The sequence below is a fragment of the Ovis canadensis genome, chromosome 9, assembly GCF_042477335.2.
Source record: "Ovis canadensis isolate MfBH-ARS-UI-01 breed Bighorn chromosome 9, ARS-UI_OviCan_v2, whole genome shotgun sequence".
NCBI lineage: Eukaryota > Metazoa > Chordata > Mammalia > Artiodactyla > Bovidae > Ovis > Ovis canadensis.
The window spans coordinates 82704618-82826513 of record NC_091253.1 but is presented as its reverse complement, the minus strand read 5'-3'; the positions used below and the strand labels follow the sequence as shown (position 1 = coordinate 82826513).

General features: G+C 39.7%; 1 long non-coding RNA gene across 1 annotated transcript; it reads left to right on the top strand.

The window, feature by feature from the left end:
• The first annotated feature begins 23847 nt into the window (after positions 1-23847).
• Positions 23848-65732, top strand: LOC138445906 (uncharacterized). The gene is made up of 3 exons (XR_011259039.1): positions 23848-23937; positions 52749-52886; positions 64506-65732. It is a non-coding gene; the product is annotated as an uncharacterized lncRNA (long non-coding RNA).
• The last annotated feature ends 56164 nt before the right edge of the window (positions 65733-121896 follow it).

Sequence of the window (121896 nt, the reverse complement as noted above, 5' to 3'; positions counted from 1 at the left end):
AGCTGGCGAGAAGTTTCTGCATAACACAGGGAGCCCAGCCTGGCACTTTATAATGACCTAGAGGGGTGGGATAAGGGGAGGGGAAGGAGGCCCAAGAGGGGGGGTGATATATGTATAACTATGACTGATTTGCATTGTTGTATGGCAGAAACCAACACCACAATGTAGAGCAAATTTCCTCCAATTATAAAATAAATTTAAAGCAGAGTTTACATGCTTTAGAGTCAGAAGATGTCAAGAATAGAATGGAGAATATAAGCCCTACTTGGAAACAGAGCTTAATAAATGAATCAGGTTTATAGGATAGTAACCTGAAAAGAAAAAAGATGGTTGGATGGCATCAGTGAGCGACTTGATGAACATGAGTTTGAGCAAGTTCCAGGAGTTGGTGATGGACAGTGAAGCCTGGCGTGCTGCAGTCCATGGGGTCACAAAGAGTCAGACACGACTGAGCGACTGAACTGAACTGAACTGAACCTGAAACAGAATTGCAGGCCAGGGACATAGGCAGAAAAGCACAGCACAACCAGCACCAAGTGTTAAAGAGCCAAGGAAGGGATGAGGGAAAGACTGGGGCCTAATCAGGAAAGACCTGGGAGTTTCCAAATGAACCAAATTAAAGAATAGTGTGATCAGGAGATTTAAAGTCCCCTCGAAGGCGTATGGTATAGTTGTTGAATTCTTATTCTGATATCTTAATACTTAATCATCTCATATGAAAATATATATTTTTGTTTTGTTCAGCTTATGTGGATAAATGATATTTAAAAGGACATATGTTCAGCCATGCTGTTTTCATGTTTCAGGAGAACTTAATGACTTGGTTTGAGACTCAATTATGCCATCTGGTGTTACAAACCTCAAACTGCAGGCAAACAGGATCCAGAGAAAATTATTTCGGCATCTAACAAGCAGGTTGTTATCGTAGTTGTTTTCAGAGACATAAAAACCAAAAACCCCAACCTACAACAAGATGGTATTGATGGCAGTTTAATGTGCCATTGTTTTCAGTGATATTTCTGTTTTAACAGTACTTTCACTAGTTTTAAATCTCTCGTGGGTAGGGATCAGGTCTCATTTGCCTTTGTATCGTTAGCACAATCCTTAGAATACAGTAGATGCTTAAAAAATATTTGGTGAAGAAATGAATGAATACATGTGGTTTGGGACGCAGAGAAGAGGATCTCCTGGGCAATTTTATGCAAAGACATGTTTTATGCACAGACATGTTTATTGTGCTGGGCAATGGTAGGACAAGGGAAAAGCAGCTTGGCGTTTGCAGTTTCTAGGCCATCGTTGGGAATTGATCCTTAGAGGATAGACCCATATAGTAATGTGGGCCCTGTCTTTCAGCGCAATATACAACATGTATCATTACCTCTACAAAGAAACTTGACTCGGACCAGGCATGTTTTCTAGAGCTCTCTCACCTCCAAGTCACAGACATCATCCTGACTTTCAGCTCTCAAGATCTGTTTCTGCAACCAACACATCTGAGGTTTACAAACTGTATTTGTGCAACTATGTAGCCAAATTCACTGGTGGGAACTAGAGAGTTTTCTTAGACCCTGTTCACATGTGAATTTTTGTGTCAAAATGAAGATGTGGAAATATCGATTATAGACATTCTCCTGTATTGTGCAATGTGGTTAGTGCCATGAGATTTATAGCTTGAGAACATAATGCACAGATTTTGTAAAATTTCATGGAGTTTTTCCAGAAAGGACAGGAAGGAGTCAGTGGCATTCCTCTGATTTTAAGTATTTATTTTATTGATTGGTGAAATGATAAAAATTTTCGTTCTTTTTTTTTCCCCCACTCACTCCTTCTTTGTGCTATGCTAAGTGGCCTCAGTTGTGCCCAACTGTGCAACCCTATGAACTGTAGCCCGCCAGGCTCCGTTGTCCATGGGATTCTCCAGGCAAGAATACTGGAGTGGGTTGCCATGCCTTCCTCCAGGGGATCTTCCCCACCCAGGGATCAAATCCACGTCTCTTTATTTCTAGCGCATTGGCAGGCGGGTTCTTTACCGCTAGTGCTACCTGGGAAACCATTCTTCTATAAACATGTGCTAACTGAGTGCTTGTTCTGAGTAGAGAAATGTGCCAAGAGCCTTTAAAGGTTTAAAAGTGAGGAGGGTGGGGGAATGTGTCCTCTAAGAATTTAATCTAGTTGGGGTGACTTGACTGGAGAAGCAGCACACTCCCTTTTTATGTATTTAAAAACAAAAACAAAGGAGAAAGCTTAAGAGTTAAGTAAAAATGCAGCTGGTGCAACTTTACAAGCCCCTGACTACATTCTATGATTATAGTTCGAAGTTCAACATGCTTATTTGGTGTAATGAAGGGAGAATTGAGCAGAATAAACTCCTTGTTCATCCTGCTGTTCATCATTTGGTTGTTAATTCACCGAATGCCACTTGAATGGCTGAATATTCAGTGACAGTGAACCGGACGCAGAAAAAGGTGATTACTGCAGAAAGGCAGTGAGAAGGGGAAAGCAAGAACCCAGACTCTGATAGAGAAAAATTCCCACTTTCAGCTGGGTTGCTTTGAGGGCAAGGAGAGAGGAAGAAAAATGTAGTTCTAAATCCTACAATTGATCCATCTTAGGCCTTGTCGTGATTCACACCATCAGTTGAAGGATCTGGAAAGAAATCTTTGTAAGCCGACCAAAATGCTTTCAGTCGAGAAGAAATGAGAAGTTTCTATCTTACCCAGGAGCCTTAAGAAGTTTACAACACGCAACTTACCTAAAATCTGAGGAAGGCGTGCCACCTGATCATTTTCTTTTCCATCCTTTGGTTTCCTTTAATTAGCTCTAGGGAGTAGACCTTAATGTACCTGGCAGATGGGACATTCACACGTTGAATCATTTGCTTTCCCAGTCCTTATCTCCTTCAGGCATCACCGTAGATTTAGACAGTCATGCATTTTGGTGGGTGCTTGGTTCAGATTTCAACCAGAACATATGTCTGTTACAGTTTCCGAACTTGAGTTAATGTCTTGAAGGGACAACGGTGAGAAAAATCTCTTAATTGGGGTTCTGTTTGAGTTTGATTATTGAGGATAATGAGCATAACTATTTATTAGTCTAAGTAAGTCCCTCTGCCTTGGAAACATCTGTCATGGGAAAGTACTAAGACTATGTACTACACGGCAAGTATGTTGTACAATTCCGCTTCAGTGATGAAAGGTGATCTTACCATCCATAAAAGAGCCTGCAATTCCATAAAAACACATCCAGCTGAAAAGAAATGTAAACTTGACTTTAAAGGAAAGTTGTTGGCCATTGTTTTAGACTCACAAACATTAATCTTAATTAGAACCGGTCTATCAAATGGTTCTGACTCTGTTCTTCTAGTATGTTCCTCTACCCTACTCCCTGACTTTAAACTAATTAATATTATAATTTAAAGTGATTAAATTCCATGCTGTAGGTGCAATTGTTGAGGGACTCCTGGAATCAGACCCAATGGGTGGTATCATGAGTGTTCGCCAACCGTGGATGGGCTTCGGTCATTGCTGGGCACACAGGTGACTGTGGATGTGCAGGTCTCTTCGTGACCAGGGCGTGGTATAATGCTGGGCTCCTCAAAGTTCAGTTATTGACTCACTTCACAAGTTGTGCCCCTTCAGTGTGTTGCCTGCTGTTGTCGTTCAGTCCCCCAGTCATGTCTGACTCTTTTTGACCCCATGGTCTGCAGCACACCAGGCCTCTCTGTCCTTCACCATCTCCCAAAGTGTGCCCAAGTTCATGTCCATTGCATCAGTGATGCCATCCAGCCATCTCATCCTCTGACGCCCTCTTCTTCTGTCCTCAATCTTTCCCAGCCTATACAATTTCTAATTTAAAATTTTCCCTTACATTAACTATTTTAAAAATTTACATACTACTCTGGCCTCCTCTTAAGTAGTACCATCTATGTATGGGAGATGTGATATGTGATGGGATATGCCCTTTGAATACATTATTTTGAGCTTCCCTGGTAGCTCAGCTGGTAAAGAATCTGCCTGCAGTGCAGGAGACCATGTTTCAATTCCTGGGTGGGGAAGATACCCTGGAGAATGGATAGGCTACCCACTCCAATATTCTTGGGCTTCCCTGGTGGCTCAGACAGTAAAGAATTTGCCTGCAATGTGGGAGGCCTGGGTTCAATCTCTGGGTTGGGAAGATCCTCTGGAGAAGGCAATGGCTATCCACTCCAGAATTCTTGCCTGGAGAATCCCCATGGACAGAGGAGCCTTGCAGGCTACAGTCCATGGTGCTGCAAAAACTCAAACATGACTGAGTGACTAGGCATAGCACAGCACATACGTCATTTTGTCAGATCTATGACCCCAGTTTTTCACATTGTTAACATGTCTGAGGTTGTGATGTTTCTGACAATGAATACCAGGAATCATCCGTGTGCTTTCTGCTGACCAGTCAGCCCTCAGGATGTAATTATTATTGCCTGACACCTTCTGGCAAGAAGAAGGTACTGGGTAAAATTTGAAGAATGGATGTGGTTTAGATGGTAAAGAATCTGCTTGCAATGCAGGAGACTGGGGTTCAATCCCTGGGTGGGGAACATCCCCTGGAGAAGGGAGTGACAACCCACTCCAATATTGTTGCTTGGAGAATTCCATGGATAGAGCAGCCTGGTGGGCTACAATCCATGGGTTCACAAAGAGTTGGACATGACTGAGTGACTAACACTTTCACTTTCACTTGCAGACAGTGGGGGAGAATCCTTGAAGAAACAGATTTATTAGGGCATGCTCTCTAAGGCATGGATGATGACATCATGGGGGAACCCATGGACGTTGTTGATCTTGAGTTTATAAGCAATTCAGAAGAATTTGATACTTGATTGTAAAGAAATTTAAGAAATCTTTTAGCCCATTAAATTTGCTCATATGTTTCTTTATATGTATGCTCACATGTAATTTATTTTAAAATACTCTGCCCAAAGAAGCTTAAGAGTTCTTTTAGCGAGAGTAAAATAGAAACAGTAAATGATAACTTTGGGTCATGAAGTGTTGTTTGCTTGCTTATTTGTTTTCTTAGCAGCACATAAAATCCTGGTTGAAATTGAGAGTGTTACAATTGAAAGTGCCTTAAATGTGATGAAATATTGTATTGCTTTTCTCATATATGTTAAATTAAAAACAAAACAATCTATTCAGGAAACCTTCAAGCTTCTCAAGGACTCCCAGTGGTGCCTATGCTGTGTTTGGGGTCACATTTGTACCCTGACTAAGTGAGGTCAATTGTGGGTTGGAATCAGTCCTTATTCACTTACTAGTGGTGTGATTGAGCTAGTGACTTACTTGTTAAGCCCCAGTTGCTCTACCTGTTATATAGAAGTCTTGAGTGGACACCCTCAGAAGCAGACCTTGAGACAAAAATGTGAGTGTAAATGGTGTTGGGATCCTAGGAAGCAGAGGTGGAGGGAAAGTGAGACAGGATGGAAAGGAAGACTGCACAGGTGTGTGTCCACAGGTAGGTGACCACGGTGGGCAGTTGAGCCTGGATCCCACTGGGATCCTCTGACCCTGGCATATGTAGAACATGCTTCAGAGTTAACCCAGGGGCAGGGAAGACATTGATTTATCAAGTGCTTATTTTCCATGTATTTGACAAGCACTTATTTATTGAGCACCATTCTATATGACTGAGAGCTACTTCTGGTGACGTCAACTCTGCAGCAGCGCTGGCTGTCCTGTGCACCTGCAGACTCCTGAGGCAGAGAAGGGCTGGCACTTGCAGGAGGATGCAGTTGACATGTGTGATAACAGTGAGAACTCAGGGGATACAAGTAGGACATCAACAATATTGCCTCCAATGGGAATGATAACATACCTCAAAGTACTGTTGTGAGTGTTAAATACAATCAGACCACACACACTTGGGTTTCCCAGGTGGCACTAGTTGTAAAGAACCCACCTGCCAACGCAAGAGAGTTAAGAGCCTCGGGTTTGATCCCTGGATAGGGAAGATTTCCTGGAGGAGGGTGTGGCAGCCCACTCCAGTTTTCTCGCCTGGATAATCCCATGGACAGATGAGCCTGGTGGTCTACAGTCGTTGGGGTTGTAAGGAGTCAAACACAACTGAGCGATCGTGCACACACGCACTATTTTCTGTTTAATGACTGAGGTGAGAGACTATCTCCCTTCCTCTGGGCCAGAATGAGAAATTCTATAGCCTCGACTGTTGCTGACAGCTTTCCATGCTCTAAATTTGACAGTTCCTGAGCCTTAGCTGTCATTGTAGAGGAGAGAGACATAAAGAAGGAATGGATTGGGTCTGTTTTAAAACACAGTCAACTCTAGAGACTCCTGGAGGGGTGGGGTGGGGATAAGTCACACCTCTCCTGATGTTTCCTGACGTTCCTCATGAAAGATCAGAATTCATCAATGTGGATAATACAAATCGTGTTTTAATGGATGGGCAGATGTGTGTATCACCCTGTTGGGAAGCCACGAGGCCCTCACAAATGTCCTTGCAAGTTATGTTCCATCCTGTCTCTGCTGTGGCAAAGATGCATCAGGATGCTTGTTTTCCTCAGGGGATGAGGAAGTAGAAGAAGAGTCCTGACATTCTTTTCTTATGAGAGATTCTCAAAATTTTCTCCAAGGTCGCACTGTGCTCCAAGCCAAGCCACACAACTGTGGGGAGGTTGATGTTCCTTGGTCAACAGTTCAAAGGTGGAAAAGGATGAGAGAGGGTGAGAGATTTCTGGCATCATGGATTTCCAGCCCTTCCACGGCTCTTTTAAGACACCCATATATTCTTGAGGAGAGGATCCTTGAGGCACCTTTGACACTGGGTCCCTTCTTCTGGTGAGTGGGCTTGGGCTACACGAAGACTCTAGAGGTTAGACTGCCTGCACCTGAATCCAGCCTCCATAACCTCCCACCTTTGTAATCTCAGGCAGGTTACCCGAGCGCGCTGCACCTCAGTTTTCTCATCTGTAGGGAAGATACAACAGCAGCACTTACCTCCTAAGGCTGTGGTGAGGATTAAAGAAAGCGATAGGCACTTAGCACAATACCTGGCACGGAGTTATTGTTTGACACATATTAACTACAGCAATGGCACCCCACTCCAGTACTCTTGCCTGGCAAATCCCATGGACGGAGGAGCCTGGTAGGCTGCAGTTCGCAGGGCCATGAAGAGTCGGACATGACTGGGCGACTTCACTTTTACTGTTCACTTTCATGCATTGGAGAAGGAAATGGCAACCCACTCCAGTGTTCTTGCCTGGAGAATCCCAGGGCCGGGGAAGCCTGGTGTCTATGGGGTCACACAGGGTCAGACACGACTGAAGTGACTTAGCAGCAGCTGGTGCTGTGGTTATTATTATTAATTATTCTCATGGTTATGATTAGGATTTGCCTAATCAGACTTAAGTGGATGGTGCTAGAGACAGAATTCGCTAGATCCAGATCCTAAACTTGTGTTTGCACTCTTATCTCTCCCGTGGTGAAGAGAGAGCCTTAAGGAAAAACAAACCATGAGTCTCCACCTTTAGAGCTTTTGCTCTAGAGCAGAGCTGATCACCCATCTGTGGCCTTCCCAAGCAGGGGCGTCTCCTGGGAGAGAAGATTCTTTATCTTTGGTCTTTACCACCTCAGCAGCTCCATGGAAGATACCTTCTCCAAATGGCCAAGCCAGGGAGGCCTCTTCTCATCAAAGCCAGGGCTTCAGCCTTCTAAACAGGCCTGTCTAAAGCCCTGCTCCCCAGCACGGATGGCTGTCTGAGGGTGCCCTTGGCTGTGGTCCTCCTCGGGTTTCTCCCCAGGTGGTGGACAGTGAAGGGGGAGAAATAATTGTGGAGAGAGGAGGCTGGAGCTTAAAGGACAGAAGAGCCTGGAAGCTTTGTAAGGCCAACTAGTTTATGTTTTCATCAATATTTCTTTAAAATCTCACTGTTCAAAAGCATATCAGAGTTTCTTGTGGAAGAAACACTTGATCTACCTGGATTCAGACCAATGTGTACAGTTCATGCATATTCATGAATGCATTTCTAGTAATCCAAGGAATATCAGCAGTCGTTTCATTTCGGTCGGAATAAGGCATGTTAGGGAGAAGGCAATGGCACCTCACTCCAGTACTCTTGCCTGGAAAATCCCATGGACTGGGGGTGCCTGGTTGGCCACAGTCCATGGGGTCTAGAAGAGTCAGACACAACTGAGTGACTTCACTTTCACTTTTCACTTTCATGCGTTGGAGAAGGAAATGGCAACCCACTCCAGTATTCTTGCCTGGATAATCCCAGGGACGGGGGAGCCTGGTGGGCTGCCGTCTGTGGGGTCGCACAGTTGGACACGACTGAAGCGACTTAGCAGCTGCAGCAGCAGCAGGGCATATTAATGAAGGACCAGGAAGCCTGGTGTGCTGCAGTCCATGGGGTAGCAGAGAGTTGGACGTGACTTAGCAACTAAACAGCAACAACAAAGGCATGTTATGAATTAGTCTGAAGATTGGGGCTAAAAATAGGAAAGGGAAGAGGGAAACTAAGGGGAGAAGGGAGCATTTTTTAGGTCCATTTGCTTCATATCTCTTCCCTTATATGCATGCAATTGATGGAAAAGATCTTATTATTCTCATTGGGCTGCTGCCTAACCTGAAAAATGGTAAGCAACTGAGTCTAGCTTCAGCCCCAGGATTGGCTGATTTCGAAGCCCATGTCTTGTTCACTTTCTCATTTTCCTTCAGTAGTTAAAAAAAAAAAAGCAAACTGCCTTGTGATCAAGTTTAATGGAATTTTAAGTGGCACTGAGATAAACTGGCATGCCCACCATCACTCTGTTTACTTGAAAGCATTCTGCAAGGTCTGGGCCCACCTCACATATGCTCATGAATCACTTCAGTCATGTCTGACTCTTTGTGACTCCATGGACTATAACCCACCAGGCTCCTCTGTCCGTGGGATTCCCCAGGCAAGAATACTGGAGTGGGTTGCCATTTCCACACATCTGCGTACAGATCACGTAGGTTTCTGTCATCCTCTAGATCACAGAGGAGGTCTCTGCTCCAGCAGAGCCAGACTCAGACTCCAGCACATTCCCATCTCTCATCCGTACTATTTCTCACACCTGGATGCTCTCTTTCCACCAATGAAACAAGCAAATGCTCCCTTCCCCATTTCTCATTAAATCTTTCTAGCCCTGCCCCCGGTTCTGGCAGTTAGGCCTGCAATTTTCACGCCCAGGTCCAATGGCAGAAGTCATTACTTGGGATTGGTTTCAAAAGCCTGACCTGGGGAAAAAAGATAGAAAACTGCATGCTAGGTAGGTTCTGAAATAAAAAATGCTAATAGATCATGTTTCCCAGGGTGGGTGAGGAGGACAGAAGGGGAATCAGAAAGGTGGAGGTTTTAGGTGAATGGGTCCCTAAGAAGCTGGCCCTCCAGAGCCTGTGTCCGGGAGGGTGAGGTATGCTCCTGCAATCCAGATTCATCTGGGGAGTCTGAGAGCAGGGATGGCCTGGGCCCCAGACAAGAGTTCCCTGTGCTTCCGCTCGCCATGGGGGCAGGCTGATGATGCTCTGAGCTGATAAGGGTCCCAAAGCAGTGCCTGCAGCTTGGAAGGTGTGGGTAAGTAGGTGTCTTTTGCAGAGCAGCGTAGACAGGACAACCAGAGTGCTATCAGACTCCAGTGGCCCTGCGGCTGGGAACGTGGACAACAAAACTTTGTGCTGTGTGGACTGACAACCAGGTCCCCATGAGGAGGGAGACTTCTAGGCAGATGCCAACGCCCATGGGGGAGCACAGCCAACTGGAGACCCATCCCCAGACCAGAGTACTATGTACAGCAGACCCCGCTCACCCAACTCAACTTAGATCCCATGAGCCGGGGGCAGTTTTTGCCTCTCAAATGGGGTTCAATATCAAAGTTCAGTTCAGTTCAGTTGCTCAGTCATGTCTGACTCTGCGACCCCACGAACCGCAGCACACCAGGCCTCCCTGTCCATCACCAACTCCTGGAGTTTACCCAAACTCATGTCCATTGAGTTGATGATGCCATCCAACCATCTCATCCTCTGTCATCCCCTTCTCCTCCTGCCTTCAATCTTTCCCAGCATCAGGGTCTTTTCAAATGAGTCAGCTGTTCTCATCAGGTGGCCAAAATATTGGAGTTTCAGCTTCAACATCAGTCCTTCCAATGAACACCCAGGACTGATCTCCTTTAGAATGGACTGGTTGGAACTCCTTGCAGTCCAAGGGACTCTCAAGAGTCTTCTCCAACACCACAGTTCAAAAGCATCAATTCTTTGGTGCTCAACTTTCTTTATAGTCCAACTCTCACATCTACACATGACTACTGCAAAAACTATAGCCTTGACTAGACGGACCTTTGTTGACAAAGTAATATCTCTGCTTTTTAATATGCTGTCTAGGTTGGTTATAACTTTCCTTCCAAGGAGTAAGCGTCTTTTAATTTCATGGCTTCAATCACCATCTGCAGTGATTTTGGAGTTAAATTCAGTTTAAACAAAAATCATCAGAGTTGGGAAGTAATTTTGGGGGACAATTGAACTAGGCTGGTGGAGTTGAAGAACGGCCAATCCAGCCCCACGACGGGCCAGCTCCTGTTTCACTCTGTTTCAGGAATCACTTCTCTAATGACGGCAGACCTTCTGGTCTTCAGGTTCACAAAGCTTGAGGTGACTTCACATGCAGGAGGGAAATGGACAGTTACTTCCAGCATTTTTGTGAGTGGCAGATGGAGCCAGGGATGCCTTCAAGACAAGCTTTGGAATCAAATAGAAATTTACCTGGTGCTGTCCCATACAGCACCAGGAGGAGAAAGTCATGGGAGAAATGATTAGAGATGTAGTTTACTGGGACGAATCAGGTAGAAAGGTTGGTGGGAGTGTTCACAAGCCATCAACAAATATAAATTAAAACCACGTTTACCATTTTATGATGATCAGATCAGCAAAGATAAGAAAAGAAAGATAATATCTAGTGCTGGTGAGGAAAGCTGGTGGGAACATAAACAAGTGTTCAGTTCCTACTGGAGGGCACTTTAGTACCATGGATCAAAAGGGAAACTATTCCCTTTTGAGTGGGCAATTTTTCCAGGAATTTCTCCAAAGGGAAGGATGAGTATGAATATATTTGTGTGAGGAAGTTGATCTCAGATGGGTTTATAGACAAAACGTGGGAAAGCACAAACATATTCATAAAAAGTGAAGTGAATAAATTATGAAGCATCCATATACCAATCATCAAGCTATATGCAAATGAACCCAGAGATATGATGGAGACCTTGCAATGATGACATAGATTTACATCAATATTAGCATAGTATGCTCTTTAAGATATTTTTTAAGTCATAAAAGCAGACTTGAATTAGCATATTTGGTGAATAAACTGGAAATACACTGAGAAAAAATCTCACAGGAAAAAAATGTGAATGAACGCAGCTAATTACAAGCCTGGTATATTTTTTGTTAGAAAAGATTAGAAAGTGCATTTTTTAACCTTCTAAATTGCTACAGTCATAGCACAATTATTTTTCCCTCTTTATAAAATATGCAGACAGATAAGAAGCCAAGAATGTGATATATAGCACAGGGACTATGGTTAGTAATACAGTCTTTTAGATTGAAAGTCGTTGGTAGACCTTAAGTATTCTTACCACTCACACATGCACACATACACACACTGAGTTACCTATATAAACTATGTGAGGTGATGGTTGAATTAACTGTCTTGAACTGGTATATATCTATAATCTTGTAGACTTTAAATATATACAATTATATTTGTCAATTACTCCTGATCTGAATAAAGTTTAAAATATGCATAGAGAAAAGTCAGGAGGTCATTACACCAAAATACTAAAGGTGGATGTTTTGGGGGCATTGGTAATATTAAAACTAAAGTTATCTTTACTTTCTCCTTTTCAATTTAAAGAATTATATGAAAGACTTATTGGAATGAGAATGAATTATATATTTATATTTATCTAAGTGCCATGGGGTGTTGGATCAGGTCCTTCTCTCCCTGCTGTGATGAACTCTGCCCTCTTCCCAGAGTATTTTTTTCTCTTGTCTGAACTCCTGGGGCAGTTAACCCCCAAGTTCTTTCCAAGGCAGGTGTTCAATAAAGCTTTTCTGTTAAATCTATCATTGGTGATGAGTCTGTCTTCTGCTGTTTCCCCAGCGTCTTTGTGAATTCAACTAGATTTTAAATTATTTGAGGATAGAAACCAAGCATCGCTAAGAACTTACTTGATTGACCTCTATTCTTAGACACTTCTGAGAACCCAGAAGGGATAAATAATACTTTGTGGATGGATTTGGTTGTAGACAGGTGGTGGAGGAAGACGACCCTCTTGGAGTCAGATGGCATTTCTCAAGTGGAGCTTGAAGACCTGGAGCCAATCACCATGTGATGGTCAGAACTGCAGAGCCCTGTTATAAGATAAAGCCCAGCAAACGCTCTGTCCTGGGAGACTTCTCTCCTTCCTAGCAGTAGACACAGAAGCTGCTTTTGCACTGGCCTGAGAAGCTGACCCTATGGAATGCTGAACATCTGCTGGTCTGCTGTGGTTTAGTTCACTTCAGTCACTCAGTTGTGTCTGACTCTTTGTGACCCCATGGACTGCAGCACACCAGGCCTCCCTGTCCATCACCAACTCCCGGAGTTTACTCAAACTCATGTCCATTGAGTCGGTGATGCCATCCAACCATCTCATCCTCTGTCATCCCCTTCTCCTCCTGCCTTCAATCTTTCCCAGCATCAGGGTCTTCTACAGTGAGTCAGTTCTTCGCATCAGGTGGCCAAAGTATTGGATTTTCAGCTTCAACATCAGTCCTTCCAATGAATATTCAGGACTGATTTCCTTTAGGATTGACTGGTTGGATCTCCTTGCAGTCCAAGAGACTCTCAAGAGTCTTCTCCAATACCACAGTTCAACAGCATCAATTCTTCGGTGCTCAGCTTTCTTTATTGTCCAACTCTCACATCCATACATGACTACTGCAAAAACCATAGCCTTGACTAGATGGACCTTTGTTGGCAAAGTAATGTCTCTGCTTTTTAACACGCTGTCTAGGTTGTTCATAACTTTTCTTCCAAGGAGTAAGCATCTTTTTATTTCATGGCCACAGTCACCATCTGCAGTGATTTTCGAGCCCAAGAAAATAAAGTCTGCCACTGTTTCCACTATTTGCCATGAAGTGATGGGACCGAATGCCATGATCTCATTCTTGGGCAGGAGAGAGAGCTGGGGCTGTATCACCCTGAGCCTGATTCACAGGTAAAATCTGGAAACCAGTGATCTGAATTTCATGCTTGCTCTCTGACTAGATTTTTTTTTCTTTTTAAAATATTTATTTATTTGGCTGTGTTGGGTCTTATCTGTGGCACTCGGGATCTTGCGTAGCAGTGCACGAACTCTCCAGTTGCGGTGCTAAGCCTCAGTAATTGTGGCACGAGGGCTTAGCCGATTCTCAGCATGTAGGATCATAGTGACCTACATGCTGAGGGACCTACTGACCAGGGATCAAACCCACATCTCCTGCATTGCAAGGCAGATTCGTAACCTCTAGAAGACCAGAAAAGTCCCTCCCTGACTTCTGATTAGCAAATTGGGATGAAAACTTCGGTTGCAAGTAAGTACAGTCATGGGCATTCCAGGTGGCGCTAGTGGTAAAGAACCAGCCTCCTAATGCAGGAGACATAAGATTCGGGTTTGATCCCTGAGTCAGGAAGATCCCCTGGAAGGGGACAATCCACTCCAGTGTTCTTGCCTGGAGAATTCCATGGACAGAGGGGCCTGGAGGGCTTCAGTCCAGAGCTCTGCAAAGAGTTGGATAGGACTGAAGTGACAAAACACACAACCCACACACATGCAAGTACAGCCATCCCTCAGTATCCCTGGGGGATTCATTTCAGGAACCCACAGATCCCCAAATCTGAGGATGCTCAACTACCTTATAGAAAATCATGCAGTATTTGCATATTAAAAAGCAGAGACATCACTTTGTCGACAAAGGTCTGTATAGTCAAAGCTATGGTTTTTCTAGTAGTCATGTACGGATGTGAGAGTTGGACCATAAAGAAGGTTGAGAATCAAAGAATTGATGCTTTTGAACTGTGGTGCTGGAGAAGACTCTTGAGAGTCCCTTGGACAACATAGAGATCAAACCAGTCAATCCTAAAGGAAATCAACCTTGACTATTCATTAAAAGGACTGATGCTGAAGCTGAAGCTCCAATACTTCGTTTACTCATTGGAAAAGACCCTGATGCTGGGAAAGATTGAAGGCAGGAGGAGAAGGGGGATGACAGAGGGAAAGATGGTTGGATGGCATCATTGACTCAATGGACAGGAGTTTGAGCAAGCTCTGGGAGACGGTGAAGGACAGGGAAGCCTGGTGTGCCACAGTCCACGGGGTCACAAAGAGTCAGACATGGCTTAGCAAAGGAACAGCAACAATATGCGCATCCTCTTGTATATTTTGTCATTTTAAGATTATTTATAATACCTAATATAATGCAAATTACATGTAAATCATTGTAAATACAATGTAAATGCTATGTAGATAGTTGCCAGAATACAGCAAAGTCAAGTTTTGTTTTCTGGAACTTTCTGTAAATTTTTTTCCAAATATTTTTGATCCGTGGTTGATTGTATCTGAGGATAAAGAACTCATGAACGTGGAGGGCTGATTGGATATCATTAAAAGAGAGGGAAAAAAGAGAAAATAATGAAAATATGTCTGGAAATAAAGATTTGGTAAAATGAAAGAAAGGAAGGGAGAAAGGAAGGATCAAAAGAATGAAGGAATGAAAGAAGGCAAGAGGAGAAAAAGTGAAAGAAAAACGATGGAGGAATTTTCAGTGCAGCTCAGTTCAGTTCAGTCGCGCTCAGTCGTATCCGACTCTGCGACCCCATGAATCGCAGCACGCCAGGCCTCCCTGTCCATCACCATCTCCCGGAGTTCACTCAGACTCACGTCCATCGAGTCAGTGATGCCATCCAGCCATCTCATCCTCTGTCGTCCCCTTCTCCTCCTGCCCCCAATCCCTCCCAGCATCAGAGTCTTTTCCAATGAGTCAATTCTTCACATGAGGTGGCCAAAGGACTGGAGTTTCAGCTTTAGCATCATTCCTTCCAAAGAAATCCCAGGGTTGATCTCCTTCAGAATGGACTGCTTGGATCTCCTTGCGGTCCAAGGGACTCTGAAGAGTCTTCTCCAACATCACAGTTCAAAAGCATCCATTCTTCGGTGCTCAGCCTTCTTCATAGTCCAACTCTCACATCCATACATGACCACAGGAAAAACCATAGCCTTGACTAGACGGACCTTAGTCAGCAAAGTAATGTCTGCTTTTGAATATACTATCTAGGTTGGTCATAACTTTTCTTCCAAGGAGTAAGCGTCTTGTAATTTCATGGCTGCAGTCACCATCTGCAGTGATTTTGGAGCCAAAAAACATAAAGTCTGCCACTGTTTCCACTGTTTCCCCATCTATTTCCCATGAAGTGGTGGGACCGGATGCCATAATCTTCGTTTTCTGAATGTTGAGCTTTAGGCCAATTTTTTCACTCTCCTCTTTCACTTTCATCAAGAGGCTTTTTAGTTCCTCTTCACTTTCTGCCATAAGGGTGGTGTCATCTGCATATCTGAGATTATTGATATTTCTTCTGGCAATCTTGATTCCAGCTTGTGTTTCTTCCAGTCCAGCGTTTCTCATGATGTACTCTGCATAGAAGTTAAATAAGCAGGGTGACAATATACAGCCTTGATGGACTCCTTTTCCTATTTGGAACCAGTCTGTTGTTCCATGTCCAGTTCTAACTGTTGCTTCCTGACCTGCATACAGATTTCTCAAGGGGCAGGTTAGGTGGTCTGGTATTCCCATCTCTTTCAGAATTTTCCACAGTTTCTTGTGATCCACACAGTCAAAGGCTTTGCCATAGTCAATAAAGCAGAAATAGATGTTTTTCTGGAACTCTCTCGCTTTTTCCATCATCCAGAGGACGTTGGCAATTTGATCTCTGGCTCCTCTGCCTCCTCTAAAACCAGCTTGAACATCAGGGAGTTCACGGTTCACATACTGCTGAAGCCTGGCTTGGAGAATTTTGAGCATAACTTTACTAGCGTGTGAGATGACTGCAATTGTGCGGTAGTTTGGGCATTCTTTGGCATCGCCTTTCTTTGGAATTAGAATGAAAACTGACCTTTTCCAGTCCTGTGGCCACTGCTGAGTTTTCCAAATTTGCTGGCATATTGAGTGCAGCACTTTCACAGCATCATCTTTCAGGGTTTGAAATAGCTCAACTGGAATTCCATCACCTTCACTAGCTTTGTTCATAGCAATGCTTTCTAAGGCCCACTTGACTTCACATTCCAGGATGTCTGGCTCTAGATGAGTGATCACACCATTGTGATTATCCAGGTCGTGAAGATCTTTTTTGTACAGTTCTTCTTGCCACCTCTTCTTAATATCTTCTGCTTCTGTCAGGTCCAGACCATTTCTGTCCTTCATTGAGCCCATCTTTGCATGAAATGTTCCCTTGGTATCTCTAATTTTCTTAAAGAGATCTCTAGTCTTTCCCATTCTGTTGTTTTCCTCTATTTCTTTGCATTGATCGCTGAAGAAGGCTTTCTTATCTCTTCTTGCTATTCTCTGCAACTCTGCATTCAGATACTTATATCTTTCCTTTTCTCCTTGGCTTTTCACCTCTCTTCTTTTCACAGCTGTTTGTAAGGCCTCCCCAGACAGCCATTTTGCTTTTTTGCATTTCTTTTCCATGGGGATGGTCTTGATCCCTGTCTCCTGTACAATGTCACAAATCTCATTCCATAGTTCATCAGGCACTCTATCTATTAGATCTAGGCCCTTAAATCTATTTCTCACTTCCACTGCACAATCATAAGGGATTTGATTTAGGTCATACCTGAATGGTTTTGTGGTTTTCCCTACTTTCTTCAATTTAAGTCTGAATTTGCCAATAAGGAGTTCATGATCTGAGCCACAGTCAGCTCCTGGTCTTGTTTTTGTTGACTGTATAGAGCTTCTCCATCTTTGTCTGCAAAGAATATAATCAATCTGATTTTGGTGTTGACCATCTGGTGATATCCATGTGTAGAGTCTTCTCTTGTGTTGTTGGAAGAGGGTGTTTGCTATGACCAGTGCATTTTCTTGGCAAAACTCTATTAGTATTCGCCCTTTTTCATTCTGCATTCCAAAGCCAAATTTACCTGTTACTCCAGGTGTTTCTTGACTTCCTACTTTTGCATTGCAGTCCCATATAATGAAAAGGACATCTTTTTTGGGTGTTAGTTCTAAAAGGTCTTGTAGGTCTTCATAAAACCGTTCAACTTCAGCTTCTTCAGCGTTACTGGTTGGGGCATAGACTTGGATAGCTGTGATATTGAACGGTTTGCCTTGGAGACGAAGAGAGATCATTCTGTCGTTTTTGAGATGGCATCCAAGCACTGCATTTCGGACTTTAGCAGAAATTTAGCAGATACTATCTCTGAAAATCGTTGCAGAGAGTTTTAAGGCCTTGCACTGTGTAATCCCTACAGAGCTTTAGGGAGTGTTTGGGGCCCTGAGCACATGCAAGACTAGTGGTCAGAGAGTTGGGGTGGAGGAGAGCTCGTTGTCATAAACCAATCCTGTGGCTTTGCTTGAATGCAAGCTCTCTGGACTTCCTCTTGAAACACGGGTATCATCAAGGAGATGGCAAAGTTTCCTTCTTGCTCTAACTTTCGATAACTTATAAATGATAGAAGCACACACCCTGAAGCAGCTCAGCAGGCTTTGTTTGTGGTGGTTGTATTACAAACTAACCCACTTGTTCAATTTTCCACTTGCCTTTGTTTCTGTCCTTTCATCCAACTAGTGAGTATCAGAAGACGTTTTCAAAGCTCCTTGCAGAAATTACTTGTCTTGATGTGTGATGACAATCTATGTGCCCCAAATCTGTGTTTTTACAATCTTGCTTTCTTTTGCTTATTATCTGGCCTAAGGGGTAACCCTAAATTTTTCAGTTAAATTACAGAAGAGGCAAGTCTCCAAAGTTCTTTACTTAATGATGTCTAAGCTTGATAGAGGGGCTTCCCAGGTGGCACTAGGGGTAAAAATCCACCTGCCAATGCAAGAGATGTAAGAGACACGGGTTTGTTTCCTGGGTCAGGAAGATCCCTTGGAGAAAGAATGGCAACCCCACTCCAGTATTCTTGCCTGAAAAATCCCATGGACAGAGGAGCCTGGCGGGGTACAGTCCATGGGGCTGCTAAGAGTCGGGACATGACTGAGCACGCACAGGTATGATAGATATTCAACTTCTTACCTAATTTTCTGAGTATCCATAAGAAATCTGTGTGTGACTCAGCTCTTACTAGACTACAAAAGTGTTATCCTTTGGCTATTGTCTCTCAGGATTAGGGGTAAGACAACAATGATGGTGCCTCATTAAAAAAAAAACAACACAACAACTGATTACTGTGATAAACCATGCATACCAGAAGTGCACAACATGAATTAAGTATGCTGGTCGCAGACACTCAGTTCAGTGTTGTGTGTGTGTTCACGCCTATGTAATCACCACCCAGATTGGGATATAGAACATTCTGGCACGTCAGAACATCTTCTCGTGCCCCTTTCTAATCGATTTTCCCTTCACCCTCACCTGCAGAGGGCGGTGATTTTGACTTCTATCACCATTGGTGGGTTTTGCCTGGTTTTAAACCTCATATAGTGGATTCCAGTGGCATGCACATTTTGGCTCTGGAGGGAGAGGTCCTTCGGTTCACTTCCCTGTAATGACTTATTTTACTGTCTGGTCTATACCTCTATGCTTACTCGCTACAGTTAGTGCCATGAAGTTCATTCTGTGTGACGGCCAGATGCACTGTCACACGCAACTGTACAATTTACTCACGTGATTTAGACTCACATCAAGAGTCTCCAATCTCTTAGATCAAGTTCCACAAGAGTCAGAAAATAAACGGTGAATCCAGTGAAATAGGCCTTGCTGAAAACAGATGAACCAGACCCAGCGGTGAATCACAATAATTTCGTGAAAGGAGTAAATTGGCCCCCCAGGAGAGGATACTTTTTTACAAAGGCTTAATAAGAGGAGGCAGCTCACTTCCCAATTGGGAATCAAGTAAATGCCTAATTTAGTTGACTTAACCGGGCTACAGACTTTATTTTCTTGGGCTTCAAAGTCATTGCGAAGGGTGACTGCAGCCATGAAATTAAAAGACTCTTGTTTCTTGGAAGGAAAGTTAAGATCAACCTAGACAGCATATTGAAAAGCAGAGACATTGCCAACAAAAGTCCGTCTAGTCAAAGCTATGGTTTTTCCAGTGGTCATGTATGAAAGTGAGGGTTGGACCATAAAGAAGGCTGAGCGCTGAAGAATTGATGCTTTTGAACTGTGGTGTTGGAGAAGACTCTTGAGAGTCCCTTGGACTGCAAGGAGATCCAACCAGTCAATCCTAAAGGAGATCAGTCCTGAGTGTTCATTGGAAGGACTGATGCTGAAGCTGAAGCTCCAATACTTTGGCCACCTGATACGAAGACCTTGATGCTGGGAAAATTTGCAGGCAGAAGGGACCGACAGAGGATGAGGTGGTTGGATGGCATCACCGACTCAACAGACATGAATTTGAGCAAGTTCCAGGAGATGGTGAAGGACAGGGAAGCCTTGTGTGCTGCAATCCATGAGGTCTCAAAAAGTCAGACACGACTGATGGACTGAACAGTAACAGCCACCAGGCTACCTAAAAATGTGGAAAACAACCTGCTATTCAGCATAATGTCACTAGATGGAGATCTTGAGTCGATCATGGCTTGTTGGCTTTCTTTATCTCAGGTTTTCTTTATTTGAATCTGCTTTACCAAGGGTCTGAATACACATAGAATGCAGTTTACAATTTTGGCATTTCACGTTTTTTTGCTGAACTTTTTGGGGATGGTAATTTGGAGTAAAATGGATTTAGTTTTAAATGTATTAGCTTAATTAATTTCTCATCTGGGGGTCCCAGGGAGGTGGAAGCACCCCTGATGTGCAGGCTGTACGCTATTAATCTGGTGTTTATTTCTGGCAGAAGCTACCAGCGTTTATTCACATTGCCCCACTGGGTGTGGCTGGTTGTGGAGACTGTCATTATACCTTAGAACTGATAGAAAGAGGAAACACTCATCAGAAATGGCTCCACTGCAGCCAACAAGTGAACCCAACTGTTTTTCCATAGAACAAGCGATTTTGATCTCTTTGATTGACAAAACTATAGCAGTGAAAGCTAAAGCTTCTTGTCTTTTTTAGTTATGAATGAAATTCCAAAGTGATTTTTATGTTTAATCACAATTTGACCTTATAGAGAAATCTAGAAGTATGTGGTAAAAGCTTTTGTTTTCTTTTATTTGTCAAGGCAGTCATTGCCATTCAGGCAATGCCGAAGACAATGACTGAAGCAGCTCATGTCCGTGAATAAGTGTTTGAGAAAACTCGGGCGCTGGACAGTTTTGCCTGTGATGTGTTGACCTTCTGTCCAGGGACAATGTGGCCATTTAGCTTGGCTGCTATCTGAAATGAGTTTGAGTGTTTCAGCTCATTTCATAAGAAACACAAATAAAGCCCACATAATAAAACATGCAGTTTGGGATTATAGCCAGTCTCTGTTCAGAAGGTACCCAGAACTACATTTCTGAGAACTGAAATCCTGTTCCAAGTAGATAGGGACTCTTGTGCTTCCAGAGGGGGCCAGTTGAAGGGGAAGGAAGGAAGGAATAGAAGAAAGGAAAATTGTAAACTGTGAGCCTTCATGCCAGTGGAAGTGACACTCTAGTGAGCCAGCCTGGAGGCCCTGCAGTCCCCAAGACCCCACCTCAAACCTTCTCAACCTGCATGATTTAAAGGTTCAGGCGGAGGCTGGTCTCTGCTTTCCCATTTCATGTTCTGCTTTTCAGCTTCACAGGTGCATAATAAAGAGTGGTATGGACTTCACTTCTTCCTACCCTTACCTGTCCCCACAGTTTCAACCCACAGGGCAGCCAGATAGGCAAAAGTCCACAGACCCCAGGCAGCGAGCACAGGGTACTTGTCTGCTGTCTATCTGGCCCGGGAAATAGGCTCCCAGGCCTGGTATGGCTAAGAAGGGATTTTGTCCTGTGGATGTAACTGAACTAATTTGCGTAAGTATGGAGTCTTAGCCAAGAAATGTCTCCAATTGCAGACTCCGAATGATCATTTCAACAAAGGAGATTATTTGGTTTCCTGGTGTGTTTTTCCTAATAACTCATTTTCTTAAACAAAAGCAAACTCATCTTCATTAGAGAGAAGGATTCTCGTAAATGCAGGTGTGTTTGTCCCTCAGTTGTGCCCGACTCTTTGCGACCCCATTTACTGCAGCCCACGAGCTCCTCTGTCCATGGGATTTTCTAGGCAAGGATACTGGAATGGGTTGCCATTTCCTTCTCCAGGGGATATTCTCTTCCCAGGGATCGAACCCAGGTCTCCTGTACTGCAGGCCAATTCTTGACTGAGCTACCAGGGAAGGGCAGTAAATGTGGGTGGTTCAAGAGGAAAAAAAAATTTAATTATTTGTAATCTTGTCATCTTAGACAAAATCTCTGTTAATGCCATTCTGTTTATCTTTTGATCAAAGATATATATTAATATATGACATTTTTACAAAAATAGGAGTCATACTGTTTAATGGTTTCTATTTTCACAAAGTGCTGTATTACACTTTTTATATTGGTAAACATTTATATATAACTTCACATTTAATAGCTGCTTTGTATTCTATTGTAAACAATCTTGTAATGTTGAACAGAAGCCTCCCCACCATCAATGTTATTGATGATACAAACAAAATTATAGTCAACATTTGAAAGTGATTTTAACTGTAAGTTCTAATTTTCACATATATTCAGTTTGAAGAACTTGACTGCTGAGAAATTCTTTCCAGTATGAGAAAGCTACGTCTTTCACAGGCATCAAGAACAAAAATCAACATTTATGAAGAATACAAAAGATCCCCCCATGTTAAAACATTCCCTGCATATATTTACCTGAATTATACATGTATACCTGCACACTCCCAGGTGATACACTATTTTAATGTGATGGAAAGTAGTTACCTTAATTCTTAAAGTTGATTCTTATGTGGGTAAATGGGGAAAAAAATATGCCAGGATACAAGATGCATGAAAAATGTTTTAAAGCCTTTATTGGGCTTGAAATGATGAGAGTTTACATAATTAATCATAAGGGGATGTTTTTAGTCACAGAAATGATCATTAGTACTGCACTAGAGTTAAGTAATCTTTATAGCAATATAAAAATGCCATTTCACCCTTAGATCTTACCGAGATTTTGTCTCTCTTTTATGCTCTTTGGCATTACAACACTCGGTAATTGAATGCTACTTAATAATGAGGGTGGGTAATGAAACCATCTAAGCTAATGTGTCCATGGAAATTTCTGAAGCACAAACTCCAAATATTACCACAGTACATTGTGCTAGCCCAAAGCTAGGAAAAAGAGAAATTAAGTGCTATCATTGTGGTGCTTAAAAATTAGCCCCACTTAAGAAATTAATAGCCTTTGTTCTTTTTCATCTTTTTTTTTTTTAAGTGGCGTTTTAAGATGCAGTTCCATATTTCAGCCTTGGCTTTTATCGCTTGCGTTGGTGGGAGCAGTCACAAAGTTTAACTCTCCATCCTAAATTATAAAAAAAAAGTCTGTGGTGAGTTTTTTCAATAAACAGATGGCTCCTATTTGATCTATTTTGACAAAGAGGCAATAATAAAGACAATCAGTGATTTTCATTGGCTCACATGAGAAGCTAGACCATGTCAGTGGTTAACAGTGCAGCCTCTGGAGTTAGGAACAGGGTTTGTATCTGGGCCCTGCCGTGAATTGGTGATGTGACCTTGGGGTGATCTGCTACCCCTAGGGGGCATTTCCCTTAAAAAATTGAGAATAAAAATGTTGTACTCTTTCCTGAAAAATTCCATGGGCAGAGGACCCTGGCAGGCTACAATCCAGGAGTCGCACAGAGTTGGACATGCCTGAGCCCCTGAACATGCATACACTTGAGATTAAATGAGGAAATTCTAGGTGTGTATCACAGGGCCTGACCGCAGAAAAGTAGTTCCATACATTGTTACCATTGCTAAAAGTATTGGCTAACAGCAGCTGAAAGTTGAATGGAGTAAGATTCCACTTTATTTTGCTCCCCAAACAAAATGCCCATGGATGAGGGCAGTTGTGGATATTTCAGCCTATTTGATCAGAATTAATCGTGTCATCATCTAACTAAAATCCCCCAGCAATTTAATTCAGAGATATTAACATTTTATAGAAACAAAAGCACAAAACTGTGGTCTAGATGTTTTGACTTTTCTCTGATCTGTTCAATGAAATGACCCTTCAATTGCACTACATGTCTTCTTATCACAAATGTCTCCTCATAACCGCTTTTAGCAAATGTAACATTGAAAATAGGAGAAGCTGCCTAACGTAACATTTAATGAATCACCTTTAAATTAAAAAAAAAAGCAAGAATATCTCTTGTGCCTTCGAAATGAAACTTAATTGGTTCCCAACATGAACTGTTGGATTTTGATCTCTTAAAAAAAAAAAAAAATCTTTGATTTTTGACTATAAGACCTGGTTTAAAATTTAACTGAAGTAATTGATTTGTAAAATTTAAAAAGCAATTCTTTAATCTTTTACTAAACTATTAATAAGTTAATAACCTCATTTCATTGAATTTCCTCTTTTATATTAAGTTCAGCTTCTTATGTAGGTTCCTGTTCATTCAAAAATATGCTCTTTTTTTTTGAAATGTCAGCCTTGCTATGTCAGAAAAATTACTTTGTAGCATTTTTTCTTGTTGCAGTTTTCCACCAAAATTTACCCGGAAGTGAAAATGAGGTGGGAGAGGGCAAGAGATGGTAAGCATGAAAATATTTCTGAACCTTATACTCCAAATTTTAGCAAATCTGTTTTTCAGGAAGTGGATTCCAATTTTCTTTAATCCTTCCTGACAGTAGGTACAGCTGAATAGAAGATCATCAGATTCCTCTGTCTAACATTTTGAAAACAATGTTCTTTTTATGACTATCACATAAGAAAGAATATAAATCATGTCTGCTCCATAATAAATAGACTTTTCTGCTCAGTTTCGTATGGGAAACAGTTTAGACAAACTTTTTGTGTGTCTACACTTTACTTATCAAAATTTTCCTAGAGTTGGTCATATATCACTTAGTACAATATTGACACCATCTGTTTTAAGCTTGAAATGATTGTCTCTTAACTTTAAGAAGTGAATTTCTTGGAAGTTATGTCTGTTTAGTACCTCTCAATTGTTAGACTGGTATATTTAAATGCTCTAATAATGGGGAAAATGTTAGGTCAGTTGTCATTCCATTTGAGATCAATAAGCCGATTTAAAATGAAAAACAAAACCCGATGAAGCCTAATAATTTGATTGATTCTCTCAACGATGGTGACTATATAGGTCTGTGTGCATGAATAGTAATAGCCAGGTTTAATAATCCGTGAGAAGTGGCCTTCTGTTGGCTTTTAAAAACAAATATATCCATGGAGTATCCAAAAGTAGTTCTAGGCTCCCAGCCCTGTTATAGGGCGATCAAGAAAGATTCCTGAGCACATATTTTATAATTTGACTCTAGATTTTTAAAGTAGTATATGCATTTGTGTGTGCTAAGTCGCTTCATTCGTGTCCGACTCTGCGACTCTATGGACTGTAGTCCACCAGGCTCCTCTGTCCATTGGATTCTCCAGGCAAGAATACTGGAGTGGGTTGCCATGCTCTTCTCCAGGGATCTTCCTGTATATTCTTTATTAAAACTTAAGAAATCTGGATATATGATCTTACAAGAATTCATGACTTTCCCCCCCTTTTTTGGCCACACCACATGATTGTGGGATCTTAGTTCCTTGACCAGGGGTTGAACCCAGGCCCCAGGAGTGAAAGCACTGAGTCTTAACCACTGGGTTGCCAGGAAATTCCCTCATGATCTCTTCAGATAATCTTGTGACCCAGAGGAAGATGAGATGATGAGATACATACTCTTGTCCATTTGTGTGAGATCTAATGCCGCGGCAATGCAGGATGTGTGACAGCCAACCACAGTTTGTTTTATTCACTGTTGTGCCTAGAGGAGAATCTGGCACATAGTAGGTCTTAATAAATATTTGTGGAATGATGACATCAAATGAAAAAAATGAAAGGAGGGAAACAATGTGATCAGAGAGGAAGGAGGTATCGCAGTGGAGAAGCAATGCGGATCTTCAACCATAGCAGGCGAGGAAGCCCCAGTTTTTCTGGCTCTGAAAGCTTGGAGGTGGGCGTGACCGACGGCGCCAAAGAGGAACCACGCCCCGCATGTCGTTGCATTGTCTAGCTTCCTTGGTAAATAGCCCCATCTTGAAGTGTCTGGCTATTTCTAGCTTCTCTGCTTCTCAGTTCCTTGGGGGTTTCTTCGTTTCCCAGTTGCCCTCTGCTTGTGTTGACATGAAGCCTGGGTTTTCTGGGTAATAATCAGAACAGTGAGATGGTTGAGAATTCAGATGTGGGCTTCAGATACACCTGGGCACGAGCGGTCCAGGGTCTGCCTTCTCCATGTATCTGATTCCAAGCAAGCTGCTTAGTCTAGTTCAGTCTCATTTTCCTCATTTATGTATTTGGATTGATAATAATTATGCTTCCCTAGCTGGGTTGCTGAAAGATGAGTGAGAAGATGCCTGACATGAATATTTAATGGTAAGGACCTTGGGTGGGTGGCTCATTGCTTTCCAAAAGTGGAACTTCATATAGAAGGATGGTGCATGAGAAGAGCTTATCACAGGGCTCATGAGATGCTTTAGACAACAGGTGAGATTCCATTTCCATGTATGTCTTTTCACTGATCCTGGTGTTGAGAAACAGATCACGAGTAGGGACCAAAAGTGGAAAGACTCTGACCCTAACAAAGGATGTGGCGTAAGCCGTATCCTGTGTCTAGGTCTCATTCTCCAGTTACTGTGGTGAGTCAGGTAGGTGTTAATTATCAACACTGAAGTGATCCACATGGAATAAACCTTTTCCGATCAGGGCATTAACATTCTTTTGTTATATTATTATAGTCATTTTAGCTTTGCTATTGTGAAAGACATTTCTTCTCAGACTGTGCTTCTCCTTTCAAATTGATATTAAAAAAACTCCAATTACATTTGCCAGGATGGAAAAGGCTTGGGTTTTGTTGGAGCAGTACTTAGTAGGCTGTTTGTGTCTCTGTGTTATGAAAATACGCTGCTGTGAAGAGGACTGTGGGGTCTCACGTGTGGTCTCGTGATTCAAGGGGCCAGCTTCATCATGAGTGTGGTTAAACGGTTAATCTCCCAAGAGAAAGAAAGAAGCAATTGGACAGGCTTTTCCTATGTAACTATTACTAATGCATTTGAAGAAAAATAGAATTCCTTATTAAAATAACTAAGCATAAACATAGGCCAAGGCTACTAATTTTCCTGTATAGAATATGCAATTAGAACAAGATAATAAAGAAAATAAGCACCTAATTACAGTTTGATGCTTGTATCATTAACCTTCAACTGTTACAGATGTTAATTCTTTCCCTCGCTTCCCTTTATAACTTTAAACAAAGATGGGAACATGCAGGCAATTCCTTTTCCCAGAGCTTCCCTGAAACCTCTTGCTTCTTCCCAGATACCCACTCCTTGAGGTTCACAGCTAAAGTGTTCACATCTTTCTTGAAACCTGGTGCTGTCTGCTGCTGCTTTGCCTTCCAACCTTTCCATGTACTGTTCCCTCAGCCTGAAAAGCTCTTCCTTCTCATCCCTGATATTGAGATGTGGTTCTAGGCAGGGAACTCTTTCAATACAACTTTCGAAGAGTTGTATTTTTTTGTGGATTCAGGTTTATCAGATTGCCATTTTAATTGTGTGTTTACACATCTGAATGCCCACCCAGCAGACAGTTCTTTTGGGAATCAGGGCCATGGAGTTGGATTTAGATTTCATTGGTTTGTTTTTGTAATATAAAAGTTTTACTGAGATATAAATTCATATCAAATGATTCACTCATTTGTGTGTACAATTCGGTGGCCTTGAGCTTATTCATAGGGTTGTACAACCATCACTATGATCAATATTAGAACCTTTCATCACTTCATGAAGAAATCCTCTACCCATTAGCAGCCACCCTCTTTCAGTCTATTGTCCCATGTTAGCCCCAGGGAAACACTAATCTGTCTCTGGAGATTTGCCAATTTTGGATGTTTTATGTAAACATTGTTTACTTTTAAACTATACTGCACATAATTAGAAGCAAACTAAGTTCATTAAATGCCAGACTCAAAGATGCATCCTCAAATATTTTTCCTTAACACAAGAGGAAAGTCCATTCAAATGAGTGTTATTTTAAGTACGGAATAATGCAAATACTAGAATGTCACAGATTAAGCCTAACAAAGAGGAATTTACCTGCTGCTTTATTGAAGAATCACCATTACTAACAACATACCAGGAGGCAAACTTACTTGCCTCCCATATGAAGGGACATAGTTCTGTTCAATTTGGATAAAATTCTGGAAGGAAAAAAGCTGCTTCTTAGCATTATGTGCAAGTCACTTGCCTTCTCTTGTCATAACTGAATGCTGACATAAATCTTTTTTTAATAAAATGAACTATTAAAATTATTTCTTTCCTGAATGATGGCTGAAACAGATGTATTTTAATCTACAGGGCATAGAAAATGAAATTTACATGTCACTGAGGTCTCTCTGGTTAATAAATGCTTTAAAGAGAAAGAAAGCACTAAGCTAAATAAATATGAGACTATGTTGCTTTGCATAGGATTAAAAAAGGAAAATTAGAGATTTTTTTTTCTCCTCTACCAAAGAAGTGATTTAGAAGGTGAAGGTATTTTATACTATCAAATATCAGTCTTTGAGAATATCACAAAAATGCTGCTTTGCTGGCCTTCTCTTTAAAAAAAAAAACAACAAACCTTGGGAGATAAAGTTCAAAATATTGCCTCTGTATTTCTAACTTGATTGGTGTACCTAGTGGGTAAGTACAAACCTGATTGTCTTCGCTACTATTATATCAGTAACCTCGTCTCTATTTTTGCATGCTAGTGAATGAAAATAAATGAGTTCTACTCAAAGCCTTGTTTTAAAATTTTACAAAGTTTTTCCTTCATTATAAAATATATAAGATATCCTTACATTTTGTTTGTAGTTGTCAAAAAATGTCCATGATAAAAAAAAATGAGGAAATTAGAACTACCCTTTAAAAGACTTGACAATTTTTTTTCCTTTAAAAAAAAAACAAACTTTTTCTGTGTGCTTTGAACTGTTGCCAAACTAGATAAAGGTAAAAATGGCTGACTTTTCCTAAATTGCTTGCATGGAAAACCTTCAAATAACTTTCTTGGACAGGCAGTCTAACACGCAGTACCGTGAATCCATCTCCCCCACCGCTAGTCGGCCTCCCACGAGACGTAACCTTGGTGCAATCACCCTGGGAAAAATAAAATGGCAGCTCAGATGACCTGAAATGTACCCCAAACACCACAATACCTTGAAAGTTATTCTTTTCATTGTAGTCAATAGGCTGAAAATGCAGGGTTTCTATTCCAAATTCACCTCTCTATCGTTAAAAATTCTGGTAAAAGTCATTTTTCAAAAAGTGATTATAGGAAGCTCAGGTGTTATCCTAGTCTGATTAAAATGGGTGGTGTGTCTCCTCCCCTCCCTTTAAATTGCAACAAGACAAACTCTGATATGATGCACAGATGTATTTTTTAACAACAAACTGAGTTTGAGAATTATAATTTAGAGTGTATTGGATGTATCACCAAAAGACAGGGTGGTTGGGCAATTGTGAAGGAGTATTGTGTTGTTGCTAGTCTGAGTAAATCTGAATCTTTTCAAGCTTTGGTTGAGTGGGTTAATTCCAGGACCTGAATTACAAGTACAATTTGAATTACATTGCAAATGCTGAACTTCCTTCACTTTTGCAAAGTGCTTTCTTTTCCTCTTCTCAGACTTATGAATTCTAGCTATTTTGATGTTTTTCAAATGTTGCAATATTTCAGTTAGCTGTGAAAAATAGCAGTTCCAACTAGAAATAGAGGAAAAGATTTTTACCTTTTGCCTCCTTGTTTATTAACTCCTCCTTTTCTTTCTTTCTTTTTTTTTTTGGTTTGCTTCTATTTTGTGAAATCTCCACTTTTTAACATCAATTTAAGTCTTTAAAATTGTGGCAGCCTCTGAACAATTCCAGGCAGTATACCATTAACCCTTCAATACTAGGATAAATATTTTGCAAAAAAAGAAAAAGATTGCTATGAACAGTCAAACAGTCCAGGCTTCAAATGGAGGGGGCAGGAAACAAATGAACAAGTAAGAAATTAATAAATGATACAAATTGGGATTTCCCTTGCATGAACAAACATTGATAAATACAGTCTGTTAGAAAATCCATACTATGACACTGATTTTATGGGCAAAGAGCAGAGAGGTTAAGTGGATTGTTTAGAGCTTGAATTCCCATCTCCCAGCCAGATTTTAACCATTCTGTGCAAAAGTCCTGCAAAGAGCAAACAGGCGTGGGGTGGGACCAGGAGACTCTGCTGTCAGGCTAGAGAAAATGTGAGGCTTTTCAGAAGTCAGGAGAGGCGGCAGACAAACTCCCTGGGAATTATTTAAGAACATACCAATTTATTTGTAGCATAAAGTCTAAGATCAATCTGTTCAGGCATGGCACTATAGTTTTCCAACTGTGTGGGTATTCATCTCCCAGTCTTCACAAAATAAGTCTGATTGAATCATTATTAGCAGAAGACAAGAAAATACAGGTTAATATGGGGAATTCAAAATTCGACAAATTTTTAAAAGAGTAAATGGGTTCCTAACACTGTAGAAAACTGTACTAATGAAGGGCTTTCGGCAAAGAACTAACTGGAAATGAGTGATCAATTTACAACACTGTGTACTTTGGTTACCGTGTGTTCAGGGGCCTTTGGTCATCATGCCTGCACTTCCTTTCCAGTTTCAAAGACTCGTTCACTAGAGCATCTCCCTGTATGGGAGCTGTGTCGTGTGGAGTCTCACGCACTAAGCTCGAAAAGTGACACTTGGAGACCTTAGGAAATACAGGACCCCTGTCAGTTTTCACTAAAGAGACTGTCATTCCAGACAACACTACTGCAGATTTTTCTGGCTTGCACATTTATTGTCTTTCTTTCATTTCTCTTATTTTTGCAACACCTCAATTTAACTAAGACAGAGTTATTCAATCAAACCTTATGCAACTAATAAGATATTTATTGCATCACTGATTATTTATAGGAGATGCTAGCTTGATTAGAATATAGTGAAATAAATTCATCTTTTAGTATCTATGGGGGAATGGTACCCCCATCCCAGCAACTCCAGTCTCAAATTCCTTATTAAAAATGGTGTTTTATTGGCACATAACCTACATACATCCTATACTTTTTCATCTCTAGATTACCTACAATACCTAATGCTTCACTGGTGGCTCAGACGGTAAAAAAATCTGCCTGCAATGTGGGGAGACCTGAGTTCAGTCCCTGGTTTTGGAAGATCCTTTGGAGAAGAGAATGGCAACCCACTTCAGTATTCTTGCCTGGAGACTTCCTTGGATAGAGGAACCTGGTGGGCTACAGTCCATGGGGTTGCAAAGAGTCAAACACAACTAGGCAACTAACACTTTCACTTTCAACACAATGTAAATATTACATAAATAATTGCCAGTGTGTGGCAAATTAAAGTTCTGTTTTATGGAATTTCTAGAATTTTTTTCTGCATATTTTTGGTTGCTGAATCCTTGCTGCAGAAGCTGTGGATACAGAAGACCAGCGGTACATTATTTTCAGCTTTCAAAGATATTTAAACTAAACATTCTGCTTTCCTCCAAAATTAGGAAGTCCTGAAGGAAATTATACTAAAAATGGCCACAGTTCTAGATGAGGGGAAAAAGTAATTGAATTTTATTTAAAAAATTATTTGAAAAATTCCCTCCCAAATCTATATTTTATAAAAGTTCTCTTTTTTTGGCTGAAAAATGTTTTCTTTGACTAGTTTACATATTACACATGCTGCTGCTGCTGCTGTGCTAAGTCGCTTCAGTCCTGTCCGACTCTGTGCGACCCCATAGACGGCAGCTCTCCACGCTCCTCTGTCCACGGGATTCTCTAGGCAAGAGCACAGGAGTTCCTTCTCCATTACATATTACACATAAATAAGAGCAAATACAACTTCACACATATTTGTTATACATTTTTACAAATCTATGGTCTGGAATAATTTCTCAATATGCCATTTAGTTAATCCAAACAAAGTGGAAAATTTTCAATTGAAAACTTCAGAAAGTTCCAAAAAAATTTTTTTTTCATCTATTAACTGAGTGTTGCCTAAATTTAGAATCCTCTATTGATAGAAAATGCAATGACACTTGTTCCTCTTCTGTCTTCTTTCCATTTTAGTAAGGTGGTGTTATGAGGATTGGAATGATGCAATATTCAGGCAGTAACTTTTGAAACAAAGTCAGGGATTGTAAAATTTAACGTTCTCATAATGGCATTAACTTACCTGGGTTGTACATATAGTACATTAAGGGATCGCATTTTGCTGTCTTCTGTATAATTGGAAATATTCTATATGTACAATTTGAGTGAGTTAATGTTTCTAGGAGAACCTTAAGTTTTGCATTTCTTGACTTTTTTATGTCTGAATTTGTAGCTTTAGTGTTTGCATTAACATAGTTATTTGCATTTCATTACAGCCTAACTTAGCCTATTCAAGGACTAAAGTCGTAAGGGAGTGTTTACTTAAAGATCTGTTTAAATGAAAACACTCAGCCTTTTTGGGATTATATATTTATGGATAGGAGATACACTCATTTAAGACCATGATGTTTTGCGTGCGCTAACTTAGAATTTCTGTGCATGGTATGTGCCCCAGAATTGGGCAACGATGGAACAGATGAGCAAATGAACAATTGCTACCAAAGTTTATCAGCAAATGGAAATAGGAAAAGTTTGCAATAACATCAGTGGATTGTTTGGATTAAAAAGCAACTCCAGAGAAACTTGTGCCAGAAAACAAAGAATGTCTCAGCATTATAAATCTTACTGTCATTTTACTGTTCTATATGTTCTTAGCGTGTTACTATATTTTGAGTATTCTTGAATTGACAGGAAGACTAATAATTCTCCAATTTTGTGTGTAAAGAAACCAAATTCCTGAGATCATGTGATTGTCTTGAAGAGTAAAAAGAGAGGAGGTCAAGCTACATTGAAAAAAAATGTCTAAGTCCAGTTGTGTCTTGATTTGTGGAAACTTGTATGAAGATATGGATATAAACAAATGTAAATGGAAGAGATAAAGAAGAAAAATTGCTATTTTATTTATGAAGAAAAATTTAGCATAGAAATCCCTTCCTCAGACTATAGATCCCACATGGGTAGAAATTGCTTTGTTTTTCTATCTTAATGTCTAATACATGCTAGGGCCACATCAACTTTTTCCAATAACATTTGTTCAGTCACTTAGTCATGTCTGACTGTGTGACCCGGGACTGCAGCATGCCTTCATTATCTCCCGGAGTTTGCTCAGATTCAAGTCCACTGAGTTGATGGTGCTATTGAGCCATCTCATCCTTTGCTGCCCTCTTCTCCTTTTGCCTTCAATCTTCCCCAGCATCAGGGTCTTTTCCAATGAGTCTACTCTTCCCATCAGATGGCCAAAGTATTGGAGCTTCAGCCTTAGCATCAGTCCTTCCCGTGAATATTCATGGTTGATTTTCTTTAGGATTGACTGGTTTGATCTTCTTGCAGGCCAAGGGATTCTCAAGAGTCTTCTCCAGGACCACAGTTTGAAAACACCAATTCTTTGGCACTCAGCTTTCTTTATGGTCCAACTCTCATATCCGTATATGACTACTGGAGAAACCGTAGCTTTAAATATACAGAGCTTTGTCGACAAAGTAATGTCTCTGCTTTTTAATATGTTGTTTAGGTTTATCATAATTTTCCTTCCAAGGAGAAAGCATCTTTTAATTTCATGGCTAAAATTAAAATTACATAAGTAAGAAAAAATAACCAATTACATTACTTTGTATGCTTCAGATTATATTAACAAAAAGTTATATTTGGGGCACAACTCCTACTTACAGCTGAGTGAAACCAAGTACTCCTGTCCTATCTTAGATTAAACTATTTTATAAATAAAATATTTTTAGGCATTTGTGAAACTTATACAGAAAAAATATCTTAAACATGCTTTTAAACATCTGTTATAAGGATTATTTTTTCTTAATAAAAAACTGGTTTGTTTAAAAAAAAAAAACCTTAGATGGTGCAAAGCCTTCAACAAAAGATTGAGTTTAATAAACCAATATTAGAGATAAATGTGGACATTATGAAGATTTAAGTTTTGCAAGGAAAGGGGGAAAGAATAAAGAAATAAAGGAAACAGTGCAAGAGAATACAAAGCAGCAAAGTGCATTTATTTATTCATTAAACAAATGTTTATTGAGTACCTACTACCTGCCTGGATACGGGGTATACCACAGTGAAGGAGACAAATAAAGACCCTGCTTTTCTGGAGTTTACTGTCTAATAGGTAAGATAGTAAGAAAAGAAATACATAATTAAAATTTCACAGATTTCTCAGAGTTCAGTGCTATAAATAAAATAAAGCAGGGTGGAAGGGAGCTGTTTTAAATTAGGTAATCGGGGGACTGGTGGGTATTTAGGATCTGATGGTCAGGGAAGACTTCTTGAAGCTCAACACCTATGTCAAATAACAAAACTAAAAATAATTTAGTTGTGAATTTGACATACTTTATTCAAAGGAAAATAGTCAGTTGATTGGAAGGACTACAGTTCTTCATGAGCAGTGGACACTTTCTGGAGGGATTTTGGGCAAGAGTGAGTTTTATAGAGCATTAGAAGAGGCAATGTGAAAATAGGGCCTGATTGGCCAGGAGGTGGGGGATGTCTTTATAAGTCGAGCAAGCCCTGTTTTCAAGAGTGAGGTAAGCTAGCTAAAGCAATTTAAAGGGTTGCGATTGGTGTTCAGTTTCCTCGACAGTGAGGCATTTCCTGTAAGTGCAGGTTGGCTTATGTTGAGATTTGTGATTTGTCTGGGCCACTGAGATGGCCTCCATTTCGTAGGTTGAGATCTTCAAATTAATTTTATTACCTGAAAAGTGGAAGACGGCAGCCATATGACGTCTAGAGGAAGACTCTTCTTAGAGCAAGTAAAGCCAGAATTGGTGTGATGAAAACCATAAATGGGGTCAGGGTCCCAGGAGTTTAGTGAGCAGGAGGAAAATGATGGCAGACTGCGGATCACATGAAGCCCTCTTAATGGTGGAAAAAGAGTTTAGATTTTACCTTAAGTGTCATGGGAAACACTGGAAAGAGAGACCTGGCTGAGATCTATTAATTTATTCACTCATTCATCCATTCATGCCCTCATTTGCTCATTTGTCTTTTAAAAATTTTTTTCTTTTTCTTTCTTGCATCTTTTGGCCATGCCATGCAGAGTGTGGGATCTTATTTTCAGGACCAAGGATTGAACCCATGCCCCCTTCACTGAAAGTGCAGAGTTTGAACCACTGGACTACCAGGGAATTCCCCATTTGTCTTTTTAATAGACTAACATTTTAGAATCATAGAGGTTGACAGCAAAATAGAGTAGAAAGTACAGAAGTTCCCCACATGTTCCTGTCCCCCCACCCCACACGTACAGAGCCTCCCTCATTATCGACACCTTCCCAGAGTGGTCCGTTTGTTACAACTGATGCGCCTATGTTGACAGGTCATTATCAACTAAAATCCATAGTTTACTTTGCATCATATGTTCTAAGGGTTTTGACAAATGTATAATGCATTATAGGATCATACGAAATAGTTTAACTGCCTGAAAATCCTCCACGTTTTACCTATTCATTCCTCCCTCCCCTGAAAACAACTGATCTTTTAATTGCCTCCATATTGTGTTTTCCAAAATGTCATATAGTTGGAATGGCATATAGTTGGCTATCTAGGATGTAGCCTTTTCAGATCAGCCTCTTTTACTCAGTAATATGCGTTCAAGTTGCTTCCATGGCTTTTCATGGCTTGTTAACTCATTTCTTTTTAGTGCTGAATAATATTCCACTGTTTGAATGTACCACAGTTTATGATAATTTGTTTTTCTCATGCAACCAAATATATGCCATCTGGTGTATTTGTCACTGAAGATATGATGATTGAATAAATTTAGTTGGTGGGATTCATGGCCTGGTGAGAGGGAGAAATGAATGTTCAGTAAATAATAAAAGGAATGGATGTAAAATCATAAGCAGATATGTGCTCTGAGGCATTGGAACATCTTTTGATAGGCAGGTGCAAAGAAGAAGCCTTGGACACCAAGGGATTACTAGATGAAATGATGCTGACTTGAGTGCGGTCTCAGGAATAAAGTGAAAAGGGAGGCAGTTTGGGAAAGAAGAGCATTGAAGATAAAGAAAACTTGGCCCATTCGAGGACCAGAAAGAAGGCCTCTGTGGTTGAAGCCCAGCTCTCAGTGGAAGGCTGAGGAGTGAGCGGGCTCTGCCTGAGTGGGGGCCTGTGGACCAGGGAGAGGTCATGCTTCCATCCCAGAAGCAGCAGGAAGGCCCTGCTGGGTTCCACACAGGAGAGAGACATGGGCAGATGGGCATTCTGGAAGAACAAAGGGGAGAGGAGGAAACTTTTCAGTGGTCCTTGGAGCAGCCACCATGGCCCGGATGAGAAGCGGGGAGGAGAGATGAAGAAGGCAAACAGAATGGAGAGATATTTTGGAGGTAAAGTTGACTGGGATGAGAGGGGAGGGAGCAAGAGCAATCTAGAACAAGATGGATTGAGACAGAGAACTCTAGAGGACAACCAGGGTTGACTGTGAAATAATTTTCACCTTTTTCCATATTAGAAAAAAAATACCATTGAGCTACTACCAGGTTTATGCAGATTCTAGTAAATCAAAGAGGAAAACTCCCTGTTCAAGTTTTAGAGAGAAAAACATGTCTATTGGGGATAGTGCTTAACATAAGACCTGTATTTACAGAATTAGATGTGCAACTCCTTTTCTTGTTTGGGAACTCAGTAACTGAGCAAAAGTCAGGCTCATGTGAATTTTAATAGAGCCTTAGACTTGTTTTTAGCATCAACCAGATATGTGAGAATCATATCACATTTTCCTATAACCTTAAAAATAGCCTATAGTAAAATAAATACTTATGGAAAGTATGATACAGATACTGAGTAGTGTTGTGTTTATTTAGTATTTGCATGGGTTATTTGATGTAAACCCAAATAAAACATTATTAAGTAAATACTCATTATATCCAGTGCTATGCTGGTAAATGTCCAAAACCGGAAGAACAGGAACTTCTGTCTGTGGCTTTTGCCAATTGCCTTTCTGTGGTGTAAATTTTCCCATCATGGCTGATTTCAGCTGCCAGGATGAGGCCACTGAGGATGAGGCCACTGAAAATGAGGTTGTGAAGTGCTGTTGTGTCCCAAGTTAGCTCCAGTAAGCCACTGACTCTCCTTTATATTCATGAAGAACTTAGACCTTAGGAAGTAAGTAATTCATCCATGTTCAGAGAGTAAGAGGCAGAGTGAGAATTTACGCTCTGGCAGAGACCCTGAAGCCCTGGGGTTTAATTGCTCTGCTGTAGATATCAAGAGTTGAATCATAATGCTAAAAAAAATAATAAAATTTAACTAATCATAATGTGAACTCAGAACTCATTTAAGTCTAGCCTCTGTTAACAGGGGAGAAAACTGAGCCCCCAAATATTTTATTGATTTGTTCAAGGTTAAAAGGGTGTGTATTGACAAAGTTGGAGCTGTGACCCAGCTTTTTGGTCACTGCCTTACATGATACGGTGACTACTTATGTTTTGCAAACCTCCTCCACAAAATGTTATAATAAGTAGTAATAAGTTATAAAAGTAGTAATATCTTTCATAGAAAGGATAAACTGTGGGGCTCTTTTCCCTGACATGGTTTTGGAGTGAGAATCTCAGCATCCAGTAGTGTAATTCAACAGCATCGTCCTGCTTGGAAGCAGTTGATTAACTGTGCACAAAATTCACGAAGAATAGCTGTAATAATAACAGTCATGGCTGCCAACACCTCTTTAGTACATGTTAGTATATTTTACACAAAGGCAACAAATTCTGGAGCTCTAAATGTGATTCTAGTCGTAAGTGTCCAGTGGGATGTGTGTGTTGTGTGTGTTCTTGTGTGTGAGACTGTAAAGCAACAAATAATTAGCTGTATAACTTGTTGCATAAGTAGCTGCATAGCTAGGAACTGAGCCATGTATGGTGACCCCTAAAGCCCACACTTGAAGAAGCTGGTCCTATGCAATTCCAGCTCATTTTAGGGCCAAATGAATGACACAACTTGCCTTAATCTCAAGTCCAGCAGTTTAAAAGAGAAGGAGAGGATGAAAATGAATTATGAATTGAACATGACCATAGCAATACAAACTGTGGAGCTTCCAGTGAAACCTCCAAACACAATTTGGCCAAGTTACCAACCTTCTCTAAATCAGGAAAAATAGTTACTCATCTCACAGAAGTGTCATCAGGGAAAATTAATTGGTGATGTTAATGCTATCTACAAGTGTCACTTCTAGGGAAATTCTGAATTTCAAAGAGACTCCAGTTAAAGCAATTGAATATTGAAATTTTATTACTTTTAAGATGTAGTATGAATACATTATTTACATGATTTTTTTTAATTTTAATTTTTTAAAAAAATTTTATTTTTACTTTATTTTACTTTACAATACTGTATTGGTTTTGCCATACATTGACATGAATCCACCACAGGTGTACATGCGTTCCCAAACATGAACCCCCCTTCCACCTCCCTTCCCGTAACATCTCTCTGGGTCATCCCTGTGCACCAGCCCCAAGCATCCTGTATCCTGCATTGGACATAGACTGGTGACATGATTTTTTAACCCAAAGTTTATAAAACTATTCAATCTATGGAGAACCATTTTATTTGCTTGATAATTAATGAGGAAAGACTTGTGATTTATTGTTAAAAGATTTTATTTCTTCATCTTGCTTTTTACATCAAATCATAAACTATTGAGGATGTAATCTCTAAGAATTACATGTGAAAATTACTGAAAAAAATCTGCCTTTTATTAGGGTGAATGGTTCACTCCATTTCTTGGGTTTAAATTTGGTCCATCATTGTCTCCATAGTAGGTGGATGTGTGGTTTTTAGAAAGGAAATAAGAACTGTGTTTTCAGAATGTGCTCAGCACAAATTGGGCCTCTGGAAATCTGACATCCAAATAAACTTGAGATTGAAGGAACGTGCCAGACAAACTGAAGATCTTCAGTAATGTATATGCTGGCCATGTTGTAGATGTTGCTGGGAAGAATTCTTGACCTTTCTTGGAGCTGGCACTTTAAGCCTGGGGACACATAGCTGCATTTTTGACAGTCATGTGAAGATTACTTTGGGGACTGCATGTGTGAGACCCTTTCTTTCTGTCAGAAATGAGAATTAAACCCACATCAAAAGCATTGCGAGAAGTGGAAGATCAGTGGGACATAGTGAAAAACTCTTAATGAGCAGGTAGACTGCTGTATAGCCTCTGTGACGTGTGTCAACTTAGTCTTGACATAGCCAATTCCCAATTTTCTGTGCTAGATAGAATGAGGGTAGCAACAATAATTGAAACCCACAGATAATCCGTGGGTTCCATTTTAACCCTCAGTTGTAACCAACCGCCTTGCAGTCCTTTTAGGAGACCCGGGAAGGTGCCGCATCTCCTTTTTCTGATGTTGATTCATCAGCACGTCCTGTGTTTCCTGCATTGGGGAACCACGAAATACATACACAGAAGAGAGGCGGTATCATTCAGGGACCTGCAGGAAACAGATGGTACACTCAGAAGGTGATTACCAAGACGTTAATGAAGGGACGATTTTCAAAGGTGTAAGCAAGGTCAGGGGAAATCAAACAGGAAGCACTCTAGGGTTAGCAATGACCAGGAGTTCTCCCACCCCTTAGGGATGGAGCAAAAGGAAGAGCTGTGAGTAGAACCAAGAAGAACTGGATAGAAGACTAGGCAGTTTGGCGGAAACTCTGCAGGAAGGCAGCCACTGGCAACCAGATCTACATACCATAGAAGTCAAGGCAAAAAACCCCAAACCTTCCTCTCCTTGGCCCTCTGACCTCAGAGAATATCTATCCCAGAGAGGATGCGGAAAAAAAACGCCCACGGGCAGCTCAACCAGTCATTGTTACCAAGCGCTATATTCCAATGCAGGGCGGCATCTTTCAGAAGAGATACTTTTAGAAAACCAATCAAGACAGAAGGTAAACGAAAACAACATTCTCTAGGACATGGCCATCTACATGACTGGTAAGTACTGGGAATCTAGTCTTTCATTCCTGACTCAGAGAGAGATGATTAGATGAAAGTTAAGGCTTAATTGGCTGTTTAAATTTGGGAAGAGGGTAGAAAAACTTAGCTGTGCTTATATTACGTTTATCAACGAGGAGTTCTGAGGCGTTCCTTGAAATCTAAAAGCATGAGCATTCCAAAGGCCAATTTGAAGAGCAAAAATTTCCACTGTCCTTTCTGAAATTCAGACCCAGAGTAAATGGCCACACACCTATATGTCTATGGTTCACGAGACAGTGTTAGTTGTGTCATTGGTTATCGTTACTTACAAGGAAGACACTAAATGAGATTTTCTTAAAGGTCCGTCACCGAAAGAAACTGAATTGTACTGTCTCAAAGTATTACAGGAGTATTATAAAGTACTATGACTTAACTATTTTAATATGGTTAAGCAATCAGCAATATGGAAGACACTGTGTTAATCCATCTCTCTCATCTTAGTGGCAAAGATGCTCTTTTAGGGGATTTCTGGAGCTCACATAAAAATACAGGAGGACATGAGTACCTGTCCTCCCTGGTACCTGTCTATTTACCACAGCAGGCTTTGCCCTGTTCCATTGCCAAGCTGTATCCTACCAACACTGGGAGAATTTTTTAATATTTTGGCTTAGATTTGTTGGAGGCAAGGATAAGTTTCACTGATACTATCTCTATGCTTGCTCCTTGGAAGAAAAGCTATGGCCAACCTAGACAGCATATTAAAAAGCAGAGACGTTACTTTGCCAAGAAAAGTCTCTCTAACCAAAGCTATGGTTTTTCCAGTAGTCATGTATGGATGTGAGTGTTCGACTATAAAGAAAGCTGAGCACCAAAGAATTGATGCTTTTCAACTGTGGTGTTGGAGAAGAAGACTCTTGAGAGTCCCTTGGACTGCAGAGTTCAAACCAGTCAATTCTGAAGGAAATCAGTCCTGAATATTCATTGGAAGGACTGATGCTGAAGCTGAAACTCCAATACTTTGGTCACTTGATATCAAGAACCGACTCATTGTAAAAGACCCTGATGCTGGGAAAGATTGAAGGCAGGAGGAGAAGGGGATGCAGAGGATGAGATGGTTGAATGGCATCACCAGCTCGATGAACATGAGTTTGAGCAAGCTCTGGGAGTTGGTGATGGACAGGAAAGCCTGGTGTGCTGCAGTCCATGGGGTCACAAAGAATCAGACACGACTGAGTGACTGAACTGAACTGAATCTCTACATCTAAAGTGTTGGGGTGATTTCTAATTACCCAGAGCTTCCGCTGACCCCAGCAGTGGAATTTTAACTCAGATAGGTAACAGATTGGGTTTAAAGTTGATAAACTTTCAAGGCCCTACCCTGAACTTCAACTTGCTTAACCAAGAAATTGGCTCTTTCCCTTACTTTTGCTGGATCATCTCTCTTGACTGAGGTCTGGACCATGACCCCATCATTTTTCATGCTGACCTGCTAGGCTTCTGCTGCTCTGCTCTGCTTACCATACTGAGCCTTGTGGAAGTAGCTTGCCCTTTTTTCTCTGCTCCTTCCCCTGCTGCTGCTGCTAAGTCACTTCAGTCATGTGCAACTCTGTGCGACCCCAGAGCCGGCAGCCCACCAGGCTCCCCCATCCCTGGGATTCTCCAGGCAAGAACACTGGAGTGGGTTGCCATTTCCTTCTCCAGTGCATGAAAGTGAAAAGTGAAAAGTGAAAGTGAAGTTGCTCAGTTGTGTCTGACTCTTAGCGACCCCATGGACTGCAGCCCACCAGGCTCCTTCGTCCATAGGATTTCCCAGGCAAGAGTACTGGAGTGGGGTACCATTGCCTTCTCCGACTCCTACCTCTACTCCTACCCTAATCCAGCCTGCAAGGGACTGGGCTTCTGTCTCCAAGGGGAGGAATTGGCTCCCAACTGTGATGGATGTTCATGGCAGACTGAACAGAAACACAATCTTCTGGGCTTCTGTCTCCAAGGGGAGGAGTTGGCTCCCAACTGTGACGGATGTTCATGGCAGACTGAACAGAAACACAGTCTCCTCTCATTGTGGGTCTTTCTGCCATGTGGCTTCTTACATTTGTTCTTCACTTAGCGGGTTAAATGTCTTATACTGGCACTTGCCTCCACAAACTGAGTGTGCTAGTGTCCTGTGGAGGTCAATCCCACAGCAGGGTCCATGATAATAGCTTCCCTCCTATCTGGTCCCATGTCCTCCTTTTAGCATCCCATGTTGCTGAAGTCCCCACTCACCTGGAGGCAAGCCCACCTAAGACATGACAGATCGCCTCACATAAATGAATTCCCTATTTTCCAATCATTGGCTATATTCCAGCAAGATACAATATTGAAATGTTAATCTATCAAATAAGAGACCCACTGGAAGGCTAGGACTTTATTATTTGCTCTGAAAATGTCACGTAAGTTTAGGAAACTTTAAACTCCTCTTTGGTTATTTCATTAGGAAAAAGTAATCTCATTTAACTGGCACTTTTACATCTACATTTATGCGTTTAAAACACTGAAGTGAGTGCTCTACAGCTATGTAAAGAAACACATTATCAAAACATTAGGAAATGATTAAACTGACATTTTCTTAAGAAAACGAAAGGAGCAGGAAAAAGCCATTCTAAAAGGACTGAGTGCTACATACTCCAGATATTATCTTCAGTGCTTACTCAGGGATCTTTAAAGAAGCTTATTACCAAGTACCCTAAGAAGACAAGTGTGGATGTGTACAGATCAGAGGAATGCAAGTTAATGCACCTGCCAGATTTTACTATCGTACAAAGTGTGTCAATCAGCACTCAGACCTTGCATTTAAAACCGTGTTCTTTCAGGTTTCCTCTGGGCTGTATCATTCATAACTCAATCGTCTGAGTCAGTAACCGTTCCGCGTTGCCAACTGTCATACGTGGCATAAATGTGTGTGAACACAAGTGCACATGGGCCTTGAGGTTATTTATAACCTCCTCTGGACACACAAAAATATTTTGAAATGAGAAAATGTTAGAACCTTGACTACTCAAGCTGTTAAAGACACTTACTCAGCTAGCACTTATTAAGCACTTGCTGTATACTGGGCACCACTTTTCATGATTTCACCCAGAAAATCTTACATGATCAGCAGGCAAATTTCTAGGATTCAGTTTCAGACTGGTGGGGAATCTTACTCTTCTATGGAAGAAGAAAAGATACATGCTGACTTCATTAGGACAACATTTCCACCAGTAAGGTTAACCCCAAAAGGAAGGAACAAGATTAGGAGCTCAGGGATGTCAGAAGTTTGTTGTGAATATTCTTCCTCTTTTCTAAGGCCCTTCCCAAGGATTCTGCAAAAATATGCCAGATATTTGCTTTTGCAATAGATATGAGGGTGGGTGTAGAGTGAATAAGATTGGTAGGTGTTTGTTATAGGTTGATATGAACATTATTCAAATTTTGTCTTCTGACTTATTAACAAAAGTTGATATGGTTGATCACAGGCTCCTTCCCCAAATGCTGTGTTTCCTTGGTTTCTCAACACCGTGAAAGGATTAGTCACTCAGTTGTGTCTGACTCCTTGTGACCCCATAGACTGTATCTCATTAGGCTCCTCTATCCCTGGAATTCTCCGGGCAAGAATACTGGAGTGGGTAGCCATTCCCTTCCCTGGGGAATCTTTCCAGCCCAGGGATTGAACTTGGGTCTCCCACATTGCAGGCAGATTCTTTGCCATCTGAGCCACCAGGGAACACTATAACCTGACAGATTTCCCCCAAAGGGATTGCCTTTTGGGGCAGGAGAACAGGGGAGATTACGAGAGGGTGCTAAGTAACATACCCCAGGTCACACAGAGAGGTTCCTCTGACTACTGCCCTGAGTACAGAGACTTGGGACAGAGTATGTGGCCTCAGTCATGAGTCTTGTCCAGTAGTTTGTTCTGAGGGAAAAAGAATGTGAAATAGAAAAAAAGACTGAACTAAGAGGCTGGAGACTTGGATCTCCTCTGGTTCTTCTCGCTGTTAGCAATGTGATCTTGGCTTGGACGGAGCCCCAAATTCTTCCTCTTTAATGTGGGGATAATAATGCCTACTTGCCTAACCTCACAGGGCTGATTTTAGGAAAAAAGAGATTATCTATATCAGAGTCCCTTGAATTCAAGCACTAATTAAATTTAGTGTGAAGAAGAGTAACATGATCCTTTTCCCGGTCCCAGCACTTACTATCTGTGTCATCCCTGCCAAATTAATCAACCCCTCTCTGCTTTGGTTTCCTTAGCTTTATAAAGAGCACACGAAAAGTAGATACCTTACAAGGTTGCTCTAAGTTTAAATTTAGACGTATGGTATTTTAGACAAGATCGTCTCAGCAAAGATTGCTTTCTTTTACTCACAATACTCATTGCATGATGTCCATTTAGTAAGGAAGAGTCCAGTTAAACTAGGTCAAGGATCAGAAGACACAGGGATGGTCCCTAATGCTCTCGTTGCCTCCCTGTGTGTCTTTGGGTGAATTATTTGACCTCAAAACCTGAGTTTCCTCCTCTGTAACAGGCACTTTGTAGGGCTGCTATGAGGATATGATGAGAATATCTATATCAAGAACTTGGCATATAGCTGCCATACAGTAGATTCACCTATAGTAGTAGAGAAGCAGAGCAGGGCTGCAAAAATTATAGTTTCTTTCCTTTTTCTCATCTTTCATGCTCCTTTGATCCCATCTTCCTAATGTGTGGGATGTAGATTTTTATTCTTATCTTGCATCTCTTTGGGACTCTTTTGAGACAGTGTAGAGATACAGCTTATGTAGGCACTCAAGTCATTGTGTTGGTGCAAAATATGATTCATAACAATGGTGGCTAGTGATTTACTAATTGACTCAGAAACATTAATGAGTGCCCGTTATATCAGCACCATGCTAAGTTCTGGGGATATGGTGTTGACTATCACAGATGTAGTCTTAACCCTCAAGGAACTTTTAGAAGGAAAACACATGTGTAAGTGATATATCCTGGTGTCTGTTTTAAGAAAACAGAGTACTATAATCTCCATTGATAATTAAACCTGTTAGTTTTGCTTAATCTAGCATTTCTCATTGTTATTTCATCATAGGACAATCTCCCTTGCTGTTGTTTTTTGCATTTCACGCAAACCCACTAAGATGTCATGGAACACAACCTGGAAAACATCACTGAAGGAGGCAGGATTTCCTCTCCCATGAAGCCTGGTATCTATTCCCTCAATGTGCTGTATTTGCATAAATCATATTATGTAGGTGGCTGCCTGCTTTGCCCATGGTCAAGGCCAGCCCTAGATAGGGTACAACCGTGGAGTGAACAAAACAGGAGTCACTCCTGGGCAGAGAACACAAACTTTGTCAGAAAATAAATTACTGGAAACATTTTTATTAAAGAAGAGGAGTCGTTTCGAGGGTGTGATAGCTTCCGTTAAAGCGTATGCAGTTAATCATTCCTTGTTTGAGGTTTGGACTTTCTTCCCTTTGATGTAATTAGCCATTAGGCTTTCTGAAGTACATTTTTCATGTCAAGGAGACAATGGTTTCAAAGGAGAGATAGGGTGGGGCTGAAAGGAAGGCCACGTTAATGCACAGAGCAGCAAAAGACACAGGAAAATACCAACACTCCTTACACCAGCCAGTTGCTAGCAGTGCATTGGAACATGATGCTATTTCACTGTAAATACAGCAATGTTTTACACACTGCTTTGTTGCATTAAAAAGATTTTCTGGAACTTTTTCCAGAACTGTGGGATGGATGTGTTTGTGAATGGTATGGAAGCGCTTTCCTGGTTCAACCAGAGAAGATCTCCTATTATGTTTCATTTGTTTATACTTCAAAGCAAGATGCCATTTGAAAAAATAATGACTGCTAAAAACATTTTAAAACCCCTGAGTCAATGATTTAAGAGTGAGACAGGATTTGATTAGCTACCTGTTGCTCCATCTCTACCAAAATTGGCTTTGGGGTAGCAGAATAAATTTCTAAATCGCGTCATCCAAAGAAATAATAGTTTAACCAAACTCATTATTCATTTCATATGAAAGTACACTACTCACAATAAACTGAGAGAGACTGTTGGATTTTGTGTACATATATGAGCACATAAGGGCTTCCCTGGTGGCTCAGTGATAAAGAATCTGACTGCAATGCAGGAGACCCTGGTTTGATCCCTGGGTCAGGAAGATCTCCTGGAGAAGGATATGGCAACACATTCCAGTATTCTTTCCTGGGAAATCCCATGGACAGAGGAACCTGGCAGACTACATATAGTACATGGGGGTCACTAAAGAGTTGGATGTGACTTAGTGACTGAAAAAAACAACAGCAACAATGAGCACATGGGCAAATGTGGGAATGGGAATGGGTGTGTGTGCATGTGTGTGAATTAGAGGAACTTTAAAGCTGACACTAATCTGAATTATACCTTTAAAGAGCTTGGACAAATACAAGAAGTAAGGCACACATACAAATCATTATCATCAAAAGCAGAAAGTAATATGTGCCAGGTAGTAGATGAAAATTAGTTCACATTCAAATTTAAACAAAAACATCACCCAAGAGGATGTCCTTGTCTTCATTATTTATCTTACAACAGCATAAAACATACAAAGTATACAGGTTAATCACCAGAATTTTGCCACTCCAGACTGATTATTTTTTTAAAATTTCTTTGTATCACTGTGAGTGTTTTTTATGGAAAAACTAAAGCAAAGTTGAAGCTTCCTTTGATCTTTCACTTCCATTTACCTGGGCCTGTATCCAGTCTCAATGATAGTCATGAATTTGATATGTGTCCTTCCAGCTCTTGCTTAATATTTTTCTAAAAATGTGTTTGTATCCATGTGTACTGTTTTTTCTTGGTTTTCCAAATGAGCATGCACAGTATTAAACTTTTTGCATTGTTTCCATTCAATATTGTAGTCTTGAGCTGTATAGATGTTGAGAGCCCCAAATCCTAACCTTAGACCATCAGAGAGCATCTAGATGCGGAAATAAATGGTTGAGTTTATAATTTTATTACTGTGTTAGTACCCCATGTTGAGAAAATGTCTCCTTTAATTTATTCCTTTCCCTCGTGCTGGGTGTTAAAGTTCTTTCCAATTTGTCATATTTAAAAACGATGTTGCAATGAATATTGTTTCATATTCAAAAGAGATTCTTTCAGGTGAGATTTCCTCTCACGGTTAGTAGAAATGAGGAGCTAACAGGATGTATACTTTTAGTAGATCCTGCCAAATTGCTCTCCAAAGCATGCTGTCTATTTCTGCTTTGAACATCAGTGAGTGAGAGTTCTTGTTTTTCCACATTCAAGTCAATGTATGGTGGGGTTGAAATTTTAGATTTTTGCCTATTTGTTTTTCTTTTTTTTCACTTCCAAGTTTCATGGAAGTGAAACTTGATAACTATTCGTGTGAACATCATTTTAAAGATTTAATGACCATTTGGATTTCTTCTGTGACTTCTTTGTACCATTTTTGTACTTTCCCATTAGGCAACTATGTCAGTGTGATATATTTTGCAAATTTCTTCTTTTAGCAGGTTGCTATTTTTCTTCAAAATCTATTTACAATATCTTCTGACATTCATAATCTTTGCAGTTTTCCAATGAATGAAACTTATTTATTTGTTTATTTTGGGCTGTGCTGAGTCTTCAGTGCAGCATGCGCTTTCTCTAGTTGTGGTGAGAAGGGGCCACGCTGCGGTGGGGGGATTCTCACTGCGATGGTCTGTCTTGTAGGTACACGGGCTTCAGTGGTTGTGACTCACAGGCTTTGACGTGTGGGTTCAGCAGTTGTGGTGCATGGACGTTTGTTGCTCCATGTGGAATCTTCCCAGACCAGGCACTGGACCCGTGTCCTCTGCACTGGTAGGTGGATTCCTATCCATTGTACCACCAGGAAGTCCAAAACTTAATCTTTTAGGGGTGCAGGTACAGATTTAATTTTTTTCTGCAAGAATCATTAATATTCTTTAGGTCTCACTCCATTTGGCATTCTGATTGAAGAGGGCAACAGAGTATAAGTAAGAATGCAGGGTGTGGAGCCAGGCTGCCTAGATTCAATCCCAGATCTGCCACTTACAGACTTTGTTGCTTTAGCTGTTATCTTCTGAGCTTCAGTTTTCTCATCTGTAAAATGGGGGTGATAAAATAGTCCCTTTTGTGGGTATTTTTGTCAAACAATTAGTATATGCAAAGCATTTATAACAGTCCTAGAATGTGGTAGTATTATATATGTTTGCTATTATTAATTTTTCATCAGAAGAAATACTATAACCTGAGTTTTAAAATACCTACGTCTAAGCCAACTTTAGTTTCTCATAGGATAAATGTATTTGTATATTGAAAGATGAGCCTGGAGCACAATAACACATGTATTCAGAGGACTAAAATGACATATGGCTAGCTCTTATTTATATTTATTTATGTTCCTGCTATAAACACCTCATTTCTCTTTTTATTCTTAGTACCTAATACAGTGCCTGGCATAACTTAACTGTCATCCAGGGTCTGATGAGTGAATGAATAAATAAATGAACAGTTTTCTTATGTTTCTATTTAGCCATACACCCCAATATTTCTTGTCGGTATTTTCTCAGAATGAAAACTGCCTTAATATCAGCACAAACAAACCCAAGAGGATCAATCAGCTGCAAAATTATTATGCAAAACATTCCTATGCCAAATATAAATGACTTTTGGATTATCTGATGTTATGTGTTTTCTGCATCGCTACCCCTTCCATCAGTGTGAATATTCAACAGATAGGTGTGCTAAGCAATCAAGCGCCTGCTTCACCAACAGGGAGTTGAAGAAAGTGAAAACATTCCAAATTGTTTTAGGATAGACTCCTCCTTGTTAATGCTACTCACTCCATTTGTGCTCTTGAGTCAATCACAGTATAAAGCACTCAGAGGCTTCTAAACTGAATTTGTTGTGATAAAATTTCCTGGCGTTTGAATTTGGGAGGGTGAATGTCACGCCATCGTTCATATATCAAGTTACAGCCCATCCACTCACCCACCTGTGTATACATCTATTCTCAGAGATTCTGCTCTACGCTTTTGTGCATTGGGTGGTGCTGTGGAAGATGCAGAAGATAACAAGCTGTTTCTGTCTGTTCCAAGAATCTGGAGAAAATCATGATGCCCAACCAGGGAGGCCTGGTGTGCTGCGATTCATGGGGTCACAAAGAGTCGGACCTGACTGAGCGACTGAACTGAACTGAACTGAACCCCTGAAAAATGCACAGATTCTAGTCCGAGAGTCTCTATTTTCCAGTTAAGCTCTAATATTTGCTGTGATGCCTGTAGCAAATACTTAAACTTTCCTAAAATACCAGTAAGGACATGTATATAAATTATGTGGACAATAGTAAGTGCTCTCCCAAGTTTAGTTTTTATTCCTACAACTGTGGATGTCAAATGGATAAAGAGGAATGCTTACTTTAAATGCAGCCATAATTCTGAAAACATGGCAAATCTGACAAAGATATTTGTGAATATTGGAAACTGAGGATGGGGCAACGCTGACCATAGGTCAACTCCAGACTCTGTAAAAGCGTGTCCATGCCATCACTTACAGCAAATATCTGTTAAATCCTTACTGTTGGATAGGGTCTCTTGTAAATGCTTTTACATCTATTAATTCATTATTTTAGTTCTTCCGGAAATAATACGCAGAGGGTTCTAGTATTCCAAATTTACAGATGGAGAAATTGAACCAGAGTGAAGCTAACAATATTGAGTCAGCTCACATGATAGAAATTGATAAAGTCAGATGTGGATTCTGAAGTCTAGCTCCAGAACCCATGCTCTAGCTACCTGTCCTTGTTTAAGGTGATGGATTGAAGACTACTGGACTCAGCTCATGAGACTAGCCTTTGTTTCTCAGAAATGGAGGGGCCTGTAACATACAGAAAACATGGAAGCCAGGATTAAGCTTCCCTCAAGTCAAAGAAGTAGCTCTCGGTTTCCCAGAAAAAAATTTTTCTTGACCTCAAAGTAATGAGAGTACACCCCTCTTGTTTTAGGTCTAAAGTGGAGGTTTCTTGTATTTATACAATAACTATTTCTTGAACATGCACATTTATCAGAGGAGGTATTGTCAGGATATAGTAGATAACAAGATGGGCATATTAGGATATAGTGGATAATAAGCTTTTGGCCCTGAATGAGTACATAGCATTGCACAATGTCATTGTACTTCAATTTATTCTAATTTTGGAGAATCAAAGGATTAGATTAAAAATCTAAAAGTCTGATATCTATCATCAGGTTTGTTTACTGTTATTTGTCAATAATTTCCATGTACTATAGATCAAGTTTCTTCTAAATATACAAATAATCTGTTTCAAATTAATTGCGTGTCTCAAGGACTGTGTACTGGGCTCAACAACCTCTCTAAGCACACACCAAACTATACTTTGCAGCCTGATTTGCCCTTTAGGTGTGGTTGGCCACTGGGATGTGGGCTGTCATCTGAAGCAGTTTTTAGCAGAAATAAATATGTCTAGATTTCTGTGTTCCTTGAGTAAAAATACAGTCTCATACAGCATTAAAGAGCCATGGAATCTAGAACCTGCTTCCTGAAAATGAAGAAAGTATCTTCCCATCAGAGCAAATGCCTAGGAGACATGTGTTCACTCTTCCCACGGGTGTAGTACTTCTGTTATCTTAAAATGCCACCATTTTTCAGTTTGCTGGGGTCCTGTGATCCAGCCATTTTCATTGTATTCCTTTTTTTAATCAGTTTCTGTTCTGCAATGATAAAATATTTGAAATTCTGGTATTGAATTTCATCTCCTCCTGAGACTTTCTCATTTAGAGACACGGCTCTTGAGCAGTGCCAAAGTTTCAGCTCCTAAAATTCAGAGGCAGAGATTTAAAACCAGTAGCAATCTGGGCAGATGTCAGCGGGTGAGAGGTTTCCACAGCCAGTCCTCATAAAGCACATGTCCATACCTCACTGTGGCTTCTAATCCCCCAATAAAGCACAGATCCTACCGCGATCATCGGCAGAGTCTCATGTCCAAAGGCAGATATTTTATTCAAATAATCTCACACTGCTCTGTGGGAAATACTATTTTCATTATGTTTGCAAACATGTTAGCATTCATTAAAATGTGCACTGCCTGCAAGAAAGATTCATGGTGAGTTTTTTTCCTGTTAGAGGACATATTTGTGAACAGCTCTCATGAGGCAGAAGTTTTTAACACTGGTGATTTGAAATGTGTGGTACTTTACATTGCTCCGCTCATCAGAAAGTTTCAGAATATAGGCATCTGGGGTACATTCTATCCCTCCAGCCATCTGACTGGGCCAGGCCTTCAAAATTCTGGAACTAAGTCCTTAAGCTCCCTTTTTCCTTGTGGAAGACTTCATTCTGGACTAAATTTTGGTTTTATTCTGTTTGTTTATTTTTTTTTTTCTTTTCCTATTCCATCATGCTATCCCTACCTGATCAACACTTTTGAAGGCTTCTTTTTGTTTCTTTATTATTTCTCTTATGTCTTTTTTGTTTTGTCTTCTGTTTAGGTCTTAACAACTTCATAGCCTACTTTGTTGAGAACACACTTTGTCCTTTTTATCCATTGTATGCTTTTTATTACCTGTCTCGGTATTATTCCGTTTTGCAATGGATGGGATACTAAAAACTCAAAAGCAGAAAGTGTTTCTAAATTGAATGTAACTTTTATGTAGATTTATGTGTTTAAAGATGCTTTGCATTAGTCAAATGAAATGCTACCTAGCTCCAGAGGTACTGTTAGACTAGATTCTTTCCTTTCTAAATGAATGGACATTTATTTGTACAGAAGAAGAGACTCAGAGCGTATAAGTATAAATTTAAGTAAACTTTAATTTATAAAATGAACATGATCCCATAGTCATGATTGTATTTCTTACACATAACACAGTCATATGCACACAGGTACACACACACATGCAAATACCTATACTTCATGGTAATGGCCAGGCAGCAACAGTGTGAAGTCTAGTCAGGTCAAAAAATTACTGGTGTCCAGCAGCAGCAGACAAAAGTTAACCATCATACCATTTTCAGGAAAAATAATCTATTTATCCCTAAAAATTATGCTAAGTGACAATCACATCTTTCATTTTAAATAAAGCCTTTAGGGGACTTTCCTGGTGGTCCAGTGGCTAAGACTCCACACTCCCAATGCAGGGGGGCTTGGGTTTGATCCCTTGTCAAAGAACTAGATCCCACAAGATACAACTAAGACTTGGTACAGCCAAATTAATGAAATAAATAAATATTTTGAAATAGTTATTAAAATTAAATAATACCTTTAAAGCTAAAATCAAATTGCTATGTTGTCAAATCTCTTAGGAGACAATCTAGTGATCAACAGAAGAAAATTCCATCCTAGGGAGGCTGTCGCAGGGAGTGAGCTAGTACTCTGGGAAAAAGAGGTGTTTAGGGATTTTCTACCAAGACTTGCTATTTCAATCTTCATTCCAGTGAATTTTAAATCAGTTGAAAAATTATTTTCTTCTTTGTCAGTGATTGGTAAAAATGGTGTCCCTGTACCAAATGAGTTATTCAGCTTTTATTTCCTCATTTATAGAAAGAATCACAATTTCAACTTAAAATTGAGATGCTGAAGAGATTATGGGATATGATCCCTGTAAAGGTCAGAATAAAACCTGATACCTAATAGGGTCTCCACGGTAGTGACTCCTCCTGGCACTATCTTTTGATAACACTTCCTGGCTAGTATCTTGTTGTCCCTAAACTTTCTGTCACCTATTTGCATATAATTTCAGAAAATCTAGGGCTAGAGGTCTTGCTGGAGAACTTCACAAGGATCTGCTTTCCTCTTTATGGTTTTAAGATGTTTCCTAGTCGCCTAGGGTCTGCCTGTTGCAACCATGGTCCCTACACCTTCATAGTTCTTATGTGTGCAGTCAGACTCGGTCTATTCAGACTTGACATGGGATATGTGGGGATCTATGTAGATTCAATTCAGTCATTCTACTTTGAAAAATAATATTTCAAGCTTACTATATCTTTTTACTTCCAAATTGATAGGTAGAGAATCTGATATTCTAATCAAAGCATTCATTCTAACCCAAGTAAAGATCAATGACTTCTGGTAATCAGAGCCTGAGTGTTTTGGTTTAATTTGAAAGAGAATTCTAGTAGCAAAAAAATTTCAGAATAGGAAAGTGGAAAAAAAAAGACCTTAGTATATATAATATAATTAAATTTGGAAAAGATCTAAAAGACTGTATGTATCAATTTCTCATTACTTAGATGGAACTGAAGACAAGAAAGAAAGAAGGAAAGAAAGTAAGTGTTGGTCTCCCAGTCGTGTTCAACTCTTTGCAACCCCATGGACTGTAGCCCACCAGGCTCCTCTATCTATGGGATTCTCCAGGCAAGATTACTGGAGTAAGTAGCCATTTCTTTCTCCAGGGGATCTTCCTGACCCAGGGTTTGAACCCAGATCTCACACATTGTAAGCAGATTCTTTACCAAAAGGGACTAAGTAAAATTTTTAAGGTGATTTAGTGAGCTAAATTTGGAGCTGAGACTAGAACTTGAGTATTCTAATTCCTAGTGCTTTTGGTTGTTTTTTTTAAAACCTGTATTCCATTGTCTTTTAAAATAGATGTTTTGTTGAAGGTTGGATCCATGGTCTATTCCACTTATAAAGCATGAAGCCTGGGCAGCTGGATGGCTCTCTCCTCAGATTTCTACCCTGGTCTTTATCACCCAATTTTTCTGTCTTATTCTGGTAATCAAAGAACTAAAAGCCCTATGTCAGTAGTGTTTTATTCACTGAGAAATGAATAATACAATTATAGAAATGCAGGGTTCATCGGATACATACTGAACACATATCAGACATTGTGCTAATTATACACATAAACCATCCATAGTTTCTTTCGAGGAGAAGCTCACAATCTTGTGGAGAAAGAGATTCATAAACAAATAATTATAATTCAAATAAGTATTGCAATTTATAATGTAAACAGGATCCATTTCTAATACATTTTCAGAGTATAATTGGGAAGAATGTGTAGACAGTTTTTGAATATTATTTCCTCATATTGAGATGAATATATCAGGCTATATGTTAATTAATTCTTTACCTTCTCTTATCCTCCCATCATTTAACATGAATCATGTTAATAATCTCAGTATTAAGTTATAGGATATTCAAGTGGGGCATTCAGCTAGCGGTGGAAAGGACATCACCCCAAAATGGATGAGGAGACATTTTTCTATCATTTTTTGTTGAGAGAATTTTCATGTTTCACTTGTATGAGGGAAAGTTGAGTCATGTCAGGTGTAAGCACAATTTTGCTATTTATTTAGATGTTAAAAGTGAAAGTGAAGTCAGTCAGTTGTGTTCGACTCTTGTGACCTCACGGACTGTAGCCTACCAGGCTCCTCTGTCCATGGGATTTTCCAGGCAAGAGTACTGGAGTGGGGTTCCATTGCCTTCTCCAGGAGATCTTCCCAACCCAGGGATTGAACCCAGGTCTCCAGCATTGTAGGCAGATGATTTTACCACCTGAGCCACAGGGAAGTTAGATGTTAAGAAGGTTAAAAGAGGGTTTTTTTTTTGTTAACATCTAGATAAAAAAGCACTTCTGAATGAAAAAGGGTTAGACTGTGATGAGTTTGTGCAGTTCAAATGAGCTACGCTGGAACTACTGTTTCCAGAATTCCCTTAACTGTATGGCCCCCTTAAGGAAAGTGTGTGGCACTTGGAAGGCACAGTGAACATCAGCCTTCATGCTTTGAGGCTCCTGAGGGTGTTGGAGCCGCTGCACCTCATGCACATTGGTGTGGACTTGTAAACTCACTTTGTGAGCTTCACACCCTTGGCTCTGTCTACTCCTCCAGCCCTCACTGAGCAATCGCCTCTTTCCATTTCACCTAGTTCTGCCCCAGGTGAATGTACAGCTTCAGGGAGAAGGGAGCCAACTTCTGGCAGATCACCCATGACATTGAGAAACAGGTGCAAGTTCCAATTTGTTCCCACTCTTCTCTCTTCACTTAGAGTTTTTCTTTCTGATTAGCTACTCTGATGACCTTCAGTGAGCTCAGAATCAGGCTTCTTCCCTAGTGTTCATGAGTGTATAACGTCTAATCCCTATTTGAAATTCATTATTTTTTATCACTGCTTCTCTGAAGGAAACTTTTCATATTCAAAATGAAAACCTTGTTATTTAGAATGTTTAAATATTATGCATGTGTTGCTGCTGCTGTTGCTTTCTAGTTTCAGTCCTTCATTTTAACCTACACGATTCTCTTTAGATGTTGGTTATGGCACTGGTATAATTCGGGTTCTGTTTCATGTCCTCTGCAATTTTGGTAAACAGGTCATCTATATTTTCACATCATGTATAAAAAGATCTATTTGTTTTAGACTTATTAGCATATTTTTGGAAGCTATATAACCATGCTTATCACTTCATTCCATGAATATTTTTTTCATATTTCCATAAAGAGTAAGAAGAGAGTTTGTCAAAAACTTTGGTTGTACTCAGATGTGCTATACTTACTATATTTTTATGATTCCACAAGCTATCAGTTCTATCCGTGAGATTTTAAAAAGTTACTTTTAACTCAATTAGAAAATGGCAAGGACATGAATAGACATTTCTTCAAAGAAGGTGCACAGATGGCCAACAGGTATGAAAAAGTGCTCAAGATCACTAATCATCAGGAAAATAAAAATTAAAACCACAATGAGATATCACTTCACTCCTGTAAGAGTGGTTATTATCTTAAAAAAATAGTATTTAACAAGTATTACTGAGGTTGTGGAGAAATTGGAAGTCTTATAACGTTGTTGGTGAGATTATAAAATGGTGCAGTCATTTTGGAAAGCAGTATAGAGGTATCTCAAAAAATTAAAAATAAAACTACCATATGATCTAACAATCCCACTTTTATGTATATATCCAAAAGAATTGAAGTCAGTATCTGAAAGAGATATCTTCATTCCCGTTTATTGTAGCATTATTCACAGTAACCAAGATAAGGAAACAAATACCTATAGATAAGTGAATGGATAAAGAAAATATGGTGTATGATACAATGCACTATAACTCAACCTTAAAGTAGAAGAAAATCTTGCATTATCCAGCAGCATGGATAAAAATGGGGGATATTAAGCTGAATAAAATAAGCTGGTCACAGAAGGACAAATACTGCGTGATTTCAGTTATATAAGCTATCTAAAGTAGTTGAACACAACAAAGCAGAAAGTTAAATGGTAGAGATCAGGAACTTGAGGGAGTGGGAACCAGAGAAATTAATAGTTTAAAGAAAGTTGGCAAAGTTAATTATTTTGTATATAGAAATGTCTAGTATTACCCAAAAACTATTGGAAGGAGAAAACTATAATAGAACTAGAAATAAATATAAGTACTTCTTATTAATTACCTTCTAAAAATTCATACAGCAAGAATGAGATAAAATTTAGAAGTTTTGTGTCTTCTCTACTCCATTTCTGTACTTATTTGTCCTAAGCATCACTTGTTTCTATGCTGATAGTTTTTCAGCTGTTCCTTCAATTCCCATAACTTCTGAATGACTCTGAAAATTAGACATGAACCTAAGAACTCATTGGCAGCAGCCCTCTCTGAACTTCATTACTCCAGCCCTGCCAATGATTTTGTAAACACAAGTTTCCATGCATACATCTTTTCCTGCTGAAATATTAGAGTGGTTTTTATTTTTCTGAGAGAAGAACAATTGTTCTCATTACAATGCTTAACTCACTTCCCAGCTCATTCAGGGTAAAATTTCCCCGATGCCTTCAAGACCCTACTCAGTCTGGTCTCTGTCTGATCTTGCTCCCTCAGTCCTCTTGTTCGTGACCTCTGCTCCTGCCAGACTGGTCTTCTTACTGCTCCTCAAACCAGGAAGGTCCTCCCTGCCTCAGTGCCTTTGTATTTTCTGTTCCTTCTGCCCAGGATGCCTCTCCTCCAGATAGCTGTCCAGCTTACCCTCTCACCTCCTTCAGTTCTTGGTACAAATGCCATCTTTTTATAGAGGGCTTTCCCCTGACCACCAATTCAAAAGAATTTCTACCCTTCAGCCCAGGTTGTAGAAGTAGATGGTGGAATCCTCTCTATTTAACACATAAGAAGATATATGACTAACAGAAAAAACCCTCATCAGGGCTTTTAAATGCTAAACCTAACATTTATCTTATCCAAAGTGTAAGAACCTTAAAAAGAGTGGTGGTGACCCAAGACGTCCATCAACAGATGAATGGATAAGGAAGCTGTGGTAAATATATACAATGGAATATTCAGTTCAGTTCAGTCGCTCAGCCGTGTCTGACTCTTTGCGACCCCATGGACTGCAGCATGCCAGGCTTCCCTGTCCATCATCAACTCCCGGAGTTTATTCAAACTCATGTCCATTATGTCGGTGATGCCATCCAACCATCTCATCCTCTGTCGTCTCCTTCTCCTCCCGCCTTCAATCTTTCCCAGCATCAGGGTCTTTTCCAATGAGTTGGTTCTTTGCATCAGGTGGCCAGTTTATTGGAGTTTCAGCTTCAGCATCAGTCCTTCCAATGAACATTCAGGACTGATTTCCTTTAGGATAGACTGGTTGGATCTCCTTTTAGTCCAAGGGACTCTCCAGAGTCTTCTCCAACACCACAGTTCAAAAGCATCAATTCTTTGGTGCTCGGCTTTCTTTATAGTTCAACTCTCACATCCATACATGACTACTGGAAAAACCATAGCTTTGACTAGGCAGAGCTTTGTTGGTAAAGTAATATCTCTGCTTTTAATATGCTGTCTAGGTTGGTCATAGCTTTTCTTCCAAGGAGCAAGCATCTTTTAATTTCATGGCTGCAGTCACCATTTGCTGTGATTTTGGAGCCCCCAAAATAAAGTCTCTCACTGTTTCCATTGTTTCCCCATCTATTTGCCTTGAACTGATGGGGCCAGATGCCATGATCTTAGTTTTCTGAATGTTGAGCTTTAAGCCAACTTTTTCACTCTCCTCTTTCACTTTCATCAAGAGGCTCTTCAGTTCTTCTTCACATTCTGCCATAAGGATGGTGTCTTCTGTGTATCTGAGGTTATTGATATTTCTCCTGGCAATCTTAATTCCAGCTTGTGCTTCATCCAGCCTGGCATGTCGCATGATGTACTCTGCATATAAGTTAAATAAGCAGGGTGACAATATACAGCCTTGACACATTGCTTTCCCAATTTGGAACCAGTCTATTGTTCCATGTCCAGTTCTAACTGTTGCTTCTTGACCTGCATACAGATTTCTCATGAGGCAGGTCAGGTGGTCTTGTATTCCCATCTCTTGAAGAATTTTCCTACAGTTTGTTGTGATCCACACAGTCAAAGGCTTTGGCGTAGGCAATAAAGCAAAAGTAGATGTTTTCTGGAACTCTCTTGCTTTTTCTATGATCCAGCAGATGTTGGCAATTTGATCTCTGGTTCCTCTGCCTTTCCTAAAACCAGCCTGAACAACTGGAAGTTCATGGTTCACGTACTATTGAAGCCTGGCTTGGAGAATTTTGAGCATTACTTTACTAGCATGTGAGATGAGTGCAATTGTGCAGTAGTTTGAATATTCTTCGGCATTGCTTTTCTTTGGGATTGGAATGAAAACTGACCTTTTCCAATCCTGTGGCCACTGCTAATGGAACATTACTCAGTTATAAAAAGGACTGCATTTAAGTCAATTCTAATGAGGTGGATGAACCTAGAGCTGATTATATAGAGTGAAGTAAGTCAGGAAGAGAAAAACAAATATTGTATGCTGACATATATATGGAATCGAGAAAGATGGTACTGATGCACCTATTTGCAGAGCAGCAATGTAGATGCAGACATAGAGAACAGACTTATGGACATGGCTGGTTGAGAGGGGAAGAAGGAGAGGGTGGGATGTTTGGAGAGAGTAACATGGAAACATACATGACCATCTGTAAAACAGATAGCCATGGGAATTTGCTGTATGACTCGGGGAACTCAAACTAGGTCTTGGTAACAACCTAGAGCGGATGAGATGGGGAGGGAGATGAGAGGGATGTTCAAGTTGGAGTGAACACGGGTAAACATGTGGCCGATTCGTGTTGATGTTTGTTGGAAACCAACACAATACTGTAGAGCAATTATCCTTCAGTTAAAAATAAATAAATAAATAAGAGTCAGTGGTGGTTTAGTCACTAAGTCATGTCTGACTCTTTGTGACACCACGGACTGTAGCCCTCCAGACTCCTCTGTCCATGGAATTCTCTAGGCACAAATACTGGAGTGGGTTGCCATTTCCTTCTCCAGGGAATCTTTCTCACTCTGGGATAGAAGCTGTGTCTCCTACATCGCAAGTGGATTCTTTACTGTTGAGCTACCAGGGAAGCCTTAGAAAGGGTGAGTGGTTAGTAAACATTAGTGTTGATGTTGCAGTGATGGCAAGATTGGATAGAGCAGGGGATGATTACAACTCTTTAAGGAAGAGTAGTTAGGGTTGACTCATAACAGGGAAGACCCTTGGAGATTGAGTAACTAACTACTAGTCACATATTTCACAGCTTACATATTCTTTGTTTTAGACTAGATCCTATATTTTTTTTTTTCCTGCAAAGGCAGGTTAGAATAAAACAAATTCTATTTTTTTAAAAAATAGATCTTCTAGTCTAAACACTGTCCTAAATTCTGGTAAAGACATTTGGGACTACCTGAAAATTCCCTAATATGAGCACATTACAATGATAGGCTTACTTGGGTAAAATTACTCAATCCCTTTACTTTCTGTTCATAGGATGCATATTAAGGATTTATTTACTATTATAAAGTTATGGGTAAATGGAACTGGAGTCTAAAAAAAAGTAATGAAATGGAATCAATATGACAGGAATAATTAATTGTTCTTCTTAATCATTTATTTGGGATGTACACATTGATTATTTTCCTGAATGCCTGGCTGGAGGGGAGTGGTACAAAGAACACTTTTATGTAGAGAAACTTTCAGAATTTTAGTATCAAGAGCAAAAATAAATCAACTGGAGCCAGAGTAATATTGAAAAGATTTGGCAGAATTGACTAAAAAAATAAAATGGATCTAGCCCTCTCTGTGACCTGGGCTATTTAGCTACAGATGGTGTTCTGCCTTTAAAGAAAACAGTGAACTCTTCAAGAACAAAAATAAGATAACTTTGTTAAAGAAAAATGGATAGAGTGATTCAGGAAAAAATGTAGCTGCAGATGGCAAAAGAACACAGAGAGGACAAAATTGCCCTTTATCTGGTTTAAGGAGTGAGAAACAACTAGAAATGTGCTGGGATTCTTTCCTGGAAGAAATCTGAAGCGATGAAATTGAAGGTCACAGTGCTCCTAGAAATGGGTTTATATGATATCTGGGCACAGACAGAGAAAAAGCATCTGTAGCTGACTTTTGTTGCTCTCTGTGGGCCCCAAATGATGGATTTCCCCTCTTCTCTAAAGTTCCCCATGACACTAAAGGACATCCACAGACTCCTCCATCTCCGAAGTTAGGGTTCTGCTTTGGATTATGAAAACAACTGCTAACTTCATCTTCCTGTCTCTCGTTTTGCCCTTACAATCTTATTCTCAACAAAAATCAGTGTCATCTTTACAAATGCAAATCTGATTATATCTGTCTGCTGATAAAAGCCATTCAGTGACTCCCCATTGAACATAACAACAATTCCCAAAGTTTATTCCAATAACTGCCATGAACTGTTAGTAAATATTTTTTAAAAAGATGTGGAAAATTCTAAGTTAAGAATAAACATTTTTCTTTACAGTAGGGTTTTTTTTTTTTTAAGTATAGTTGATTTGCAATATTGTGTTAGCGTCTGGTGTACAGCAGAGCTTCAATTATATATATATATAAACATTTTTTCCAATTCTTTTGCATTAAAAGTTATTATAAGAAATTGAATATAGTTTCCTGTGCTATACAGTAAATCCTTGTTGTTTGTCTATTTTATATATAGTTTTGTATGCCTGTTAATCCCATACAATAGGTTTAGTGCTGATGTTCAATGTGAATCTCTTAGAAAGGGAAAGATATGAAAAGTAAGATTTCCCAAACTTTTTGATTATGGAAACGATTTCTTTTTCATAGAGTGTCTCACTTGACTAATTTGGTGTGGAATGCATCTTTAGAAATACTGGCTTATAGTGCAGTTCAAGTTTGTGTGCAAAGCAAGGAATAATTAGAATAATCTAGAACCCACTGTCCTTAGTCTACATTTCCCTGACACATTATGCTTTCTTTCTTCTCCATGCTGTATAAGAAGTTCCTCAGAAGATAGAAGAAATTCAAATGACTAGCAATAATTAAAGAGAATATTATATCTATAGTGCACAGAGAATAGAAGTTTAGGCAAAAAATAATTCATGCTTCTAATGATGAGTCCAGAATAAATGGAACAGAAGCAAAACCATAAATGGAATAAAATTCCCTTAAAACTTCTCTTAACTTGAACCCTTTCCAATCGATTTGACAAATGCCTACTCAACATTTTGGATCACTGGAATTTTCATAGCTTTGACTTTGTGTTTATTTTCTTCAGGTTGCAGAATGCTCAACTGGTGTAACTAATTTATATCAATCATTCCTTGATTTAAGGTCTGATAAGAAAAAAGTAAAGGGAGCTAAGAATAGTATATCAACTCAATTTAGAGAAAAATAGCTTATCTCATTTCTTTCTCCTCATTTTTGGAGGCGTGAAGAGAAGGAAAGGGGATCCAGGGAAAAGTTCTATAAGATAAAAGGTGGATAATAATTCTCAAGATGGTCAGGAAAGAACATACTTTTGAAAACAACTTGCTAAATTAACAAGTAAATTTTATGTGATACACATTTTATTTCTGAATAAGATAAAAATATAACCTTGAAAAGATGATGCTATATACAATAAAGCAAGTTTTAAAGGAAAATAAAATGCAATAACAAAGCTAGCATATTAACTGGAAATTGGAAATAATAAAATCTACAGTTCATGAAGTCAAATTGTTTTGGAGAAAAATAAGAAGTTCCATAGAAGATAGAAGAAACCAGAATATATAGCAATAATCAATGAGAAGATTATAGCTATGGAGCACAGAGAATAGAAATTTAGGCAAAAGATAATTTATGTGTCTAAAATGAGTCTAAAATAAATTTTAAAAAGCCAAACTCATAAATGGAATAAAATAAACTGAGCAAATATCTCAGAGTTTCTGTAGAATGTGCACTTGACGAAAGTAGGAAGAGGAGATTATTATCTAACCATATGAAGATCACAAAGTAAAAGAAAGACTCATACAAGATCCCCGGGAAAATAAGTTACCTACAGAAGTAGAAAATTCAGTCTTCTTCTTGACTTTAAATGCTTGGACATAATGACAGAAAGTTTGTATCATTTTGAGGGAAAAATTTGTGGCTCAAGAAATTTTTATGTAGCTACACTGCTGTTGTGAGAGCCGACTCATTAGGAAAGACCCTGATGCTGGGAAAGATTGAGGGCAGGAGGAGAAGGGGACAACAGAGGATAAGATGGTTGGATGGCATCACCGACTCAGTGGACAATGAGTTTGAGTGAGCTCCGGGAGATGGTGAAGGACAGGGAAGCCTGGCATGCTGCAGTCCATGGGGTCACAGAGTCACACACGACTGAGTGACTGAGCAACACTGTTGTTAGGGCTTCCCTAGTGGCTCAGGTGGTAAAGAATCTGCCTGCAGTGCAGGAGACTTGGGTTTGATCCCCAGGTGGGGAAGATTCCCTGGAGAAGGAAATGACAACCCTCTCCAGTATTCTTGACTGGAGAACTCCATGGACGGAGATGCCTGGCGGGCATATAGTCAGAAATATAGTACTAGAAGACTTCAATGCATCTTTGTTTCGTAGGTAAAATTAGGCAAGTAATTGTTAAAAGATTTAATTAGTATGTATAAAATTGATATAATAAATACAAGTTTAATTTTTTGTACTAAATATGGAGGCTAGTTCCCCCTGTTTTCAACGTGGCTCATGGAACATTTATAAAACTGATCACATATTAGGTGACAAAAAAAAATGCCTCATTATATTCTCCAAAACAACTTAAATAGATCACTTTTTTTTTAAAAAAAGACACTGAAATAAAATTCAAATATGCAACCATTTATAATTTAAATATTGTTCTAAATAGTTCTTGACTACTTTAGAATTTAAAAGTGTAGTTAATGGACAATTTAGAAAATAATAGCAATGAGAACACTATGTTAAATCCGAGATTTTTTTCCAGGGTCCCCTCTGAGGAAAAGATCAGATTAACAAAAATGTTTTCAGTAAAGAGAAAAGAATATGCAATTGAAGGTTATGGGGATTATAGCTTTTGTTTTCTACTTTCAAATTTCAGCCTCTTTGTTTCCACTACAAAGTTTATACTAGTGTGTGTTTATCACCAGCAAGTATGAGAATATCTGCTTTATTACAACTGCTCAACTTTATTATTTAAAATCGTTACCAACTTGCCTTTTTTGTGTGTGACCGTTTAAAGTCCATTATCTATATGTGGTCTCTGTTTAAAATCTTCCAAAGCCTTTGGTTGCAACCAGAATGAAATCTAAGCTCCCAAAAGGCTCTCTTTGGTCTGGCCCTTCCCTAACTTTTCAACTCTATCTTTCTCCATTATTTCTCTAATTCACATTTCAAAAACACTGGTCTTATTTCTCCTCTTCAAATATGAATACTCCTTTTGCTTGGAATGTTTTTCCTGAGAGCTAGGTCTAAAGTGAAGTGTCATGTTTCCCCAGAGGCCTTCAAATAGCGTTCATGATAGCTTCCAAAGGTCTTTCTACCTCTCTATGCCACAAAAGGCTTCCTTGGTGGCTGAGTGGTAAAGAATCTGCCTGCCAATGCGGGAGAGGTGGGTTTGACCTTTGATCTGGGAAGATCCCCCAGAGCATGAAACGGCAACCCCCTCCAATATTTTTGTCTGGAATATCCCATGGACAGAGGAGCCTGGCAGGTTACAGTCTATGGGGTCACAAAAGTTGGACACGACTTAGTGACGGAAGAACAGATGCAGCTTTTTCTTCTTTGTAACATATATCTTCTTCTTTTACTTATTTACTTTTTTCTAGCCAGTAGAACATAGCTTTTTTTGGGAGAGTATTTCTGTTCAACAGAAATAGAGTCCTGAACATCTAGAACAGCTACTGGTGTAAGGGGTCCTCTCAAGAGAGGTTTGTTGACTTGTCCTTGACTGTATGGTCATGTTTTAGAAAGGGCCTTCAGCACTTACATTATATAATGGCATTATTGCAGTTTCTATATGCGTGCATGCTAAGCTGCTGTGTCTGACTCTTTGCAACCCTATGGACTGTAGCCTGCCAGGCTCCTCTGTTCATGAGATTCTCCAGGCAACAATACTGGAGTGGGTTGCCATTCCCTTCTCCAGGGGATCTTCCTGACTCAGGGATCGAACCTGTGTCTCATGTCTCCTGCATTGGCAGGTGAGTTCTTTACCATTAGCGCCACCTGGGATGTAAAATGATAACGATGGTTCTTTGTGGATATGGAATAAGGGGACTTTAAGTCTTTTTATCCACAATTTCCACATTTTATGTATTTTCTCCCATAAACCTTTCTTTTTAGAATCACAACAATATTTTAAAAAGTTCTATAAGACCTTGCTGCTGCTAAGTCACTTCAGTCGTGTCCGACTCTGTGTGACCCCGTAGACGGCAGCCCACCAGGCTCCCCCATCCCTGGGATTCTCTAGGCAAGAATACTGGAGTGGGTTGTTGATTATATATCTTCATATATACTTGGATGACAGCATTAATAATAATGTACAATAATTTATACTTAGCCATGGTGAAGTAATGGATGATGACTAATATTTATGGTGTCAATAATGATAATAAGCATAGTAATTAGCAAATAGAAATGGTTGTGCCAGATTATGACAGGACTTATAAGAAAAATTCTTTATTTTCTCTATTTCATTTTTTTTTTGTTGTTATTTGCCTATCTCTCACTAAAATAAATGTAATATTTTCTGTCTACAGGTGACAGTATCTTTACTGTGAAATCTCTAGTGTGGCCTTTAAATATACTTGGAAACAGAGGTAATTCTCTGAGGGCTGAAGATAAGTCTGCAACCTGGAGATGGAAGAAGAGGACACTGAATTCAGAAGAATCTTCTAAAAGACTGAAACCAAAAAAGAGAGAATTATTTCACAAAAGGAGCCTGGGACATGATTTTCCTTGTGAGAGTTTCTATGGGATCGCAATGAGCCCCTAATGCTTTATTTAATAGAGTTTTTTTTAAAAATCCCACTTCTAGCTTTCCTATTTATCCACCCTTTCATTCACAGAATGTATGTTTTTTTGGTCTTTACTGTGCCAAGCATTGTTTTGGGATCAGAGAAAGGAATGATGATCCCAAAATAGCCACAATTACATTTCAGAGCAAAGGTACAAGTTGGAGTTTATGAAATCAGATTCCAGAACATCACGAGAAACCAGAGTAGCCTCATGGAGCAGAAGGTGAAGGTGAATTATCTTTGACTCTGGTAAAATTTCTATTTCTGTAGAGTCAGCATATGTAACGACATCTATTGTTGGTGATTCGCCTGTTTTCTTTCTCTTTTAGTTTTGGGTCAGTTTTTAAGGTTTTACTCCATCATTTCTTATTCACAGAGGATTTAGTTTGTGTGGGTTTAAAGTGTAAGATGATATTTTTCTGGAAGGAATTGCCCTGGGCTGGTAAAGAATGTCACAATTCATAACACTACTGCCTATATCTTTCTCCCCATTTTAAAATTTGCTTTGCTGTTATTTCTCTGACCTGCCTCCACTCTGTTTCAGATTTGTATACTCATGTTTCATGTATCAGTGATGATTCCAATTACACGCTAGGTAACAAGAGTTTAATAAAATGTGGCAATAAATTGTGGAAAGACATCATGCATGTGAAAAAAAAAAAAGTGTATTAAGAAATGTGTTCCAGGTAGAGCTTCCAGTATTAAATGACTAATCACATCCACACACATATACAAAGTGAAGGTTTCATTTAGTGAAATTTGGCCTTTCAAAACTAGAAGGCCAAATGGTGCCTTCTAAGTAGTTTTCTAGTCTGTCTGCAGCACGTGGCTGTTGCTTCTTTTTACTGAGAACTTTTTAGATAGTCTTCCATAGCCCTTCAGCTGAAAGAAGTTGGGAAATCTAGTTCAAAGCTCGCATTATTTTGATTTAAATAGCAAATGGGAATAAAAAGCAATAATTTATACCCAGTAGAGCCTAGTGGTCATATGACTAGAATTGAATCCAGGCAGTTCCTCTTGGTAGATATGTGATGAACTGGGCCAGTATCTTACAAGCTATTGGCAAAACCAGAATTATAATATCTCCTTTACTGAGATATGGTGGAAGATCAATATTTTTTTTTTGAAATGTAAAATATTAAGTCCAATGTGGGCCATGGTATAAGCACTCAATAAATATATTATTATGAAATGAAAGTTTAATGCAAAGGTTTGAAAAAGTATAGCAACTCTAGAACAAAACAAAATAGGTTATGTGGGGGCAGAGATGCTGTCCTGATTTTTTATTTCACTGTTACTCTCAGGTTATGCTTTATAAGATCTTCTCCATCAGGTGTAGTATCATTTGAGTTCACTTCCACTCAATACATCTTCACTAAGAACTGCTATGAAGAGTCCTAAGTTTCAGCAACAGCTTGCTGAGATAGGAATCATGCATATAACTCTTTCCTGTCCATTTCAGTTGAAAGCAAACATTCAGAAAACATAGGCGTTAAGGAAACTGTTTGCTGATGACCAGGTTTATTTCACTACGCATGTTACCAGGACTATTCCAAGGGCCCATAAAAGAGCCAGTGGTGCGTGTGCTCTATCTGTGGAGGAGTGTGTCAGAGGGAAAGGCATGTGGATTACTGGCTCAGAGAGCCCATCATTTTCTCACTGTGGGATGCTGAGAAGTTTTTAAATTCCTCTGTACTTCTCTGTTCTCCTATGTAAAATGGCAATATACATGACAGGGCACAATAAGATCTAGAGAACACGTGTTTTAAAATGTCTAGGACAAAGCTTGGCAAATGATAATCATTCAATAAAGGCTGCTGCTGCTGCTGCTGCTGCTAAGTCGCTTCAGTCGTGTCCGACTCTGTGCGACCCCATAGATGGCAGCCCACCAGGCTCCCATCGCTGGGATTCTCCAGGCAAGAACACTGGAGTGGGTTGCCATTTCCTTCTCCAATGCAGAAAAGTGAAAAGTGAAAGTGAAGTCGCTCAGTCGTGCCCAACTAGTAGCAGCCCCATGGACTGCAGCCTACCAGGCTCCTCTGTCCATGGGATTCTCCAGGCAAGAGTACTGGAGTGGGGTGCCACTGCCTTCTCCCAATAAAGGCTAGTTTGTTGGTATATTATTGATGATTTGTGGGAATAAAATGTCATTAGATGGAAAGACTAGAACTGAAGAATCAGTTATTTATAGACAGCCTAACCTTTTGGGGCTTCTCTGTTGGCTCAAACAGTGAAGAATTTGCCTGCAATGAGGGAGACCTAGGTTCAATCTCTGGGTCAGGAAGATCCCCTGGAGAGGGGAATGGCTACCCACTCCAGTATTCTTGCCTGGAGAATTCCATGGAAGAGGCGCCTGGTGGGCTGCAGTCCATGAGGTTGCAAGGAGTGGGACACGACTAAGTGACTAACATTGTTTCACTTTTCACTAACCTTTATCTTCAGGGAGGCAATACATAAAAAAAGGTTACTCGTTTTGAATTTAGAAAGATTATGGTGAAGAATAGAGACATCAGAGTCTAGGTTTTCTTCATGAACATACAAGTAAGAATAGACGAGGCAGTCCACAATAAATGAAATTGTAATATCAGTTGGTATGCCCAATATTTGATCCTGGTCCATTGGTAACTTGATCTTGAAAACGATGTTTGTTGTAGTTGTTTTTTGAAGACAATGTTACATTAAAGAGTTTTATTCAGGGATTTGAGGCTCTGTTCTTTATATCTGCTCATGAGTGATCATTATAAGAATAGTAAGTATGTCTTTTGGCTTCCCAGGTGGCTCAGTGGTAAAAAATCCACCTGCCAGTGGGGCAACCAAAGGAGATGCAGGTTCCATTCCTGGGTCAGGAAGATACCCTGGAGGAAGAAACAGCAACCCACTCCAGTATTTCTGCCAGGATAACCCCATGGACAGAGGAGCCTGGCGGGCTACAGTCCATGGGATCACAAACAGTTGGACACAACCTAGCAACTGAGCATGCGTGCACACAAGTATCTCTTTAGTGCTTACTGTACACTTAGTGTGCTTCCAAACACAAGTATCTCTTTAGTGCTTACTGTACACTTAGTGTGCTTCCAAGAGCATGACTTACTTCTCATATCAACCCTGTGAAGTGGAGACTATTGCTCTTACAATATTACATGGAAAATTAACACTTTTATTGTTTCTTCCCAAAGAAAGATGATCCCCTTTTCCTCATGGTCCAAGAGATTTGAGAAATCATAGCTTGCTTGGTGTGGAAGAAAAAAGAAAGTACTCAAGACCCTTAGAAGGGAAGAAAACCAGAACTTGGAGAAACTCTTATGATGCCCATAGTACCTACAATGATGATGTGATAATAATAATAACCACATCACTATTATTATTATAAGACATTTTATGCAAGTGCTATGTTTCATGCGTTTCTGCCTTCTCTAATGATACTTTTGGAATGAGTGATATCAGAACATATATTTTTAGATTAATACAGGTATTATAGTGAACTGAAGTATTCACTGAAGGCAAGAATACATATCTTATCTATCAATTTATATATATATATATAAATTTTTGGTTCATAATATCTATTAAGTTATAACAAATGTAAAAATATACATAGGGAAAAGAATAATCAGGGAGAATGATTCCTGACTGTTTTGGCTCAGAGGCTTAGCTAAACTTTGGGGTGCTAACATGCTCTTGTCTGGGGTTGAATTAATTTAGTGACATCAATACTGAAGTTTTAAGTTTCTTATTTTTAGGAAAGTATGTCAGCTGAGTGTTTTGAGTTAATGTCAATGGGATTTGGACTTAACCTAGATTATGTTTGTTAGTAAGATATTCTGTAGTAAATATTTTAATAAAAATTTTTTAAAAAACACATCTTTGTCAATGATCTGTAATTGTACTTTACTGATTTTTATAGTAAAATATTATATTGTAAATAGTTAAATTCAAGTTTATCTTGCTTTACCTAAGTTGAATGTTTGAAAATCTTTTAAAAATGAATTATGGGCGCTTGCTTTGCCAAAAAGAATTTTTACTTATAAAAAGACTTAGGAATCTTTTGAACAGGAGATCCTTTAGAACACTCAAACTATGTGTAAATTTAATGAAATTTGACTTATACATGTGTTGCTTACCATAAAAGACCAATTTTTAACTTATAAATCAAACATATTTGCCCCTGGGTTTTCACCTGACATCTCTATTATTAGTTCCTTGTGTGATTTGGACGTTGGACTAGATTTTTTTAAGGTTTGTTTTGATCTAAAATTCTAAGTTTCCATAAACATTTTTAAAAGTCCCTCTTGTCTAACAAGTCGTCATCTGATTTGAAAGTTAGTATAGTTGGCAGAGTGTGGCCTGAAACAACTGGGTCCCATTCCTGGGTCCAGCCTTTAGTAGCTGTGTGCCTTTGGCCAGTCACTTAACCTCTATAGTCCCAGGTCTACACTCATGAGCACCTATCATGAAAGTTTGCAGCACACTTAAAAGAGTGGCTGGCATAGTAAGCATTATACATGCTGTTATTTATTTTATTGTTTATTTAATTAAAAATTGCAAGATTGCATTGTCCAGATATGAAAATTACTGAAACATCTGTGATTAGAGGATCTTCAATTAAGGAATTAAAAAGCTGGTGAAGAAAACAAGACGGGGGAACCTATGAAAATTGGTATAAAAAAAGGAGAAATTTATATTGTCACCCTGCTTATTTAACGTATATGCAGAGTACATCATGAGAAATGTTGGGCTGGAGGAAGCACAAGCTGGAATCAAGATTGCCAGGAAAAATATCAATATCATCAGATATGCAGATGACACCATCCTTACGGCAGAAAGTGAAGAAGAACTAAAGAGCCTCTTGAAGAAAGTGAAAAAGAAGGTTGAAAAAGTTGGCTTTAAGCTGAACATTCAGAAAATGAAGATCATGGCATCTGGTCCCATCATTTCATGGGAAATAGATGGGGAAACAGTGGAAACAGTGGCTGACTTTATTTTTATGGGCTCCAAAATCACTGCAGATGGTGACTGCAGCCATGAAATTTCAAGACGCTTACTCCTTGGAAGGAAAGTTATGACCAACCTAGACAGCATATGAAAAAACAGAGACATTACTTTGCCAACAAAGGTCCATCTGGTCAAGGCTATGGTTTTTCTAGTGGTCATGTATGGATGTGAGAGTTGGACTATAAAGAAAGCTGAGTGTTGAAGAATTGATGCTTTTGAACTGTGGTGTTAGAGAAGACTCTTGAGAGTCCCTTAGACTGCAAGGAGATCCAACCAGTCCATTCTGAAGGAGACCAGTCCTGCGTATTCACTGGAAGGACTAAAGCTGAAACTCTGGTACTTTGGCCACCTGATGTAAAGAGCTGACTCATTGTTAAAGACCCTGATGCTGGGAAAGATTGAGGGCAGGAGAAGGGCATGACAGAGGATGAGATGGCTGGATGGCATCACTGATTCAGTGGACATGGGTTTGAGTAGACTCCGGGAGTTGGTGATGGACAGGGAGGCCCGGCGTGCTGCAGTTCATGTGGTCGTAAAAAAGTCAGATACGACTGAGTGACTGAACTGACTGATTGACTGATAGTCAGTGATGTAAGACAGTAATAATAGGAGGTAAAAAGAATGAAATGGAATGCTAAATTGATTTCTAAGCATATTTTCCACATTTTAAAGTTAGCAATAATGGTTTCTTTACCCATTATCTTTCAACTAGAAATATTTCAAATTCTCCTCTAAACTTCATGACAAAAATGTATGATTTTGGTTTTTTGTTTTGTTGCTAGGAAGCAATTCACCCACTCCTCCATGGCTAATCCTCTATCCAGATGTTGACAATATTCTTAACATTTAGTATGTTGGATCTGTAGGTTTCTGTTCATGATGTGAAGTTACTTGCCATTCAATATCTGTATGTTCAAAGACGCTTACTCTTTGGAAGGAAAGTTATGACCAACCTAGACAGCATATTAAAAAGCAGAGACATTACTTTGCCAACAAAGGTCCATCTAGTCAAGACTATGGTATGTTCAAAGCAGCTCTTATTCCTACTGCATCAGACAGGGTTAATATCACTACTGCCCAAGGCCAGAAATGCTCCTTCTCTCAATTTCCAGGCAGAATATGCCTTTCTGAAGATACTGTGAAAGTTATGGAACTAGTGCCTCTGGCCATTTGTTGGAAAACACAAGGATACTTGTTTAAATGGGAGTAAAATGGAATTACTATTATGTTCCTTCACAGACGAGTCAACTAAAACTGCTTAAATAACTCTTTTATGATTATAAAATTAGTAAACCCTTGGCAGGCTGCCACCAAAGTCCATGTTCTTTCCATACAAAGAGGGAAGGAAAACTATCAGGACCTATACAATATTGAGAGCATGGACTTGGAAACTTTGAAGGGAAAGGGAGTGTTGGGAGGAGGTGAGTTGTTACCTGGTATAGTTAATGTGCTAGACTGTATCTATATGTTTAAGTAACTAATTTCTTTGATTACAGACATAGCACACGATCATCAGGAAAAACTTAGGAAATACCAAAAAAAAAAAAAGATAACACAACAACTCACAGCTTAGAGATAACCACAGTTGACATTTTTGTGTATTTTTCCTCATTTTTTTCTTTTTACTGAGAGTGATATCTTGGATGACATACCAGGGTTTACACAATACAAGAATTTTCCAATATTGCTTTTTCCATTTAACATCATGTCTCATACATTGTTCAAGCTAGCATGGGAATAACTCCTTGAAATTTTGGGAAATTATAGGTTGACCTGTTATCCTTTTACTGAGATGAAAGGCTTGATATAACTAAAGGGATACAAAAACACCAAGTTACAGATCTTCATAGAAAAAACATTTATGGAAAGGGAGCAGATATTATACAAGATAGCTTAGAATTTGCCAAAAATACAATTCATGCATTGCAGGCCCACCATTTGTAGGTGTTCTCCCGTGAAAGCCTTCCAAGAGACACAGTGAAAGTGAAAGTTGCTCAGTCGTGTCCGACTCTTTGTGACTCCATGAACCATGCAGTCCTTGGAATTTTCCAGGCCACTGTACTGGAGTGGGTAGCCTTTCCCTCCTCCAGGGGTTCTTCCCAACCCATGAATCAAACCCAGGTATCTGGCATTGCAAACCGATTCTTTACTAACTGAGCCACAAGGGAAGCCCAAGAGCCATGGTAAGGAGCCTGATATAGGGTAGATGTTTAAACTGAGTAGACCCTTGACTTTTCATCTGGTTTCTAGAGAGGGTCCGAAGTGGGCCCTACCAGCTTCCAAATCAGAGGTCAGTCTTGCTCTGGAATTGGCCTTGAGCTTCTCCCCTGTCCTGTAGGGTCATTCATTTAACACAAGGCTTTACTGAGCTCACTCTGTGGGCCAGGCACTCTGATAGACTCACATAGCCTCTGATTTCATAGAATTTATAATCTGGTAGAGGAGAAAGGCTTTAAATCATAATTTGCTGCTTGGCTTCTTCAGTTCAGTTCAGTTCAGTTGCTCAGTCGTGTCTGACTCTTTCTCACCCCATGAATTGCAGCACGCCAGGCCTCCCTGTCCATCACCAACTCCCGGAGTTCACTCAGACTCACATCCATTGAGTCAATGATGCCATCCAGCCATCTCATCCTCAGTCGTCCCCTTCTTCTCCTGCCCCCAGTCCCTCCCAGAAAAGTCTTTTCCAATGAGTAAACTCTTCGCATGAGGTGGCCAAAGTACTGGAATTTCAGCTTCAGCGTCATTCCTTCCAAAGAAATCCCAGGGCTGATCTCCTTCAGAATGGACTGGTTGGATCTCCTTGCAGTCCAAGGGACTCTGAAGAGTCTTCTCCAACATCACAGTTCAAAAGCATCCATTCTTCGGCGCTCAGCCTTCTTCACAGTCCAACTCCCACATCCATACATGACCACTGGAAAAACCATAGCCTTGACTAGACAGACCTTAGTCAGCAAAGTAATGTCTCTGCTTTTGAATATGCTATCTAGGTTGGCCATAACTTTTCTTCCAAGGAGTAAGCATCTTTTAATTTCATGGCTGCAGTCACCATCTGCAGTGATTTTGGAGCCCCCCAAAATAAATTCTGACACTGTTTCTACTGTTTCCCCATCTATTTCCCATGAAGTGATGGGACCGGATGCCATGATCTTCGTTTTCTGAATGTTGAGCTTTAAGCCAATGTTTTCGCTCTCCTCTTTCACTTTCATCAAGAGACTTTTTAGTTCCTCTTCACTTTCTGCCATAACGGTGGTGTCATCTGCATATCTGAGATTATTGATATTTCTCCTGCCAATCTTGATTCCAGCTTGTGCTTCTTCCAGTCCAGCGTTTCTCATGATGTACACTGCATATAAGTTAAATAAGCAAGGTGACAATATACAGCCTTGATCGACTCCTTTTCCTATTTGGAACCAGTCTGTTGTTCCATGTCCAGTTCTAACTGTTGCTTCCTGACCTGCATACAGGTTTCTCAAGAGGCAGGTCAGGTGGTCTGGTATTCCCATCTCTTTCAGAATTTTCCACAATTTCTTGTGATCCACACAGTCAAAGGCTTTGGCATAGTCAATAAAGCAGAAACAGATGTTTTTCTGGAACTCTCTCGCTTTTTCCATGATCCAGCGGATGTTGGCAATTTGATCTCTGGTTCCTCTGCCTTTTCTAAAACCAGCTTGAATATCTGGAAGTTCACGGTTCACGTATTGCTGAAGCCTGGCTTGGAGAATTTTGAGCATTACTTTACTAGCATGTGAGATGAGTGCAATTGTGTGGTAGTTTGAGCATTCTTTGGCATTGCCTTTCTTTGGGATTAGAATGAAAACTGACTTTTTCCAGCCCTGTGGCCACTGCTGAGTTTTCCAAATTTGCTGGCATATTGAGTGCAGCACTTTCACAGCATTATCTTTCAGGATTTGAAACAGCTCAACTGGAATTCTATCACCTCCACTAGCTTTGTTGGTAGCGATGCTTTCCAAGGCCCACTTGACTTCACATTCCAAGATGTCTGGTTCTAGATGAGTGATCACACTATCGTGATTATCCGGGTCGTGAAGATCCTTTCTGTACAGTTCTTCTGTGTATTCTTGCCATCTCTACTTAATATCTTATCTGCTTCTGTTAGGTCCATACCATTTCTGTCCTTTATCAAGCCCTTCTTTGCATGAAATGTTCCCTTGATATGTCTAATTTTCTTGAAGAGATCTCTAGTCTTTCCCATTCTGTTGTTTTCCTCTATTTCTTTTCATTGATCGCTGAAGAAGGCTTTCTTATCTCTTCTTGCTATTCTTTGGAACTCTGCATTCAGATGCTTATATCTTTCCTTTTCTCCTTGGCTTTTTGCCTGTCTTCTTTTCACAGCTATTTGTAAGGCCTCCCCAGACAGCCATTTTGCTTTTTTGCATTTCTTTTCCATGGGGATGATCTTGATCCCTGTCTCCTGTACAATGTCACGAACCTCATGCCATAGTTCATCAGGCACTCTATCTATCTATCAGATCTAGGCCCTTAAATCTATTTCTCACTTCCACTGTATAATCATAAGCGATTTGATTTAGGTCATACCTGAATGGTCTAGTGGTTTTCCCTGCTTTCTTCAATTTAAGTCTGAATTTGGTAATAAGGAGTTCATGATTTGAGCCACAGTCAGCTCCCGGTCTTGTTTTTGTTGACTGTATAGAGCTTCTCCATCTTTTGCTGCAGAGAATATAATCAATCTGATTTCGGTGTTGACCATCTGGTGATGTCCACGTGTAGTCTTCTCTTGTGTTGTTGGAAGAGGGTGTTTGCTATTCTTAGCTAAGTACAAAGGTGGAAGTGCTATGGTAGAAAAGCAGAAGGTGACATGTCTTGGAGCAGGAGCTGGTGGAGAGTGGGTGGTTAGGGAGAGCTTTTCTGAAGAAGACATATTTCACCTGAGGCTTGAAGGGTGATTAAAATCTGTCCAGGAGAAATGCAGGTAAGGAGCTAGACGAAGAAGTACATATAGTTTCCCCAAGCAGGATTTCAGCTTGGGGTTGCGGGAGACAGAAAGGCCAAGGTGGTTAAAGCACAGTGGTAAGGTGATTTGAGGTGACTCTGGGCAAATACTGTGGTCTATTCTATTCAATATAGTTTGAATACACCTCAGTAGAAGCCAGAAATGCCCAGCAGGGGTTGAAACACCTGAGTTATCCTGGCAATTGAAATTTAAATGGGCCTAGAGAAGGAACAATTTTAATTGTTAAGGAAGGAAATACAAATAAAGGAAATTGGGAAGACAAATGCAAAAAAAGAGATTGAGATATTGATAGAAATGACTGTAAACTCAAGACAAATTCAAAGGGCAGCTTTCCTTCATTTTAATTTCCAATATTTATTCAGAGGATCATATGAACATATTCACAAGTTTAACTCCCTCTTTTTAAAAAAACATTTTTAAACACTAATTTTTATTTCAGGAACAGAAGAAGCTACTGCTCACATTTTTATTCTGAATGAATTGCCAACATTTTATTCACTAGTTTCACAAAAGAGCTGGAACCTTACTGAGGTTTCTGAATTAAATTAGCTTTCAGAACCATTTAAAGTTCTTCCATTCTATTAATTCAGCAGACAATCAAGTTGTTCACTTGTTGACTTTTATCCACATGCACTCAATCAAATCAACTATCAAAGAGAGATACCTATTAGTTGTTAATTTCATATGTTAGATAGGAATCCTAGAACTCCTGTTTATATCTGTTTGATAACCTTCTAATCTTTGCCACAGTCTCACTAACAGCAGCATTAACTAGTCTGCCATCTATCTTGATTAACAACACAGGGACTCCGAAAGATGCTCAAGATCTGATAAGCTGAACAGTCCAAATTTCTTACAATGTCCATAGCCCTGGGGAAAATGAACCTTTACCACCATTCTTGCAAACCCTTTAAGTTGTCTTTGAATTACAGTGTTGCAACTTATTACTGTAAGAAAATGAGAAGCGCTGGCCTTAGTGTAGGAATTCTTATGAATAATTGGTAGCAATGAATGTTTTGTGACATTTTACCCTCTATTTTGCATCCTCTGGGTTTGGGTTTTAGGAATTATTTTTGCCTTGCATTGAATTATAAGTGTACCATTATCTCTGGATCAGATGAAATCAAAATATATTTGTTAATTTTTGTGTTCTAGCAGTTACTAGGTACATAAAAGATAAGAAAATAGACCTCCACATATCATAAAGTTTCATTTTTTGAAATCACAGCTACTAGATTTGTCTCATAAAGTGGAATTATATTGGCTTTTCTGAGAGGGGGGAAGGAGGGAGGTGGGGAGAGAGAGAAAGGGAGAGAATATAATATTTGCTCCACACTTCCAGGTTATTCCTCAAGTACTTCTTTCAAAGTCTGTTCACTTCACTCTTTATCCAGTTTCACTGATGAGATATTAAGGATACTTTATACCTCATCCTTGTTGATTTTAGCAACTGGCAACTTTTGTCGTTATATTAGTCTCAGGAAGTCCTTGGTGACTTCCATATCCACCTTGCTGATGATTCTACCATAACAATTTCACATTTCATGTTTTTGAAACTTCCACTGATTTCACTTCAAATGTTCTTAGGCAATGCCACACTGGCAGATTTGGTTGGAATTATGCCATCTCCATTACCGAACTCTGAGAAATTCCTTTTGACCTTCTCTGAATATTGGTCCGTCTGTTCCCTCAGGCAGCTTGTAGGAAGTAGACATCAATAAGAGGTTGGACAGAAGAATGCAGAATGTATGATTCTATATGTAAAACATCCTTAGATACATCCAGAGTAAAGGCCATAGAGATGATAGAGAAATGTTGAATTCTTGTGTTATCTCATGAGAGTTTTGCACCAGCACATTTTAGCTATTAATGTGATAAAATGTAATTTAGATACAAGGTATACCCTCAAGATGATGGGCCATAGAGACATCCTCATTTCTCTCTCAATACCCATATCTGTGCAAATGACTTCCTAATTTGTTTCTGAAGGCAAGGTCACTCTTTTTGAATTCTAGGACTGAATTTTTCCAATGACTTGTTAGGTATCTCCCAAATACCTCTCTCAGAGAACCTTCAGGTTCAGTGTATCCCAATCTATATTCATCATTAACCTTCTTATACTAGTACTATCTGGGAATTTCATAGTTTATTAATGATATCACCATTCTTTAACTCATCCAATTTTCCTACTTTTCCCCTCCACTTCAGATTCATTGCCTATTCTCTGGCAATACTTTTCCCTGAAATTTTTCATAAGTCTATACTTTTGTTTCATTCCAAATCCACTTCCACAATTCAACTTGTCATTATATCTCATTCTGAGTATTGCAGTACACTTCTATCCATTTCCCCCAAACTCACTCTTCTAATATATCCTACTCATAAACATAAATTGCTTTCATAGAGCTACTTTAAGGTAGTCATTCCTGTTCAAAAATTTTCAGTGATCTATCTTCTCAATGTAATTCAGACTCTTGAATCTGGTATTCTGGTCCTTTACAACCTGCCCAAACTTTTCTTTCAGTTTTCTTTTCCTGCCATATATATTCTTCCAGAGTTTTCTCTACCTATTACCTTGAGTTTCACATCTCATGCTTTTGCTCTTTTTTTTTTTTCTGACTCTAATTGTTTCTATATATCTATATGTATATATGTGTGTAAGCTCAGTCGTGTCCGATTCTTTGCGACCCCGTGGACTGTAGCGCACCAGGCTACTCCATCCATGGGATTCTCCAGGCAAGAATACTGGAGTGGGTTGCCATTTCCTTCTCAAAATAATTTTCACTAAAAAAGATAATCCTTCCTTCTTTTCTCCTTTCCTTCCTTCCTTGCTTCCCTCCTTCCTTCCATAAGGAGATACATGAACAGGTATTATGTTCCAAAAGGTCATGCAATTCTGCTGTCATGAAGGCTTTCACAGTCCTGAGATGACGAAAATGTCAATTGTTCAGTCACTCAGTTGTGTCCGACTCTTTGTGACCCCATAGACTGCAGCACATCCTTTATTATCTCCCGGAGCATGCTCAAACTCATGTCCATTGAACCAGTGATGCCATCTCTCTTTCTCTCCCTCCCTCCATTCCCCTCTCAGTGATGCCATCTCATCCTCTGTCATCCCCTTCTCCTCCTGCCTTCAATCTTTCCCAGCATCAGGGAAAGATTGGGTCTTTTCCAATGAGTCGGCTCTTCGTATCAGGTGGCCGAGTATTGGAGCTTCAGCTTTAGCATCAGTCCTTCCAGTGAATATTCAGGACTGATTTCCTTTAGGATGGACTGGTTTGATCTTGCAGTCCAAGGGACTCTCAAGAGTCTTCTCCAACACCACAGTTCAAAAGCATCAATTCTTTGGCATTCAGCCTTCTATATGGTCCAACTCTCACATCTATACATGACTACTGGAAAAACCATAGTTTTGACTAGATGGACCTTTGTCGCAAAGTAATGTCTCTGCTTTCTAATATACTGACTCGTTTGTCATAGCTCCTCTTCTGAATGACGTGGCCAGATTTGCATTTTAGATAGACCAAGCAGGAAGCTATGATTTGAAGAAGAAAGACCACAGCCAATGACAGAAGGTGGAAAATATTAACATCATCTATGGAGGAGAGAGAATGAAAAGGAGGGAAAAATACTTAGTAGCTAATATTGGTAGTACTTTTTACATTGATGTTGGGGATTAGAAGAGAATGAGACAATGATGACACTCACATTTCGGTTTGCATAATTGGGTGGATAGTGCTATTAAAAAGTGAGATTTTAAAAAATTATGCATGGGGAGCCAGAGAAGTGAGAAGGAAAGTTTAAAAGATAATTTAAACTGTTTCATATTACTTAATGAGTTAAGTAAGATGCGAGACACATGGCATACTACCTGAAGCTCAGGAGGCAGGTCTGAACTGAGCCTTAGAGTTGAGATTAATCTGAACACAGGTGGTATATTATGCCTGGATTGTGTCTATAGCAATGAGTGTACCCTGGAAAAAAGCTTAAAGGAATAGATGGAGGAATACAAGGTGAGGAGGTAAATAGGGAAGAAGTAATTGTCAGAAACATACTTTCTGCTTTATTTCAACATCCCTCTTTTCTTTGAATTCCCAAAGCATTTGACACTTTTGGGGAGGTAAGTGTTTCTGTCTCACTTATTCTTTACAATACCCCAATTCTGGTCGGATTAAAGAAATTTATAGGGCCATGTTTACTAGTGGATTGATTTACTCTTGCAAATTGATATGCTCTTGTGCCAAAACCTCTTTTTCCTTTCGATTTTCTTTAAGAGATGTAATTGGTAATCTGTAGCAAGGCTCTCTTGAAAGTCTTTCTTGCTCCTCTTTTCTTACAGACTTCTAAATCCACATCACTTCTGGTGACTAGTTGTGGAATTAAGACTGGGCATGGTTTGCCCTCTATGGATTTTGGGCATCAAACACATAATCCAAACCAGCTTTATCAGAGAACCCTGTACTAAGGTATTGGGCCCTAACTCAGCTAATTCTAAAGTGATAATATACCCATTCATCTGTGTCTCTTGTATGTATTGTTTCCTTAGTGCTTCCAAGACGGAAGAAATTGTTGGGCAAAGATAGAATTCAGGCATTCCTATCTTTCCCCTTCTAGTTCCCTTTTTTTTTTTTTTTGCACAGAGTACTTTATATCTTACCTATATATATATTCATATAAATATATATTTAGATTATTTCTGCCTGTCTCTTATTCTCTCTGTTACACCCTGAAAGTGAAGTGAAAGTGAAAGTTGCTCAGTCATGTATAACTCTCTGTGACCCCATGGACTGTACAGTACCTAGAATTCTCCAGGCCAGAATACTGAAGTGGGTAGCCATTCTCCAGGGGATCTTTTCAACCCAGGGATCAAACCCAGATCTCCCACGCTGCAGGCTGATTCTTTACCAACTGAGCCACCAGGGAAGCCCAAGAATACTGGAGTGGATAGTCTGTCTCTTCTCCAAAGGATATTCCTGACCCAGCAATTCAACGAGGGTCTCCTACATTTCAGGTGGGTTCTTTACCAGCTAAGCTATTGGGAAAGCCCTAGACTCTCTGAAATTTCATTCATATCATACTTAAAGATATTTTTATTTTTAACTATATACTAGAGCCTTAGATAGTTTGAAGGATTATACCAGTGTGAATCATTCCAAGTTGACAAAAATGAAGTATTGGAAACATGAATTGATAGCATTTGCATGCTGACTACAATTTTGACTTGAAGTAAGAATCATAGACAAAACCAAGACTTGTAGTAGTATAATATATATTTTATGCTAGTAATTCAGGGCCTCTTTCAATTCTCTATAACTATTTATTTATTTTTGGTTGTGCTAGGTCTTCCTTGCTGTGTGCTCTTTTCTCTAGTTGTGGTGAGTGCGGCTACTCGCTAGTTGCAGTGCCTTCTCTCGTAGATTTTCCAGGCAAGAGTACTGGAGTGAGTTGCCTTTGCCTTCTCTTGTAGAGCACAGGTTCTAGGGCACATGGGCTTCAGAAGTTGCAATGTGTGGGCTTAGTTTCCCCTTCAGCATGTGGAATCTTCCTGGAGCAGGGATTGAACCTGTGCCTTCTTCACTGGCAGGCCAATTCTTTACCACTCTGCCATCAGGGATGCCCTCGATGCTATACATCATATTCATGTGATATCTTTCTCTCTACTGGGAAAGGAGTATTATGGCATTAAGGTATTTGAGTATTACAATGTAAAGAGAGAGAGGGGTCATGATTTTGATATTATTTGGATGAAAAATAATGAAAAAGCTCAAGCATGTATGGGGAATATGCAACTTTTCACTTTTAAGACATACTGAGGACCTGCAATGCAGAAATGCCTTTCTACTTTGGCTCCTTACAGATGTCATCTTTTATGCTTAAGATTCCAATTAGTTTACTCTGTGTACCATGCTTTCTTGGTTTATTGGTGCATGAATGAAACTTTGGTGTCTTTATTATTTTCTTGGAAGGCCTTTCCCAATGGTAAGGGAGTTACTTAGAGGTATTGTGTGTGTGTGTGTGTGTGTGTGTGTGTGTATGTGCATCTGTGATGAAATTGTGCTCAGACACTCAGTTGCATCTGATTCTTTGTGACCTCATGGACTGTAGCCCACCAGGCTCCTCTATCCATGAGATTCTCCTGGCAAGAATACTGGAGTGGGGGTGCCATTTCCTCCTCCAGGAGATCTTCCAGACTCAGGGATCAAACCCTGAATTGGCAGGCGCATTTGCCACCTGGAAAGCCCATGATGAAATTAGCTAACATTTTTGAATGTGTACTTTGATTTCAATTCTTTTGGATATATACCTAGATGTAGAATTACTGAATCATATGGTAATTAATATTTTGAGGAATCTCCATGCTATTTTCCATGAAAAGATATAAAACAAGATTTTTGTATCTTTACACTTCCACCAACAGTGTAATAGGGTTTCAATTTCTCCATAGTCCCATACATACTTGCCTTTTCTTTTTAGCCATCTAGTAGCACTGTTCGCAATAGCCAAAATGTGGAAACAGCTTAAATATCCGTTGAGAGATGAATGGATAAAGAAATATGTTTTATATATACACAATGAAATACTATTCAGTCTTAAAAAAGAAAGAAAGAGTGCAACATGCATGCATCTTGAGGCTATTTTGTTAAATGATATAGATCAGTCTTAGAAAAAGACAAAGGCTGCATGATTCCACTTATAGAAGTCATCTAAAATAGTCAAATTCATAGAATCAAAGAGTGAATAGAATTAAGATGAGTAAGCTTCAGAGGTCTGCTTTACAATATTATATCTATACTATAGTCAACAATCATGTATTGTATACTTAAAACTTATGAAGACAGATCTTCTGTTGTGTTCCTATCATACAAGAAGAGGGCAGTGATTCAAACTTCAGAATGAAGTTTAAATTTATCTTAATAAAATATGCCCTTGACCTCTTATAATTCTGCAAGTGTCCCTGGTTCCTGTTTAATGCCTGGGAAATGGAACCATTGCAAGTGCTCAGTCCATTTTGTAAGGTGTGGATAATAACTTTTGAAAATTTAAGAGAGAAGGAGAGCTTTATCAATGAAGTTGAATGAAATGCATTATATTGTATCATGACCATCAGAGTTCTATTTTTCCAGAGTCACTCAGGTATGGCCACAGAGCCAAGGCTTGGATATTGCTGTCTTGTTTCCAGCTCAAATGCAGGCAATCATGGAATGCAAAAAAAAATTATTATATTTTTGATGTTGATGATTCTGGTCTGAGTCCCCAATCTGAAAAGTAAATCTAGAAATGACCTGGAGGTTTCCATCTTTTTGATAACTGCCTTTAATCAAATCTCAGTTTTCCAGATTTCTTGGCAAATGCATATTTTCCCTTGTTGAAAGCTAACATTTCACTCTCTCCATATCCTCTGTTCTGAACCACTGTTTACTTTTCTTCTTTCTCAATGTAAGTGAAATAACTGCAAACTTCAGTTTTGGGGAGGGCAGATGGGCTGCTTTTTTAATTTTTTTTCTACCAGGTCCCCCCGGAAGAACTGGAAAACAATATAGACCGGATCTTTCTTTTTTCCCTTTGCTTTAGTTTTTTGGTTTGGCAAGTACTTTCAAATCTCTTCTCTTGCTTTGTTCTGAAGACAGGAAAACTTTGTTTTATATCTTTAGTAACTTTTCCCTCTATCCATATAAATCTTCTAATTTATAGTAAATACTCAACTTGGTCACACAAATCTGGACATTCAGATTCCATGAGAAAGGCTGGGAGTGTGGGATGTTTCTCCCGAACTAGATTATGGAGATAAGTGTTATCTCCCTAGGACCCTTGCCACTCATTCTGCTTTCATTTTTAAATTTATTTGCTCTTTGTTTTGTAGCATTTTGTAGCATTCAAAACACAATTAAAATGAGACCTCAATTTGCCTCCACATGGCATTTCAATGAATTAAAATTGTAGCAAACTTGCTATTACGTCTCATTTTTTTCACATTCATCCCATTCAGTAATAATAAGCACATCTTAGTTACAACAATTGTATTAAATGTTTAACATTACAAAGCACTGAGAGAGCATTCAAATGCTGACTCTCTTGATCTGACAGCCACAGAGGGATCCTCTTGAGCAGTTTACTGTAAAGAGAGAATATTTTCTTTGCTAAGAGGAGATGTGATAGAAAGAAAATCAACATTTGTTGATCATATATTAATAATATGCAGTAGGCACGAGGCTAGATATTTTTTCTTCAGTTATTTTATAATAACTTCATGAGGTAGGGATTAGTATGCTCATTTTATAAATAGGAGCCTCCCTGGTGGCTCAGACAGCAAAGAATCCACCTGCCACACAGTGTGGGAGACTTGGGTTCGATCCCTGGGTTGAAAAGATCCCCTGGAGGAGGACACGGTAATCCACTCCAGCATTTTAGCTTGAAGAATCTCCATGGACAGAGGAGCCCCATGGGCTACAGCAGTCCATGGGGTTGCAAAGAGTTGGACACAATTGAGCGACTAAGTACACACACACACATTTTATAAATGTAGCTTAAAGGTGAAGTACTTTGGCCGAAGACACACTAGAAGATGAGTAAGCTGAGGCTGAACCAAAATCTACCTGGCTATGGAACCCATGAACTTTTCTCAGTGTATTCAGCTGCCTGTTAACATCATAAGGTATTGTCACTCAGTCGTGTCTGACTCTTTGTGACCCCATGGACTGTAGCCTACCAGGCTCCTCCGTCCATGGGATTTTCCAGGCAAGAGTACTGGAGTGGGGTGCCATTTCCTTCTCCAGGGGATCTTCCCAACCCAGGGATCGAAGCCGGGTCTCCTGCATTGCAAGCAGATGCTTTACCCTCTAAGCCACCAGGGAAGCCTCATTAACATCATGGCCGTGTGAAAAGCATTGGGCTAAGGAACCAGAAAGGCTTTCCAGGTGGCTCAGAAGGTAAAGAATCTGCCTGCAATGCTGGGTCCAATCCCTGGGTTAGGAAGATACCCTGGAGAAGGGATTGGTAATCCACTCCAGGATGCTTGCCTAGGAAACCCCATGGAGAGGAGCCTGGCGGGCTATAGTCTATGGGGTCATAAAGAGTCGGATACAACTGAGTGACTCACACTTTCACAAGGAGGAAAAAACCTGGGTCTAAATCCATTTTCCAAATATGGATCTATGAGAAACTTTGGCTTCTGGACCACTGTCTCTCAATTTGTCAACCAAGAATAAAATACCTCCAAAGTTGGTTATGGAATTAAATAAGATTATATGTAAATCCTTCATAGAAAATATTATGACAAGCATGTATTCACTTGCATGGTAGTCATCCTACTAAAGACTTTTAAAGTAGTTATTGGTTTAATTACTTAAAAACTGCACATGGTTATTTATATCTCCATTTTACATAAGGAAACTGAGGCACAGATAGGCTAAGTAACTTGCCCAAGGCCAGACAATTAGCTAAGATGCAGAACCAGGGTTTGAACTCAGGAAATCAAGATTCAGAAGGCAAGTTAGTAAGCACCACTATATATTGTGCTACAAAATGTATGAATTAGTATGATGATTTCAGACATCAAAATAAGTATCTAAAGAATACAAGAATTTAGGCAAGACCAGTGTCATCCAATAGCTTCAGAGAAGTGCAGCTGGAACTGTTCAATATCCAAGTAACCAAAATGTGCCATAGGAATTCAGAGAAGGCAATGACACCCTACTCCAGTACTCTTGCCTGAAAATCCCGTGGACGGAGGAGCCTGGTGGGCTGCAGTCCATGGGGTCGCTAAGAGTCGGACACGACTGAGCGACTTCACTTTCACTTTTCACTTTCATGCCTTTCATGCATTGGAGAAGGAAATGGCAACCCACTCCAGTGTTCTTGCCTGGAGAATCCCAAGGATGGGAGAGCCTGGTGGGCTGCCGTCTATGGGGTTGCAGAGTCGGACACGACAGAAGCGACTTACCAGCAGCAGCAGCAGCAGCAGCGATAGGAGTTATTTTAAAGAAGTTCAGTCTAGTCCACTACTGTGGCATTCATTCATGTGAGGATGGAATCAGACAGTTCTTGTGGTTCTACTTGGACCCAGTAGCAATGTTTAGACTATCGTAATTCACTCTTCCCAGGGAGACTCAGATGTCTTGGTAACATGCCCACTAAAGAAGGTTTTGCAGGATCCTAGCAGGACAGCATGTTCCTAGAGACACAAGCAGAATATTTATGCTCAAAATATAAGCATAAAAGAAGGAACTCTTCTTGGAGATTTATGTTACAAGTCCCAGAATTCAGAATATATTTTTATGGTTTCACTCTACCCCCAGACCTGACCTCGAAACTCTGACCACATAATTCCACAAGAACTTTTTTCTTCTTGGCCTCGATATGGTCTTAGAATATTTCTCAATCCTAATCTCAGACATTGCTACTAACTCCCATTCTAGTCTTTCTTATTTCCTTCCTCCTGTTTGCTCTAGGGATTGTTTGTTCTTTTTTTTTCCCCACGTCTTAATCTGAAAGTTCAAGTTGTTGATTTGAGATCTTTCTTCCTTTTAATATAAGCATTTATAGATATAAATTTCCCTTGAAGCACTGTTTTAACTGTATCCAATGAGTTTTGGTATGTTGTGTCTTTAATTTATCTCAAATTGTCTAATATCCATTTGATTTCTTCTTTAATCCATTATGTTTTAGGGGTGTGTTGTTTAATTTCTACATATTTCTGTGTTTGGCAAATTTCTTTTTGATATTGACTTCTAATTTCTTTCCTCTGTGGTCAGAAAAGATATTTTGTGTTACTTTTATTTTTTTAAATTTATTGAGATTTGCTTTAGATCTAGTGCATGGTCTATTCTACAGAATGTTCTATGTATATTTCAGAAGAATGTATGTTTAGCTCTTGTTGGGTGGAGTGTTTCGTATATGTCTCTTAGGTCTATAGATGTAAATCTTCATAGATTTACATTGTCAGTCAAGTCAGATGGGAGAGGAAGGAGGGTTAGGTAAGAAGGTAGGGAGTGGGGATTCAAAGCTAGTGGAGCTGAGTGTCACATTCAAGTAGGAAAGCCAGCTGCGAATCAGGGGAGAATGTGAGATAAAACTGGTAAGACTCAGATATAAAAGGCTTACAAACTGGGATAAGTATTTGCATCAGACCTTATTTAACTCTAATTATCACCCAAAAGCTGCCATCTCCAAATGCTATAATATTGAGGGTTAAGGCTTCAGCATACGTATTTTGAAGGAACACAATACAGTCCATCCAGTCCATGGCATTCTTCCTGGTCTTAGAAACTCCAAGCATCTCAGAGAGCTTTCCTTGACCAGTAGTCGGTTTCAGAGACCTTCCTTTGTTCCCATGGTACACTGTGCTTCTGTCACCAAACTGGTCATGCTGAACTGTAACTGCCCAATAGACTCAGTTTCCTGAAGGTGGTACCTGGCCTTATTCATCTCTATATCCCAAAGGCCTAGCATAGAACAGTTGTTCAATAAAAATTATTATTAAGTCAGTAGGTCATTTTTGAGAAAGCTACTTTTATTAGAAATGCTTCTTTTATTTTATAATAGTGGCCAGATGTTTGGGAAAGAATTAGTTAAAATGTTAAAAACATATATCTGTGGTACATAAACGTACTCAGAGGGAAGAATATATTTTAACTTGATTTAAGCTTCCTGATGACAGGGTTGATTTTGGGAAAATGTAATTCTGCAGTGTAGATTCTCCCTTACATGGGGAGCATAGAGCTGCTTGTGGCTATGGAGAGGCCTTCGTGTATGCAAATTCTGACATGTATGACTAATGTAGTTGCCCTCAGTTTTCAGTTAAAAAAAAGATTCTCACCTGAGTTTTTTTTTTAATGCAAATAGAAGCATAAATAAAGATTTATGTAGAAATTGCAGATGGCTGAAACAGAGTAAATGTGTAAAAAAGGTCAGATGAGAACACAAAATTCATGCCGAAAGTTTGTCTCCATAAAAGAATTAGTATTTCCATGGCTGTGATTTGTTTTGTGTTTTTATATAATATTTATTGTTTACTATACTCCAGGCACTTAAGCATCTTACATACCTTATCTCATTTATCCACATAGCAGCCCTGGGAGGCAAGCTAGATTTTAGTTTATGCTCTGAGTTTGATATTAGCGCTCTTGGACTCTAATCAGGATGTGGGGGTAGATCCTTAGATAAATTTGCTAACATGCTAAACCATCGTAGGCCTAGCTTTTAAATTATAAATATGACTGCTATTTTAGTTTTATGTTTCCTATAGGCATTTATGCATTTACTGTTCTGGACTGGTAGAATCTTTCTTTAAGGTTAAATGTTGTTTATTAAAAATCTTTCTGTGGACTTACCATTTGATGGTCACCTTTCTTTTTACTTCCTCTTGTGTTTGTGGTTAATCGAGGAATTACAACAAATCTGAAGGGTAAGTAATTATGACTGACCAAGGTTTCAGGTTCTTTGAGGAAACGCCAGGTGCCATGGACCATAACCAAGACTACTGACTTGAGCCCAGTCCAACATCAGCGACCCTTGGAAGCACTGCTTTGTGTTGTGATTATAGGAGGCTAGGGAACCTTTTGACCTTAGCTTATGAAATGCAGAGGAAGCCAATTGTGCCATCACTGGAGTAAACCATGACCTCAGGAGTCCCTTCTTTATTCCCCTGGGGCCTTGAAATGATAATAGGAAAGACCTTGAAGTCTCCTGTCCCCTTCACCTGAATCTTTCTCTGGATTTTATCAAGAATTGTTCTTGTTCTTTGGTGAAAACCTCTCTCACAAACAGCCTTGCAGAAATGCTCCATAAATCTTATTGTAATAGACTATTCTAAAACACAAACTTTTAACTCCTGGAGTCACTCAACTTTGTAAAATATCATTAAATTTAGAGGAATAAAAGTAGTGTTATATGTTACAATCAGTGATCTCTACCTTATAACTGATTAGTTATCAGATTACATAGTGTAGGTTATACAGGTTCAAATTTAGATACATGTGCTTTACATGGCAAAAGACAGATTTATACCTGGGGATTTTTTTTTTAACACCATGTAACTATTTATGAAGTAGTTGATTTAAAGATTGTACTTGGAGATATTATAATAAATTAGGATATTGTATTTTACTCAGTTTACATTTAGTTTCAGGATGTTTGCATTCTATAAGATGTGTTTCAAGACTCCCTAAAAAGGCAAAATAGACACTCTTTGAGCAGTTTACAAGATACAGATCTTTATCTCCTACAAAGGAAGGGAAACAAGAAAGCTGTAAATAATAAGTTCTGAATAGGAATGACATAAACTGCCTAATCAATGTCTTCCAGAACTGGCAAGTGACACCTCTTTGTTTTTTGCAAATAAAAACCTTCTTACCATCACAATATAAACCATTATCTCTGCAGGCAAGGTATATTTAGAAATGTACAAAATGTACATTTCCTGCCAGCCTCTAGATCAGTAGGTGGAGATCTAAAGTCATGCAAATATTACAGTAAATGCAGGCAACCAATTTCTAATTATTCCATATCAGCAGATTTGTGAGGAATATAATTTATTAAAAAAGAACAGTTTATGATCAGCAGACCTTGGTTATGACTGTTTAGGAATTCAGTGCATTTTGATCTAATCACAAAATCAAAATATTCATGAAACACAATGATATCTCCCTAAAGCAGCCGGGCAGCCATTAATTTTGAAATTCGGGTAATTTATTAACACTTATCTGAAGCTGTAAAAGCTTACCTCTGTGTTTGTAATACGGGGAAAAGTGAAAGCAGTTTTAAAACTGATTCCTAATGATTTATAATGGTTTGCTGTAATTTGAGCCAGAAATTCAATTAAAATGTATGTCTAGTTTTGTTTCAAGATCTTTAGTTAAAAATTCTATTAAAATTCTATTTCCTTCTTGCATTAAATGTATCTGTTATCTGCATATACAAGAAATATAAGAAAATTCTATCATTTATTCCCCAGTCTCCATAAATGCTTTAAAAAAGCATTCATTTTTATTTCATAATCCTGCTAAGATAGCATTTGGAATTTACGTATAGTAGAGGAAGAATAACTGTATATTCCTATTTCTCAGTAAGAAAAGAAATCTAACACTGAATACTTTAGGGACAAATCAAGTGATATTTGTCACTTTATCAGACTAGAGGAAAACAAATAAAATGAAACAGACTTTTTTGGCTCCAAATTATTCACCTAATATAGGTTGTCTCTGAGGTGTTTTTTAAAAATATAACTTTTTAGAGAAAAGGGTGGAGCTGGGTAAAATGGGGAGGGGGAGGGAGAGAGACTGTTCAATTTTCCTGAAACAAATGTAAACAGATAAAAAAGCTTTGAAAGAGTTGTCCTAAGATATGAGATTGTTTAGGTAATTATTTTTTTCTAAAAACAAATTTGGTGAGTCACTTGAAGGAGAACTCCATTGGCTCTTGCTTTTTGCTTTCTATTTTTTTCTTGAACTGCATGAAATCTAGCAATGCTTACTTGATGCTTACATTTATGGTTCATGTGTCAATGATTTTTGGAGCAAAAGTCTGTGAGCAGAAATAACGATGATGCTATAATTTATTGAGCATTTGGTATGTGTAGATGAATGAATTACATGGATTTCTAAATGGTTCACTCTCGTCAATAGCATTTGTACTGTATAAAGATATTATTATTCTTATTTTACTGAAGTGGTGGCAGAGACACAAAGTTTCATGAAACTCGTAAGTGGAAGGGCTGAGATTCAAATCTAGGAGGGTTACGACTGATCTCTTTCTTCATTTGATCATATGGTGATGGGGGTTGGATAGTGGCCCTTCACATCACAAAGCCCAGAGCTGGGACGAAGAGAGCTAACTCCAAGTCTGTGGACTGTTTCTGAGAAAGGGGAAGGTTTGGTTAACAAAACTGATAGGCACTGGGAAGAAGCAGAATGGCACTTTCTCTCTTACTTTGATGATTCCAAGATTGGGGACCTACCTGTATTCCCTCTCATGGGGAATTGGGGATCTGAGCACAGCGCAGACCTTGAGGGATGTAGAACTGAGTGTCAAAATGCCAGAACATGAACAAGGTAAATCATAGAAAACTCGGTCATCAAGTCAAATGAGTTGAGAGAAATAGAGAAAGAAAGAAAACAAAAAGCGGGAATAGGCAAGTAGAGCAAGTGATGATGTCATTCGAGCTTGTGACAGAGGGAAGCTTAGGAATGAGACTGTAAAAAACCGAAGGAAGAAAGACAGACCTGGAGCAATTCCCAAGTGGAGGAGGCTTTTAAAACGCTGTTCTGATGATCACTTGCGGGGATGAACTGAAATCATATAAAGGGATCAGCACCAGTTAACTGTGCACCTTTTTGTTTTCCTTGGACTACTCCCTTAGAATCACACTGAGATTTCCCTGCTGAAGTTACTAAAGGCCAATAAGTTTCTATTTTGTATTTCAAGGGGGACCAGGGTCTGACAGCTTTTCCCTACCTATACTAGGATTCCTGATAAGGGGTCCTCAGAGTCAGGACTGGGTTTTATTGGACTAGACTTGCTGATAAATGATAGAAGTCAAGGTGGATGTCACAACTGCTGTGAAACTGCCGTGTTGATAGAAGCAGATTTAGGGATGAGGTTGGTGGGACAGTTGTATCACAGATGGGTACCGTATTGATGGAGGAATTTTTCTAGGCACCAATGCGTGGATGCTAAGTCACATCATGTCTGACTCTGTGATTCTATGGATTAGAGCCTGCCAGGCCCCTCTGTCCATGGGATTCTCCAGGTGAGAATACTGGAGTGGGTTGCCATGCCCTCAGGGGATCTTCCCAACTCTGGGATCCAACCTGCGTCTCTTATGTTTCCTGCTTTGGCAGCGTTTTTTTCCACTAGCACCCCTAGGCACTAATATGCTTCATGTATGCATCTGAAAACAATGGCTAAGTAGACATGAATCTGAAAGGCCTTAAACAATGCTACTAAAGCAGAGTTGCAAACTGAGATCTGCAGATAAACGAAGCAGGTGGGCTAGAGGTAAGGAAGAGGGGAGATGAGGATTCAAAATGTACCAAAGCTGCCAGGATGCTCTCATGGTTGAGGAAAAAGCCGTCAGAGATGCAGTGGGTAATGTGATAATATTTGGGAATATTCTGGGGTCAGTATTCTTTGGGATTGTCTAGGTCTGTGCTTGACACCTGAACCATTTCCTCTTATGGATGTGCTCACCAACAGTCTCTACACCTTGTTAACAGGTTTGCACAGGCCAGGTTGGCCGCCAAGATGGCATCATAGCATAACCGCAGTGTCCAGATTCAAGTCTTCCTGGCATATTTATATAGCTGAGTACTTTCCTATTAATAGAATAGGCCCTTTGACATCCCACATTTTCCACGACCGGCCTTGGGAAGCTGTGAATTTTGAGGACTGTGAGTCCAAGTGCTGGGTTAATTGTCCAAGAATATTCTTCGGGAAAGGAAGTTTGGGACTCTGTTAGAAAAAAAGCTTCTGTCAGGCAACATCTTTGCACTATGTTGGACAAGAACAACTGATAGGGATGTTCTACAAGAGGCAGTCATTTCTCTTAACAAAATTCTGATATCACATGGATGGTATGTGTTTTTTGGGAGGTGGTCAAGTCCTGAACCTCTAGCCATGTTCAAAATGGACGCAGTTACTCTGAGTTGACATGGGGCTACAGCTCCCTCTACAGGCTGTCTGATGTGACTCAGCCAAGGATGCATAATAAGCAGAGATGGACTAAGTGGTAATGGGGAGCAAGACGACAGCTGTGGAAGAATTATAATCAAAAGCAAGGTGTAAGACCGCGTGCATGCTATGTAGAGGAGCCTGAGACCAGGGTTCCATGCCCTTCTCTCCTCTACTACCTGGGAATTGAACGAAAATCTTCACACAAGAAGGATATGACTTTTCAGAGCACTTAGCCTTTTTGTTTGCAATGAATTGTCTCTGTTAACTAAATTTCTTCCTATAACCTTATAATAAGGGTGCTTTTCCTGCAAGGCAGATGGCATATGAAAAGAATATCTCTAAAGGCTATCTGTAGAAGAGTGTGGCTGACAAAAGAGTTACATGGCAAGGGTTATGTTCCCAAGGATTACATGGACAAGACAAAATCAAAAAGCCTTGAAATATAGTTACTGAGAAAAGGAAAGATATAAGCATCTGAATGCAGAGTTCCAAAGAATAGCAAGAAGAGATAAGAAAGCCTTCTTCAGCAATCAATGCAAAGAAATAGAGGAAAACAACAGAATGGGAAAGACTAAAGATCTCTTCAAGAAAATTAGAGATACCAAGGGAACATTTCATGCAAAGATGGGCTTGATAAAGGACAGAAATGGTATGGACCTAACAGAAGCAGAAGATATTAAGAAGAGGTGGCAAGAATACACAGAAGAACTGTACAAAAAAGATCTTCACGACCCAGATAATCATGATGATGTGATCACTAATCTAGAGCCAGACATCCTGGAATGTGAAGTCAAGTGGGCCTTAGAAAGCATCGCTACAAACAAAGCTAGTGGAGGTGATGGAATTCCAGTTGAGCTATTTCAAATCCTGAAAGATGATGCTGTGAAAGTGCTGCACTCAATATGCCAGCAAATGTGGAAAACTCAGCAGTGGCCACAGGACTGGAAAAGGTCAGTTTTCATTCCAATCCCAAAGAAAGGCAATGCCAAAGAATGCTCAAACTGCCGCACAATTGCACTCATCTCACATGCTAGTAAAGTAATGCTCAAAATTCTCCAAGCTAGGCTTCAGCAATACGTGAACTGTGAACTTCCAGATGTTCAAGCTGGTTTTAGAAAAGGCAGAGGAACCAGAGACCAAATTGCTGATGCTTCAGTTCAGTTCAGTTCATTTCAGTCGCTCAGTCGTGTCCAACTCTTTGCGACCCTGTGAACTGCATCACTCCAGTCCTCTCTGTTCATCACCAACTCCTGGAATTCACACAAATTCATGTCCATTGAGTCGGTGATGCCATTCAGCCATCTCATCCTCTGTCGTCCCCTTCTCCCCCTGCCCCCAATCCCTCCCAGCATGAGTCTTTTCCAATGAGTCAATTCTTCACATGCGGTGGCCAAAGTATCGGAGTTTCAGGTTTAGCATCATTCCTTCCAAAGAACACCCAGGACTGATCTCCTTTAGAATGTACTGGTTTGATCTCCTTGAAGTCCAAGGGACTCTCAAGAGTCTTCTCCAACACCACAGTTCAAAAGCATCAATGCTTCAGCGCTCAGCTTTCTTCACAGTCCAACTCTCATATCCATACATGACTACTGGAAAAACCATAGCCTTGACTAGACGGACCTCTGTTGGCAAAGTAATGTCTCTGCTTTTGAATATGCTATCTAGGTTGGTCATAACTTTTCTTCCAAGGAGTAAGTGTCTTTTAACTTCATGGCTGCAATCACCATCTGCAGTGATTTTGGAGCTCCCCCAAATAAAGTCTGCCACTGTTTCCACTGTTTCCCCATCTATTTCCCATGAAGTGATGGGACCAGATGCATGATCTTCGTTTTCTGAATGTTGAGCTTTAAGCCAACTTTTTCACTCCTCTCTTTCACTTTCATCGAGAGGCTTTTTAGTTCCTCTTCACTTTCTGCCATAAGGGTGGTGTCATCTGCATATCTGAGGTTATTGATATTTCTCCCGGCAATCTTGATTCACTGATGCTTAGTGAATGTTAAATAATGTTGCCTTGAAGAATTGGGATGGGATGTGAGATCCTTCGAGTCCATTTACAAAAATCTAATAGACATTAGCATCATGACGTTATTAAAAATGACATTAAAAACTACACTCAGGACTAAAAGTCATAGCATGTAAATGAAAATGTATTATCTTGGCAGATATTCACTTATTTGTTAATCTTTCAACTTCATCAGTTAACCTCAAAGCAACCCCATTATTCCTTCACCACCAAATTTCTTAAAAGATGTTTATGTTTGATGATTTTACTTTGTCCTCATTGGCTCTGCACCCAGCTACAGTATGGTTTATGCTCCTCCTATTCTAATGACACCACTTTTTTAAGTTCTCCAATAAGCTCGTAATTGCCAATCCTTATGGCTATTACTTTTAACCATTATCCTTCTCGATTTCTTTAATGCTTGTCTTCCTATCAATTAATCACATTGCTTATCAGTCAGCTTTCTTTCCAGTTTTTATTGAGCTCTCCTGCTTTCCTTGAGCCTTCTTCTTCCTTCCTTCCAAGTCTATTCTGTGGTTTCCTAGGATTCTGTTCTTAATTCATCTGCAGAACCAAAACTCAGACCTCCAGTCCATTGGGTCAGGCTTTTTTCTAGACCATCCTATCCCAGACAAATGGAAGGGCGCGTGGTACCCATTTTATATCATACTAACTTTTGTTATTTTCTTAGCTGTTTCTGGGTTACCTATTCTTTTCCATTACTTTGTCTATATCTTCAGTCATTGCGGCTTTATAATACACTGAGCTCTGGGAAAGTTAGCATTTCCCTTCCTTCATTAAGCTTCTTTTTAAAAATGTCTTTAGCTACATATCACTATTTATTACTTTGACAAATATTGGTGTAGCTTATAGTGTTTTATGTATTTCGCACTTTTGATGTTGCCCCGAAGAGAAACTTTCACTGAAGCTATAAGCAAAGCTTTTGACAACATGTAAGGGAAAGTTGCTCAGTTGTGTTGCACCCCTGGACCATAGCCTGCCAGGATCCTCTGTCCATGGAATTCTCCAGGCCAGAATAGTGGAGCGGGTAGCTGTTCCCTTCTCCAGGGACTTTTCCCAACCCAGGGGTCGAACCCAGGTCTTTTGCACTGCAGGAGGATGCTTTACAATCTGAGCTACCAGGGAAGCCTGACAACGCATAAGGGTTTTGTGGGGGGAAAAGAAAAAGCCCTGGAAGAAACAGAATGTGCAGATTCTAGCTATGACTTTAAACAAGTTATAATTTCTTTTATTTAAAAAAAATTTAAATTAATTTTTATTGGAATATAGTTGATTGACAATATTGTGTTAGCTTCTGTGATACAGTGAAGTGAATTGCTTTTATTTACACATATATCCATTCTTTCTTAAATTATTTGCCCATTTAGGTCATTACAGAGTACTGAGTAGAGTTCTCAGTGCGTTTCTTATTAGTTATTTATTTTGTATATAACAGAGTGTATGTGTCAATCCCAGTCTTCCAGTTTATTTCTCTTCCCCTTTCCCCTTGGAAACCATAAATTTGCTTTCTACATTTATGACTCTATTTCTTTTTTGTAAATAAGTTCACTTGTACCATTTTTTAAAGATTCAATTTCTTTTAATACCACATTCTCATTTACAAAGTGAGAGGTTTGTTCTACACAGTTTTTGGCTTTCTTTCACCTCAGGTTTTTTACATAAAGAATTCTGATGTTAGAAGCTTAAATAATTCCTTTATATATACATTTATTATTTCATTAATTTTCTGAACACTTGGAAATGATGGTGGGAATGGCGGTAGGAATGGGATGGAAGGAGGCAAGGGGATAAGCATACGTATAAAGTATGACTCTAATCTTCAGGTCATTTACCAGGTATATTTCTTTATCTCTGCCACTAGATTGTAAACTCAGGAGTGGTAGAACTTGTACTTTTTTTCTTGGGCCTTACAAGTAATAAATGCATATACAGATGATTCGTTGAATGGATAAGCACTGACTTCTACAAATTAGAAGAACATTCTGGATAGGGGGTCCTCCAAAGTGACTAAGACATCAACTCCATAGTCTTCTTTCTCCAACTGTCCTTGTCCATGAAAATCGACCTTTTCCTGTTCTAATCAGATAACTTGGTTTTGTCGTCCAGCCTACATTCTTGGGCCTAAGCTCCAGCTACTTAAGATGAGAAGCTGATAAATACCAGACTCTTACCAGTCCCTTAGTACATTATAATGTATAAAGCAATGGAAATAGGGAAAGGGACTTAATCCCATCTCCATTCAGGATTTTCAGAAATTCCCCCGAATATCTTCCCTTTCCTATTTCCAGTCATCCTTCACTTTCATCTTATCTCTTATTACTCCTGACTTTATCTCTTCTTGTGGTTCTTTGGAGTTGGTTTTCATATTTGATATATCTTATTTAATTCACTACTTTTTAAAACTGTCTCTGAAATCCTGCCAATCTGGCTGTGGGTATCCCAAGTTCATATCCCATTGTTGAATACTATGTCTTGTGTAGACACCTCTGTCCAGCAAAAACCACCCTGAATTTTAATCTTGTCTACTCCACTGGTACTTACCTGGACCACCTCTCTCACCTTGTGAAAAACTGAGTATTTAGAATCACTGGTTAGCCCCAGAATCAACTTCCAAACTAAAGAGAAAGTGCTGCTACTGAGAGACTATGGGAATCCATGGCCTTTCTTTTTCAAAATTTTAAAATTGTGTTTAAATACACATAATATGGGCTTCCCTGGTAGCACAGATGGTAAAGAATCTGCCTGCAATGCAGGAGACCCAGGTTCGATCCCTGGGTTGGAAGGATCCCCTGGAGAAGGGACTGACGATCCACCCCAGCGTTCTTGCCTATAGAATTCCATGGACAGACCATGGGGGTAGCAGAGAGTCAGACACAACTGAGCAACTAACACAGACACACACTATGGGCTTCTCCAGTGGCTCAGTGGTAAAGAGTCCACCTGCCAGTGCAGGAGATGTGGGCTCAACCCCTGGAGAAGGAAATGGCAACCCACTCCAGTATTCTTGCCTGGGAAATCCCATGGACAGAGGAGCCTCGAGGCCTACAGTCTATGAGGTTGCAAAGGTTTGGACACGATTTAGTGACTAAGCGGCAACCACCACACATAATATAAAATTGACCATGTTAACCATTTAAAGTGTACAGTCCAGTAGTAATAAGTACCTTCATATTTTTGTGCAACTATCATCACCATACATTTTACAAAGCTCTTTCCATCTTGTAAGACTGGCACTCTACACCCATTAAATGACAACTCTCTATTCCCCTCTCTTCCCAGTCCCTGGAAACCACCTTTTTATTTTCTGTCTCTATGAATTTGACTATATTATATATACCTAATGATATCATATAATCATTGTTTTTTTAAATGTGTGTGTGTGACTGGCTTATTTTACTTAGAATAATCTCCTCAAATTTTATCCATACTATCATATCTGTCAGAATTCCCTTCCTTTCTAAGGTTGAATGTTATTCCATTGTATGTGCAAATCACATTTTGCTTATTTATTCATTTATCAATGGATTCTTGGGTTACTTCCATGTTTTAACCTTTGAGAATAATGCTGCTTCAAACTTGAGTATACAAATATCTCGTTTGAGACCTTACTTTCAATTCTTTGGGACATACACCAAATTGCTAGATCATATGGTAATTTTATTTTTAATTTTTTGAGGAGCTATCCTACTCCTTTCCACATTAGCTATGCCATTTTATATTCCCACCAACAGTACACAAGTGTTCCAGCTGCCCCATATTCTTGCCAACACTTGTTATTTTCTGAGTTTTTTTTTTTCAGTGGTATTCATTCTAACAGATGTGAAGTAGTAGCTCCTTGTGAATTTGACTTGCGTTTCTCTAATGATTCATGATGTGAAGGATTTTTTTTATGTGCTTATTGGTCATTTGCATATCTTCTTTGGAGAAATGTCTATTCAAGTCCTTTATCTGTAGGAGCCCATATTTTAAATACTTGATCTTTATTTCACTTTTTTCAAGTTTTCCAGGATTTAACTTTCCTTGAATGAACATCCAATTTTTGCCTCTTCTATGAAACGCTCTCTGATTCCCCCTAGGTAAAATTAGCTGCTTTCTTTTCTGTTTTTCATCTGTATCTTATACAGCATCTTAAGACACTTATTCCAGCACTTTTTGATCATCCTATCAACAAATGTGTTCCATCTACACAGAAGGACAGCAACCATGTTTTACTAATCCTTACATATGTATTATTTTTACTATATCTGGCACACAATAGGTGCTTAGTGAATTTCTATTGAGTAATTCAACATAGTACTTATCTACTTTTAAGATTAAATGTTTATATTTATAGACAATTGAATATTTCAATCATGACTTCTTAGGAAATTAATTTAAAAATGGTGTCTTTTAAGGCCCCCTGCAGAATTGTTCTTTACTACAAAAATGGTGGGTAATTCTCAGCTCTGGTTGAACATTAAAATTGTCTCAATTCCTGAGTTTAACCTCAGAGATGTCAGTCACACTTGCGTACTGTGCTTTGTCATAGTTCTTCAGGTAATTCTCATGTGTGGCCAGGACTGAGAACACAAAGACTCGTCGAAACCTGTGACCACAAAGTCTATTGTTCCCCTCCATTCTTCTGGGCCTGAGTTCTCTAGTGTCACGTTATGCGAAATAGGTAATGCATTCATGAAAATTAATTTGTAGATTTGCTCACTTCCTAAATGTTCTTGTCTGTTTTGAAATAATCCAACACCACCCCCTCTATAACTTACACCTCTTATAATCCATCATATGACCATCTAGTTGGTACTCGGTCACAAAGATGTTCCGATTTTATTTTAGTTTGAGAAATGTGGTTCAGGTATCATTAACTGAGACATTCAGAATCCATGGAATCAGGTAAGAAGCATGATGTCTGTCTAAGTCTGAGCTATTTCCACGTGAAACGTTATCAAAGTTGGCAGGGCAGTGTTGGTAACCTCTTTGCATGGGGAGAGGTGGATTTTATAATTACTTATGAATTTGCTTCTGTTATTGTCTCTGGCTCTAGCCTTGGCATTCTTTTAATGTGCATTTCTGTACAAATTTGAAAAGCAAGAGTTAAGATGTAGAACTTATGTGTCTGGCCACAGATGTTCAGACCAATTCAGTGTGTCAAGCTGAGGTCAAATGAATAGGGAATGTCATTACTAAACGGTAACATTTTTCTGAGAGCTTTAAAGAAATTCAAGTCCTTTTTGAATCTACATTTATTTTATCTTTTTTTCAGGGTGATAGGTTGGACTTCTAGTTCTTGTCAGAGATTTGTACATTAAAAAGACTTTAAATTTAACTATTCTGGGAATCAACTTTCCAAATAGTACTTCAGGCAACTCCAGTAGAAGACATACCATTTTATTTGAGATACAGGCTTCTTTTTTAAATTCAATGAGCTATACGTGTTTATTTATAAAGCTGATATGACATATGCCTATATATCTTTTTGATATATTAACGAAGGCACTGAGGATTAGGTCATGTTTCCAAATTCCATGCTCTGAATTCTATCTTCTTATAGCCCATTAAATTTAAAATGCTATAATTTTCAGAAGTTTAGGATATATTTATACCAGTTTGAAAGCTAACAAAATAAATTGCACACCTGTGTGTTGATGCTGTGCGTTATGATAATACAATCTGATAAACAGGGGGATTTGGACATAAAATATGTTATGCATATTTCAAGCCAGTGATGTAGCATTTAGGGTGCAGAATTTGTGAAAACAGATGAAGGACGAGTTATAGGGTAGCATTTTCATGTATGCCATCCCTACATGTCTGTAAGAAATCACATCACACAGTGAAGAAGAGAAAAATGGGATCTATACTACTTAATCTCTAGAATAAAGGGGAGCAGAAATGCAGCTAAGTATATGGTAGGTTGGTATAGCACACACAATTGGTACCTTGTACATATCCTTCAGACTTTTGTATCTTCTGCATTCATGTTGATATCCAGTCATCAGAATCTCCAACTTTTTGTCTAAGGACTTATTCTGTAGCAATGGAAGTCCACTCAGCCCACATGCAGAACAGGATGGAAGGGCCAGAGAATTCTCTCTTTTTAGGCACATGCTTCATCCAGTGATGGATAGGAGTTGATGCAAAAATACTCTGGCTTCTGTTACCATAAGTGAGAGAACTTTGATGCACTCATTCTATTCCACTCCCAGACACGACCAGTTGGACTACCTCTAAGGGCCAAGAGGATCAATTTGCTGGATTTAACACATCAATAAATACACCCTTGATTGTCTTACTGCTTTATTGGCACTCTTTCCATCTAGGTTACAATCCCACTCCCACATCACCATTTCCTGTAGCTCCCAAACATACCAACATCCTTGTCTTAAGGGACACTTTTGGGAGAACTCAAACTATGAATGTTGACAGTGGCACGTGCTTTTTATTTTTGTTTTAAAGCAGAAATTTATGGGAATTGACCTAAAACATATTTGCAAAGTGATATTCTAAGAACTCTGTGGCTTTGAACAACTCACATCTTCCTGAGCCTCAGTTTCCTTGTTTAGGAAATTAACAGATGGAATAAATGATCTCCCTTTGAGAATCTTTTATTTTCAGGCCTGAATTATGGTTTCTTTCTCCCTCATCCTAGCATTATTTCTGCAATTTACTGCTGAGTGTTTCTTTGCTATGTTGCTAAAGACCACTGTCTTTTAAGGTCCTCTTAGCTGACGAGAGCGAAGCTTCCAAAATGTCTTTCTGCTGGATGCATTCTGTGAGTTCTTTGTTCTCCCTTGCCATCAGTACAGGCTCTGGGTACCATTCCTCCTACTGCTTCCCCCTCCTATGAGGTTGACAGCTGCAGCCTCAGCTATAGAGCGTTAAGATGCCAGACTGCATTCTCCAGGAAATCCTTCACTTTCTTCTCCTTCCCTCCTAGCTTTGTGCTGTCCTGATGTGATCAGACTCTTCCTCTCCGTGAGGCTCCTACTGTTGCTCCTTACAGGAGGTATGAGCACGTGCTCCTCAATCTGATTTTATTTGTACAATACAATAAAAAGGGATTGGATACCATACTCAATAGATGTGTCCAGGATGACAGGCTGATTCCAGGGATGAAGCTGGTGCCTTTTCAGGGGTTGAAATAATTGTGAGCACCACCAGCACGGCTTGCCTTTTGGAGATGGAAGTAAAGACAAAAAGAAATGTGAAGTACATGGGGAAATCACACACTTTAAATATTTATTTTTGAAAAAACGCAAGTATGATTATTATTTTCCAAACCTTGGCTAGTCTGGAGAGGGCTGACTTGGGTTTCCTAAGCACCCACAGCTCGGCAGTCTATCCTCTTGGCAGATGGAAGGCATTTAGATTCTGGGTATATGTTTCCTTTCACTTGCAGCTATTCTTGGATTTGGAATAGACATGAGAATACTGCTATGGAGGGGGCCTTATTTCCCAAGTGGCTCGGTGGTAAAGAATCTGCCTGCCAATGCAGGCAATTCAGGAGATATGGGTTTGATCCCTGGGTTGGGGAGATCCCCTGGAGAAGGAAATGACAACCCATTCCAGTATTCTTGCCTGAAAAATCCCCTGGACAGAGGAGCCTCGTGGACTACAGTCCATGGACTCACAAAGAGTCAGACATGGCTGAGCACAAGCACAAGGATGGAGAGGGTCTGTGGAGGGAACGTGGCATCGCTGTTGCTCATAAGGGGCTTTCTGAAAAGGGGCTGTCACTCATCATGTCTTTCAGGTGGTTTATCTCAATTTATTGGTGCTTTGCCAGCCAGAGTCTCAGGACCACAGTAATTCCAATAGGTCTTTCACCATCCAAATGAATGAGAACAGATGTATGACTATATATGGGTTCCAGGTATTTTCACCTTAAGTTTGGCTTCAATTGGTTGACGGTTGGTTTCATTTCTCCATTGTTACAATACTCCCATTTTTATGTTCTACATCTAAGGCCTTAAAATGGACTCTACAGTGATATATAAGCGTGGTGGTCTTAAAATAGTGGATGATAGCAATTGCATATATGGACTTATAGAAAATATGATGATAAGCAAACTTATTGAAAGTGTGAAATAAGACGGTGTAAATTAAATTGCACACTAATCTAGAAAATAACATGTGGTCGTTTAGTCGCTAAGTTGTGTCTGACTTTTGCAACCCTCTGGCCTGTAGCTTACCAGGTTCCTCTGTCCAGGGAAGAATACTGGAATGGGTTGCCATTTCCTTCTCGAGGGGATCTTCCTGACCTAGGGATTGGACCTGTGTCTCCTGCACAGGTGAAGTGGCTTCTTTACCACTGAGCCAGCAGGGAAGCTCTAGAAAATAACATGCTGCTGCTGCTGCTGCTAAGTCACTTTAGTCGTGTCCGACTCTGTGCGATCCCGTAGATGGCAGCCCACCAGGCTCCCCTGTCCCTGGGATTCTCCAGGCAAGAACACTGGAGTGGGTTGCCATTTCCTTCTCCAGGGGATCTTCCTGACCCAGGGATCGGACCTGTGTCTCCTGCACAGGTAAAGCAGATTCTTTACCATTGAGCCACCAGGGAATCTCTAGAAAATAACGTAACAGTTTACAAATCCTTCTGTGAACACAGGCATCCGTCACAACTATCAAAACCAAAAGTTTACTAAGCTATGACAAATGGAAAAGAAGTGGCTAGTAATTCACAACAGTTTTTGAGAGCCTAAAGACCTGTTCTTGGGACTTCCTTGGGGGTCCAGCTGTTAATGCTTCACCTTTCAATGCAGGGGGTGTGGGTTTGATCCCTGGTTGGGGAGCTAAGATCCTACATGACTTGTAGCCAAAAGACCAAAACGTAAAACAGAAGCAATATTGTAACAAATTCAACAAAGATTTTAAAAATATGACTCACATTAAAAAAAAAACACACAACAGAAAAAATGGCCTATTGTTTAACCTCTTTAGATATAATGGCTTACTCTTTAATGCTGTCTTTACCAAATTTGGGCTTCCCTGGCAGATCAGTTGGTAAAGAATCTGCCTACAATGCAGGAGACCCTGGTTTATTTCCTGGGTCAGGAAGATCTGCTGGAGAAGGGATAGGCTACCCACTCCAGTATTCTTGGGCTTCCCTTGTGGCTCAGCTGGTAAAGAATCTGCCTGTAATGTGGGAGACCTGGGTTTGATCCCTGAATTGGGAAGATTCCCTGGAGAAGGGAAAGGCTACCCACTCCAGTATTCTGGCCTGGAGAATTCCATGGACTATCACAGAGAGTTGGACATGACTGAGCAACTTTCCCTTTACCAAATTTATAACACAATATTAGAAGTTGAAGGCAAAAGAAGAATCAAGCTCCTCCTATTTCCTCCAAAAGAACAATTACTTGATTCCTGATACATTTCTTGAAAAGGGTGAAATATTTTTGGCCATTTGGTAGTGGAGAACATGATGCAGTCAGAATTTTGGTATTTGGCACAGAATCTGGCTTAAGTGACTTCCAGTTCTAATTTGAGTTCAGTCGCTCAGTCGTGTCTAACTCTTTGCGACCCCATGAATCACAGCACGCCAGGCCTCCCTGTCCATCACCAACTCCTGGAGCCTACTCAAACTCATGTCCATCAAGTTGGTGATGCCATCCTGCCATCTCAGCCTCTGTCGTTGCCTTTTCCTCCTGCCCCCAGTCCCTTACAGCATCAGAGTCTTTTCCAATGAGTCAGTTCTTCGCGTGAGGTGGCCAAAGGACTGGAGTTTCAGCTTTAGCATCAGTCCTTCCAATGAACACCCAGGACTGATCTCCTTTAGAATGGACTGGTTGGATCTCCTTACAGTCCAAGGGACTCTCAAGAGTCTTCTCCAACACCACAGTTCAAAAGCATCAATTCTTCAGCACTCAGCTGTCTTCACAGTCCAACTCTCACATCTATACATGACCACAGGAAAAACCATAGCCTTGACTAGATGGACCTTTGTTGGCAAAGTAATGTCTCTGCTTTTTAATATGCTGTCTAGGTTGGTCATAACTTTCCTTCCAAGGAGTAAGAGTCTTTTAATTTCATGGCTGCAGTCACCATCTGCAGTGATTTTGGAGCCCAGAAAAATAAAGTCTGCCACTGTTTCCACTGTTTCCCCATCTATTTCCCATGAAGTGATGGGACCAGATGCCATGATCTTCATTTTCTGAATGTTGAGCTTTAAGCCAACTTTTTCACTCCTCTCTTTCACTTTCATCTAGAGGCTCTTTAGTTCCTCTTTCTGCCGTAAGTGACTTAGGGAAAGATAAAGACTGGGCCTGTGATAGATGGAATATTTAAATGTGATCCAGGTACATGCTACTAGTTTTATATGTTATTCACATCGACAATAAATAGCAGCACCCCTCCTCTGTTTGTTTTACCTCCAGGGAAATATGAAGAGATTTTCAAGCAGATTTTTCAGTATTGTAAAGCATAATATCCAACGTTTGATCCTGGATCCTTCATGATCGACTTTGAGAAAGGGAGAATCACTGCTTCTCCTACAATAGAACTGAATACAAATATAATCCTGAATAAAACATTTGAAATGAATTCAAATATTTTTCATGTTTTCTTCATCATGAAGAAAGAAGAAAAGTGTCAGTTTCTTGGTTGTATATGAATCTTTGCAACCGTAGCCTGCCAGGCTCCTCTGTCCATGGAATTCTCCAGGCAAGAATACTGGATTGGGTTGCCATGTCCTCCTCCAGGGGACCACCCTGACCCAGGGATCGAACCTGGGTCTCCTGCATTGCAGGTGGATAATTTACTGTTTGAGCCACCAGGGAAGGCCTATGTAACAATTTTCTTTTTCATAATAAAATCTTAAAAAATATTTGTTATTAGTTTTTCATGATTTATTATGTCCTTTTTAATGTTCCTATTTATTTTATTTTCAAAACAAATATGTAAATTTGAATTAAACATTTTTATTGCTTCATAAGCGTGAACTTGAATATATAGAATTCTGGTTAAAATTTTGTTCCCATAGAACATTTTAAGGATTTGTTTCCTTTTTTTTTTTTTTTTTTGTTATAGTGGAGTATAGTTGATTAACAATGTTGTGTTAGCCTTAGGTATACAGCAAAGTGATTATTTTAGTTATTTTTATCTTTCACGGTACAATTGTCTTATGGCCAATTTGTTGTGTGGCAAAAGTGTTTGCAGTGAAATTGCTTGAAGCAAAATGTTTATGGTGAAACTACTGGACCCAATTTATGTGCATTTGGTTAGAGTCATGACTAGGCACTAAAGCACTGAAACAGGATTCTGGAATATAGAACCTCATGGACCAACCAGATTTCCAGCAGTTGAATAGAGACAGGGACCCAACTCCCACCCCAGGAGTTAATTGAGATGACAGCGATGTTCAAATCCAACAAAACTTCCAATGTGGGATGGTGAGCATACTCATACCTGCTCGAATGTGATGATTTTAGTCTCTTCCAAGTTGCTCTTTTCATATTTGTTCTGAGTGGGCTAAGTTGTATTATTATCTTGAACTGTAGATGTTTCACAGGTTTGTGGGTCATTGTCTTTCAGTTTTTTAAAAAAATTTTGTTTTGTCTTGGGGTAAAGCCTGTTATCAAACAATGTGATAGTTTCAGGTGAACAGAGAAGGACCTCAGCCATACATAATACATTTATCCATTCTCCCCCAAACTCCCCTCCCATCCAGGCTGCCACATGACATTGAGCAGAGTTCCATGTGCTATACAATAGGTCCTTGTTGGTTATCCATTTTAATATAGCGGTGGATACATGTTGATCCCAAAGTGAAAGTAAAAGTCACTCAGTCGTGTCCAACTCTTTGAGACCCCATGGACTTACACAGTCCATGGAATTCTCCAGGCCAGAATACTGGAGTGGGTAGCCTTTCCCTTCTCCAGGGGATCTTCCCAACCCAGGGACTGAACTCAGGTCTTCCACATTGCAGGCAGATTGCCAGCTGAGCCACAAGGGAAGCCCAAGAATACTGAAGTGGGTAGCCTATCCCTTCTCCAGTGGATCTTCCTGACCCTGGGAGTGAACCAGAGTCTCTTGCATTGCAGGCAGAGTCTTTACCAACTGAGCTATCAGGGAACTCCCTAACTATCCCCTCCCCATCCTTCTCTCCACCCTCATTCTGTGACAACTGTAAACTCATTGCTGAAGTCTGTGAGTCTATTTTTTAAGTAAATTCATTTATATTGTTTCTTTTTAGATTCCATAGGTAAGGGATATCATACAATATTTCTCCTCCTCTGTCAAACTCTCCAATCTTTCAAGTTCAGATTAGAGTGGGTAAAGAAGGGGTGATTCAGAACACTCACAAAAGATCCAGACCCTTTTTCTCTTTTCTTTTTGCTGTTTTGCCTAGATTGGAGCAAAGCAAAGGGCAGGGTGTGGTAAGGAGTGTTTAAATCCAGCCAATTTGCTGATAGTTCTCTGCAAATAACTGTGGCTGGATTTTGAGGCAACTCCTGAAGGAAGTAACTTCAAAATGGTATTTATCCTGTGTCTTGTGTTTTTATAGTGTTCCCCCCCACCACCAGATTTGAAACCCCTTGTTGTCAATCTCTTCCTTTTTCTTATTGGTGATATCTCTATACAACCTTAGTGTGTTAGGGACAATTACTTCCATCAAATATGCTTCCCATGTTCCCGGGCCCCAGGATGTTAAGTGGGCCATCTGGATAATTCTTGCCAATGAGATGGTGCTTGTTAGTGCTAAGCTGAGGCAACAACAAACCCGTGAAAGATTCTGCGGTGTCTCTGTCTTGTGTTTGGGAGGATAACAACGTTCCAGATGGCGGTGCCTCTGTCAGTCTGTGTTCATGAGTAACTAGGTGAAGGAAAACCCACACTGAGCGTGATGCATATGTGAGAAATATAATGTTGTTGTATTCAGTCACTGAGACTTCAGGGTTATGTGACCACAGTATAATCAGTTCATCTTGACTAATATAGAAATTGGTACCTGAAATAGGGTGGTGCAGAACAAAAATACATCACTTTGGTTTAGTGACCAGGTCATAGGTAGTGATTAAACTGATATCGAAAACTAGAAAGGTGGTAACTGTTGAATGCTGGCTTCCCCAAAATTACCTCTTGATAAGACAAAGCTGAGTTTACTGTTTATCACAGTAATGAAGAACACCACACTGATGGAGCCCTTTGGGAGGGTCATAAAGCCCACAGTGTGGGGTTGGTGGACATGGATGTAAATTAGAGTGATGGGATGGTAGATGGTTCCTTTGCTAGAGCAAGTGTTTCAATAAACAGCTTTCACTAATTTGATTTCTAATTAAACTTTGTTTTTGACACAGTAGAATTTGAATTCGAAGGTGTTATTTAAGAGCCCTATGCATTGAAATACATTTTAAAAGTATAGTTTTTAGAATCTAGTGGCTCCAGAGTCTTAACAGATACACTAACAGCTATCTGTCCATCAGCTTTCTCCATGAAGTGTCATCTTTCTCAGGTCTACATCTGGTGAGATCAATTAGCAACTAGAAAATGAACTCTTTATTTTATTAGTTGCCAAAACCACAGGAGACAACTGTAAGCTTTTCTTTAATTGCTATTTTAGCCCTGTAACCCAACAGAAGTGCAGGGTGAACCTTTGTTCATAGTGTTTCTTTTTCCTTGCTTCTCATCCCCACCCAGAAAATCTCTTAAAGACAAAGATTTACTAATTTAATAATATTCTTCTTGTGCCCTCTGCAGATTCTCTTAATCAGAGTTAATCCAACCCAATTCTAAGCTCTCAGAGCAGTTCATTTATTAATCTATTATAGCATTTACCATGGGCTGACTTTGTGTTAATGGTTGGCTGTGTCTATATCTCCCTTATGTCTTTTTTAGTCCCCATGCCTGGGCTAAAGCTTCCTAAATTTCAGATGATGTGGGCCATCATTTGGAAAAATCAACTGTTGATTCTTTTGCAAATATTGAAAGGATATATTTTTCTTGTGCACTTGTTCTATGTGTATTAGTCAGGATGAGATAGGTTATAGTGCTGTAACAATAATCTACCCAAATTTCCTTTACTGGATGGACACAAGTTTGTGTCTCACTTTTACTACATGTGAAAAATGAGTCAGTATGAATTTCTGCATGATCAGTGACTCAGGGACACAAGACGACAGAGAACTTGACATCTGAAATATTCTCGGTAGCTGAAACAAAGGAACAAAGATTCTGGAGAATCATACATGAGTTTTGTACTGCTCCAATCCAAGCAGCTCATGGATGAATAGCTGTTAAGGTGTCGAAGAGCCACTGAATCCTAAAATCTATGTTTTGAATTTGTTATTCAATGAGCAGAGTTTTTTTTTTTTTAATTTTTAAACGAACACTTTCATATTCAAATCTATTGTGCCAAACCCAAAACTAAGCAAGAAACCAAATTAGCAAATGCCAGTTATTCAAATGCTTGCAAAAGAAGCCTTTCCCATCACTTTTGCTCCTGCAGGGGTTCAAAGAGAGTTTGAAAGGGGAGTGAAATAAATAAAGTTAAAAGGTGACAGTCTATTAGGTTAAGACTTTCAGGAGTGTGGAGAAGTTTGTGATTGGCCTTTAGGTATATTTGGTTGTCCTTGTTTGATTGCAACAGAATAACAGTTTTGGGAGTTTTCCAGAGAGGAAGAGGCTGTTCAGTCTGTGGCTGGCCATTTCCTAGAATTAGTGGGGGTCGATAGAGTGTTCTTTATGGTTAAACTGATAAAATATTTGAGTCATGGTCCTTTGGTTGAGTGGTAGTGACAGATAGTTTCTCAACTGAATTATTAATCTTAGTGAGTTCTGGAAGCAGCACTGAATTGTTGCATTCTCATCTGGTGTGATGAATTACGAGGGCTTGGACCAGTCAACAAATTTCTCTTGACTGCATTTTCTTCCTCCAATGAAGACAGTGAATTAGGTGATGTCTAAATTCTCTTTAGCTGCTTACAAATCTAGGATTCCATGATGACGTTGGCCACAAACTAATTTAATTACTTCATGTTTATCAGTTGCTGATTGAGATGAATAGCAATTTGTCTCTTAGGATGTGTGCAGGGAGAAATCATGTTACATCAAGAGCTTTACCAATGAATACACCCACTGAGTTATGGAACTCTCCATAATAACCAACCATTCTCTATTATTTAAAGGTGACAGCATTCTGGGGGGGGGGGTCCTCCTTCCAAGCATATGTGTTTGTGACTCAAGAGACTGGTGGGGGTATGCCCTCCTCGTTGTACATCTCTGAAGGAACGGCTCATCTTCGATTGTGGGTACAGCCTTGTCTCCCAGAACCTAAGGCCATTCACGACCTTGCCACTTAGCTGTGCAGTCAGCTGGAAACCTTTATTCAAAGGAGCTGCTTCTGGCTTCGTGGCTGCCAAGTTGATGCAACTTTCCCAGCTGCCCACATCTATGCCACAAAGTTGGAATCTATGCCCTGAAACAACCCGATCCTTCTCTGCATATGGTTTCTCCACTTCAGCTCACTGAAGTCTGCGGCAGAGTTCACTTTGGGGCAGAAAGTACTGTCATGATGTTAGAAATTGTACAGTGGTCCATTTTCAAGTAAAATATAAGTAAAGGATACTTGATAATAATTTGAGGATGTATTTGTTAACAGCCAGTATTTTGTTAAAATGCCTGTCTCTAATTCACAAGGGTAGCCTCTCTTTATACTTCCCTTGGGAAAGGTAGTCATTTTCCAGTTCAAGTAAGACGTTTGAACTTGGCAAGTGTGAGTATGCCTAACATTTACTCAACTCTTACTCTGTGTAAGGCACTGTGCCAAGTTCTCTAGGTACACAGTAACTCATTGAATAATCAAAATCACTTGAGAGTTTGATACAATTTATAGCCCCATTTTGCAGATGATAAAACGAGGAAGTTTAGAGTAACTTGCCTGAAGTCACATATGAAATAATGACATACTCTGGGAATGTCATCAGAGACTATTGCTGCAGAGGAGGATTTCTAGTTTTAATTTATTAAATTTTTTTGCTATGGCTATAAATTTCCATTTTGCAAAATATAGGTTTTACACATCTTGCTTTTGTTTCACTTTTAAAATATCACAAAGATGCCATATTACTATAGGGCCTTAGTTCTTCTCAGGGGCTTACCCAGAGTTGTTGGTTGGTCCAGTGGCCTATGAGTACCTGCCATTGGAAGTTTTAAGTTGCGTTACTCCAGAAAGGAGAAAGAAATATGTTCTTCATTTAAAACGTTGTGGCAGCCATGGTAGATGCCATGTTTCCTGGTGAAAAATGATCACACTCTGAAATCTGCCCTCTCTATCTGGCAAAAGTTGCTGATTTTTTTTTTTTAAATGATTTCGATGTGTAAAAAGAACTTGCTTATTTCTGTGGATCCTGAAGTGGAGAAAGGCAGCATATCACCTCTCTTTCTCACTCCGATTGTCCGTCTGTAAAATGGGGATTATGAGTGACCTTAAAGAGAATGCTTGCTGAGCGTTCTGGAATGCACTGGGCAGATGGTAAAGATGACTCACGTTCGCGGATGGCCCTTCTCTAGAGAACGAGCTGGGCAGCCATTCCCTTGAATCTTTGCAGGCATGGGCTTAGATGAACATTTATGAAACGCTCATAATTATGCAGTATATCACTTGGTAGGCACATACATTTGGTTTGAAACTTGATGAAGAAGTTGGTTTTTTTCCCCCCTCCTTGTTTTCCTGGCATAATACTCTGAACAGCAGCAATGCAATCTGTTGTTTGTTTAGAAAAGATGGCAGAAGGGTCTATGTTGTGTATGTGTGTGCATGTGCGCATGTGGTGTGGAGGGAGCTACTCATAAGACATAGTCCAGGAAAAAAGGAATTTTGCAACATAAAGTCACCTGAGTTATCATCATTTGAGAAGAGGTTAAAGTTCTAAATGAATTAGTTAAAGCTACGCTCCTGTGGTGGGCACACAGCAGAGAAAAACCACCCTTCATCCCTCCTCCCTCCCCAGGGCGGTTCATGCACACGTGCACACAGATGTACACGCATATGTGCATACACACACAGCAGAAGGGCATTTTCATTTTCATCTCATGGTCTTCCCACAGTAGAACTCTTCTGTCCTTGGCTTCGGCAGCCCTATCTTTCTCCCCACCACTCTAACCCCCTCCCACCTTGGAGGCTGGGCTCTGCTAGAGAGCAGAGGAAGCCTCTGAGCTGGTGGAAGAATCACCATAGCAACATGGCACCGAGTCCTGCCCCCAAAGGTCTAGCCACGCTTGGCTTTTGGTTTCAGCCCAAGTAAAGCAACATGAGGATTTTCCTCACTGCCCAATCAGCTCTGACTTCGAGCTACCTTTCATTCCCAGGTAGGCCCATACCCCTGGCCTCTGCACACTTGTGAGCTGGATTTTCTATTTTCTCTCCACCAGTCCAGAGATCCTCAAACGCCAATTTATTTATGTGTTTCAGATAAGAAGCCAGTCCTAACCAAAGGTATCCGAAGGTGGTAGTTAGCAGCACCTACTATTGTGATTCAGGGCTCCTGTAAAGAGTTCCCTCTGAAGAGCTGCTTGAAGTGTAGTAGTGACTTAAGTGCTGGTCTTTCAGTTAGGAGATTGGGGTTCAAATTTATTTCTTATAAATGGCATAGAGCTGGATACCATCAGGTTTTAAAATTATTTTAGCCAATATGTGCTCAGGAATATGGATGGATCCTAGTAATGTGATGCTGAGAATGAAACATAAGCTCCACTGTATGTGTTGTGCTGGGCTTGGTTGCTCACTCGTGTTCGACTTTTTGTGACCCAATGGACTGTAGCCCGCCAGGCTCCTCTGTCCATGGGGATTCTCCAGGAAAGAATACTGCAGTGGGTTGCCATGCCCTCCTGCAGGGGATCTTCCTGACCCAGGGATCGAACCAGGGTCTCCTGCATTGCTGGTGGATTCTTTAAAAACTGAACCACCAGGGAAGCCTATTGTATAATAAAATTCAAAAGCTACTAAAACTAAACAATATTCTTTAAGCAGGCCTATATTGTGATTAAAAAGTGTGTGTGTGTGTGTGTATGTGTGTGTAAAAGAACAGTAAACATTTCGGCTACATCAAGTCGTAACAAAGGTTAGGATAAGGGTGGTAGATATAAGTTATTGTCAATGACAAATCTTTGGGTTGCGTGGTAAGTTTATGCATATTCACTATTTTATTTAAATTACTTCATTAATTAAAGTAAGGAGGACTACTTGTAGGCCAGTAATGATGGTTATGTCTTGAAGCAATAATTATGGTTTGTGAAATTCCATATATTTGAAGGTCACAAAACAAAATCAAGCACTCCTTAATTGTAGCTGCTGATGTAAGTTTTCTTTGCACTCTGAACCTTAGCTACCTTATTTACAAAATCATTGATTTGAGCTAAATTATCTTGCAGGTATGTTTTAGGCTGAATGGCAACATGATTGAGACAGCAGACTCTAGAATCAGACAGTCTGGAATGTGAATCTCAGCTGTGTCACCTAGTCCTGGTAACAGACCATTGTAGAATCAGAATGGCAGTATGGGCAGCTTCTGGGGAAGGTGTCTTCTGGCTTGCAGAAGTCTGACATTTCATTGTATCCATATATGGTAGAGAGCAGAGAGAGGAAGGAAACATCGTTGTGATTCTTCTGAAGGCACTAATCCCATTCATGAACACCCTTCCCTCATGAGCCCACCTAATCTTAACTACCTTCCAAAGACCCCATCTCCTAATATGATCACATGGGGGATAGGATTTCAACATATGAATTTGGGGAGACCATAAACGTTCAGTCCATAACAGTCTGATTATTGAATACATTAATAAAGAAGTACATACATTTTTATTTCACATATTTGGCATTTTGACCACTGTGTTATAATATACTTCATTTCTCTACTAGTCTTATATTTCTTAGGAGGATTTCATAGGTTTCACCAGAGAACCAAAGTAGTTCATAGCTCAAAAAGGTTATGCAGTTTTTATGGAAAACTCAAAATTATCTACACACCTGAACACACACACACAGAGACATAAAATTCTGTTCCATGGATAGCCTGGGTGGCCTGAGAAAGTTTTGGGGGAAAAAAATCTGTTTTCCTCCCTCAGTTCTCAATAAGCTGCATTTTTGGTGTTTATCTTTCTTTTTGATTTGTATTTATTTCTTTCAAGATGAACAGCAAAATGATACTTTTTGACACATTATATACATGGAAAAGAAGTGTCTCATTACCTTTTCTGTTAAACTCCACGAAGGAAAGCAATTCTTAAGAAAAGGATTTAAATGTGTTAAAATAGTTCATTCAAGTTCTAAATCATTTTTGAAAACTCTTGAGAAAATTTCATGATCTGAAGGTCTTTGGGTTATTTCCTTCAATCTAAAAAATGAGGGTCAGACAAAGTGCAGTATGACATTACAGCATTTCCCACATCATAGGCTTAAAAATATGGACACATGGTGCTGTGTGCTAAAAATCCATCCAGGGACAAATCCATATGATTTTTATTTACACTTTGTTACTCATTCATTGACTTTTATCCAGAGACTTGTAATCTCAATTTATCCTTATAAAATTATTTACTTCCATAAAAGGTTTTAGTATAAATGAACATCAGAGTTCTTAGACACCAATTTAAGCCACATACTTCACAGACTGGAAGAGATTAACCAAAGGCCTATTTGTATAGGGGACTATGAAAATTAATAAACAGAAAACACAATTAAAATAGAGTTGGGAGTCCAGAAGGGGGAGCTCTCATTCTCTATGATAGCAGAGACCAACCGGAAGAAGAAAGACTTCCTTTTCTTGCCTGGCCAGAGCTCAGCCAATAAGAGGCTGCCAAAACTCAGCCAATGAAAAGCCACGGACTCTTTGTTTACCACAGCGCTCTCATTTTCCTTTCCCCTTCTACAAAAGAGGTTTCCTATCCCTAACCTGCAGTACTTGCATATGGTTCACTGTGGCTGCGGACCTTGAATTGCAATTCTCTGCTGATCTCAAGTAAATTAATTTTTGCTGGAGAAAAAGCTGGCAGTCTATTTGTTTAAGGTAAAAAAGATCAAGGCATTTTATGAAAATAATCCATCCTAAGAGAAAAGGAAATAGAAGCAATACACAAGCTTCGTCCCAGGACAGTGACGTCAGAGAAGTGCCACTTTTTAGCAGAGAAAGAAATGTATTTTTCAGATTGTTCTTTCGCAGTCCGGGACTTGAGTAGACCTCAGGAGAAGGAAATATAACCGAGTTGGATAATGATAGAATCCGGGTAAGTTCTTTGAAGCTACTGGGTTGGCCAATAAGTTGGATTGTTTTTTTCCATAAAGTGTAATGAAAACCCAAATGAAATTTTTGGCCAATCCAATACTTTCTGGTACCTCTGATAGAATCTAACAAGTGGTACACCTTTTGGCTGTCTCAACATCCATCACTTCCTCTCTGTATCATAGCCTTGATGTATGTGTATTAGTTGCTTAGTTGTGTCTGACTCTTTGTGACTCCAAGGACTGTAGCCTGCCAGGCTCCTCTGTCCATGGAATTCTCCAAGCAAGAACACTGAAATGGGTTGCCATTTCCTTCTCCAGGGGATCTTCATGACCCAAAGATTGAACCCGGGTATTGCAGGCAGATTCTTTACCATCTGAGCCACCAGGGAAGCCCTTTGAGGGTAGCAATAATTTTGCCTCCACCCGCTGAGTCACTCAGCATTGCTTCATCTCTCTGCCATAAGGATTGATTTGCAAGAAGGCACACAGAAAAGGTGGCTCAGCTGAAGGAAAGCTCAGGACTTGCATTTGATGTATAGGGGAAGAAAAATCCCGTTTTCTGGAAGTTATGTGTGGATGTAACACCTGGATTTAATGATGCTCTTTGTCCCCATTTGGGAAGCTAACCTGAAGGTAAGGGTGGCTGTGAAGAAGGTCAGAGAGACAATTCATTTGTGCAAAACCAGAGGTAGAGCCCTGATCAGAACAGGCCTGAAGTGGGTCTACTTCTGGATTTTTCTATTACACAAACTACACAGTGACTTTACCATGCAAACCACTTCGATTTACCTTAAAATTGCAGGATAAAGGTATTCCTTACTTTGGCCAAACTCAACTGTGAAGGCTATTCTGGCATACTGAGTTATAGAAAAGAAGTAAAAGAGAAAAGACAAAGGAAGAGAGCAATGGTTGTCTGAATTTCTAGCCCTCTGTGAAAGTTTTTTTTAAACAAGGTAATATATGATTAATGCCTCTATTTTACAGATTGAAACACATCTGCTGGTGAGTCTCATGGTCCCATATGAGTTACTCTATAAATTAAGAATTAAACCTTGTCTTTGATTCAGCTCACACAGGCAGCACCGATTATTGTGGACTTTTAAGTAGTTTTTGAAGTTTTAGAACCTGGAGGCATTTTATGAAATTCTTCCAGATTTGGGACATTTGTATGGCTTACCCGTTCCCTCCCTGAAATTTACTCACAAAGAATAATTAGCTGGTCTGGAGGTGATTCTCTTTTATTGTCATTAGATGAGGATGACAGAGTATAAACTATAGAGAGCAACTTAATCCCCAATTGAAAAATTGTCATTCTGTCTAATGGGATTTCTCTGGCTGACAGGAAGTTTAAAATAATGATGGTAATTGTTTATTAAGTATTCCCTTTATGTTAGGCATCCTGTTACAGCATTACATGCATTATCTCATTTAATCTTTGCAAAACTTGAGAGCTTGTTTCTATTTTGCTATTTTCATATAATACAGCCTTAGAAATGCAGCAAGAATGTGACCTGGGAGAGTTGGTAAGAGGTCCATGAGGGTTGATGATCTCAGACTACCTTAGGGCATTACTGCATTATCATTCCACAGGCTATAAACTCCCATCCTACCCAGGAAGCAAAGGAGACCCTCTCAAATGGTTTTGTGTCATTCATCAACATGAAAATTGCTATTTTAGATGCTTCCAGTAATTTTTTTCTCAAATCTTCACTATTGGTCCTTCTGAGTTTGAATAGTACATCACAATTTTTGAAAATTTGCTTTCAGTAAGAAAATAAAATTAATTTTTCCAAATATATTGTTATTTTATATTTGAAAGTAATTTTATTCAATGCTTCATGCTTCATTGGCTGACAACTATATATTAAGGAGTCATAAAGACGAGAGAGGCATTGCATGTCTGAATAACAGTGATGAAGAATCAATTTTTGTAACTGCATATCATCACATTTTTATTTTAAAATCGAAATGCTTTTACAGTTCTGAGATATTTTAGGGAAGATTGATTATTCTAGACCTTTTCGTAAGAATAAACACATATCTCCTATAACACACCTATAAAATATTGATAAAACTCTAATATACCTTATAATGAAGTTTTTTATTAAACATATTCCTTGAAGGCGAATGTCATTTCTGATTGGAATTTGTTATAAACTTAAAAATAAATTCCTTCAGAGGAAAATTCACAAATAGAGAAAGTTGAAGTGTTTGAGGGTAAAAGTGGGTACCTGTGTGCCTGCTTCCGTCGTGTCTGACTCTTTGCTGCCCTATGGACTGTAGCCCACCAGATTCCTCTGACAATGGGATTCTCCAGGCAAGAATACTGGAGTGGGTTGCCATGCCCTCCTCCAGGGGATCGTCCCAACCCAGGGACTGAACCTGTGTGTCTCTTACATCTCCTCCATTGGCGGACAGGTTCTTTACTACTAGCACCCCCTGGGAAGCTGAAAAGTGGTTAAGCTGTTGCTAGTTCTAGAGCTACATGGCCTCATGGTATATCTCCGGATTATAAAATATTTATTGGCTGAAAAAAGTTTTAACTAAAAATTTGCTTTGCCCTTAAGACATTTTCTTGACTTGAGGATATCCTTTCTTCCAAATGTTAGTGTCCCTCTCCCTTTTATTTTCTTCTTGAATCAGGTGGATAAAAATATCATGCATATTTTTATTCTTTCTGATCAATTCCTTGATTTCACACACAAACCCAGCAAAACTCTGTGGCATCTTTTCTTTTTATTTTTTGGCTACACTAGGTCTTCATTGCTGAGTGGGCTTTCTCTAGTTGCAGTGAGTGGAGACTACCCTCTAGTTTCAGTTCATGGACTTCTCATTACTGTCTGTGCCTTTTCTTGTTGCAGAGCACAGGTCTAGAGCATGGGCTCAGTAGTTGTGGGACATGGGCTTTGTTACCCTGCAGCATGTGGAATCTTCCCTGACCAAGGATCACACCCGTGTCCCCTGCATTGGATGGTGGATTCCTAATCACTGGACCTCCAGGGAAGTCCTATTGCATTCTTGCTTGGTTTAAAAATTAAAACCAAGCCTAGGTCATTATCCTCTCTATGTATACAAGGCTGCAGGGCTTCCCAGGTGGTACTAGTGGTAAAGAATCTACCTGCCAATGGAGGAGAAAAAGGATGTGGGTTTGATCCCTGGGTGGGGAAGATCCCCTGGAGGAGAGCATGGCAACCCACTCATTATTCTTGCCTGGAGAATCTCACGGACAGAGGAACTTGGCAGGCTACACTCCATAGGGTCACACAGAGTCAGACACGACTGAAGTGACTCAGCCCACTGTGCACACACATACTAGGCTGCAACCCTGAAATTTGCCAGATCTCACCATCTTACGCTTGATTCACAAAATCCCGAAGTTCAAGGTCTCGGGAAGATGTTGAATTCCCACTAATTGGATAAGATTTTATAAAACTTGAAAGTCTACCTTCAAATTTACTTAGAAAAAGGCACACTTGTATCTCCAGGGTTTCTCATTTACAATAGCTACATTGCCGAACAGTAAAAAGTTGGCATTTTTTTTTCTAACAAATGGTATCAAATACAAACACATAATTAACTTATCTCAGCACTCCTCTTGAAGTGAAGCAGCTCCTGCCAATCCACAGAGCTTCCAAGACAGATAAAGGAGAAGATGAGGAGCGCTGGCTTGGCTGTCTGCACTATCTCTGTCTCCATCCATATAGAGATAGGGTTTCTTCTCATCACCTTCAAATCCCCTTTAAGCTCCACTCTTACCCATCTCTAAATTCGATCTTCTGATGACTGATCCAGACACAGCTTCAGAAAGGAGGGATCTGTCTTCACCAAACGCTGAACTTCACTTGTCCCAGTTCTTGTCTAGCTTGCTGCTCTTGCTACAACTCCTGTGTCATAAAAAGAGACAATGTTTGCACTGTAATTCCTAAATCTGTGCTGTTCCAGTGACTTTTTCATGCAAAGATGTGAAAATTACACGGACTGCCAATAATTCTTGAAACAAACATGCACTCACCCTTCCCCTAATCAAGGATAGAAGTGTTGAATAAAGACAGTAATGTCAGAATTAGGGACTGGGCAAGTCAAATTGACCTGAAGATCTCTGAATCTAAAGATAGTGGGAGAATTGCACCCACGATGAAACCCATGTGCATTCCTACTCTTCCTCTCTCCTCTTTACCACTCATGTTCAATTCATAACAAACTCCTATCTTACATCTTGATCTTTAATATTGTTCTTGCTTTACAAGTCTTCTAACCTGTATTTTTGCTTCTCCAAGCTACCTTCTTAGGCTTCCCAAGTGACGCTAGTGGTTAAAGAACCTGCCTGCCAGTACAGGAGACTTAAGAGGAGTTCGATCCCTGGGTTGGGAAGATCTCCTGGAGAAGGAAGTGGCAACCCACTCCAGTATTTTCGCCTGGAGAATCCCATGGGCAGAGGAGCCTGTAGGGCTACAGTCCATAGGTTTGCAAAGAGTCGGACATGACTGAAGCAACTGAGCATGCACACACACACACACACACACACACAGAACTGCCTTCTCACCTGTACTATATTGTACAGCCAGCGTAAAATGCAAGATGTGAATTTACACTTTCCCCAACAATGGATTCCCATTGATTTTAGGGCTGAATCTCAAATTCTAAGCTGGATAACAAGCTCTAAATGATCTGTGCCTCTTTTCTGTTCTCATCACCACTCCTCTGCCTAAGACTGGGAGCCATGATTTCTAGCCTCTTCCTTCCCTTCCAGATCCAGAGTTAGAAATTCCTGACCACAGGCCCTGATATGAAATTTGAAAGGCAAGGGGAATTGAAGAAATTATTCTCAAGCAGCTGTGAGGTTTGGAGAGGAGGTTTTGTTACACCCAGGAACTTCACAGACCCCTCTGGATACTCTCATCCTGTGTTGAGATTTATAAGCTTTATTTATAAGCTTCCCTGAGAATTTGTTTTCTCATTTGCACTCCAGTCCCCAAACTGGAGTCCAGTTCAACAAACTGAAGCTGTTGATGAACTTTTCTCAGATTTTCCAGTTATCCTTCTAGATTATCCTTCTAGATGTCCACTTGTCCACCAGTTCTCACTTTTCTCACTTTTTCAACTCTAGTTCCTGCATTGACCCACACCTGCCTACGTTGCTTGCTAATTCTCTGCATTCACTTTACAACTTTAAAAAATTGACCAGTTTCTGTTAATCCCATACTCCTAATCTGTCCCTTTTTCCTTTTCTGTAACTATATTTTAAATCAACTATACTTCAATTTTTTTAAAATAGCCATTTTCCGTTGTCAAAGGCTCTTTCTTTGCACCTTTTTGCAAGTGCTTCCTTTATTCCCATGCAGACACCTTTTTCACCAAGTTAGCTGTAATGTGTCCATCCAGGTCTGAAGAGACATCTCAGTTTCTTGGAAAATTCTTCCCTGAACCCTAGATAATAGTTATCCTTCTTTATCTATTTGGGTTTCCCTGTTGGCTCAGATGGTAAAGGACCCACCTGCAATGTGGGAGACCTGGGTTCGATCCCTGGGTAGGGAAGATCCCCTGGAGGAGGGCATGACAACCCACTCCGGTATGCTTGCCTGGAGAATCGCCATGAACCGAGGAGCCTGGTGGGCTGCAGTCCATGGGGTCACAAGGAGTGGGACAAGACTGAGCGACTAAGTACAGCACAGCACTACATCTTTTTACATGAGGGTTCTCTTAAGGGCTGTCTTCTGCACAGGATAGTAAGCTCCATGGGAGTAAGGACCAACATGGACCTTGCCTGCTTCCATCTGACTTCTTTCTCCAGTGTCTCCTGTTTTCAGAAACAATCTTCCCTTTACCTCACTTCAATTTGGGAGATTTCTGTGATAACTTCAGCCACCCATTTTAAAATATATTCATGATAAGAACAACTTTTCATGCATGATAATTTAAACTTAATTTTTTTAAAAAATTGTGCCCTTTACTTAAAAAGACTGGGAGGCATCAGTTCAATAAAATGTACAATAATGAAAAGATCTGAAGTTATCACAGTGGAAATTTGTAAAATATCAAGTGGCACCCAGACTGTGACCTCATCTTGCCCTGCCTGGGACACATGCTTGCCCACTTGCTCAGAGATTCCCCCTCCCTGAGCAGTGTTTTTGTGTGTTACTTTTCCCATTCTAATGATTGCGATGGATAACACTTCACACTTGAACACTATACATCCTGCATTAGAACACCCAGTTTTTTTCATACCAAACATTTTCCTCTCCACCGTCTCCAAATACAATTTTAGTGATTAATGTATTCCTCAAAATGGTTCTCAGGATAATTTAGGTCAGATATTTTTTGCCTAATTACCTGAACTATTGCCGATTTCCGTGTCCCTTTGGCTTGAAAGCCAGACTCTCAGAGAGCACAGAGTTATGGAATGAACATGACTATAGTTCCCAGGGTGCCAATAAAAGAGTGAAGCCAATTGCAGAGCACAGATTGAAGTCAGAGAATGCCATCCCCTCTTCAAAGCAGGGAGCCCTAAGTAGATTGACTAGATCAAGGTTAATGACTGTCTTGAATAGCTGTACAGCTTCTTTCTCCTTTTCCCATAAGCTTTCTTTTCTCCATTTTTCCAGTTTCCTTTAATCTAAGGTGGATAAAACACAACACTAAATATGCATAGGTTTTCTCTCTCTGTTTTCCTCTCTCTCTGTGAAGTCTCTTGGAACATATAGGTCATCACTCCAGTAATCACACATTTCAAACTGATTGACTTTTCTGACTGTCTTCTGGTGTTACACCCATCTGAATGGCAGAAACCTAACAATCAATCCACTTTGTTCACAATGAATTTTGATATTTTGTTCACCATGAGTTCTTTTGCCCTCATTTTGGTTTTATAACTATAGCATTAAAATATTTATCTTGACTACTGAGTTTCTGCCACCCCCTTAAATTTTATGCTGAGGCAGTCACCACACTCTAGGTCCAGCCCTGCAAGCATAGCAGGCAAGAATGTCCTTAGATGTGGACAGCCTTGAAGCTCATTAATACTCTGCCATCACAATGAAATGTAATGACTTTCTTTCCAATTTAGAAACCTGACTATTTTATGATAAAACACCTTAATGGAAATTGTGATGCTATTTGTTTTTTTCCAGCTTGATGTGTTTATTTAAACAGTAATCTTAAGAATAGTTTACGGAGAACTGTTCCTACTTCTCAAGTGGATTGCAGCCTTCGGAAAAACATGGCAGCAAAGGAATTGAGTTCATCTTTCTGCTCATTTGCACTCAGGCAATCTATGGATCTCACCATATATGCTTGATAGTTAGTGCAAAACAGATAAGCATAAGCTGCTTAGATTGCATCAAGAGAAGCCTTTCATTTTCGGGGGTTCGTTTGTGTCTTTTCAGAAAATGGCCTTTTGGTGGCTCTGACATCACTGTGTCCAACCTGTGGCGCTGCCACACTGAAGTCAACAACTCTGCATTTCAAAGAGAATTAGTTGCAGTCATGCCCATACATGAAATGTACCAAAGATTTAAACTCTGAGTGTGGACAATGTTAGGGCATATTTAAAGGCCAGAGACTTTCACCAGAGAGACAAACGACCAGAGAAAATATCATTTTATTCTCCCACAAAACATTCAAATCATGGTTTATGGTGTTTGGGGAGACTGGAAAAAGGTGGTGAAAAGGTACAATTTTCCAGTTATAAGGTAAATAAGTACTAGGGACGTAATTTACAGCATGATAATATAGTTACCACTGCTGTATGTTTTATGTGAAAATTAAGAGCGTAAATCCTATGAGTTCTCATAACAAGGAAGACCATAAACCACATTTTTCTATTTTTAAAATTTTTTATCTATATGACATGATGTTGGGATTGATTTAATTTTATCTATATGGTTTGAGTAAGCTCTGGGAGTTGGTGATGGACTGGGAAGCTGGTGTACTGCAGTCCATGGGGTTGCAAAGAGTTGCACACGACTGAGCAACTGAACTGACTGAACTGAGCTGATGACATGGTGGGTATTCATCAAATTGTGGTAATCATTTTATGGTGCATGTAAGTCAAATCACTGTGTAGCACATTTTAGACTGACACAGTGCTGAATAAAATTGGAAGAAAAAAAATTAATGGCTAATGAGAAAATAACTTTTAGTGTGGAGGGGAGAAAATCCTGCTAAATTCCGCATTGCCATGACATGAAAGCCAAGGGCAGTTTTGAGACCAAGAGACCACTTTTATTGAAATGGAAAACTGTAACTT